Genomic DNA, 121,896 nt, shown 5'->3' on the forward strand with positions numbered 1-121,896 from the left:
AGATGGGTGCTCCTGCTTCTAAGCAGACTATTGCTCGCTGGATTTGTAGCACAATTCAGCTGGCGCATTCTGCGGCTGGACTGCCGCATCCTAAATCTGTAAGAGCCCATTCCACAAGGAAGGTGGGATCATCTTGGGCGGCTGCCCGAGGGGTCTCGGCTTTACAACTTTGCCGAGCTGCTACTTGGTCAGGGGCAAACACGTTTGCAAAATTCTACAAATTTGATACCCTGGCTGAGAAGGACCTGGAGTTCTCTCATTCGGTGCTGCAGAGTCATCCGCACTCTCCTGCCCGTTTGGGAGCTTTGGTATAATCCCCATGGTCCTTACGGAGTCCCCAGCATCCACTAGGACGTCAGAGAAAAAAAGATTTTACTCACCGGTAAATCTATTTCTCGTAGTCCGTAGTGGATGCTGGGCGCCCGTCCCAAGTGCGGATTGTCTGCATTACTTGTATATAGTTATTGTTGAGCCATCTGTTGAGAGGCTCTGTTATGTTCATACTGTTGACTGGGTATAATATCACGAGTTATACGGTGTGATTGGTGTGGCTGATATGAGTCTTACCCGGGATTCAAAATCCTTCCCTATTGTGTCAGCTCTGAGGTCTGGAGGAGGGTCATAGGGGGAGGAGCCAGTGCACACCAGGTAGTCCTAAATCTTTCTTAGATGTGCCCAGTCTCCTGCAGAGCCGCTATTCCCCATGGTCCTTACGGAGTCCCCAGCATCCACTACGGACTACGAGAAATAGATTTACCGGTGAGTAAAATCTTATTTTATATTTCACTTGCTTATATCAATTATTGCTCTACCCATACATAGGTAGTGCTGGTATATCAATAATTTTATATCTTTCACTCATTTTTTGTCTGTCCAGGCTGACAATCAATTGCCTTATGTCATGCCTATTGAAAAAATAAGGTTGGTCATTCCGAGTTGTTCGCTCTGTATTTTTCTTCGCATCGCAGCGATTTTGACTGCGCCAAGTAAATTTGCTATGCAGTTAGGTATTTTACTCACGGCTTTTTCATCGTTCTGGTGATCGTAATGTGATTGACAGGAAGTGGGTGTTTCTGGGCGGAAACTGACCGTTTTATGGATGTGTGCGAAAAAACGCTACCGTTTCCGGAAAAACGCGGGAGTGGCTGGAGAAATGGGGGAGTGTCTGGGCGAACGCTGGGTGTGTTTGTGATGTCAAACCAGGAACGACAAGCAGTGAACTGATCGCAGATGCCGAGTAAGTCTGGAGCTACTCAGAAACTGCTAAGAGAGGTCTAATCGCAATATTGCGAATCCGTCGGTCGCAAATTTAAGCTAAGATTCACTCCCAGTAGGCGTTGCTTAGCGTGTGCAAAGCTGCTAAAAGCAGCTTGCGAGCGAACAACTCGGAATGAGGGCCAAGATTTTAAACCTACCGGTAAATCTTTCTCTCCTAGTCCGTAGAGGATGCTGGGGACTCCGTAAGGACCATGGGGATAGACGGGCTCCGCAGGAGACATGGGCACTAAGAAAGAACTTTAGGTATGGGTGTGCACTGGCTCCTCCCTCTATGCCCCTCCTCCAGACCTCAGTTAGAGAAACTGAGCCCAGAGGAGACTGGACAGTATGAGGAAAGGATTTGTTAATCTAAGGGCAAGATTCATACCAGCCCACACCATCCACACCGTATAACTAGGGAAATACGAACAAGATAACAGTATGAAACAACACAGCATCAGACCAAGACTGATGAAAACTGTAACATAACCCTTATGTAAGCAAAAACTATATACAAGTCTTGCAGAAGTAGCCCGCACTTGGGACGGGCGCCCAGCATCCTCTACCGACTAGGAGAAAAATATTTACCGGTAGGTTTAAAATCTTATTTTTTCTTACGTACTAGAGGATGCTGGGGACTCCGTAAGGACCATGGGGATTATACCAAAGCTCCCAAACGGGCGGGAGAGTGCTGATGACTCTGCAGCACCGACTGAGCAAATAGGAGGTCCTCCTCAGCCAGGGTATCAAACTTGTAGAACTTTGCAAAGGTGTTTGAACCCGACCAAGTAGCAGCTCGGCACAATTGCAATGCCGAGACCCCTCGGGCAGCCGCCCAAGAAGAGCCCACCTTCCTAGTGGAATGGGCCTTAACTGATTTTGGTAACGGCAATCCAGCCGTTGAATGAGCCTGCTGAATCGTGTTACAGATCCAGCGAGCAATAGTCTGCTTTGAAGCAGGAGCGCCAACCTTGTTGGCAGCATACAGGACAAACAGTGCTTCTGTTTTTCTGACCCTAGCCATTCTGGCTACGGAAATTTTCAAAGCCCTGACCAAATCAAGGGACTCGGAATCCTCCAAGTCTCGAGTGGCCACAGGCACCACAATAGGTTGGTTCATATGAAAAGATGAAACCACCTTAGGCAAGAATTGAGGACGGGTCCGCAATTCCACTCTATCCATATGGAAAACCAGATAGGGGCTTTTATGAGACAAAGCCGCCAATTCCGACACTCGCCTAGCCGAAGCCAAGGCTAACAACATGACCAATTTCCAAGTGAGATATGTTAATTTTTCCGTTTTAAGTGGTTTAAACCAGTGCAACTTAAGGAAACTCAACACCACGTTAAGATCCCAAGGCGCCACCGGAGGTACAAAAGGAGGCTGAATATGCAGCACTCCCTTCACAAAAGTCTGTACTTCTGGGAGAGAAACTAATTCCTTCTGAAAGAAAATGGATAGGGCCAAAATCTGAACCTTAATGGAGCCTAATTTTAGGCCCAAATTCACGCCAGTTTGTCGGAAGTGAAGGAAACGGCCCAGATGGAATTCTTCCGTAGGAGCATTCCTGGCCTCACACCAAGAAACATACTTTCGCCATATACGGTGATAATGTTTAGCTGTCACGTCCTTCCTAGCCTTTATCAGAGTAGGAATGACCTCATCCGGAATGCCCTGTTCCGCTAGGATCCGGCGTTCAACCGCCATGCCGTCAAACGCAGCCGCGGTAAGTCTTGGAACACACAGGACCCCTGTTGTAACAGGTCCTGTCGTAGAAGAAGAGGCCACGGATCTTCTGTCAGCATTTCCTGCAGATACGGATACCAGGCCCATCGCGGCCAATCTGGAACAATGAGAATTGTCTGTACCTAGACCGACCTGAACACCCACGGTGTCGCTAGGGCGTCCACTGCCACCGCCTGTGGGTCTCTTGACCTGGCGCAATACCTCTGTAGTTTTTTGTTTAGACAGGACGCCATCATGTCTATCTGGGGCAGGCCCCACTGACTTGCAATCTGTGCGAAGACTTCCTGATGAAGTCCCCACTCTCCTGGATGTAGATCGTGTCTGCTGAGGAAGTCCGCTTCCCAGTTTCTTGACTTGACCAAAGACCTTGAAAGTTTCTTCCCTGTGTGACTGCTCCCCAACCTCGGAGGCTCGCGTCCGTGGTAACCAGAACCCAGTCCCGAATGTCGAATCTGCGACCCTCTAGAAGGTGAGCACTCTGCAGCCACCACAGGAAAGATACCCTGGCCCTGGGGGACAGGGTGATCAACTGATGCATCTGTAGATGAGACCCGGACTACTTGTCCAGTAGGTCCCATTGGAAAGTCCTCGCATGGAACCTTCCGAAGGGAATGGCCTCGTAAGACGCCACCATCTTTCCCTGGACTCGAGTGCAGTGATGCACTGACACCTGTTTTGGCTTCAATAGGTCCCTCTGTTGTAAGATAAACCCTTTTCTGGTCCGTATCTAGAATCATGCCTAAGAAGGTGAAACGAGTCGTAGGAACCAACTGTGACTTCGGGATATTGAGAATCCAGCCGTGTTGCTGTAACACCTTCAGAGAAAGTGACACGCTGTTCAACAACTGCTCTCGTGATCTCGCCCTTATGAGGAGATCATCCAAGTACGGTATAATTGTGACACCCTGCTTGCGCAGGAGCACCATCATTTCCGCCATTACCTTGGTGAAAATCCTCGGGGCCATGAAAAGCCCAAACGGCAACGTCTGAAATTGGTAATGACAATCTTGTACTGCAAATCTCAGGTACGCCTGATGAGATAGATATATGGGAACATGAAGGTATGCATCCTTTATGTCCAGGGATACCATAAAATCCCCCCTTCTAGGCTGGCGATGACCGCTCTGAGCGATTCCATCTTGAACTTGAACCTTTTAAAGTATAGGTTCAGGGATTTTAAATTTAAAATGGGTCTGACCGAACTGTCCGGTTTCGGGACTACAAATAGGGTTGAGTAATATCCCCTCCCTTGTTGAAGCAGGGGAACCTTGACCACCACCTGCTGAAGACACAATTTCTGAATTGCATTTAAGACTATCTCCCTTTCTGGGGGAGAAGCTGGTAAGGCCGATTTGAAAAACCGGCGAGGAGGCATCTCTTCGAACTCCAGCTTGTAACCCTGGGAAACAATTTCTATTGCCCAGGGATCCACCTGTGAGTGAACCCAGATGTGGCTGAAAAGTCGAAGACGTGCCCCCACTGGGGTGGACTCCCTCAGCGGAGCCCCAGCGTCGTGCGGTAGATTTTGTAGAGGCCGGGGAGGACTTCTGCTCCTGGGAACTAGCTGTGGTTTGCAGCTTTTTCCCTCTGCCCTTACCTCTGGCAAGAAAGGACGATCCTCGTACTCTCTTATTTCTATTTGATCGAAAGGACTGCATTTGATAATGTGGCGCTGTCTTAGGCTGTGAGGGAATATAAGGCAAAAAATTAGATTTACCTGCCGTAGCAGTGGAGACCAGGTCCGGGAGACCTTCCCCAAACAATTCCTCACCCCTGTAAGGTAAAACCTCCATATGCCTTTTTGAGTCGGCATCACCTGTCCACTGTCGGCTCCAAGGACTCGTCTAGCCGAGATCGAAATAGCATTGACTCTAGAACCCAGTAGGACAATGTCTCTTTGAGCATCTCTCATATATAAGACGGCATCTTTAATATGACCTAGGGTTAATAAAATGGTATCCTTATCCAGGGTATCAATTTCCGTTGATAAGGTATCTGTCCACGCTGCTATAGCGCTACAAACCCAAGCCGACGCTATCGCCGGTCTGAGTAAAGTACCAGAATGTGTGTATATGGACTTCAAGGTAGCCTCCTGCTTGCGATCCGCAGGATCCATGAGGGTAGCCGTATCTTGGGATGGCAGCGCTACCTTTTTGGATAAGCGTGTCAATGCTTTGTCCACCCTAGGGGAGGATTCCCACCGTATCCTGTCCTTAGCCGGGAAAGGATGCAACATAAGTATCCTTTTGGGAATCTGCAGTTTCTTGTCTGGAGATTCCCAAGCTTTTTCACATAACTCGTTAAGATCATGAGAGGGGGGAAAGGTTACCTCAGCTTTCTTTCCCTTATACATGTGTACCCTTGTGTCAAGGACAGGGGGGTCTTCTGTGATATGCAGTACATCTTTTATTGCAATAATCATATATTGAATACTTTTAGCCAATTTTGGCTGTAACTTTGCATCATCGTAGTCAACACCGGAGTCAGAATCCGTGTCGGTATTAGTGTCTACTAGTTGGGATAGTGGGCGCTTCTGAGACCCCGAAGGTCCCTGCAACATAGGGGCAGGCAGGGGTTGACTCCCTGCATGTTCCCTGGCTTCAGCTTTGTCTATCCTTTTGTGCAATAAATTAACATTTGCACTTAAAACATTCCACATATCCATCCAGTCAGGTGTTGGCGTTGTCGACGGAGACACCACACTCATTTGCTCCACCTCCTCCCTAGGAGAGCCTTCTACCTCAGACATGTCGACACACGGGTACCGACACACCACACACTCAGGGAATCCTCTTATCTGAAGACAGTTCCCCCACAAGGCCCTTTGGAGAGACAGAGAGAGAGTATGCCAGCACACACCCAGCGCCAATGACCCAGGAAAAAACACACTATATGTTTACCCAGATAGCGCTTGTATATCTTATTTGCGCCAAATTATGTGCCCCCCTTCTTTCAAACCCTCTTTCACCATGGATAAGCAGGAGAGAGTCCGGGGAGCTTCCTCTTAGCGCTGTGCTGTGGAGAATATGGCGCTGGTGAGTGCTGAGGAACAAGCTCCGCCCCCTCAGCGGCGGGCTTCGGTCCCGCTTAAAATTTCAAAATATGGCGGGGGATCTCTCTTATATACAGTGCCGAGCCTGTATATAAGTTATTGCCACCATTAGAGGTCCTTATTGCTGCCCAGGGCGTCCCCCCTGCACCCTTACAGTGACTGCCGTTTGTGTGTGCTGTGTGGGAGCAATGGCGTACAGCTGTACCGCTGTGCGTTACCTCAGTGAAGATCTGAAGTCTTCTGCCGCCTTTGAAGTCTTCTTTCTTCCCATACTCACCCGGCTTCTATCTTCCGGCTCTGTAAGGAGGATGGCGGCGCGGCTCTGGGACGAACTGCGGGGTGAGACCTGTGCTCCGTTCCCTCTGGAGCTAATGGTGTCCAGTAGCCTAAGAAACAGAGCCTGATGTTAAAGTAGGTCTGTTTCTCTCCCCTCAGTCCCTCGCTTCAGGGAGTCTGTTGCCAGCAGGCTCCCTGAAAATAAAAAACCTAACAAATACTTTATTTTTCGGGAAAACTCAGGAGAGCTCCCTGTAATGCACCCAGTCTCCTCTGGGCACAGTAATAAACTGCGGTCTGGATGAGGGGCATAGAGGGAGGAGCCAGTGCACACCCATGCCTAAAGTTCTTTCTTAGTGCCCATGTCTACTGCGGAGCCCGTCTATCCCCATGGTCCTTACGGAGTCCCCAGCATCCTCTAGGACGTAAGAGAAATCTATCTTAAATAAACATAATTAAAGTTATGTTTTAATTTATTGATGAAACATAAAGAAAAAAGAGTGCGCCACACATTAAGGCTTCTTTAGATATAAGCCCACTAGTGTTTTTTCTAAACCCCCTAACCAGTCATTGCAATTTGCTTAATGGCGCACCTCCACCAGATTAGCTAATCTTTGGTATTAACACTTTCGATTATTCTCTCTATCGGTTGGTTCATACATAGAAGGATCATAAAACAATTATCATTTGGGCCTGTGCATAATCCCTCAGACCTAACGTCTTCCCTGGAAATACTTGTGGATGGAGCCCTTCATTCGCTTTGCCAGGATTCAAGGGTGGTCAATCTGTTGAAATCAGAGCACTACATTTTGGCCACCGTGCTCGATCCTAGGTTTAAAGCCTACGTTGTAGCTCTCTTTCCGGACACAAATCTGCAGAGGTGGAAAGACCTGCTGGTGAGAAAATTGTCAACTCAAGCGGAACGTGACCCGTCAACAGCTCCTCCTTCATTTTCTCCAGCAACTGGGGCTGCGGGGAAAAGGATAACATTTCCTAGCCCACCTACTGGACACAAAAGTAACAATACAAGTGACACATTAACAGGAAATTGTTTCTGTCACCATAGCGACAATTATCTGGAAATAAGATAATACACAGACACATAAAAAGACTCAACGGAAATCTTTTGGTTTTAAACAACTTTATTTCATATCTTTAATACACAGATTTTTCTCTATATTTTAAACTTAAAAAATACTTTACTCTGCACAACATGGATAAAATATCCTTAAAGCACAGAAACAATTCAAGTTACATTATAGTATTGCAGGTAAGTAAAACAGATACATAGCAGGAGAGCCAAAACCCTATGGGGGTCATTCAGACCCAGCCACAACAGCGGCCCGCAGCAGTTTGCTGGTGGTGGCAATATGCACATGCGCAGCGGCCGCGCAGACACACACATTGCGGCCGCATCCCTGAGGGGTGAATGTGGATGGGCCAGGACCATTTTCCAGGGGCTGCATGATGTCACATCTGTGTTCATCTCTGATTAACCCCCTATAAGCTTCCAGAGTGCACCTCATATCATTTTTTCCAAGTTACTACAAATTATATGAGATCGGTAGCAGCACTACTTTCAGGATTATTACACAGAACACACATAAAGGCTGACACAGCAAATAACAGTAACACATACAAGGGATTAATTAGACATAAGGAAGCATAATCATTAAGTCTAATTATCAACCGGTTCTGTGCGGAATCCATACACCTCTTTACTGGCTCCAGCAGCCCCTGGTACTGTACTGTGACATCCGCCCTGTCTCATCCCAGTACTGACGCCACCCTGTCTCCCCCACTACTGCCACCCACCCTGTCTCCCCCTACTACTGCCACTCGCCCTGTCTCCCCCCACTACTGCCACTGCCCCATCTCCCTCCACAAATGCCACCCACCTGGTCTCCCCCCACTACTGCCATCCACCCTGTCCTCCACCACTACTGCCACAGAACTGTCTCCCCCCCACTACTGCCACCCTCCCTGTCTCCCCCCACAACTGCCACCCACCATCTCCCCCCACTACTGCCACCCGCCCTGTACTCCCCCACTACTGCCACTGCCCCGTTTCCCCTCTGACACCTTAGTGCTGCTTGGGGACAATATTACCCACAGACAGTGCCTCAGGCAGCCCCCGCTACAGAACTAGTTCCACCACACTGTCTCACCTCTGACATCTCAGAACTTCTTGGTGATTCTTGGTACTGCTGGTAATAGTTCTTTATCTGCAGGTAGAAGTAAGCAAGCTGGGCAGTAATGAGGCAGAAGCTGCTTCTGGTACCACGGACCCTGGTCATGTAGGCCTGGGAGAGTCAGTAAGATTATGTAATAGTCACCATCTTACAGGCAGCCGGTGAAGGGAGCAGAGAATGGGTGTTATGTGACAGGAATGGGCTGGTTAGGTAACAGCCTGGCTGCTGCATTCTGTACAAGCTACAAGCGGTGCAAGTCTTTTGCTGGGAGACCCAGGTAGAGGACATTGCAGTAGTCTATGTGTGATGATACAAGTGCATGTATGACTGTAGGTAGATCTTTTGAGGGAATTACGTGCTGGAGTCTGGATGTTTCTCAGATGAGGATCTGATTGTGGCAGATACCGATGTCTAAGTGTCACTCCACAATCCAGGACACCAAGATTCCGCACATGATCAGCATTTTGTAGCTCTGAATACCCAAGCATATGTCTCGTTGGTTTGCAAAGCTGAGCTGTAGCCCTGCCCTTTGTTGGTGAGCTTCTATCATAAGGACCTGTTTCACCAGGACTGAGTCACAGCCAACTGGCATCACCCATACCTGGAGCTCAGCTAGACAACCATTTAGGATTGGTACTAGATTCTCAGTACCCAGAGCAAAGACAGATCATCTGTATAGCAGTGGCAGATGAGGACATGACGTCTGATTATTTCACCCAGTGGTAGCATGTATATTGCAAAAAGCATTGGAGATAGGATAAGTACCTTGAAGAACAACACAGGGCAATGATAAGTATACTCCAGAAGAGTAAAATGGTTCCTCACCTGAGTGATGACTATTGTGAGCTACAAAAGCTGATTTATTTCTCAGGTTATAGAAATGGCTTCTCACCTGTGTGACTTCTGTGATGTCTAACAAGAACTGATTTGTGTGCAAAACATTTCCCACACTCAGAGCAAGAAAATGGCTTCTCACCTGTGTGACTTCTGTAATGTATAACAAGATGTGATTTGTGTGCAAAACATTTCCCACACTCAGAACATGGAAATTGCTTCTCACCTGTGTGACTTATGTTATGTCTAACAAGAGCTGATTTGTGTGCAAAACATTTCCCACACTCAGAACATGGAAATGGCTTCTCAGATGTGTGACTTCTCTGATGTATAACAAGATGTGATTTTTGTGTAAAACATTTCCCACACTCAGAACATGGAAATGGCTTCTCACCTGTGTGACATCTGTGGTGTATAACAAGATGTGATTTGTGTGCAAAACATTTCCCACACTCAGAACATGGAAATGCCTGCTCACCTGTGTGACTTCTGTAATGTATAACAAGATATGATTTGTGTGCAAAACATTTCCCACACTCAGAACATGGAAATGGCTTCTCACCTGTGTGACTTCTGTAATGTATAACAAGATATGATTTGTGTGCAAAACATTTCCCACACTCAGAACATGGAAATGGCTTCTCACCTATGTGAGTTCGCTGATGTGTGATAAGGTCTGATTTCTGTGTAAAATATTTTTCACACTCTGAACATATCAGTGGCCTTCCACCTGCCTTACCTGTGTGTGGGTTAATACGCTTGGTGTTCTGTGTAAAACATTTGGCATCTAGAGAACAGGGAAACTCTGTATCTACTGTCAGAGCTGTAACAGATGCACCAATATCAGAGTGATCAGTAGAACATTTCCCACGATCAGAGGTATCAGCTGATAGAGCTGGATGTATAATTGGGGTAATGGGGTTATCTACTGGAGAATCCTGTCTACTGTCATTATCTTTTATGTCACAATCCGGGGATAACATTGGATGTCCTTCTGAGATATTCTTGCTTGTGTGTCCACCTGCTGGAAATAAAACACATTATGGAAATGTGACATTTTCTGTAACAATATTAATCTTGTAAACAATAGGAGAACACGACTCTCTGGGACACTTAATTGTAAATGTGTGTGTATAATAAAACATAACTTTTAATAAAGGCTTTATAATATTGTGTCTCAGACTGTCATTGTGTCCACCCTCCTGAGAACACTCACAATAACAAATGTAATATTATAATAAGACTTAGATATATCTCTCTCTTGTACTGGTAACTAACCATGAAGTATAAATGGAGATGTAGTCACTCGCCAAGTCCTATGTCAGCACCAATGTAAAACAATGGATGGGGAACATATCGTATGAATTGGAGATTCTAGATGAACAATAACATCAGTCATATGAGCTGATGGATCAGAGAAATGTCTCCTAACGTTACTCCTGGAAGCATTGGTAAGGTAGCATTCTTTTATGTGTGTGCTCATACGCTGGTAAGCCTGTACATGTGTTACTCATCCTTATATAATGTATATTGCTACAGCAGAGTAGGTGTGGAACAAGGTATTTTACATGCAATACACCATATGATATCCTGTAATCATCATCATCTGCTAGGTTATAATCTACTTTCTCTTACGTCCTAGAGGATGCTGGTGTCCATTTAGTACCATGGGGTATAGACAGGTCCTTTGGAAACCACAGGCACTTTAAGAGTTTAATAGTGTGGGGTGGCCCCTCCCTCTATGCCCCTCCTACCAGACTCAGTTTAGAAAATTTGCCCAGAGGAGCCGGTCACAGCTAGGGGAGCTCCTAGGAGTTTTCTTAGTTGTTTTTGTTTTATAGAGTTAGTTAGGTTACAAGAAGCCTCCCTGCTTTGTGGGACTTGGGGGGGGGGGGGGGAATCAGGAATATGAACCAACTTCCTGAAGAGTTAATGGTTCTCTACTCCACTGACAGGACACTGAGCTCCTGAGGGTGCTGATCGCAAGCCCCCGAGGCGACTGCTCACTCCTGCAACACAGGCACCACCCCCTAACAAAGCCAGAAGAAAGAAAAGTGGTGAGTACAGCGCCAGCATCCCGGTTAGCGGCAGGGTATGGCAGCACAAGGGTGGGAGCGTGTGCTCTGACAGGCTACGTGTGCTCTGACAGGCTGCACTCGAGGAAGGCTCAGCAACACAGTGCATTTGATGGCATGGCGGTTGAGCGCTGGATCCTAGCAGAATTCCGGATGAGGTCATTCCTACGCTGATAAAGGCTAGGAAGGACGTGACAGGGAAACATTATCACCATATATGGCAAAAATATGTTGCTTGGTGTGAGGCTAGGAAGGCCTCCACGGAATTCCGTCTGGGCCGTTTCCTTAACTTCCTGCAGTCAGGAGTGTATTTGGCCTGAAATTTGGGTTCCATTAAAGTCCAGTTTTCGGACCCTGTCTATTTTTCTTTAAAAAAGAACTGGCTTCTCTGCCTAAAGTTCAGACATTTGTAAAGGGAGTGCTGCATATTCAGCCACCTTTTGTGCCACCAGTGGCACCTTGGGATCTTAACATGGTATTGAGTTTCCGAAAGTCACATTGGTTTGAACCACTGAAAACCGTGGAGTTAAAATTTCTCACGTGGAAAGTGGTCTTGCTGTTAGCCTTGGTTTCGGCTAGGCGTGTGTCAGAATAAGCGGCTTTGTCACATACAAGCCCCTATCTGGGTTTCCATATGGACAGGGCGGAATTGCGAACCCGTCCACAATTCCTGCCAATAGTGGTGTCATCTTTTCATATGACCAACCTATTGTGGTGCCTGCGGCTACTCGTGACTTGGAGGACTCCAAGTTTATGGATGTAGTCCGGGTTTTGAAGGTTTATGTTTCCAGAACGGCTGGAGTCAGGAAGACTGACTCGCTGTTTATCCTGTATGCACCCAACAAGCTGGGTGCTCCTGCTTCAAAGCAAACCATTGCTCGCTGGGTCTGTAACACGATTCAGGAGGCTCATTCTGCGGTAGGATTGCCGCATCCAAAATCGGTAAAAGCCCATTCCACAAGGAAGGTGGGCTCTTCTTGGGCGGCTGCCCAAGAGGTCTCTGCGTTACAACTTTGCCGAGCTGCTACTTGGTCGGGTTCAAACACGTTTACAAAATTCTACAAGTTTCATACCCTGGCTAAGGAGGACCTTGAGTTTGCCCATTTGGTGCTGCTGAGTCATCCGCACTCTCCCGCCCGTTTGGGAGCTTTGGTATAATCCCCATGGTCCTTACGGAGTCCCCAGCATCCACTAGGACGTTAGAGAAAATAAGAATTTACTCACCGGTAATTCTATTTCTCGTAGTCCGTAGTGGATGCTGGGTGCCCGTCCCAAGTGCAGACTTTCTGCAATACGTGTATATTGTTATTGCCTAATACAGGGTTTTTGCTTTGAGCCATCCGTTGTGTGAGGCTCAGTTTATGTTCATACTGTTACCTGGTTAAGTTTATCACAAGTTGTACGGTGTGATTGGTGTGGCTGGTATGAGTCTTACCCTGGGGTTCAAATCCTTTCCTTGTAATGTCAGCTCTTCCGGGCACAGTTTCCCTAACTGAGGTCTGGAGGAGCGGCATAGAGGGAGGAGCCAGTGCACACCAGGTAGTACCTAATCTTTCTTTTAGAGTGCACAGTCTCCTGCGGAGCCCGTCTATTCCCCGTCTGGTCCCACAGCTAACAGGCGCTAGTCCCCCTGTTATAACTAAAATCCTCAGGCCAGTATAAACAATTAGTGCGGGAAGCCGCTCAACAGTACAAGGGGTGGGGATTCCTCTCAGAGCGGATCCAGCACTCACCAGCGCCATTTTCTCCCTGCAGATCATAGGAACTAGGACACTGACAGGGAGCGCTGCCCTCCCTATTAAGGTCAGTCAGTCAGCGCCGGGCTTTTATCATAACTGCCTACAGGGGCGCTGTGTGGCTGGCTCCTTATACTCTGTGACTCTCTGAAGGTACTCTGGGGGAAACTGTGTCTGACATTTTCCTGTGTGTGTGTATCCACATTACCATGTCTAAGGACTCTGTGTCCTGTGCTGCAGAGTGTGTATCTTCTCCTGAGGAGTCTATTCCATGTACTCAGGACTGCAATGTGCTGTCTCAGCCTTCTGAATCCGAACCCCCATGGGTGGATTATTTAAGGGGAATGATATCCCAGATTTCAACAAGGATGTCACATACTGAGAAAGAGACACAGTGTTTGAGACAATCTGTAGTGGGTTTGAACTATTCAGCTCCCACTACTTCATCTAAAACCCCACCTACATACCCCAAAAAACATATACTTGCCCAGATAATGCAAGCCGACACTGATACTGACTCTGATACAGGGGGCGGTGATGGGGATATGCAGGGGGGGATGCATCCCTTGCTAAAGGGGTGCAGCTAATGATTGAAGCCATTAGGGGATGTTTTGCATATTTCTGAGAAGGTTCCGGAACAAGTAGAGGAATCTTATTTTACAGTAAATAAGAAATCCTCGCTTACCTTCCCTGTTTCTAATGAGTTAAACTCCTTGTTTGAAAAATCCTGGGAAAACCCAGAGAAAAAATTCCAGATCTCTAAAAGAATTCTCATTGCTTTCCCTTTCCCTGAAGAGGATAGGAAGAAGTGGGAAAACCCAACTATAGTAGATGCTTCTCAATCTAGGCTGTCTAAAAAGGTGGTTTTACCTGTCCCTGGTTCAACCGCCTTAAAGGAGCCGGCTGACCGCAAGATTGAGAATACGCTCAAATCACTATAGACTGCTACAGGCGTGGCTTTAGGGCCCACTATTGCTTGTGCGTGGATTTCTAAAGCCATAGTAAAGTGCTCAGGCAACTTACTAGAGGACTTAGACACTATAGATAGGAGTGACATTGACTTGTTTTTACGTCACATACAGGATTCTGCAGGTTTCATGGTGGAGGCAATGAAGGACATTGGCCTGCTACTTCCATGGCTGTCTCGGCACGCCGAGGACTCTGGCTACGTCAATGGACTGCGGATGCAGAATCCAAGGAAAGTGTGGAGAACCTGCCATTCACAGGTCAGCCACTATTTGAGGACGCATTGGATGTGTGGATATCCACGGTGACTGCGGGTAAGCAGACATTTCTTCCCTCCACAGCAGCCCTGGTTAAGAAATCTTATCCTACACCTACACTGCAGTCCTTTTGGACCGCAAAATTTAAAAAATCCAAACCCCCCTCCCACCATCTTTAGAGGAGATCGGGAAAGATAAAAAAAAACCTCACCAACAGGTTCCCAGGAACAGAAACCAGGTTTTGCTTCCTTCAAATCTTCAGCATGACGGTGGACCTCCCAGCGTGGAGATCAGGCAGGTGGGAGCAAGACTAAAAGATTTCAGTCACGTCTGGGTGTCATCATGCCTATACTCCTGGGTAAAAGATATTGTTGCCATGGGGTACAGACTGGAGTTTCAGGAACTCCTACCTCACAGATTCTTCAAATCAGGCTTACCAGCATCGTTGACAGAAAGTGCTATTCTACAGGAAGCTATTCAAAAATTGTTACGAACAAATGTCATTGTTCCAGTTCCACCTCACCCAAAAACCAAGGGTTATTACTCAAGCCTGTTTGTGGTACTGAAACCGGACAGTTCGGTAAGGCCTATATTGAACCTGAAGTTGTTGAACCCCTACTTGAGGGTTTTCCAATTCAAGATGGAGTCTCTGAGAGCGGTGATCTCAGGTCTGGAGGATATCAAGGATGCGTACCTTCACATTCCGACCTGGCCACCTCACCAGGCCTATCTACGGTTTGCACTACAGGACTGTCACTATCAGTTCCAGACGTTGCCATACGGCCTCTCCACATCACTGAGGGTGTTCACCAAGGTCATGGCGGAGATGATGCTCCTCCTACGCAAACAGGGAGTGAACATAATTCTATATCTGGATGATCTGCTGATAGAGGCATCTTCCAAGGAGAAGCTGTTGCAGAGTATTGCACTCTCACCTCAACTACTCTGGGATCATAGTAACATAGTAACATAGTATCTGAGGTTGAAAAAAGACAATTGTCCATCGAGTTCAACCTATTTGTGGTGTCCTATGCATGATGATTTCACTAAAATTTCTGACTGATGCTGCTGTCAGCCATTGCATTTTATCCCTATTTATAGTAACTATAATGCATGACTATGCACCATACCCCTGGATATCCTTTTCCAATAGGAATTTATCTAACCCATTCTTAAAGGTGTTGACAGATTCCACCATTACAACTCCCTCGGGCAGGGAATTCCAAACACGTATTGTCCTTACCGTGAAAAAGCCTTTATGCCGTATTGTGCGGAATCTCCTCTCCTCTAACCTGAGCGAGTGTCCACGAGTCCTCTGTGTTGATCTAACCAAAAACAGGTCCCGCACAAGCTCTGTGTATTGTCCCCTTATATATTTGTAGATGTTGATCATATCCCCTCTTAGTCTCCGCTTTTCCAATGTAAACATGCCTAGTCTTTCAAGCCTTTCCTTGTATTCCATCGTCTCCATGCCCTTAATTAGTTTGGTTGCCCTCCTCTGTACCTTTTCAAGCTCCAGGATATCCTTTTTGTAGTACGGTGCCCAGAACTGTACACAGTATTCAAGGTGTGGCCTCACTAGTGATTTATATAACGGGAGTATAATACTCTCGTCCCTAGCATCAATACCCCGTTTTATGCATGCTAATATCTTATTAGCCTTCTTTGCTGCAGTCCTACTTTGGATACTACTTCTTAGCTTGCTATCTATGAGGACACTTAAGTCCTTTTCCAGTACAGAATCCCCTAATTTTACCCTATTTAGTAGGTAGGTGTAATTTTTGTTCTTGTTACCACAGTTCATTACCTTACACTTGTCTGTGTTGAAGCGCATTCTCCATTTGGCTGCCCATGCTTCTAATTTAACTAAGTCGTTCTGAAGAGACTCGGCATCCTCCTCTGTATTTATAGCCTTACACAATTTGGTATCATCTGCAAAAATTGACACCATGCTCTCTAGACCTTCTGTTAGGTCGTTAATGAAAATATTGAACAATAGCGGTCCTAATACTGAGCCTTGCGGCACACCACTTAGCACTTCAGTCCAAGTTGAAAAAGATCCATTAACCACAACGCGCTGCTTCCTATTATCTAACCAGTTTTTGACCCAAGTGCATATTGTGCTTCCTAGCCCTGATTCTTGTAGCTTGTATATAAGTCTCATGTGTGGTACAGTATCGAACGCTTTGGCAAAGTCTAAAAAGATTACATCCACGTCTTTACCCTGATCTAGGTTTGCGCTTACTGTTTCATAAAAGCCAAGCAAGTTGGTTTGACAGGATCTGTCCTTCATAAACCCATGTTGATTCCTTTTAATGACCTTATTGGTTTCAAGGAACTTCTGAATACTATCTCTTAGAATACCTTCCAATACTTTCCCCACTATAGATGTAAGACTAACTAGTCTATAATTACCTGGTTCAGCTTTACTTCCCTTTTTGAATATAGGCACTACTTCCGCTATACGCCAATCTTTGGGAACCATACCTGATATAACTGAATCCTTAAAGATCAAAAATAGCGGTTTTGCCAGTTCAGTGTGAAGCTCCATTAGAACCCTTGGGTGAATACCATCGGGTCCTGGTGATTTATTAATCTTTAATCGGTCACAGACTACTTCCTCGCTTAAATAAGGACCTATCAGGGGGATATTCTCATTATTAAGATTGTGTGTCAGTCCCTGAATTGGGTCCTCTCTAATGAATACTGTTGAAAAAAACTCATTTAGTGTGTCCGCTATGTCATTATCATTTTTGCTTAAGACTCCCAACTTGTCTTTAAAGGGTCTATACTCTCCTTCTTTAATCTCTTGCTATTAATGTATTTAAAGATTTTTTGGGGATTTGCTTTGCTTTCCTTTGCTACTAGTTTTTCAGTTTCTACTTTAGCTGCTCTTATTTCCTTTTTGCAAATTTTGTTACATTCCTTACAGTGCTGAAATGACTCTGCTTCCCCGTCAGATTTGTATTTTTTAAATAGTCGCCTTTTCTTGCCCATAAGTTCCTTAATCTTTTTGTTAAGCCACATCGGTTTATGATTTTTTTTTTTGCTGCTCATAGGAATAAATTTGAGTGTATTTTTAGCTAGCAGGAATTTTAGTACCTCCCATTTCGCCATAGTATTTTTTCCTAAAAACAAACTTCCCATTCAATATCCCTGAAAAATACCCTCATCTTTTCAAAATTTGCTTTGCTAAAGTTTAGAGTAGTTGGATGGGGCTCTGGACGCTGCAGCCATAGTGAAGTAAAATGAAAATAAAGTCATTAAACACCACACCAGGTGGTGGGACCTAGAAGGGATTAGTGAGGGTAGGGACTCTCAAGGGAAATTGGAGTGGGATCCCACAGGTACCAAACTGGGTAAAGAGCAGCTTTTAGGAAGGACATAGGTAAGCCAGACCCTGTGGTTGACCCTTTTTTGCCTCATGTGGGGTGGATCCTTGGACTCTCCAGTTCCTGGCGAGTCTGTGGATTCTTCTTGCCCACTACCTGGTGGTTCTGTGGTCATCTCAGGCCATGAATCTCTCAGATGCCAGGCCTCCAGATAAACATGAAATGGTCATGCAGGTGGTCCTGGGCTCTGTGAAGGAGGTGGAACAAGCAAAGGAAAGTTGTGTCCCTTCTGAAGGGGCAATGGTGGACATGGTGAAGGGAAGGTTTTGTGGGCAAAGAGGGACTTATGCCATATATCTCAGAAGTATGGGTCCTCAGCCTATATGATGTGCCACCATTAATGTGGCTTCTGTCTTGTCCAACCAAGCTTGATTTATGGGCTTTGTCATTTTTTTTTAAGCAGGCTTAAGGCTGATTTTTTTTATTTATTTCTGCAGTAGACTAGAATAAGCCCAGACAGTCCCACTTCCATTATACCACTGAAATGTGACAGTGACCACCGTGCCATCACGTACCTGTATGCTTACACGAAACAGAATGATTGAACACGTATAAGGTTTCTTTACATCTTCTGGTGTCCACTCCGAGATTAAACATTATGGCGTAATTACTCAGACGGTAATATAAAACAGAATAAAAAAATAAGATTTTAAACCTACCGGCAAATCTTTTTCTCCTAGTCCGTAGAGGATGCTGGGGACTCCGTAAGGACCATGGGGTATAGACGGGCTCTGCAGGAGATATGGGCACTCTAAAGAACTTTTAGTATGGGTGTGCACTGGCTCCTTCCTCTATGCCCCTCCTCCAGACCTCAGTTAGAGAAACTGTGCCCAGAGGAGATGGACAATACGAGAAAAGGATTTTGTAAATCTAAGGGCAAGATTCATACCAGCCCACACCAATCATACCATATAACTTAGAATATACGCAACCAGTTAACAGTATGAACGAAAAAAACAGTATGTCAAAGACCGATTCCAACTGTAACATAACCCTTATGTAAGCAACCACTATATACAAGTCTTGCAGATTCAGTCCGCACTGGGACGGGCGCCCAGCATCCTCTACGGACTAGAAGAATAAGATTTACCGGTAGGTTTAAAATCTTATTTTCTCTTACGTCCTAGAGGATGCTGGGGTCTCCGTAAGGACCATGGGGTTTATACCAAAGCTCCAAACCGGGCAGTAGAGTGCGGACGACTCTGCAGCACCGATTGAGCAAACACTAGGTCCTCATCAGCCATGGTATCAAACTTGTAGAATTTAGCAAAAGTGTTTGAACCCGACCAAGTAGCAGCTCGGCACAACTGCAATGCCGAGACACCTTGGGCAGGCGCGCCAATCTTGTTGGCTGCATACAGGACAAACAGAGCCTCTGTTTTCCTAACCCTAACCATCCTGGCTATGTAAATTTTAAAGGCCATGACCACATCCAGGGACTTGGAGTCCTCCAAGTCAGGCGTAGCCACAGGCACCACAATAGGTTGGTTCAAATGAAACGAAGACACCACCTTAGGCAGAAATTGAGGACGAGTCCTCAACTCTGCCCTATCCACATGAAAAATCAAGTAGGGGCTCTTGTGAGACAAGGCCGCCAACTCCGACACCCGGCTTGCAGATGCCAAGGCTAATAACATAACCACCTTCCAAATGAAAAACTTTAATTCCACCGTTTGAAGAGGTTCAAATCAGTGCGACTTAAGGAACTGTAACACCACGTTAAGGTCCCATGGCGCCACTGGTGGCACAAAAGGAGGCTAGATGTGCAGCACTCCCTCCACGAAAGTTTGGACTTCTGGGAGAGAAGCCAATTATTTTTGAAAAAATACAGATAGGGCCGAAATCTGCACCTTAATGGAGCCTAATTTTAGGCCCAAATTTACTCCTGTCTGTAGGAAGTGGAGAAAACGGCCCAGATGGAAATCTTCCGTAGGAGCATTCTTGGTTTAACACCAAGATACATACTTTCTCCAGATATGGTGATAATGGTTCGCCGTTACCTCCTTCCTAGCCTTTATCAGAGTAGGGATAACTTCCTCCGGAATACCTCTCTGCGCTAGGATTCGGTGTTCAACCGCCATGCCGTCAAACGCAACCGCGGTAAGTCTTGGAACATGCAAGGCTCCTGTTGTAACAGGTCTTCCCTGAAAGGAAGAGGCCACGGATCTTCCTGAGCATTTCCTGAAGATCCGAATACCAGGCCCTTCGAGGCCAATCTGGAACCACGAGTATTGCTTGCACTCTGATTCTCAACACTTTTGAGATAAGAGGAAGAGGAGGGAACACATAGACCGACTGAAACACCCATGGTGTCACTAGGGCTTCTACCGCTACTGCCTGAGGGTCCCTTGACCTGTTACAATACCTCCGAAGCTTTTTGTTGAGGCGTGACGCCATCATATCTGTTTGAGGAAGTCCCCAAAGACTTGCAATCTCTGCAAAGACCTCTTGATGAAGTCCCCACTCTCCTGGATGGAGATCGTGTCTGCTGAGGAAGTCTGCTTTCCAGTTGTCCACTCCCGGTGTGAAGACTGCTGACAGAACACTTACATGGTTTTCTGCCCAGCGCAGAATTCTTGTGGCTTCCGCCATTGCCGCTCTGCTCCTTGTCCCGCCTTGGCGGTTTACATGAGCCACTGCTGTGATGTTGTCTGATTGAATCAGAACCGGTAGGTCGCGAAGAAGACACTTTGCTTGCCGTAGGCCATTTTATATGGCCCTTTATTCTGTAGATGGGACCCCAACCATTTGTCGAGATGTCCCACTGAAACATCCTCGTATGGAACCTGCTGAAGGGAATGGCCTTGTAGGCTGCCACCATCTTTCCCAGAACTCGAGTGCATTGAGGCACCAACACTCTTTTTGTTCTTAGCAGGTCCCTGACCATGTTCTGGATGTACTGGGCTTTTTCTATTGGTAGAAAAACCCTTTTCTGTTCCGTGTCCAGAATCATGCCTAGGAAGGATAGTCGAGTTGTTGGAAGCAACTGTGACTTTGGCAGATTGAGAATCCAACCGTGTTGATGTAACACTCTCAGGGAGAGGGACACGTTTTTCAGCAATTGATCCCTTGATCTCACCTTTATCAGGAAATCGTCCAAGTACGGGATAATTGTGACACCCTGCTTGCGCAGGAGCACCATCATTTCTGCCATTACCTTGGTGAAAATCCTCGGGGCCGTGGAAAGCCCAAACGGCAACGTCTGAAACTGGTAATGACAGTCCTGTACTTCGAAACGTAGGTATTCTTGATGAAGAGGAAATATGGGGACATGAAGGTAGGCATCCTTCACGTCCAGCGACACCATAAAATCCCTTGCTTCCAGACTGGATATCACCGTCCGGAGTGATTCCATCTTGAATTTGAACTTTTTCAAGTATAGGTTTAGTGACTTTAGATTCAAAATTGGTCTCACCAAACAATCCGGCTTCGGGACCACAAACATTGTTGATGTGTAGACAAGCCTCCTGGCTTGACCATATCCCCTGAAAATTTCTTCCTTTTGTGACTGCTCCCCATCCTCGGAAGCTCGCGTCCGTGGTCACCAGAACCCAGTCTTGAACGCCGAACATGCGACCCTCTAGAACAGGCATGTCCAAACTGCGGCCGAAAGGACTGCATCTGATATTGTGGGGTTTTCTTGTGCTGTGGGGGAACAAAAGACAAAAAATGTAGATTTACCCACGGTAGCTGTGGAAACCAGGTCCACTAGACCATCCCCAAACAAAACCTCACCCTTGCAAGGTAAAACCTCCATATGCTTTTTTGAGTCGGCATCACCTGACCATTGGCGGGTCCACAGAGCTCGCCTTGCCGTTGGCCCTGGAACCAAGCAGCCCCACGTCTCTTTGAGCGTCTCTCATATACAAGACTGCGTCCTTAATGTGGCCGAAAGTCAGGACAACAGTATCCTTGTCCAGGGTATCCATGTCAGCCAACAAGATATCTGTCCATGCTGCAACAGCGCTACAGACCCATGCCGATGCTATTGCCAGCGTGAGTAAAGCCCCTGTATGTGCAAATAGATTTTAAGGTAGTCTCCCGTCTACGATCAGCAGGATCCTTAAGGGCCGTGGTGTCTGGAGATGGTAGCGCCACTTTCCTAGACAGATGCGTTAATGCCTTGTCCGCCCTGGGCAAGGATTCCCAACGTACCCTGTCCTTTGCTGGGAAAGGATACGCCATAAGGATCCTTTTGTCTGGAGTTTCCCAAGCTTTTTCAAATAATTCATTCAGTTCATGAGATGGAGGAAACGTTACCTCAGGTTTCTTCCCCTTAAACATGTGTACCCTTGTGTCAGGAACAGAGGGGTCATCTGTAATATGCAAAACAACTTTTATTGCCACAATCATATAATGAATACTCTTGGTCACCTTAGGGTGTAACCTTGCCTCATCATTGTCGACACTGGAATCAGAATCCATGTCGGTATCAGTGTCTACTATTTGGGATAAGGGATGCTTTTGAGACCCTGACGGGCCCTGTGACTCAGCCAAATCCACGGATTGACTCCCTGCTGTTTCCTTGGACTCAACTTTGTCCATTCTCTTATGTAATAAGGTCACATTAGCATTTAAAATATTCCACATCATACCAATCATGTGTCGGCATTGCCGACGGAGACACCACAATCATCTGCTCCACCTCCTCCTTGGATGAGCCTTCCGCTTCAGACATGTCGACACACGCGTACCGACACTCTCACACACACAGGGATCTATCTATAAGAGGACAGGTCCCCAACAAAGCCCTTTGGAGAGACAGAGAGCGAGTATGCCAGCACACACCCAGCGCCAACTGACACTGGAAACAATTCCCAGATATAGCGCTTTTATATTATGTCAATCGTGTAATACACTCACTGCGCCAAAATGTGCCCCCCCCATCTTTTTCAGCCCTGTATCACCGTTCTGCAGGGGAGAGTCCGGGTAGACAGCTTCTCTTCAGCACACTGTGGAGAAAATGGCGCTGGTTAGTGCTGTGCGACCAAGCTCCGCCCCCTCTAGTGGCGGGCTTCGGTCCGCTCAAATTTACAATTAATGGCGGGGGATAAACATATTCACTGACTCCGCAGCCTATATGTGTCTAATATGCCCAAAAAAAGAAGTATATATTGCTGCCCAGGGCACCCCTCCTGCGCCCTGCACCCATCAGTGCCTGCCTTGTGTGTAACATGCGGGAGCAATGGCACGCAGCGTTACCGCTGCGCGCTTACCTCAGTGAAGATCAGAAGTCTTCTGCCGCCTGAGGTCTTCTTTTTTCTTATACTCGCCCGGCTTCTATCTTCCGGCTCTGCGAGGAGGACGGCGGTGCGGCTCTGAGATGAACGGCAGGGGGAGACCTGCGTTCCAATCCCTCTGGAGCTAATGGTGTCCAGTAGCCTAAGAAGCAGAGCTTATCATTTAAGTAGGTCTGCTTCTCTCTCCTCAGTCCCACGATGCAGGGAGCCTGTTGCCAGCAGTGCTCCCTGAAAATAAAAAACCTAACAAAATTCTTTTATCAGAGAAACTCAGTAGAGCTTCCCTGTAGAGCACCCATTCTCCTCTGGGCACAGAATCTAACTGAGGTCTGGAGGAGGGGCATAGAGGGAGGAGCCAGTGCACACCCATACTAAAAGATCTTTAGGGTGCACATATCTCCTGCGGAGCCCGTCTATACCCCATGGTCCTTACAGAGTCCCCAGCATCCTCTAGGACGTAAGAGAAATAAAAGCTATACAGCTATAATTAGATGCAAACAAAAGCTTTTATTATGAAATCATACAGAGGAGTATCTGCACCATATAGGTGTAATATACAACAAACCACCGCAGATGGAACCCGGGTGACTATAATGCACATGGTAATGTACAGGGTATATATGGATAGGATCTTGTATCAGAAAACACTCGGCACTCCTTATCAAGATGAGTGTCTGCAACAAGTTAGGCAAACTAGAAGTGAAAACACGTTCCAATGGCCGCCATATTGTCGTGCAGCAATACAGATTGTGCAAACTGGTATTAGACATTCACATTTACACAAAGCACAAGATACAAAATAAACAGCAGAAAAAAAGACCTAAGCATTTCTGATGTATTATTTAGGAAGTAAATAGAGGTACATTAATGAAAAGCGTGAGTAACAGTCATCAGTCTACTTGTGAAGGTCTCTAGAGTGGAGGCCTCTTGGACTGTGCAAGGCAGTGAGTTCCATGGTCAGGGCTGCAAAACTAAAAGTTCAACCCTTAAATGAATGACAGAGGATTCTTGGTACTGCTGGTAACAGTTCTTCATCTTTAGAAGTAAGCAAGCAGGGCAGTAAGGAGGCAGAAGCTGCTTCTAGTACCTTGGACCATGTAATGCTGGGCTGGCATCATCCACCCCTGGCGCTCAGCTAGACAACCATTTAGGATTGGTATTAGGTTCTCAGTACATGGAGTAAAAAGCAGGTAATCAGCATAGCAGTGGTAGACCAGGCCATGATGTCTGATTATATAACCCATGGTAGCATGTATATTTTATAAAGCATAGGAGATAGGATTGACCCTTGAGGAACATGCACGACAGTGATAATTATACTCCAGAAGATTTAAATGGTTCCGTGCTTGGGTAATGTCTAATATGTTCAACAAGAGCAGATTTATTTATCTCTCAGCATGAAAATGGAGTCTCACTTGTGAAATCGCTGATGTTTAACAAGAACTGATTTCCATGCAAAACATTTCCCACACTCAGAACAGGAGTACGGCTTCTCACCTGTGTGACTTCTCTGATGTGTAACAAGATATGATTTCGATGCAAAACATTTCCCACACTCAGAACAGGAATATGGCTTCTCACCTGTGTGACTTTTCTGATGTGTAACAAGATATGATTTCGATGTAAAACATTTCCCACACTGAGAACAGGAATACGGCTTCTCATCTGTGTGACTTCTCTGATGTGTAACAAGATTTGATTTCAATGCAAAACATTTCCCACACTCAGAACAGAAGTACGGCTTCTCATCTGTGTGACTTCTCTGATGTGTAACAAGATTTGATTTACATGCAAAACATTTCCCACACTCAGAACAGGAATATGGCTTCTCACCTGTGTGACTTCTCTGATGTGTAACAAGATCTGATTTACGTGGAAAACATTTCCCACACTCAGCACAGGTATATGGCTTCTCACCTGTGTGACTTTTCTGATGTATAACAAGACCTGATTTCAATGCAAAACATTTCCCACACTCAGCACAGGAATATGGCTTCTCACCTGTGTGACTTTTCTGATGTGTAACAAGTTTTGATTTATATGCAAAACATTTCCCACACTCAAAACAGGAATATGGCTCCTCACCTGTGTGACTCTTCTGATGTGTAACAAGATATGATTTCGATGCAAAACATTTCCCACACTCAGAACAGGAATATGGCTTCTCACCTCTGTGACTTTTCTGATGTGTAACAAGATATGATTTCGATGCAAAACATTTCCCACACTGAGAACAGGAATATGGCTTCTCACCTGTGTGATTCCTCTGATGTGTAACAAGATTTGATATCGATGCAAAACATTTCCCACACTCAGAACAGAAGTACGGCTTCTCATCTGTGTGACTTCTCTGATGTGTAACAATATTTGATTTCCATGCAAAACATTTCCCACACTCAGAACAGGAATATGGCTTCTCACCTGTGTGACTTCTCTGATGTTTAACAAGTTCTGATTTCCGTGGAAAACATTTCCTACACTCAGAACAGGAATATGATTTCTCACCTGTGTGACTCCTCTGATGTACAACAAGATCTGATTTGTATTTAAAACATTTCCCACACTCAGAACATATCAGTGGCCTCTCACCTGCCTTAGCTGGCTGATGGGTAATACGCTTTGTGTTCTGTGTAAAACATTTGGCATCTATAGAACACGGAAACACTGTATCTACTCTCAGAGCTGTAACAGATGCACCAATATCAGAGTGATCAGGAGAACATTTCTCAGGATCAGGGGGATCAGCTGATAGAGCTGGATGTTTAATTGCGGTAATGGGGTTAGCTCCTGGAGAATCCTGTCTACTGTCATCTTTTATGTCACAATCCGGGGATAACATTAGATGTCCTTCTGTGATATTCCTGCTTGTGTGTCCATCTGCTGGAAATAAAATACATTAAAATATAAAATGACCCAGGGTGTTACAGATTACAATATATAATTCTATAACTGACATTTTTTTACCTGTAATCATTAAAAAACAAAAAACTAGGATGCTTAGAATGGAGCTTGATCATGTGGGATTACTAGAGGTGACACAGACGCTTGTGTGGGATTACTAGAGGTGACACGGACGCTTGTGTGGGATTACTAGAGGTGACACAGACGCTTGTGTGGGATTACTAGAGGTGACACGGACGCTTGTGTGGGATAACTAGAGGTGACATGGACGCTCACGCGGGATTACTAGAGGTGACACGGACGCTCATGTGGGATTACAAGAGGTGACGCTTCTCTGAATCTACCTACTCTTCGCTACCTCTTTCAGTTGGAGTACCGCAAGGCTCAGTCTTGGGTCCTCTGCTTTTCTCTATCTATACCTCATCTCTTGGCAAACTAATCAGCTCTTTTGGTTTTCAGTATCATCTGTACGCAGATGATACTCAAATCTACCTATCCTCCCCTGACTTGTCCCTATCTGTACTGGACCGTGTCACTGAATGCCTTTCTGCCATCTCATCCTGGATGACATCTCGCCACCTCAAACTTAATATTTCAAAGACAGAGTTAATTATATTTCCACCGGCCAATAGTAGGTACCAACCTGATATCTCTATCACTGTTGAAAACTTGACTATCTACCCTACCCCACAAGCTCGCTGCCTAGGTGTCATCCTTGACTCTGATCTGTCCTTTGTTCCCCACATTCAATCTGTCTCAAGATCATGTTACATGCATCTAAAAAACATATCCAAAATACGACCATACCTTACACAAGACACTGCTAAAACTCTAATCCACGCTCTCATTATCTCCCGCATTGATTATTGCAATAGTCTCCTAACTGGTCTTCCCAAAACAAGACTCTCACCACTACAATCCATTCTGAATGCAGCGGCGAGGCTCATCTTCCTCGCTAGACGTTCATCGTCTGCAGATCCACTCTGTCAGTCCCTCCATTGGTTACCTGTACTCTACCACATTCAATATAAAAATAAGAATTTACTCACCGGTAATTCTATTTCTCGTAGTCCGTAGTGGATGCTGGGGACTCCGTCAGGACCATGGGGATAGCGTCTCCGCAGGAGACATGGCACAAAAATTAAAAGTTTGACCACTAGGTGGTGTGCACTGGCTCCTCCCCCTATGACCCTCCTCCAAGCCTCAGTTAGGATACTGTGCCCGGACGAGCGTACAAAATAAGGAAGGATTTTGAATCCCGGGTAAGACTCATACCAGCCACACCAATCACACTGTACAACTTGTGATCTGAACCCAGTTAACAGCATGATAACAGAGGAGCCTCTGAAAAGATGGCTCACAACAATAATAACCCGATTTTTGTAACAATAACTATGTACAAGTATTGCAGGCAATCCGCACTTGGGATGGGCGCCCAGCATCCACTACGGACTACGAGAAATAGAATTACCGGTGAGTAAATTCTTATTTTCTCTGATGTCCTAAGTGGATGCTGGGGACTCCGTCAGGACCATGGGGATTATACCAAAGCTCCCAAACGGGCGGGAGAGTGCGGATGACTCTGCAGCACCGAATGAGAGAACTCCAGGTCCTCCTTAGCCAGGGTATCAAATTTGTAGAATTTTACAAACGTGTTCTCCCCTGACCACGTAGCTGCTCGGCAGAGTTGTAATGCCGAGACACCTCGGGCAGCCGCCCAAGATGAGCCCACCTTCCTTGTGGAGTGGGCATTTACAGATTTAGGCTGTGGCAGGCCTGCCACAGAATGCGCAAGTTGAATTGTGCTACAAATCCAATGAGCAATCGTCTGCTTAGACGCAGGAGCACCAAGCTTGTTGGGTGCATACAGTATAAACAGCGAGTCAGACTTTCTGACTCCAGCCGTCCTTGAAATATATATTTTTAAGGCTCTGACAACGTCCAACAACTTGGAGTCCTCCAAGTCGCTAGTAGCCGCAGGCACCACAATAGGTTGGTTCAGGTGAAACGCTGAAACCACCTTAGGGAGAAACTGAGGACGCGTCCGCAGTTCTGCCCTGTCCAAATGGAAAATCAGATATGGGCTTTTGTACGATAAAGCCGCCAACTCTGACACTCTCCTGGCCGAAGCCAGGGCCAGTAGCATGGTCACTTTCCATGTAAGATATTTCAAATCCACCGATTTGAGTGGCTCAAACCAATGGGATTTGAGGAATTCTAAAACTACGTTGAGATCCCACGGTGCCACTGGAGGCATAACCGGGGGCTGTATATGTAGTACTCCTTTGACAAAAGTTTGGACTTCAGGAACTGAAGCCAATTCTTTCTGGAAGAAAATCGACAGGGCCGAAATTTGAACCCTAATGGACCCCAATTTGAGGCCCATAGACAATCCTGTTTGCAGGAAATGTAGGAATCGACCCAGTTGAAATTCCTCCATCGGGGCCCTCCTGGCCTCACACCACGCAACATATTTTCTCCAAATGCGGTGATAATGCTGTGCGGTCACTTCCTTCCTGGCTTTAATCAGGGTAGGGATGACTTCCTCTGGAATGCCTTTTTCCTTCAGGATCCGGCGTTCAACCGCCATGCCGTCAAACGCAGCCGCGGTAAGTCTTGGAATAGACAAGGTCACTGCTGAAGCAGGTCCCTTCTTAGAGGTAGGGGCCATGGATCTTCCGTGAGCATCTCCTGAAGTTCCGGGTACCAAGTCCTTCTTGGCCAATCCGGAGCCACGAGTATCGTTCTTACTCCTCTTATATTTATGTGAAGAGACGTCTCCAGGCTTGACCACACGCCCTGGAAGTTTCTTCCCTGTGTGACCGCTCCCCAGCCTCTCAGGCTGGCATCCGTGGTCACCAGGACCCAGTCCTGTATGCCGAATCTGCGGCCCTCTAACAGATGAGCACTCTGCAACCACCATAGCAGAGACACCCTTGTCCTTGGAGACAGGGTTATCCGCTGATGCATCTGCAGATGCGACCCGGACCATTTGTCCAGCAGATCCCACTGAAAAATTTGTGCGTGGAATCTGCCGAATGGAATTTCTTCGTAAGAAGCCACCATTTTCCCCAGGACTCTTGTGCATTGATGCACAGACACTTTTCCTGGTTTTAGGAGGTTCCTGACAAGTTCGGATAACTCCCTGGCTTTCTCCTCCGGAAGAAACACCTTTTTCTGAACAGTGTCCAGAATCATCCCTAGGAACAGCAGACGTGTCGTCGGGATCAGCTGGGATTTTGGAAAATTCAGAATCCACCCGTGCTGTTGTAGCACTACTTGGGTTAGTGCTACACCGACCTCTAGCTGTTCTCTGGACCTTGCCCTTATCAGGAGATCGTCCAAGTAAGGGATAATTAATACGCCTTTTCTTCGAAGAAGAAGCATCATTTCGGCCATTACCTTGGTAAAGACCCGGGGTGCCGTGGACAATCCAAACGGCAGCGTCTGAAACTGATAATGACAGTTTTGTACCACGAACCTGAGGTACCCTTGGTGTGAAGGGCAAATTGGGACATGGAGGTAAGCATCCTTGATGTCCAAGGACACCATAAAGTCCCCTTCTTCCAGATTCGCTATCACTGCTCTGAGTGACTCCATCTTGAACTTGAACTTTTGTATGTACATGTTCAAAGACTTCAGATTTAGAATAGGTCTTACCGAGCCGTCCGGCTTCGGTACCACAAACAGTGTGGAATAATACCTCTTTCCCTGTTGTAAAAGGGGTACCTTGACTATCACCTGCTGAGAATGCAGCTTGTGAATGGATTCCAATACCGTCGCCCTGTCGGAGGGAGACGTTGGTAAAGCAGACTTCAGGAACCGGCGAGGGGGAGACGTCTCGAATTCCAACCTGTAACCCTGAGATACTACCTGCAGGATCCAAGGGTCCACTTGCGAGTGAGCCCACTGCGCGCTGAAATTCTTGAGGCGACCCCCCACCGCACCTGAGTCCGCTTGTAAGGTCCCAGCGTCATGCTGAGGACTTTGCAGAAGCGGGGGAGGGCTTCTGCTCCTGGGAGGGAGCTGCTTGCTGCAGTCTCTTACCCTTTCCTTTGCCTCGGGGCAGATATGAATGTCCTTTTGCCCGCTTATTCTTATGGGAACGAAAGGACTGCGGCTGAAAAGACGGTGTCTTTTCTGCTGGGAGGTGACCTGAGGTAAAAGGTGGATTTTCCGGCTGTTGCCGTGGCCACCAAGTCCGATAGACCGACCCCAAATAACTCCTCCCCTTTATACGGCAATACTTCCATATGCCGTTTGGAATCCGCATCGCCTGACCACTGTCGCGTCCATAAACTTCTTCTGGCAGAAATGGACAGCGCACTTACCCTTGATGCCAGAGTGCAAATATCCCTCTGTGCATCTCGCATATAAAGAAATGCATCCTTTAAATGCTCTATAGTCAATAAAATATTGTTCCTATCCAGGGTATCAATATTTTCAGTCAGTGACTCCGACCAAGCCACCCCAGCACTGCACATCCACGCTGATGCGATAGCTGGTCGCAGTAAAACACCAGTATGTGTGTATATACTTTTTAGGGTATTTTCCAGCCTCCTATCAGCTGGGTCTTTGAGGGCGGCCGTTTCTGGAGACGGTAACGCCACTTGTTTTGATAAGCGTGTGAGCGCCTTATCTACCCTAGGGGGTGTTTCCCAGCGCGCCCTAACCTCTGGCGGGAAAGGGTATAATGCCAATAACTTCTTTGAAATTAGCAGTTTTTTATCGGGGGTAACCCACGCTTCATCACACACCTCATTTAATTCATCTGATTCAGGAAAAACTACAGGTAGTTTTTTCACACCCCACATAATACCCCTTTTTGTGGTACTTGCAGCATCAGATATATGCAAAGCCTCCTTCATTGCCGTGATCATATAACGTGTGGCCCTACTGGAAAATACGTTTGTTTCTTCACCGTCGACACTGGAGTCAGTGTCCGTGTCGGTGTCTGTGTCGACCGACTGAGGTAATGGGCGTTTTACAGCCCCTGACGGTGTTTGAGACGCCTGGACAGGCACCAATTGGTTTGCCGGCCGTCTCATGTCGTCAACCGACTTTTGCAGCGTGCTGACACTATCACGTAATTCCATAAACAAAGCCATCCATTCCGGTGTCGACTCCCTAGGGGGTGACATCACCATTACAGGCAATTGCTCCGCCTCCACGCCAACATCGTCCTCATACATGTCGACACACACGTACCGACACACAGCAGACACACAGGGAATGCTCTGATAGAAGACAGGACCCCACTAGCCCTTTGGGGAGACAGAGGGAGAGTTTGCCAGCACACACCCAAGCGCTATAATATACAGGGACAACCTTAATATAAGTGTGTTCCCTTTATAGCTGCTTAAATATTATAATTATCGCCAAAAGTGCCCCCCCTCTCTGATTTTACCCTGTTTCTGTAGTGCAGTGCAGGGGAGAGCCTGGGAGCCTTCCTACCAGCGGAGCTGTGTGGGTAAAATGGCGCTGTGTGCTGAGGAGATAGGCCCCGCCCCCTTTTCGGCGGGCTCTTCTCCCGTTTTTTTCTGGATTCCTGGCAGGGGTTAAATACATCCATATAGCCCAGGGGCTATATGTGATGTATTTTTAGCCAGCTTAGGTATCTACATTGCTGCCCAGGGCCCCCCCACCCCCAGCGCCCTGCACCCTCAGTGACCGCTGGTGTGAAGTGTGCTGAGAGCAATGGCGCACAGCTGCAGTGCTGTGCGCTACCTTAAGAAGACTGGGAAGTCTTCAGCCGCCGATTCCTGGACCTCTTCTGTCTTCAGCATCTGCAAGGGGGCCGGCGGCGCGGCTCCGGTGACCCATCCAGGCTGTACCTGTGATCGTCCCTCTGGAGCTAGTGTCCAGTAGCCTAAGAAGCCAATCCATCCTGCACGCAGGTGAGTTCACTTCTTCTCCCCTAAGTCCCGCGTTGCAGTGAGCCTGTTGCCAGCAGGACTCACTGAAAATAAAAAACCTAACATAGGAGAGCCACCTAGATTGCACCCTGCTCGGTCGGGCACAAAAACCTAACTGAGGCTTGGAGGAGGGTCATAGGGGGAGGAGCCAGTGCACACCACCTAGTGGTCAAACTTTTAATTTTTGTGCCCTGTCTCCTGCGGAGCCGCTATCCCCATGGTCCTGACGGAGTCCCCAGCATCCACTTAGGACGTCAGAGAAATACTTTTACTCACACACAAGGCCATTAACCAAACTACACCAACGTACATCACTTCGCTTATCACAAAATATCTCCCAACCCGACCTCTGCGCTCTTCACAAGACCTGCGTCTCTCATCCACACTCATTACTCGCTCCCACTCACGACTGCAGGACTTTCATCGGGCTGCACCCACTCTGTGGAATGCCCTACCACGCACAATAAGACTCTCCTCTAGTCTCCAAACCTTCAAGCGTTCCCTCAAAACTCACCTCTTTAGGCAAGCGTATCAAATTCCTGAACCGCCCACATAACTTTCATAAACCTTCCTATCAAATTACATCCACTCTGTACAGTCCACACATATCCTCACATGTCTTCTCATTCTATGCAATACATAGCACCTTTCCTTGTGTACATATGCCTATTTCCCTATAGATTGTAAGCTTGCGAGCAGGGCCTTCCTACCTCTATGACTGTTATCACCCAGTTTGTTATTATTTCAAATTGTAAAGCGCAACGGAATTTGCTGCGCTATATAAGAAACTGTTAATAAATAAATAAATAGGTGACACGGACGCTCATGTGGGATTACTAGAGGTGACATGGGCACTCATGTGGGATTACTAGAGGCGACATGGACGCTCATGTCTGATTACTAGATGTGACATGGATGCTCATGTGGGATTACTAGAGGTGACATGGACGCTCATGTCTGATTACTAGATGTGACATGGATGCTCATGAGGGATTACTAGAGGTGACATGGACGCTCATGTGGGATTACTAGAGGTGACATGGACGCTCATGTGGGATTACTAGAGGTGAGATGGACGCTCATGTGGGATTACTAGAGGTGAGATGGACGCTCATGTGGGATTACTAGAGGTGACATGGATGCTCATGTGGGATTACTAGAGAGGACATGGACTGTCATGTGGGATTACTAGAGGTGACACGGACGCTTGTGTGGGATGACTAGAGGTGATATGGACGCTCATGTGGGATTACTAGAAGTGACATGGACGCTCATGTGGGATTACTAGAGGTGACATGGACAATCATGTGGGATTACTAGAGGCGACATGGACGCTCATGTGGGATTACTAGAGGCGACGTGGACGCTCACGTGGGATTACTAGAGGTGACACAGACGTTCATGTGGGATTACTAGAGGTGACATGGACAATCATGTGGAATTACTAGAGGTGACATGGACGCTCACGTGGGATTATTAGAGGTGACGTGGACGCTCACGTGGGATTACTAGAGGTGACGTGGACGCTCACGTGGGATTACTAGAGGTGACACAGACGTTCATGTGGGATTACTAGAGGTGACATGGACAATCATGTGGAATTACTAGAGGTGACATGGACGCTCATGTGGGATTACTAGAGGTGACATGGGCTTTGCAATAATAAAACAGCAAAGAAGAGAAAGTGCTGTCCTGTTTGCGCACTAAAATAATATATAACCTTTATTAAGTACAGTAAAGTATGTAAGATAAATGAGTGATATATAAAACACAAAAGTAAATGTATAAAGGTGAATAAAGTAATAAAAAAAACAAGTGTATTTGTTATTAAACAGCGGCATGTATATTATATTGGGTGATAACTGATTCAGTGCTGGTAATCCTGGTCAGTAAGAATACAGTATATTAATATATTACACCCATACGAGGATGGGATAAATTACACATTCAATAATATTGTGGCAGCGTTTGCTCCAGCGGAAATCTCAATGTAACATCATACTGTATGTATAAACACTTTATGGGGGGGGATTCAGTTCATCGCAAAAAATTCCCTATCCATTTAGCCGCAAATAGTGGTGAAAATTCTCCATAGGTTTTACTGCAAGTTTTTTTATTTTGCGCACAAATGTCTGCGCACTGAGCAGTTGTGCGGTGTTAGGAGGAACTCGTATAAAAAGGCTTTTTAAATGTTTCCTACTGTATTGTCTTACTGACCTATAGTTTCTTACTGTATTCTCTTACTGACCTATAGTTTCTTACTATATTGTGTTTTTGACATATAGTTTATTACTGTATTGTCGTATTGACCTAGTTTCCTAATGTATTATCTTACTGACCTATAGTTTCCTTCCATATTGTCTTACTGACCTATAGCCTCTTACTGAATTGTCTTACTGACCTATAGTTTCCTAATGTATTATCTTACTGACCTATAGTTTCCTTCCATATTGTCTTACTGACCTATAGCCTCTTACTGTATTGCCTTACTGACCTATAGTTTCTTACTGTATTGTCTTACTGACCTATAGTTTCCTACTGTATTGTCTTACTGACCTATAGTTTCTTACTCTACTGTCTTACTGACCTATAGTTTCCTACTGTATTGCCTTACTGACCTATAGTTTCTTACTGTATTGTCTTACTGACCTATAGTTTCTTACTATATTGTGTTTCTGACCTATAGTTTCTTACTGAATTGTCTTACTGACCTATAGTTTCCTACTGTATTGTCTTACTGACCTAGTTTCTGACTGTATTGACTTATTGACCTATAGTTTCCTACTATATTGTCTTACTGACCTATAGTTTCCTACTGTATTGTCTTACTGACCTATAGTTTCCTACTGTATTGTTTTACTGACCTTCAGTTTCCTACTGTATTGTCTTACTGACCTAGTTTTCTTCTTTATTGACCTAGTTTCCTTCTTTATTGTCATACTGACCTATAGTTTCTTAATGTATTGTCATACTGACCTATAGTTTCTTAATGTATTGTCTTACTGACCTATAGTTTCCAGGAGAAAAAAAGAAGAATTTGAAATGCCCTATAGTGGTGCAACCAATCTTATATTAAAATATAACTTTTATTGAAATATATATTAAGACCAGCGAATATTAAAAGGAAAGTTGAATAGTGTAAATAGAGAAGAAATCGTGTTTTAAAATGAAAATGCTGCGCACTAGAGGTCACCAGATTCGCTCATATATTGCTAACAAAATCTATAGATGGTCAAGAGTAGAGTTCTCAAACTCGGTCCTCAGGACCCCACACAGTGCATGTTTTACAGGTAACCCAGCAGGTGCACAGGTGTATTAATTACTCACTGACACATTTATAAAGGTCCACAGGTGGAGGTAATATGTCACTTGTGATGCTGTGAGGAGACCTGGAAAACATGCACTGTGTGGGGTCCTGAGGACAGAGTTTGAGAACCTCTGGTCAAGAGTGTATCAGAAATATTTCATATGTGTTATATTTCACATATTAGACAACTAAGAAGGCTCCAAGAATAGGTGTCCCACAATTATATATATTCCTTCCCAGGATTCCAAATATAGGAGCGTTGAAGTCAGATTCCAGATGTCACCATATATAACGGTAATGGTTTGCTATACGTCATGCTGAAATATCTCTCAATAAACTAATCAAAATACTAAATGTGTACTGTGTCTCTCTATATCTCAGAGTTAATATACAAGCTCTGTTATAAGGTCTCAATAACACCTGTGTGTTCCAGTGGCGTGCAGTGAGGTCAGTGGCTGGTGAGGCATGCCCACTAAAGCCACCGCTATGGCCGCTGCCAGAGGCGAGTTTAGACCTCATGGAGCCCTAAGCAACACACGGATTTGGGGCCCCCTTCCTCGTACAATCCATAGCACTATATCATGTCATCACAGCCCCTGGCTGTGCCTGCTGTGCTTGTGTCTCCTTCCTGCACTACAGCAGTAGGGGGCAGATTCTGGAGCCTCCTCTCGGACAGCATGGGGACAGACTCTGCTCACCTCCATTCTCCTCCAGCAGCAGCAGGTCTCCCAACAGCTGCGCTGCTGCTTGAGGTGGAGGCTGGAGACAAGTAGAGTCATCCCTGGCCAGCAGTACCAGTCTAGGAATGGGCTCTACCTGGCGCAGTTTAAGAACAGGCTGCAGGCCGGGAGGGTTGGGGGGGGGTTGTTGGGACCCAGCACATCGGGATGACGCTGTCGGTATTCTGACCATCGTTATCTCAATCGCCAGGATTCTGATACCATCCCTCACAGTGGTCGAAGTGGAATTTTGAAGTTGGGATATGGAAAAGTGAAGGTTGCAATTATGTGCGCGCCGAAGGCACATGCGCTCCGGATAAGGCAGCGTGGCCACTCACAAAGGGCGCGTGTCCTTCCATGTAGTTTACCACACCATATACCCCACAATAGTAGAACCCCTTATACTGTCTAGTACTGGTGCCCATTTCACATTATACCACACAGTATATGCGGAAATTCACATTATAGCACACTGAATGAGCCGAAATTCACATTATAGCACACTGAATGAGATGAAATTCACATTATAGCACACTGAATGAGCCGAAATTCACATTATAGCACACCGAATGATCCGATATTCACATTGTAGCACACAGAATGAGCCGACATTCACATTGTAGCACACAGAATGAGCTGAAATTCATATTGTAGCACACTGAATGAGCCGAAATTCACATTATAGCACACTGAATGAGATTTAATTCACATTGTAGCACACAGAATGAGCCGACATTCACATTGTAGCACACTGAATGATCCGATATTCAAATTGTAGCTCACTGAATGAGCTGAAATTCATATTGTAGCACACAGAATGATCCAATATTCACATTGTAGCACACAGAATGAGCCGACATTCACATTGTAGCACACTGAATGAGCTGAAATTCACATTGTAGCACACTGACTGATCCAATATTCACATTGTAGCACACTGAATGATCCGATATTCACATTGTAGCACACTGAATGATCCGATATTCACATTGTAGCACACTGAATGAGCCGAAATTCACATTGTAGCACACTGAATGAGCTGAAATTCACATTGTAGCACACAGAATGAGCCGACATTCACATTGTAGCACACTGAATGATCCGATATTCACATTGTAGCACACTGAATGAGCCAAAATTCTTATTGTAGCACACTGAATGAGCCGAAATTCACATTGTAGCACACTGACTGATCCAATATTCACATTGTAGCACACTGAATGATCCAATATTCACATTGTAGCACACTGAATGAGCTACAATTCACATTGTAGCACACTGAATGATCCGTCATTCACACTGTAGCACACAATGATCCGACATTCACACTGTAGCTCACTGAATGATCCAATATTCATTGTAGCACACTGAATGAGCTGAAATTCACATTGTAGCACACTGAATGATCCGACATTCACACTGTAGCTCACTGAATGATCCAATATTCACATTATAGCACACCGACTGAGCTGAAATTCACATTGTAGCACACAGAATGATCCAATATTCACATTGTAGCACACTGAATGAGCCGAAATTCACATTGTAGCACACTGACTGAGCCGAAATTCACATTGTAGCACACTGAATGATCCGATATTCACATTGTAGCACACTGAATGATCCAATATTCACATTGTAGCACACCGACTGAGCTGAAATTCACATTGTAGCACACTGAATGATCCAATATTCACATTGTAGCACACCGACTGAGCTGAAATTCACATTGTAGCACACTGAATGATCCGATATTCACATTGTAGCACACAGAATGAGCCGACATTCATATTGTAGCACACTGAATGATCCGATATTCACATTGTAGCACACTGAATGATCCGATATTCACATTGTAGCACACTGAATGAGCCGAAATTCACATTGTAGAACACTGAATGATCCGATATTCACATTGTAGCACACTGAATGATCCGATATTCACATTGTAGCACACTGAATGATCCGATATTCACATTGTAGCACACTGAATGAGCCGAAATTCACATTGTAGAACACAGAATGAGCCGACATTCACATTGCAGCACACTGAATGATCCGATATTCACATTGTAGCACACTGAATGAGCTGAAATTCACATTGTAGCACACTGAATGATCCGATATTCACATTGTAGCACACTGACTGATCCAATATTCACATTGTAGCACACTGAATGATCCAATATTCACATTGTAGCACACTGAATGAGCCGAAATTCACATTGTAGCACACTGACTGATCCAATATTCACATTGTAGCACACTGAATGAGCTGAAATTCACATTGTAGCACACCGACTGAGCTGAAATTCACATTGTAGCACACTGAATGAGCCGAAATTCACATTGTAGCTCACTGACTGAGCCGAAATTCACATTGTAGCACACAGAATGAGCCGACATTCATATTGTAGCACACTGAATGATCCGATATTCACATTGTAGCACACAGAATGAGCCGACATTCACATTGTAGCACACTGAATGAGCCGATATTCAAATTGTAGCTCACTGAATGAGCTGAAATTCATATTGTAGCACACTGAATGATCCGATATTCACATTGTAGCACACAGAATGAGCCGACATTCACATTGTAGCACACAGAATGAGCCGACATTCACACTGTAGCACACTGAATGAGCTGAAATTCACATTGTAGCACACTGACTGATCCAATATTCACATTGTAGCACACTGAATGATCCGATATTCACATTGTAGCACACTGAATGATCCGATATTCACATTGTAGCACACTGAATGATCCGATATTCACATTGTAGCACACTGAATGAGCCAAAATTCTTATTGTAGCACACTGAATGAGCCGAAATTCACATTGTAGCACACTGACTGATCCAATATTCACATTGTAGCACACTGAATGATCCAATATTCACATTGTAGCACACTGAATGAGCTGAAATTCACATTGTAGCACACTGAATGATCCGTCATTCACACTGTAGCACACTGAATGATCCGACATTCACACTGTAGCTCACTGAATGATCCAATATTCATTGTAGCACACTGAATGAGCTGAAATTCACATTGTAGCACACTGAATGATCCGACATTCACACTGTAGCTCACTGAATGATCCAATATTCACATTATAGCACACCGACTGAGCTGAAATTCACATTGTAGCACACAGAATGATCCAATATTCACATTGTAGCACACTGAATGAGCCGAAATTCACATTGTAGCACACTGACTGAGCCGAAATTCACATTGTAGCACACTGAATGATCCGATATTCACATTGTAGCACACTGAATGATCCAATATTCACATTGTAGCACACCGACTGAGCTGAAATTCACATTGTAGCACACTGAATGATCCAATATTCACATTGTAGCACACCGACTGAGCTGAAATTCACATTGTAGCACACTGAATGATCCGATATTCACATTGTAGCACACAGAATGAGCCGACATTCACATTGTAGCACACTGAATGATCCGATATTCACATTGTAGCACACTGAATGATCCGATATTCACATTGTAGCACACTGAATGAGCCGAAATTCACATTGTAGAACACTGAATGAGCTGAAATTCACATTGCAGCACACAGAATGAGCCGACATTCACATTGCAGCACACTGAATGATCCGATATTCACATTGTAGCACACTGACTGATCCAATATTCACATTGTAGCACACTGAATGATCCAATATTCACATTGTAGCACACTGAATGAGCCGAAATTCACATTGTAGCACACTGACTGATCCAATATTCACATTGTAGCACACTGAATGAGCTGAAATTCACATTGTAGCACACCGACTGAGCTGAAATTCACATTGTAGCACACTGAATGAGCCGAAATTCACATTGTAGCTCACTGACTGAGCCGAAATTCACATTGTAGCACACAGAATGAGCCGACATTCATATTGTAGCACACTGAATGATCCGATATTCACATTGTAGCACACAGAATGAGCCGACATTCACATTGTAGCACACTGAATGATCCGATATTCAAATTGTAGCTCACTGAATGAGCTGAAATTCATATTGCAGCACACAGAATGATCCAATATTCACATTGTAGCACACAGAATGAGCCGACATTCACATTGTAGCACACTGAATGACCTGAAATTCACATTGTAGCACACTGACTGATCCAATATTCACATTGTAGCACACTGAATGATCCGATATTCACATTGTAGCACACTGAATGATCCGATATTCACATTGTAGCACACTGAATGATCCGATATTCACATTGTAGCACACTGAATGAGCCGAAATTCACATTGTAGCACACTGAATGAGCTGAAATTCACATTGTAGCACACAGAATGAGCCGACATTCACATTGTAGCACACTGAATGATCCGATATTCACATTGTAGCACACTGAATGAGCCAAAATTCTTATTGTAGCACACTGAATGAGCCGAAATTCACATTGTAGCACACTGACTGATCCAATATTCACATTGTAGCACACTGAATGATCCAAAATTCACATTGTAGCACACTGAATGAGCTGAAATTCACATTGTAGCACACTGAATGATCCGACATTCACACTGTAGCACACTGAATGATCCGACATTCACACTGTAGCTCACTGAATGATCCAATATTCATTGTAGCACACTGAATGAGCTGAAATTCACATTGTAGCACACTGAATGATCCGACATTCACACTGTAGCTCACTGAATGATCCAATATTCACATTATAGCACACCGACTGAGCTGAAATTCACATTGTAGCACACTGACTGAGCCGACATTCACATTGTAGCACACTGAATGATCCGATATTCACATTGTAGCACACTGAATGATCCAATATTCACATTGTAGCACACCGACTGAGCTGAAATTCACATTGTAGCACACTGAATGATCCAATATTCACATTGTAGCACACCGACTGAGCTGAAATTCACATTGTAGCACACTGAATGATCCAATATTCACATTGTAGCACACCGACTGAGCTGAAATTCATATTGTAGCACACTGAATGATCCAATATTCACATTGTAGCACACAGAATGACCCGACATTCATATTGTAGCACACTGAATGATCCAATATTCACATTGCAGCACACAGAATGAGCCGACATTCACATTGCAGCACACTGAATGATCCGATATTCACATTGTAGCACACTGAATGAGCTGAAATTCACATTGTAGCACACTGAATGATCCGATATTCACATTGTAGCACACTGACTGATCCAATATTCACATTGTAGCACACTGAATGATCCAATATTCACATTGTAGCACACTGAATGAGCTGAAATTCACATTGTAGCACACCGACTGAGCTGAAATTCACATTGTAGCACACTGACTGATCCAATATTCACATTGTAGCACACTGAATGAGCTGAAATTCACATTGTAGCACACCGACTGAGCTGAAATTCACATTGTAGCACACTGACTGAGCCGAAAATCACATTGTAGCACACAGAATGAGCCGACATTCATATTGTAGCACACTGAATGATCCGATATTCACATTGTAGCACACCGACTGAGCTGAAATTCACATTGTAGCACACTGACTGAGCTGAAATTCATATTGTAGCACACTGAATGAGCCGAAATTCACATTATAGCACACTGAATGAGATTTAATTCACATTGTAGCACACAGAATGAGCCGACATTCACATTGTAGCACACTGAATGATCCGATATTCAAATTGTAGCTCACTGAATGAGCTGAAATTCATATTGTAGCACACAGAATGATCCAATATTCACATTGTAGCACACAGAATGAGCCGACATTCACATTGTAGCACACTGACTGAGCTGAAATTCACATTGTAGCACACTGACTGATCCAATATTCACATTGTAGCACACTGAATGATCCGATATTCACATTGTAGCACACTGAATGATCCGATATTCACATTGTAGCACACTGAATGATCCGATATTCACATTGTAGCACACTGAATGAGCCGACATTCACATTGTAGCACACTGAATGATCCGATATTCACATTGTAGCACACTGAATGAGCCAAAATTCTTATTGTAGCACACTGACTGATCCAATATTCACATTGTAGCACACTGAATGATCCAATATTCACATTGTAGCACACTGAATGAGCTGAAATTCACATTGTAGCACACTGAATGATCCGACATTCACACTGTAGCACACTGAATGATCCGACATTCACACTGTAGCTCACTGAATGATCCAATATTCATTGTAGCACACTGAATGAGCTGAAATTCACATTGTAGCACACTGAATGATCCGACATTCACACTGTAGCTCACTGAATGATCCAATATTCACATTATAGCACACCGACTGAGCTGAAATTCACATTGTAGCACACCGACTGAGCCGACATTCACATTGTAGCACACAGAATGATCCAATATTCACATTGTAGCACACTGAATGAGCCGAAATTCACATTGTAGCACACTGACTGAGCCGAAATTCACATTGTAGCACACTGAATGATCCGATATTCACATTGTAGCACACTGAATGATCCAATATTCACATTGTAGCACACCGACTGAGCTGAAATTCACATTGTAGCACACTGAATGATCCAATATTCACATTGTAGCACACCGACTGAGCTGAAATTCACATTGTAGCACACTGAATGATCCAATATTCACATTGTAGCACACCGACTGAGCTGAAATTCATATTGTAGCACACTGAATGATCCAATATTCACATTGTAGCACACAGAATGAGCAGACATTCATATTGTAGCACACTGAATGATCTGATATTCACATTGTAGCACACTGAATGATCCGATATTCACATTGTAGCACACTGAATGAGCCGAAATTCACATTGTAGAACACTGAATGAGCTGAAATTCACATTGCAGCACACAGAATGAGCCGACATTCACATTGCAGCACACTGAATGATCCGATATTCACATTGTAGCACACTGAATGAGCTGAAATTCACATTGTAGCACACTGACTGATCCAATATTCACATTGTAGCACACTGAATGATCCAATATTCACATTGTAGCACACTGAATGAGCTGAAATTCACATTGTAGCACACCGACTGAGCTGAAATTCACATTGTAGCACACTGACTGATCCAATATTCACATTGTAGCACACTGAATGAGCTGAAATTCACATTGTAGCACACCGACTGAGCTGAAATTCACATTGTAGCACACTGAATGAGCCGAAATTCACATTGTAGCTCACTGACTGAGCCGAAATTCACATTGTAGCACACAGAATGAGCCGACATTCATATTGTAGCACACTGAATGATCCGATATTCACATTGTAGCACACCGACTGAGCTGAAATTCACATTGTAGCACACTGACTGAGCTGAAATTAATATTGTAGCACACTGAATGAGCCGAAATTCACATTATAGCACACTGAATGAGATTTAATTCACATTGTAGCACACAGAATGAGCCAACATTCACATTGTAGCACACAGAATGAGCCGACATTCACATTGTAGCACACTGAATGATCCGATATTCAAATTGTAGCTCACTGAATGAGCTGAAATTCATATTGTAGCACACAGAATGATCCAATATTCACATTGTAGCACACAGAATGAGCCGACATTCACATTGTAGCACACTGACTGAGCTGAAATTCACATTGTAGCACACTGACTGATCCAATATTCACATTGTAGCACACTGAATGATCCGATATTCACATTGTAGCACACTGAATGATCCGATATTCACATTGTAGCACACTGAATGAGCCGAAATTCACATTGTAGCACACTGAATGAGCTGAAATTCACATTGTAGCACACAGAATGAGCCGACATTCACATTGTAGCACACTGAATGATCCGATATTCACATTGTAGCACACTGAATGAGCCAAAATTCTCATTGTAGCACACTGACTGATCCAATATTCACATTGTAGCACACTGAATGATCCAATATTCACATTGTAGCACACTGAATGAGCCAAAATTCTTATTGTAGCACACTGACTGATCCAATATTCACATTGTAGCACACTGAATGATCCGATATTCACATTGTAGCACACTGAATGATCCGATATTCACATTGTAGCACACTGAATGAGCCGAAATTCACATTGTAGCACACTGACTGATCCAATATTCACATTGTAGCACACTGAATGAGCTGAAATTCACATTGTAGCACACTGAATGATCCGACATTCACACTGTAGCACACTGAATGATCCGACATTCACACTGTAGCTCACTGAATGATCCAATATTCATTGTAGCACACTGAATGAGCTGAAATTCACATTGTAGCACACTGAATGAGCCGACATTCACACTGTAGCTCACTGAATGATCCAATATTCACATTATAGCACACCGACTGAGCTGAAATTCACATTGTAGCACACCGACTGAGCCGACATTCACATTGTAGCACACAGAATGATCCAATATTCACATTGTAGCACACTGAATGAGCCGAAATTCACATTGTAGCACACTGACTGAGCCGAAATTCACATTGTAGCACACTGAATGAGCCGAAATTCACATTATAGCACACTGAATGATCCAATATTCACATTGTAGCACACTGAATGAGCCAAAATTCACATTGTAGCACACTGACTGAGCCGAAATTCACATTGTAGCACACTGAATGATCCGATATTCACATTGTAGCACACTGAATGATCCAATATTCACATTGTAGCACACCGACTGAGCTGAAATTCACATTGTAGCACACTGAATGATCCAATATTCACATTGTAGCACACCGACTGAGCTGAAATTCACATTGTAGCACACTGAATGATCCGATATTCACATTGTAGCACACAGAATGATCCGACATTCATATTGTAGCACACTGAATGATCCGATATTCACATTGTAGCACACTGAATGAGCCGAAATTCACATTGTAGAACACTGAATGAGCTGAAATTCACATTGCAGCACACAGAATGAGCTGAAATTCACATTGTAGCACACTGAATGATCCGATATTCACATTGTAGCACACTGACTGATCCAATATTCACATTGTAGCACACTGAATGATCCAATATTCACATTGTAGCACACTGAATGAGCCGAAATTCACATTGTAGCACACTGACTGATCCAATATTCACATTGTAGCACACTGAATGAGCTGAAATTCACATTGTAGCACACCGACTGAGCTGAAATTCACATTGTAGCACACTGAATGAGCCGAAATTCACATTGTAGCTCACTGAATGATCCGATATTCACATTGTAGCACACAGAATGAGCCGACATTCACATTGTAGCACACTGAATGATCCGATATTCAAATTGTAGCTCACTGAATGAGCTGAAATTCATATTGTAGCACACAGAATGATCCAATATTCACATTGTAGCACACAGAATGAGCCGACATTCACATTGTAGCACACTGAATGAGCCGAAATTCACATTGTAGCACACTGACTGATCCAATATTCACATTGTAGCACACTGAATGATCCGATATTCACATTGTAGCACACTGAATGAGCCGAAATTCACATTGTAGAACACTGAATGAGCTGAAATTCACATTGCAGCACACAGAATGAGCCGACATTCACATTGCAGCACACTGAATGATCCGATATTCACATTGTAGCACACTGAATGAGCTGAAATTCACATTGTAGCACACTGAATGATCCGACATTCACACTGTAGCTCACTGAATGATCCAATATTCACATTATAGCACACCGACTGAGCTGAAATTCACATTGTAGCACACCGACTGAGCCGACATTCACATTGTAGCACACAGAATGATCCAATATTCACATTGTAGCACACTGAATGAGCCGAAATTCACATTGTAGCACACTGACTGAGCCGAAATTCACATTGTAGCACACTGAATGAGCCGAAATTCACATTATAGCACACTGAATGATCCAATATTCACATTGTAGCACACTGACTGAGCCGAAATTCACATTGTAGCACACTGAATGAGCCGAAATTCACATTGTAGCACACTGACTGATCCAATATTCACATTGTAGCACACTGAATGAGCTGAAATTCACATTGTAGCACACCGACTGAGCTGAAATTCACATTGTAGCACACTGAATGAGCCGAAATTCACATTGTAGCTCACTGAATGATCCGATATTCACATTGTAGCACACAGAATGAGCCGACATTCACATTGTAGCACACTGAATGATCCGATATTCACATTGTAGCTCACTGAATGAGCTGAAATTCATATTGTAGCACACAGAATGATCCAATATTCACATTGTAGCACACAGAATGAGCCGACATTCACATTGTAGCACACTGAATGAGCCGAAATTCACATTGTAGCACACTGACTGATCCAATATTCACATTGTAGCACACTGAATGATCCGATATTCACATTGTAGCACACTGAATGAGCCGAAATTCACATTGTAGAACACTGAATGAGCTGAAATTCACATTGCAGCACACAGAATGAGCCGACATTCACATTGCAGCACACTGAATGATCCGATATTCACATTGTAGCACACTGAATGAGCCGAAATTCACATTGTAGCACACTGACTGAGCCGAAATTCACATTGTAGCACACTGAATGAGCCGAAATTCACATTATAGCACACTGAATGATCCAATATTCACATTGTAGCACACTGACTGAGCCGAAATTCACATTGTAGCACACTGAATGAGCCGAAATTCACATTGTAGCACACTGACTGATCCAATATTCACATTGTAGCACACTGAATGAGCTGAAATTCACATTGTAGCACACCGACTGAGCTGAAATTCACATTGTAGCACACTGAATGAGCCGAAATTCACATTGTAGCTCACTGAATGATCCGATATTCACATTGTAGCACACAGAATGAGCCGACATTCACATTGTAGCACACTGAATGATCCGATATTCACATTGTAGCTCACTGAATGAGCTGAAATTCATATTGTAGCACACAGAATGATCCAATATTCACATTGTAGCACACAGAATGAGCCGACATTCACATTGTAGCACACTGAATGAGCCGAAATTCACATTGTAGCACACTGACTGATCCAATATTCACATTGTAGCACACTGAATGATCCGATATTCACATTGTAGCACACTGAATGAGCCGAAATTCACATTGTAGAACACTGAATGAGCTGAAATTCACATTGCAGCACACAGAATGAGCCGACATTCACATTGCAGCACACTGAATGATCCGATATTCACATTGTAGCACACTGAATGAGCTGAAATTCACATTGTAGCACACTGAATGATCCGATATTCACATTGTAGCACACTGACTGAGCCGAAATTCACATTGTAGCACACTGAATGAGCTGAAATTCACATTGTAGCACACTGAATGATCCGATATTCACATTGTAGCACACTGACTGATCCAATATTCACATTGTAGCACACTGAATGATCCAATATTCACATTGTAGCACACTGAATGAGCTGAAATTCACATTGTAGCACACCGACTGAGCTGAAATTCACATTGTAGCACACTGACTGATCCAATATTCACATTGTAGCACACTGAATGAGCCGAAATTCACATTGTAGCTCACTGACTGAGCCGAAATTCACATTGTAGCACACAGAATGAGCCGACATTCATATTGTAGCACACTGAATGATCCGATATTCACATTGTAGCACACCGACTGAGCTGAAATTCACATTGTAGCACACTGACTGAGCTACAAAATTAAACAGTTTGAAAATGTAGAAATTACTAAAATAATATAAAGCATAAACTTAGGACACAGAATATGTGTCAGAAATATCTTCTTTATATTATTGTAATGAAATCGTTAATGACAGGGGAGAATGACAGGGGAGGCACTGCCTCCCCTGACTGCACGTCGCTGGTGTGTTCTCTCAGGCTTCATGAGCAGTGTTGTATCCACTGAAATAGGAGCATAAGAAACATTCAGATACAAATGTATCCACTAAAGAGAAACAATTGTTCAGCTCTGACAGTATCCAATCTTTCAGTTGTCACAAGGTTTTATCATAGCATCACTATGGCTCATTGAGAGCTGTGACAATTAATGACAATAAGTGGTCAGAAATCTTATAACAGGATATTGCTGTACACCATATTCATTCCCTTAAGTTCCTTATACTCAGATATATGTTAATGATCTAAGATCATAAGAGTAGTTTATTCCTCTATGTTATAATAGAAATGTTGAGGGCTCAGCATATTCTTATATGAATGTAGGCTCAAAATATTAATTTAAACATAGTTCATTAATGTATCATGTTATGCCTTCAGGGTGTGTGTAATAGTGAATCTTACACCTGGTACCTACATATATTAGGCGCCCTCTGCTGCCCTTTTATTTAGGAGGGTTACATATATTCAGTGAATATATAACACTTGCTGTAAATGGATCTATGATCACTATAGAGTTGTTGTAAATGTGAAACATGTCACTAGTGTCCTGACATACATCCAGCCTTTTATAGAATCATTTCTGATATAGATTTATATACACATTAAATATCTTTTGGTATGCGTATCAGGGCTTTATTATCCAGCCTTGTGAACACCATTTAATACCATTCATAATACACAGTGTTATTTCGGCACAGTGAATTATTTTATCAGCGTCTGATTGTGCAGTTTCCACACTTAGCCTGGATTGAGACACTTTCAATATAAATTATTTCTGATATAGACATATAGACACATTAAACATCTAATGACCATATGGATTAGAACTTTGGTGTACAGCCTTAAATATAAGGTTCAGTATGGTTCATTACACATAGTATTTTCTTGCACAGTAAGGCATTATGTTAGCAGCTGACTATGTTGTTTGCTTTCAATACTGACCTAGTTTCCTACTGTATTGTCTTACTGACCTAGTTTCCTACTGTATTGTCTTACTGACCTAGTTTCCTACTGTATTGTCTTACTGATCTAGTTTCCTACTGTATTGTCTTACTGATCTAGTTTCCTACTGTATTGTCTTACTGACCTATTTTCCTACTGTATTGTCTTACTGACCTATAATTTCCGACTGGATTCTCTTAACGACCTATAGTTTCTTACTGTAATATCTTACCTACCTATAGTTTTCTTCTGAATTGTCTGACTTATAGTTTCTTACTGTATTGTCTTAATGACCTATAGTTTCTTACTGTATTGTCTTACTGACCTATAGTTTCTTACAGTTTTGTATTAATGACCTATAATTTCCTAATCATACTGTATTGTCTTACTGACCTAGTCTCCTTCTGTATTGTAATACTGACCCATAGTTTCTTAATGTAGTCTTACTGACCTACAGTTTCTTACTGTATTGTCTTACTGACCTACAGTTTCTTACTGTATTGTCTTACTGACCTATAGTTTCCTACTTCATTATCTAATTGACCTATAGATTACTACTGTATTGTCTTACTGACCTATAGATTCCCACTGTATTGTCTTACAGACTTTGTTTCTTCTGTATTGTCTAACTAACCTATAGTCTCCTGTGGTATTGTCTTAGTGACCTAAAGTTTCCTACTGTATTGTCTTACTGACCTATAAATTTCCAACTGGATTCTCTTAACGACCTACAGTTTTACTGTAATATCTTACCTACCTATAGTTTCCTTCTGTATTGTCTTACTGACCTATAGTTCCTTAATGTATTGTCTTACTGACCTATAGTTTCTTACTGACAAATAGTTTCATACTGTATTGTCTTACTGACCTATAGTTTCTTACTGTATTGTCTTTCTAACCTACAGTATTTTACTGTATTGTCTTACTGACCTATAGTTTCTTACTGTACTGTCTTACTGACCTAGTTTCCTTCTGTATTGTCTTACTGACCTATAGTTTCATACTGTATTGTCTTACTGACCTATAGTTTCCTACTGTATTGTCTAACTGACCTAGTTTCCTTCTGTATTGTCTTACTGACCTATAGTTCCTTAATGTATTGTCTTACTGACCTAGTTTCATACTGTATTGTCTTACTGACATATAGTTTCCTACTGTATTGTCTTACTGACCTATAGTTTCCTTCTGTATTGCCTTACTGACCTATAGTTTTTCTGTATTGTCTTACTGACCTATAGTTTTTCTGTATTGTCTTACTGACCTATAGTTTCTTAATGTATTGTCTTACTGACCTATAGTTTCCTACTGTATTGTCTTACTGGCCTATAGTTTATTAAGGTATTAGCTTACTTACCTATAATTTTCTTATGTATTGTCTTACTGACCTAGTCTCCTTCTATATTGTCTTACTGACCTATAGTTTCTTACTGTATTATCTATCTGACCTACAGTTTCTTACTGTATTGTTTTACTGACCTATAGTTTCCTATTTCATTATCTTACTGACCTATATATTACTACTGTATTGTCTTCCTGACCTATAGTTTCTTAAGATATTATCTTACTTACCTATAATTTCCTTCTGTATTGTCTTACTGACCTAGTCTCCTTCTATATTGTCTTACTGACCTATAGATTCTTACTGTATTGTCTTACTGAGTTAGTTTTCTACTGTGTTGTCTTATTAACCTACAGTTTCCTCCCATATTGTCTTACTGACATATAGTTTCTTACTGTACTGTCTTATTGACCTATATATTCCTACTCTATTGTCTTATTGACCAATAGTTTTACTGTATTATTTTATGACCTATAGTTTCCTATAGTATTGTCTTACTGACCTATAGTTTGACAGTATTGTCTTACTGACCTATAGTTTTTTACAGTATTGTCTTACTGACCTATAGTTTCCTACTGTATTGTCTTACTGACCTATAGTTTCAAACTGTATTGTCTTACTGATTTATAGTTTCCTTCCATATTGTCTTAATTACCTATAGTTTCTTACTGTATTGTCTTACTGACCTAGTTTCCTACTGCATTGTCTTTCTGACCTATAGTTTCTTACTGTATTGTCTAACTGACCTATCATTTCCTAATCCTACTGTATTGTCTTACTGACCTAGTTTCCTACTGTATTGTCTTAATGACCTATAGTTTTTACTGTATTGTCTTACAGACTTATAGTTTCTTCTGTATTGTCTTAGTGATCTCTAGTTTCCTACTGTATTGTATTACTGACCTAAAGTTTGCTTTTGTATTGTCTTAATTACCTATAGTTTCCTTCTGTATTGTATTAATGACCTATAGTTTCTTATTGTATTGTCTTTCTGACCTATAGTTTCTTACTATATTGTCTTATTGACCGATAGTTTCATACTGTATTGTCTTACTGAACTAGTCTTCTTCCATATTGTCTTACTGACCTATAGTTTCTTACTGTATTGTCTTACTGACCTATAGTTTCTTACTGTATTGTTTTACTGACGTAAAGTTTATTACTGTATTGTTTTACTGACCTAGTTTCCTACTGTATTGTCTTACTGACCTACAGTTTCCTACTGTATTGTCTTTCTGACCTATAGTTTCTTACTGTATTGTCTAACTGATCTATCATTTCATAATCCTACTGTATTGTCTTAATGACCTATAGTTTCTTACTGTATTGTCTTACCTACCTATAGTTTCTTACTGTATTGTGTTTCTGACCTATAGTTTCTTACTGTATTGATTATTGACCTATAGTTTCCTTCCATATTGTCTTACTGGCCTAAAGTTTCTTACTGTATTGTCTTACTGGCCTATAGTTTCCTACTGTATTGTCTTACTGACCTATACTTTTATTCCTGTATTGTCTTACTGATGTATAGTTTCCTACTGTATTGTCTTAATGACCTAAAGATTCCTACTGTATTGTCTTACTGACCTATAGTTTTACAGTTTTGTATTAATGACCTATAATTTCCTAATCCTACTGTATTGTCTTACTGACCTAGTCTCCTTCTGTATTGTAATACTGACCCATAGTTTCTTAATGTAGTCTTACTGACCTACAGTTTCTTACTGTATTGTCTTACTGACCTATAGTTTCCTACTTCATTATCTAATTGACCTATAGATTACTACTGTATTGTCTTACTGACCTATAGATTCCTACTGTATTGTCTTACAGACTTTGTTTCTTCTGTATTGTCTAACTAACCTATAGTCTCCTGTGGTATTGTCTTAGTGACCTAAAGTTTCCTACTGTATTGTCTTACTGAGCTATAATTTCCTACTGGATTCTCTTAACGACCTACAGTTTTACTGTAATATCTTACCTACCTATAGTTTCCTTCTGTATTGTCTTACTGACCTATAGTTTCTTACTGACAAATAGTTTCATACTGTATTGTCTTACTGACCTATAGTTTCTTACTGTATTGTCTTTCTAACCTACAGTATTTTACTGTATTGTCTTACTGACCTATAGTTTCTTACTGTACTGTCTTACTGACCTAGTTTCCTTCTGTATTGTCTTACTGACCTATAGTTTCATACTGTATTGTCTTACTGACCTATAGTTTCTTACTGTATTGTCTTTCTAACCTACAGTATCTTACTGTATTGTCTTACTGTACTATTGTTTCCTACTGTATTGTCTTACTGACCTAGTTTCCTTCTGTATTGTCTTACTGACATAGTTCCTTAATGTATTGTCTTACTGACCTATAGTTTCATACTGTATTGTCTTACTGACCTATAGTTTCCTACTGTATTGTCTAACTGACCTAGTTTCCTTCTGTATTGTCTTACTGACCTATAATTTCCTACTGGATTCTCTTAACGACCTACAGTTTTACTGTAATATCTTACCTACCTATAGTTTCCTTCTGTATTGTCTTACTGACATATAGTTCCTTAATGTATTGTCTTACTGACCTATAGTTCCTTAATGTATTGTCTTACTGACCTATAGTTTCTTACTGACCTATAGTTTCATAGTGTATTGTCTTACTGACCTATAGTTTCTTACTGTATTGTCTTTCTAACCTACAGTATCTTACTGTATTGTCTTACTGTACTATAGTTTCCTACTGTATTGTCTTACTGACCTAGTTTCCTTCTGTATTGTCTTACTGACATAGTTCCTTAATGTATTGTCTTACTGACCTATAGTTTCATACTGTATTGTCTTACTGACCTATAGTTTCCTACTGTATTGTCTAACTGACCTAGTTTCCTTCTGTATTGTCTTACTGACCTATAATTTCCTACTGGATTCTCTTAACGACCTACAGTTTTACTGTAATATCTTACCTACCTATAGTTTCCTTCTGTATTGTCTTACTGACATATAGTTCCTTAATGTATTGTCTTACTAACCTATAGTTCCTTAATGTATTGTCTTACTGACCTATAGTTTCTTACTGACCTATAGTTTCATACTGTATTGTCTTACTGTACTATAGTTTCCTACTGTATTGTCTTACTGACCTAGTTTCCTTCTGTATTCTTACTGACCAATAGTTCCTTAATGTATTGTCTTACTGACCTAGTTTCATACTGTATTGTCTTACTGACATAGTTTCCTACTGTATTGTCTTACTGACCTATAGTTTCCTTCTGTATTGCCTTACTGACCTATAGTTTCCTTCTGTATTGTCTTACTGACCTATAGTTTAATGTATTGTCTTACTGACCTATAGTTTCCTACTGTATTGTCTTACTGACCTAGTCTCCTTCTGTATTGTCTTACTGGCCTATAGTTTATTAAGGTATTGGCTTACTTACCTATAATTTTCTTCTGTATTGTCTTACTGACCTAGTCTCCTTCTATATTGTCTTACTGACCTATAGTTTCTTACTGTATTGTCTTACTGAGTTAGTTTTCTACTGTGTTGTCTTATTAACCTATAGTTTCCTCCCATATTGTCTTACTGACATATAGTTTCTTACTGTACTGTCTTATTGACCTATAGATTCCTACTCTTTTGTCTTATTGACCAATAGTTTTACTGTATTATTTTATGACCTATAGTTTCCTATAGTATGGTCTTACTGACCTATAGTTTGACAGTATTGTCTTACTGACCTATAGTTTTTTACAGTATTGTCTTACTGACCTATAGTTTCCTACTGTATTGTCTTACTGACCTATAGTTTCAAACTGTATTGTCTTACTGATTTATAGTTTCCTTCCATATTGTCTTAATTACCTATAGTTTCTTACTGTATTGTCTTACTGACATAGTTTTTTACTGTATTGTTTTAATGACCTAGTTTCCTACTGTATTGTCTTACTGACCTAGTTTCCTACTGCATTGTCTTTCTGACCTATAGTTTCTTACTGTATTGTCTAACTGACCTATCATTTCCTAATCCTACTGTATTGTCTTAATGACCTACAGTTTCTTACTGTATTGTCTTACAGACTTATAGTTTCTTCTGTATTGTCTCAGTGACCTATAGTTTCCTACTGTATAGTATTAATGACCTAAAGTTTCCTTTTGTGTTGTCTTTTTTACCTATAGTTTCTTACTATATTGTCTTATTGACCTATAGTTTCTTAATGTATTGTCTAACTGACCTATAGTTTCCTACTGTATTGTCTTACTGACCTATAGTTTCATACTGTATTGTCTTACTGAACTAGTTTCCTTCCATATTGTCTTACTGATTTATAGTTTCTTACTGTATTGTCTTACTGTCCTACAGTTTCATACTGTATTGTCTGACTGACGTATAGTTTATTACTGTATTGTTTTACTGACCTAGTTTCCTACTGTATTGTCTTACTGACCTACAGTTTCCTACTGTATTGTCTTTCTGACCTATAGTTTCTTACTGTATTGTCTAACTGACCTATAATTTCCTAAGCCTACTGTATTGTCTTACTGACCTAGTTTCCTACTGTATTGTCTTAATGACCTATAGTTTTTACTGTATTGTCTTACAGACTTATAGTTTCTTCTGTATTGTCTTACTGACCTATAGTTTCCTTCTGTATTGTATTACTGACCTAAAGTTTGCTTTTGTATTGTCTTAATTACCTATAGTTTCCTTCTGTATTGTCTTAATGACCTATAGTTTCTTATTGTATTGTCTTTCTGACCTATAGTTTCTTACTCTATTGTCTTACTGACCTATAGTTTCTTAATGTATTGTCTTATTGACCGATAGTTTCTTAATGTATTGTCTAACTGACCTATAGTTTCCTACTGTATTGTCTTACTGACCTATAGTTTCATACAGTATTGTCTTACTGAACTAGTCTTCTTCCATATTGTCTTACTGACCTATAGTTTCTTACTGTATTGTTTTACTGACCTACAGTTTTACTGTATTTTCTGACGTATAGTTTATTACTGTATTGTTTTACCGACCTAGTTTCCTACTGTATTGTCTTACTGACCTATAGTTTCTTACAGTTTTGTATTAATGACCTATCATTTCCTAATCCTACTGTATTGTCTTACTGACCTAGTTTCCTACTGTATTGTTTTACTGACCTAGTCTCCTTCTGTATTGTAATACTTACCCATTGTTTCTTAATGTAGTCTTACTGACCTACAGTTTCTTACTGTATTGTCTTACTGACCTATAGTTTCCTACTTCATTATCTAGTTGACCTAGAGATTACTACTGTATTATCTTACTGACCTATAGATTCCTTCTGTATTGTCTAACAACCTATAGTCTCCTGTGGTATTGTCTTAGTGACCTAAAGTTTCCTACTGTATTGTCTTACTGACCTATAATTTCCTACTGGATTCTCTTAACGACCTATAGTTTTACTGTAATATCTTACCTACCTATAGTTTCCTTCTGTATTGTCTTACTGACATAGTTCCTTAATGTATTGTCTTACTGACCTATAGTTCCTTAATGTATTGTCTTACTGACCTATAGTTTCTTACTGACCTATAGTTTCCTACTGTATTGTCTAACTGACCTAGTTTCCTTCTGTATTGTCTTACTGACCTATAGTTCCTTAATGTATTGTCTTACTGACCTAGTTTCATACTGTATTGTCTTACTGACATATAGTTTCCTACTGTATTGTCTTACTGACCTATAGTTTCCTTCTGTATTGCCTTACTGACCTATAGTTTTTCTGTATTGTCTTACTGACCTATAGTTTTTCTGTATTGTCTTACTGACCTATAGTTTCTTAATGTATTGTCTTACTGACCTATAGTTTCCTACTGTATTGTCTTACTGGCCTATAGTTTATTAAGGTATTAGCTTACTTACCTATAATTTTCTTATGTATTGTCTTACTGACCTAGTCTCCTTCTATATTGTCTTACTGACCTATAGTTTCTTACTGTATTATCTATCTGACCTACAGTTTCTTACTGTATTGTTTTACTGACCTATAGTTTCCTATTTCATTATCTTACTGACCTATATATTACTACTGTATTGTCTTCCTGACCTATAGTTTCTTAAGATATTATCTTACTTACCTATAATTTCCTTCTGTATTGTCTTACTGACCTAGTCTCCTTCTATATTGTCTTACTGACCTATAGATTCTTACTGTATTGTCTTACTGAGTTAGTTTTCTACTGTGTTGTCTTATTAACCTACAGTTTCCTCCCATATTGTCTTACTGACATATAGTTTCTTACTGTACTGTCTTATTGACCTATATATTCCTACTCTATTGTCTTATTGACCAATAGTTTTACTGTATTATTTTATGACCTATAGTTTCCTATAGTATTGTCTTACTGACCTATAGTTTGACAGTATTGTCTTACTGACCTATAGTTTTTTACAGTATTGTCTTACTGACCTATAGTTTCCTACTGTATTGTCTTACTGACCTATAGTTTCAAACTGTATTGTCTTACTGATTTATAGTTTCCTTCCATATTGTCTTAATTACCTATAGTTTCTTACTGTATTGTCTTACTGACCTAGTTTCCTACTGCATTGTCTTTCTGACCTATAGTTTCTTACTGTATTGTCTAACTGACCTATCATTTCCTAATCCTACTGTATTGTCTTACTGACCTAGTTTCCTACTGTATTGTCTTAATGACCTATAGTTTTTACTGTATTGTCTTACAGACTTATAGTTTCTTCTGTATTGTCTTAGTGATCTCTAGTTTCCTACTGTATTGTATTACTGACCTAAAGTTTGCTTTTGTATTGTCTTAATTACCTATAGTTTCCTTCTGTATTGTATTAATGACCTATAGTTTCTTATTGTATTGTCTTTCTGACCTATAGTTTCTTACTATATTGTCTTATTGACCGATAGTTTCATACTGTATTGTCTTACTGAACTAGTCTTCTTCCATATTGTCTTACTGACCTATAGTTTCTTACTGTATTGTCTTACTGACCTATAGTTTCTTACTGTATTGTTTTACTGACGTAAAGTTTATTACTGTATTGTTTTACTGACCTAGTTTCCTACTGTATTGTCTTACTGACCTACAGTTTCCTACTGTATTGTCTTTCTGACCTATAGTTTCTTACTGTATTGTCTAACTGATCTATCATTTCATAATCCTACTGTATTGTCTTAATGACCTATAGTTTCTTACTGTATTGTCTTACCTACCTATAGTTTCTTACTGTATTGTGTTTCTGACCTATAGTTTCTTACTGTATTGATTATTGACCTATAGTTTCCTTCCATATTGTCTTACTGGCCTAAAGTTTCTTACTGTATTGTCTTACTGGCCTATAGTTTCCTACTGTATTGTCTTACTGACCTATACTTTTATTCCTGTATTGTCTTACTGATGTATAGTTTCCTACTGTATTGTCTTAATGACCTAAAGATTCCTACTGTATTGTCTTACTGACCTATAGTTTTACAGTTTTGTATTAATGACCTATAATTTCCTAATCCTACTGTATTGTCTTACTGACCTAGTCTCCTTCTGTATTGTAATACTGACCCATAGTTTCTTAATGTAGTCTTACTGACCTACAGTTTCTTACTGTATTGTCTTACTGACCTATAGTTTCCTACTTCATTATCTAATTGACCTATAGATTACTACTGTATTGTCTTACTGACCTATAGATTCCTACTGTATTGTCTTACAGACTTTGTTTCTTCTGTATTGTCTAACTAACCTATAGTCTCCTGTGGTATTGTCTTAGTGACCTAAAGTTTCCTACTGTATTGTCTTACTGAGCTATAATTTCCTACTGGATTCTCTTAACGACCTACAGTTTTACTGTAATATCTTACCTACCTATAGTTTCCTTCTGTATTGTCTTACTGACCTATAGTTTCTTACTGACAAATAGTTTCATACTGTATTGTCTTACTGACCTATAGTTTCTTACTGTATTGTCTTTCTAACCTACAGTATTTTACTGTATTGTCTTACTGACCTATAGTTTCTTACTGTACTGTCTTACTGACCTAGTTTCCTTCTGTATTGTCTTACTGACCTATAGTTTCATACTGTATTGTCTTACTGACCTATAGTTTCTTACTGTATTGTCTTTCTAACCTACAGTATCTTACTGTATTGTCTTACTGTACTATTGTTTCCTACTGTATTGTCTTACTGACCTAGTTTCCTTCTGTATTGTCTTACTGACATAGTTCCTTAATGTATTGTCTTACTGACCTATAGTTTCATACTGTATTGTCTTACTGACCTATAGTTTCCTACTGTATTGTCTAACTGACCTAGTTTCCTTCTGTATTGTCTTACTGACCTATAATTTCCTACTGGATTCTCTTAACGACCTACAGTTTTACTGTAATATCTTACCTACCTATAGTTTCCTTCTGTATTGTCTTACTGACATATAGTTCCTTAATGTATTGTCTTACTGACCTATAGTTCCTTAATGTATTGTCTTACTGACCTATAGTTTCTTACTGACCTATAGTTTCATAGTGTATTGTCTTACTGACCTATAGTTTCTTACTGTATTGTCTTTCTAACCTACAGTATCTTACTGTATTGTCTTACTGTACTATAGTTTCCTACTGTATTGTCTTACTGACCTAGTTTCCTTCTGTATTGTCTTACTGACATAGTTCCTTAATGTATTGTCTTACTGACCTATAGTTTCATACTGTATTGTCTTACTGACCTATAGTTTCCTACTGTATTGTCTAACTGACCTAGTTTCCTTCTGTATTGTCTTACTGACCTATAATTTCCTACTGGATTCTCTTAACGACCTACAGTTTTACTGTAATATCTTACCTACCTATAGTTTCCTTCTGTATTGTCTTACTGACATATAGTTCCTTAATGTATTGTCTTACTAACCTATAGTTCCTTAATGTATTGTCTTACTGACCTATAGTTTCTTACTGACCTATAGTTTCATACTGTATTGTCTTACTGTACTATAGTTTCCTACTGTATTGTCTTACTGACCTAGTTTCCTTCTGTATTCTTACTGACCAATAGTTCCTTAATGTATTGTCTTACTGACCTAGTTTCATACTGTATTGTCTTACTGACATAGTTTCCTACTGTATTGTCTTACTGACCTATAGTTTCCTTCTGTATTGCCTTACTGACCTATAGTTTCCTTCTGTATTGTCTTACTGACCTATAGTTTAATGTATTGTCTTACTGACCTATAGTTTCCTACTGTATTGTCTTACTGACCTAGTCTCCTTCTGTATTGTCTTACTGGCCTATAGTTTATTAAGGTATTGGCTTACTTACCTATAATTTTCTTCTGTATTGTCTTACTGACCTAGTCTCCTTCTATATTGTCTTACTGACCTATAGTTTCTTACTGTATTGTCTTACTGAGTTAGTTTTCTACTGTGTTGTCTTATTAACCTATAGTTTCCTCCCATATTGTCTTACTGACATATAGTTTCTTACTGTACTGTCTTATTGACCTATAGATTCCTACTCTTTTGTCTTATTGACCAATAGTTTTACTGTATTATTTTATGACCTATAGTTTCCTATAGTATGGTCTTACTGACCTATAGTTTGACAGTATTGTCTTACTGACCTATAGTTTTTTACAGTATTGTCTTACTGACCTATAGTTTCCTACTGTATTGTCTTACTGACCTATAGTTTCAAACTGTATTGTCTTACTGATTTATAGTTTCCTTCCATATTGTCTTAATTACCTATAGTTTCTTACTGTATTGTCTTACTGACATAGTTTTTTACTGTATTGTTTTAATGACCTAGTTTCCTACTGTATTGTCTTACTGACCTAGTTTCCTACTGCATTGTCTTTCTGACCTATAGTTTCTTACTGTATTGTCTAACTGACCTATCATTTCCTAATCCTACTGTATTGTCTTAATGACCTACAGTTTCTTACTGTATTGTCTTACAGACTTATAGTTTCTTCTGTATTGTCTCAGTGACCTATAGTTTCCTACTGTATAGTATTAATGACCTAAAGTTTCCTTTTGTGTTGTCTTTTTTACCTATAGTTTCTTACTATATTGTCTTATTGACCTATAGTTTCTTAATGTATTGTCTAACTGACCTATAGTTTCCTACTGTATTGTCTTACTGACCTATAGTTTCATACTGTATTGTCTTACTGAACTAGTTTCCTTCCATATTGTCTTACTGATTTATAGTTTCTTACTGTATTGTCTTACTGTCCTACAGTTTCATACTGTATTGTCTGACTGACGTATAGTTTATTACTGTATTGTTTTACTGACCTAGTTTCCTACTGTATTGTCTTACTGACCTACAGTTTCCTACTGTATTGTCTTTCTGACCTATAGTTTCTTACTGTATTGTCTAACTGACCTATAATTTCCTAAGCCTACTGTATTGTCTTACTGACCTAGTTTCCTACTGTATTGTCTTAATGACCTATAGTTTTTACTGTATTGTCTTACAGACTTATAGTTTCTTCTGTATTGTCTTACTGACCTATAGTTTCCTTCTGTATTGTATTACTGACCTAAAGTTTGCTTTTGTATTGTCTTAATTACCTATAGTTTCCTTCTGTATTGTCTTAATGACCTATAGTTTCTTATTGTATTGTCTTTCTGACCTATAGTTTCTTACTCTATTGTCTTACTGACCTATAGTTTCTTAATGTATTGTCTTATTGACCGATAGTTTCTTAATGTATTGTCTAACTGACCTATAGTTTCCTACTGTATTGTCTTACTGACCTATAGTTTCATACAGTATTGTCTTACTGAACTAGTCTTCTTCCATATTGTCTTACTGACCTATAGTTTCTTACTGTATTGTTTTACTGACCTACAGTTTTACTGTATTTTCTGACGTATAGTTTATTACTGTATTGTTTTACCGACCTAGTTTCCTACTGTATTGTCTTACTGACCTATAGTTTCTTACAGTTTTGTATTAATGACCTATCATTTCCTAATCCTACTGTATTGTCTTACTGACCTAGTTTCCTACTGTATTGTTTTACTGACCTAGTCTCCTTCTGTATTGTAATACTTACCCATTGTTTCTTAATGTAGTCTTACTGACCTACAGTTTCTTACTGTATTGTCTTACTGACCTATAGTTTCCTACTTCATTATCTAGTTGACCTAGAGATTACTACTGTATTATCTTACTGACCTATAGATTCCTTCTGTATTGTCTAACAACCTATAGTCTCCTGTGGTATTGTCTTAGTGACCTAAAGTTTCCTACTGTATTGTCTTACTGACCTATAATTTCCTACTGGATTCTCTTAACGACCTATAGTTTTACTGTAATATCTTACCTACCTATAGTTTCCTTCTGTATTGTCTTACTGACATAGTTCCTTAATGTATTGTCTTACTGACCTATAGTTCCTTAATGTATTGTCTTACTGACCTATAGTTTCTTACTGACCTATAGTTTCATACTGTATTGTCTTACTGACCTATAGTTTCATACTGTATTGTCTTACTGACCTATAGTTTCTTACTGTATTGTCTTACTGACCTATAGTTTCTTACTGTATTGTCTTACTGACCTATAGTTTCTTACTGTATTGTCTTACTGACCTACAGTATCTTACTGTATTGTCTTACTGTACTATAGTTTCCTATTGTAATATCTTACTGACCTATAGTTTCCTACTTCATTATCTTACTGACCTATATATTACTACTGCATTGTCTTACTGACCTACAGTTTCTTACTGTATTGTCTTAATAACCTATAGTTTCTTACTATATTGTCTTACTGACCTATAGTTGCCTACTGCATTGTCTTAGTGACCTATAGTTGCCTACTGTATTGTCTTACTGACCTAGTTTCCTTTGGTATTGTTTCACTGACCTATAGATTCCTACTGTATTATCTTACTTACCTATAATTTCCTTCTATATTGTCTATCGGACCTATAGTTTCTTACTGTATTGTCGTACTGAACTATAGTTTCCTAATGTATTGTCTTACTGACATATAGTTTCCTACTGTATTGTCTTACTGACCTATAGTTTCTTACTGTATTATTTTATGACCTATAGTTTCCTACTCTATTGTCTTATTGACCAATAGTTTCTTACTGTATTATTTTATGACCTATAGTTTCCTACTTTGTCTTACTGACCTATAGTTTCATATGGTATTATCTTACTGACCTATAGTTTTTTACTGTATTGTCTTACTGACCTATAGTTTCCTACTGTATTGTCTTACTGACCTATAGTTTCCTACTGTATTGTCTTACTCATTTATAGTTTCCTTCCATATTGTCTTAATTACCTATAGTTGCTTACTGTATTGTCTTACTGACATAGTTTTTTTACTGTATTGTTTTAATGACCTAGTTTCCTACTGTATTGTCTTACTGACCTACAGTTTCCTACTGTATTGTCTTACTGACCTAGTTTCCTACTGTATTGTCTTACTGACCTAGTTTCCTACTGTATTGTCTTTCTGACCTATCATTTCCTAATCCTACTGTATTGTCTTACTGACCTAGTTTCCTACTGTATTGTCTTAATGACCTATAGTTTCTTACTGTATTGTCTTAGTGACCTATAGTTTCCTACAGTATTGTATTACTGACCTAAAGTTTTCTTTTGTGTTGTCTTAATTACCTATAGTTCCTTACTGTATTGTCTTAGTGACCTATAGTTTCCTACAGTATTGTATTACTGACCTAAAGTTTTCTTTTGTGTTGTCTTAATTACCTATAGTTTCCTTCTGTATTGTCTTAATGACCTATAGTTTCTTATTGTATTGTCTAACTGACCTATAGTTTCCTACAGTATTGTATTACTGACCCATAGTTTCCTACTGTATTGTCTTACTGACCTATAGTTTCCTACTGTATTGTCTTACTTACCTATAGTTTCATACTGTATTATCTTACTGAACTAGTTTCCTTCCACATTGTCTTACTGACCTAAAGTTTGCTTTTGTATTGTCTTAATTATCTATAGTTTCCTTCTGTATTGTCTTAATGACCTATAGTTTCTTATTGTATTGTCTTTCTGACCTATAGTTTCTTACTATATTGTCTTATTGACCTATAGTTTCTTAATGTATTGTCTAACTGACCTATAGTTTCCTACTGTATTGTCTTATTGACCTATAGTTTCATACTGTATTGTCTTACTGAACTAGTCTTCTTCCATATTGTCTTACTGACCTATAGTTTCTTAATGTATTGTCTTACTTACCTATAGTTTCTTACTGTATTGTCTTACTTACCTATAGTTTCTTACTGTATTGTCTTACTTACCTATAGTTTCCTACTGTATTGTCTTAATGACCTATCATTTCCTAATCCTACTGTATTGTCTTACTGACCTAGTTTCCTACTGTGTTGTCTTACTTAACTATAGTTTCCTTATGTATTGTTTTACTGACCTAATCTCCTTCTGTATTGTAATACTGACCCATAGTTTTTTAATGTAGTTTTACTGACATACAGTTTTACTGTATTGTCTTACTGACCTATAGTTTCCTACTTCATTATCTTATTGACCTATAAATTACTACTGCATTGTTTTACTGACTTATAGTTTCTTCTGTATTGTCTTACTGACCTAGTTTCCTACTGTATTGTCTTACTGACCTATAGTTTCCTACTGTATTGTCTTACTGACCTATAGTTTCCTACTGTATTGTCTTACTGACCTATAGTTTCCGACTGTATTGTCTTACTGACCTATAGTTTCTTACTGTATTGTCTTACTGACCTACAGTTTCCTTCTGTATTGTCTTACTGACATACAGTTTCCTACTGTATTATCTTACTGACCTACAGTTTCCTACTGTATTGTCTTACTGACCTATAGTTTCCTTTTGTATTGTTTTACTGACCTACAGATTCCTGCTGTATTGTCTTACTGACCTACAGTTTCCTACTGTATTGTCTTACTGACCTATAGTTTCTTAATGTATTGCCTTTCTGATCTATAGTTTCTTACTGTATTATCTTACTGTACTATAGTTTCCTAATATATTGTCTTACTGACTTACAGGTTTCTACTGTATTGTCTTAGTGACCTATAGTTTCTTCTGCACTGTCTTACTGACCAATAGTTTCTTACTGTATTGTCTTACTGACCTATAGTTTCTTACTGTATTGTCTTACTGACCTATAGTTTCCTACTTCATTATCTTACCGACCTATAAATTAACCATTATCTTACTGACCTATAAATGACCTATAGTTTCAAACTGTAATGTCTTACTTATTTATAGTTTCCTTCCATATTGTCTTTCTGACCTATAGTTTCTTATTGTATTGTCTAACTGATCTATCATTTCCTAATCCTACTGTATTGTCTTACTGACCTAGTTTCCTACTGTATTGTCTTAATGACCTATAGTTTTTACTGTATTGTCTTACAGACTTATAGTTTCTTCTGTATTGTCTTACTGACCTATAGTTTCCTTCTGTATTGTATTACTGACCTAAAGTTTGCTTTTGTATTGTCTTAATTACCTATAGTTTCCTTCTGTATTGTCTTAATGACCTATAGTTTCTTATTGTATTGTCTTTCTGACCTATAGTTTCTTACTCTATTGTCTTACTGACCTATAGTTTCTTAATGTATTGTCTTATTGACCGATAGTTTCTTAATGTATTGTCTAACTGACCTATAGTTTCATACTGTATTGTCTTACTGAACTAGTCTTCTTCCATATTGTCTTACTGACCTATAGATTCTTACTGTATTGTTTAACTGACCTACAGTTTCTTACTGTATTGTCTGACGTATAGTTTATTACTGTATTGTTTTACTGACCTATACTTTTATTCCTGTATTGTCTTACTGATGTATAGTTTCCTACTGTATTGTCTTAATGACCTAAAGTTTCCTACTGTATTGTCTTACTGACCTATAGTTTCTTACAGTTTTGTATTAATGACCTATCATTTCCTAATCCTACTGTATTGTCTTACTGACCTAGTTTCCTACTGTATTGTTTTACTGACCTAGTCTCCTTCTGTATTGTAATACTTACCCATTGTTTCTTAATGTAGTCTTACTGACCTACAGTTTCTTACTGTATTGTCTTACTGACCTATAGTTTCCTACTTCATTATCTAGTTGACCTAGAGATTACTACTGTATTGTCTTACTGACCTATACATTCCTTCTGTATTGTCTAACTAACCTATAGTCTCCTGTGGTATTGTCTTAGTGACCTAAAGATTCCTACTGTATTGTCTTACTGACCTATAGTTTTACAGTTTTGTATTAATGACCTATAATTTCCTAATCCTACTGTATTGGCTTACTGACCTAGTCTCCTTCTGTATTGTAATACTGACCCATAGTTTCTTAATGTAGTCTTACTGACCTACAGTTTCTTACTGTATTGTCTTACTGACCTATAGTTTCCTACTTCATTATCTAATTGACCTATAGATTACTACTGTATTGTCTTAGTGACCTATAGATTCTTACTGTATTGTCTTACAGACTTTGTTTCTTCTGTATTGTCTAACTAACCTATAGTCTCCTGTGGTATTGTCTTAGTGACCTAAAGTTTCCTACTGTATTGTCTTACTGACCTATAATTTCCTACTGGATTCTCTTAACGACCTATAGTTTTACTGTAATATCTGACCTACCTATAGTTTCCTTCTGTATTGTCTTACTGACATAGTTCCTTAATGTATTGTCTTACTGACCTATAGTTCCTTAATGTATTGTCTTACTGACCTATAGTTTCTTACTGTAATGTCTTACTGACCTATAGTATCTTACTGTATTGTCTTACTGTACTATAGTTTCCTATTGTAATGTCTTACTGACCTATAGTTTCCTACTTCATTATCTTACTGACCTATATATTACTACTGCATTGTCTTACTGACCTACAGTTTCTTACTGTATTGTCTTAATAACCTATAGTTTCTTACTATATTGTCTTACTGACCTATAGTTGCCTACTGCATTGTCTTAGTGACCTATAGTTGCCTACTGTATTGTCTTACTGACCTATAGTTTCTTACTGTATTGTCTAACTGACCTATAGTTTTTACTGTATTGTCTTAGACTTATAGTTTCTTCTGTATTGTCTTAGTGATCTATAGTTTCCTACTGTATTGTATTACTGACCTAAAGTTTGCTTTTGTATTGTCTTAATTACCTATAGTTTCCTTCTGTATTGTCTTAATGACCTATAGTTTCTTATTGTATTGTCTTTCTGACCTATAGTTTCTTACTCTATTGTCTTACTGACCTATAGTTTCTTAATGTATTGTCTTATTGACCGATAGTTTCTTAATGTATTGTCTAACTGACCTATAGTTTCCTACTGTATTGTCTTACTGACCTATAGTTTCATACTGTATTGTCTTACTGAACTAGTCTTCTTCCATATTGTCTTACTGACCTATAGTTTCTTACTGTACTGTTTCACTGACCTACAGTTTCTTACTGTATTGTCTGACGTATAGTTTATTACTGTATTGTTTTACCGACCTAGTTTCCTACTGTATTGTCTTACTGACCTATACTTTTATTACTGTATTGTCTTACTGATGTATAGTTTCCTACTGTATTGTCTTACTGACCTATACTTTTATTCCTGTATTGTCTTACTGATGTATAGTTTCCTACTGTATTGTCTTACTGACCTAGTTTCCTACTGTATTGTTTTACTGACCTAGTCTCCTTCTGTATTGTAATACTTACCCATTGTTTCTTAATGTAGTCTTACTGACCTACAGTTTCTTACTGTATTGTCTGACGTATAGTAAATTACTGTATTGTTTTACCGACCTAGTTTCCTACTGTATTGTCTTACTGACCTATACTTTTATTCCTGTATTGTCTTACTGATGTATAGTTTCCTACTGTATTGTCTTACTGACCTATACTTTTATTCCTGTATTGTCTTACTGATGTATAGTTTCCTACTGTATTGTCTTACTGACCTAGTTTCCTACTGTATTGTTTTACTGACCTAGTCTCCTTCTGTATTGTAATACTTACCCATTGTTTCTTAATGTAGTCTTACTGACCTACAGTTTCTTACTGTATTGTCTTACTGACCTATAGTTTCCTACTTCATTATCTAGTTGACCTATAGATTACTACTGTATTGTCTTACTGACCTATAGATTCCTACTGTATTGTCTTACAGACTTTGTTTCTTCTGTATTGTCTAACTAACCTATAGTCTCCTGTGGTATTGTCTTAGTGACCTAAAGTTTCCAACTGTATTGTCTTACTGACCTATAATTTCCTACTGGATTCTCTTAACGACCTATAGTTTTACTGTAATATCTTACCTACCTATAGTTTCCTTCTGTATTGTCTTACTGACATAGTTCCTTAATGTATTGTCTTACTGACCTATAGTTCCTTAATGTATTATCTTACTGACCTATAGTTTCTTACTGACCTATAGTTTCATACTGTATTGTCTTACTGACCTATAGTTTCTTACTGTATTGTCTTTCTAACCTACAGTATCTTACTGTATTGTCTTACTGTACTATAGTTTCCTATTGTAATATCTTACTGGCCTATAGTTTCCTACTTCATTATCTTACTGACCTATATATTACTACTGCATTGTCTTACTGACCTAGTTTCTTACTGTATTGTCTTAATAACCTATAGTTTCTTACTATATTGTCTTACTGACCTATAGTTGCCTACTGCATTGTCTTAGTGACCTATAGTTGCCTACTGTATTGTCTTACTGACCTAGTTTCCTTTGGTATTGTTTCACTGACCTATAGATTCCTACTGTATTATCTTACTTACCTATAATTTCCTTCTATATTGTCTTACGGACCTATAGTTTCATACTGTATTGTCTTACTGACCTATAGTTTCATACTGTATTGTCTTACTGACCTATAGTTTCATACTGTATTGTCTTACTGACCTATAGTTTCTTACTGTATTGTCTTACTGACCTATAGTTTCTTACTGTATTGTCTTACTGACCTATAGTTTCTTACTGTATTGTCTTACTGACCTATAGTTTCTTACTGTATTGTCTTTCTAACCTATAGTTTCTTACTGTATTGTCTTTCTAACCTACAGTATCTTACTGTATTGTCTTACTGTACTATAGTTTCCTATTGTAATATCTTACTGACCTATAGTTTCCTACTTCATTATCTTACTGACCTATATATTACTACTGCACTGTCTTACTGACCTACAGTTTCTTACTGTATTGTCTTAATAACCTATAGTTTCTTACTATATTGTCTTACTGACCTATAGTTGCCTACTGCATTGTCTTAGTGACCTATAGTTGCCTACTGTATTGTCTTACTGACCTAGTTTCCTTTGGTATTGTTTCACTGACCTATAGATTCCTACTGTATTATCTTACTTACCTATAATTTCCTTCTATATTGTCTTACGGACCTATAGTTTCTTACTGTATTGTCTATCGGACCTATAGTTTCTTACTGTATTGTCGTACTGAACTATAGTTTCCTAATGTATTGTCTTACTGACATATAGTTTCCTACTGTATTGTCTTACTGACCTATAGTTTCTTACTGTATTATTTTATGACCTATAGTTTCCTACTCTATTGTCTTATTGACCAATAGTTTCTTACTGTATTATTTTATGACCTATAGTTTCCTACTTTGTCTTACTGACCTATAGTTTCATATGGTATTATGTTACTGACCTATAGTTTTTTACTGTATTGTCTTACTGACCTATAGTTTCCTACTGTATTGTCTTACTGACCTATAGTTTCCTACTGTATTGTCTTACTGACCTACAGTTTCCTACTGTATTGTCTTACTGTATTGTCTTGCTGACCTATCATTTCCTAATCCTACTGTATTGTCTTACTGACCTAGTTTCCTACTGTATTGTCTTAATGACCTATAGTTTCTTACTGTATTGTCTTAGTGACCTATAGTTTCCAACAGTATTGTATTACTGACCTAAAGTTTTCTTTTGTGTTGTCTTAATTACCTATAGTTCCTTACTGTATTGTCTTAGTGACCTATAGTTTCCTACAGTATTGTATTACTGACCTAAAGTTTTCTTTTGTGTTGTCTTAATTACCTATAGTTCCTTACTGTATTGTCTTAGTGACCTATAGTTTACTACAGTATTGTATTACTGACCCATAGTTTCCTACTGTATTGTCTTACTGACCTATAGTTTCATACTGTATTGTCTTACTTACCTATAGTTTCATACTGTATTATCTTACTGAACTAGTTTCCTTCCACATTGTCTTACTGACCTAAAGTTTGCTTTTGTATTGTCTTAATTATCTATAGTTTCCTTCTGTATTGTCTTAATGACCTATAGTTTCTTATTGTATTGTCTTTCTGACATATAGTTTATTAATGTATTGTCCTACTGACCTATAGTTTCTTACTATATTGTCTTATTGACCTATAGTTTCTTAATGTATTGTCTAACTGACCTATAGTTTCCTACTGTATTGTCTTATTGACCTATAGTTTCATACTGTATTGTCTTACTGAACTAGTCTTCTTCCATATTGTCTTACTGACCTATAGTTTCTTACTGTATTGTCTTACTTACCTATAGTTTCCTACTGTATTGTCTTAATGACCTATCATTTCCTAATCCTACTGTATTGTCTTATTGACCTAGTTTCCTACTGTGTTGTCTTACGTAACTATAGTTTCCTTATGTATTGTTTTACTGACCTAATCTCCTTCTCTATTGTAATACTGACCCATAGTTTTTTAATGTAGTTTTACTGACATACAGTTTTACTGTATTGTCTTACTGACCTATAGTTTCCTACTTCATTATCTTATTGACCTATAAATTACTACTGCATTGTTTTACTGACTTATAGTTTCTTCTGTATTGTCTTACGGACCTATAGTTTCCTACTGTATTGTCTTACTGACCTATAGTTTCCTACTGTATTGTCTTACTGACCTATAGTTTCCTACTGTATTGTCTTACTGACCTATAGTTTCCTACTGTATTGTCTTACTGACCTATAGTTTCCGACTGTATTGTCTTACTGACCTATAGTTTCTTACTGTATTGTCTTACTGACCTACAGTTTCCTTCTGTATTGTCTTACTGACATACAGTTTCCTACTGTATTATCTTACTGACCTACAGTTTCCTACTGTATTGTCTTACTGACTTATAGTTTCCTTTTGTATTGTTTTACTGACCTACAGATTCCTGCTGTATTGTCTTACTGACCTATAGTTTCTTAATGTATTGCCTTTCTGATCTATAGTTTCTTACTGTATTATCTTACTGTACTATAGTTTCCTAATATATTGTCTTACTGACTTATAGGTTTCTACTGTATTGTCTTAGTGACCTATAGTTTCTTCTGCACTGTCTTACTGACCAATAGTTTCTTACTGTATTGTCTTACTGACCTATAGTTTCTTACTGTATTGTCTTACTGACCTATAGTTTCCTACTTCATTATCTTACCGACCTATAAATTAACCATTATCTTACTGACCTATAAATGACCTATAGTTTCAAACTGTAATGTCTTACTTATTTATAGTTTCCTTCCATATTGTCTTTCTGACCTATAGTTTCTTATTGTATTGTCTAACTGATCTATCATTTCCTAATTCTACTGTATTGTCTTAATGACCTATAGTTTCTTCTGTATTGTCTTAGTGACCTATAGTTTCCTACTGTATTGTCTTAGTGACCTATAGTTTCCTACTGTATCGTCTTAGTGACCTATAGTTTCCTACTGTATTGTCTTAGTGACCTATAGTTTTCTACTGTATTGTCTTACTGACCTATAGTTTCCTACTGTATTGTCTTAATTACCTATAGTTTCTTCTGTATTGTCTTATTGACCTATAGTTTCTTAATGTATTGTCTAACTTGAACTATAGTTTCCTTCCATATTGTCTTACTGACCTAGTTTCTTCTGTATTGTCTTACTGACCTATAGTTTTACTGTATTGTCTTACTGACGTACAGTTTTTACAGTATTGTTTTACTGACCTAGTTTCCTACTGTATTGTCTTACTGACCTACAGTTTCCTACTGTATTGTCTTACTGACCTACAGTTTCCTACTGTATTGTCTTACTGACCTATAGTTTCCTACTGTATTGTCTTACTGACCTATAGTTTCCTACTGCATTGTCTTACTGACCTACAGTTTCCTTCTGCATTGTCTTACTGACTTAGTTTCTTCTGTATTGTCTTACTGACCTACAGTTTCTTACTGTATTGTGTTTCTGACCTATAGTTTCTTACTGTATTGTGTTTCTGACCTATAGTTTCTTACTGTATTGATAATTGACCTATATTTTTCTAATGTATTGCCTTACTGACCTATAGTTTCCTACTGTGTTTCCTTCCATATTGTCTTAATGGCATATAGTTTCCTACTGTATTGTCTTACTTTTAGTTTCCTACTGTATTGTCTTACTGACCTATACTTTCTTTCCTGTATTGTCTTACTGATGTATAGTTTCCTACTGTATTGTCTTAATGACCTATCATTTCCTAATCCTACTGTATTGTCTTACTGACCTAGTTTCCTACTGTGTTGTCTTACTTAACTATAGTTTCCTTATGTATTGTTTTACTGACCTAATCTCCTTCTGTATTGTAATACTGACCCATAGTTTCTTAATGTAGTTTTACTGACCTACAGTTTCTTACTGTATTGTCTTACTGACCTATAGTTTCCTACTGTATTGTCTTACAGACTTTGTTTCTTCTGTAATGTCTAACTAACCTATAGTCTCCTGTGGTTTTGTCTTAGTGACCTAAAGTTTCCTACTGTATTGTCTTACTGACCTATAATTTCCTACTGGATTCTCTTAATGACCTATAGTTTTACTGTAATATCTTACCTACCTATAGTTTCCTTCTGTATTGTCTTACTGACCTATAGTTTCCTACTGTATTGTCTTACTGACCTATAGTTTCTTACTGTATTGTCTTACTGACCTACAGTTTCCTTCTGTATTGTCTTACTGACATAGTTTCCTACTGTGTTGTCTTACTGACCTACAGTTTCCTACTGTATTGTCTTACTGACGTATAGTTTCCTTTTGTATTGTTTTACTGACCTACAGATTCCTACTGTATTGTCTTACTGACCAACAGTTTCTTACTGTATTATCTTACTGTACTAGTTTCCTAATATATTGTCTTACTGACTTATAGGTTTCTACTGTATTGTCTTAGTGACCTATAGTTTCTTCTGCACTGTCTTACTGACCAATAGTTTCTTACTGTATTGTCTTACTGACCTATAGTTTCTTATTGTATTGTATAACTGATCTATCATTTCCTAATTCTACTGTATTGTCTTAATTACCTATAGTTTCTTCTGTATTGTCTTATTGACCTATAGTTTCTTAATGTATTGTCTAACTGACCTATAGTTTCCTACTGTATTGTCTTACTGACCTATAGTTTCTTACTGTATTGTCTTACTGACGTATAGTTTTTACAGTATTGTCTTACTGACCTAGTTTCCTACTGCATTGTCTTTCTGACCTATAGTTTCTTACTGTATTGTCTAACTGACCTATCATTTCCTAATCCTACTGTATTGTCTTAATGACCTACAGTTTCTTACTGTATTGTCTTAGAGACTTATAGTTTCTTCTGTATTGTCTTAGTGACCTATAGTTTCCTACTGTATTGTATTAATGACCTAAAGTTTCCTTTTGTGTTGTCTTTATTACCTATAGTTTCTTACTATATTGTCTTATTGACCTATAGTTTCTTAATGTATTGTCTAACTGACCTATAGTTTCCTACTGTATTGTCTTACTGACCTATAGTTTCATACTGTATTGTCTTACTGAACTAGTTTCCTTCCATATTGTCTTACTGATTTATAGTTTCTTACTGTATTGTCTTACTGTCCTACAGTTTCATACTGTATTGTCTGACTGACGTATAGTTTATTACTGTATTGTTTTACTGACCTAGTTTCCTACTGTATTGTCTTACTGACCTAGTTTCCTACTGTATTGTCTTACTGACCTACAGTTTCCTACTGTATTGTCTTTCTGACCTATAGTTTCTTACTGTATTGTCTAACTGACCTATAGTTTCCTACTGTATTGTCTTACTGACCTATAGTTTCATACAGTATTGTCTTACTGAACTAGTCTTCTTCCATATTGTCTTACTGACCTATAGTTTCTTACTGTATTGTTTTACTGACCTACAGTTTCTTACTGTATTTTCTGACGTATAGTTTATTACTGTATTGTTTTACCGACCTAGTTTCCTACTGTATTGTCTTACTGACCTATACTTTTATTCCTGTATTGTCTTACTGATGTATAGTTTCCTACTGTATTGTCTTACTGACCTATAGTTTCTTACAGTTTTGTATTAATGACCTATCATTTCCTAATCCTACTGTATTGTCTTACTGACCTAGTTTCCTACTGTATTGTTTTACTGACCTAGTCTCCTTCTGTATTGTAATACTTACCCATTGTTTCTTAATGTAGTCTTACTGACCTACAGTTTCTTACTGTATTGTCTTACTGACCTATAGTTTCCTACTTCATTATCTAGTTGACCTAGAGATTACTACTGTATTGTCTTACTGACCTATAGATTCCTTCTGTATTGTCTAACAACCTATAGTCTCCTGTGGTATTGTCTTAGTGACCTAAAGTTTCCTACTGTATTGTCTTACTGACCTATAATTTCCTACTGGATTCTCTTATCAACCTATAGTTTTACTGTAATATCTTACCTACCTATAGCTTCCTTCTGTATTGTCTTACTGACATAGTTCCTTAATGTATTGTCTTACTGACCTATAGTTCCTTAATGGATTGTCTTACTGACCTATAGTTTCTTACTGACCTATAGTTTCATACTGTATTGTCTTACTGACCTATAGTTTCATACTGTATTGTCTTACTGACCTATAGTTTCATACTGTATTGTCTTACTGACCTATAGTTTCTTACTGTATTGTCTTACTGACCTATAGTTTCTTACTGTATTGTCTTACTGACCTATAGTTTCTTACTGTATTGTCTTACTGACCTATAGTTTCTTACTGTATTGTCTTTCTAACCTATAGTTTCTTACTGTATTGTCTTTCTAACCTACAGTATCTTACTGTATTGTCTTACTGTACTATAGTTTCCTATTGTAATATCTTACTGACCTATAGTTTCCTACTTCATTATCTTACTGACCTATATATTACTACTGCACTGTCTTACTGACCTACAGTTTCTTACTGTATTGTCTTAATAACCTATAGTTTCTTACTATATTGTCTTACTGACCTATAGTTGCCTACTGCATTGTCTTAGTGACCTATAGTTGCCTACTGTATTGTCTTACTGACCTAGTTTCCTTTGGTATTGTTTCACTGACCTATAGATTCCTACTGTATTATCTTACTTACCTATAATTTCCTTCTATATTGTCTTACGGACCTATAGTTTCTTACTGTATTGTCGTACTGAACTATAGTTTCCTAATGTATTGTCTTACTGACATAGTTTCCTACTGTATTGTCTTACTGACCTATAGTTTCTTACTGTATTATTTTATGACCTATAGTTTCCTACTCTATTGTCTTATTGACCAATAGTTTCTTACTGTATTATTTTATTACCTATAGTTTCCTACTTTGTCTTACTGACCTATAGTTTCATATGGTATTATCTTACTGACCTATAGTTTTTTACTGTATTGTCTTACTGACCTATAGTTTCCTACTGTATTGTCTTACTGACCTATAGTTTCCTACTGTATTGTCTTACTCATTTACAGTTTCCTTCCATATTGTCTTAATTACCTATAGTTGCTTACTGTATTGTCTTACTGACATAGTTTTTTTACTGTATTGTTTTAATGACCTAGTTTCCTACTGTATTGTCTTACTGGCCTACAGTTTCCTACTGTATTGTCTTACTGACCTAGTTTCCTACTGTATTGTCTTTCTGACCTATCATTTCCTAATCCTACTGTATTGTCTTACTGACCTAGTTTCCTACTGTATTGTCTTAATGACCTATAGTTTCTTACTGTATTGTCTTAGTGACCTATAGTTTCCTACAGTATTGTATTACTGACCTAAAGTTTTCTTTTGTGTTGTCTTAATTACCTATAGTTCCTTACTGTATTGTCTTAGTGACCTATAGTTTCCTACAGTATTGTATTACTGACCTAAAGTTTTCTTTTGTGTTGTCTTAATTACCTATAGTTTCCTTCTGTATTGTCTTAATGACCTATAGTTTCTTATTGTATTGTCTAACTGACCTATAGTTTCCTACAGTATTGTATTACTGACCCATAGTTTCCTACTGTATTGTCTTACTGACCTATAGTTTCCTACTGTATTGTCTTACTTACCTATAGTTTCATACTGTATTATCTTACTGAACTAGTTTCCTTCCACATTGTCTTACTGACCTAAAGTTTGCTTTTGTATTGTCTTAATTATCTATAGTTTCCTTCTGTATTGTCTTAATGACCTATAGTTTCTTATTGTATTGTCTTTCTGACATATAGTTTATTAATGTATTGTCCTACTGACCTATAATTTCTTACTATATTGTCTTATTGACCTATAGTTTCTTAATGTATTGTCTAACTGACCTATAGTTTCCTACTGTATTGTCTTATTGACCTATAGTTTCATACTGTATTGTCTTACTGAACTAGTCTTCTTCCATATTGTCTTACTGACCTATAGTTTCTTAATGTATTGTCTTACTTACCTATAGTTTCTTACTGTATTGTCTTACTTACCTATAGTTTCTTACTGTATTGTCTTACTTACCTATAGTTTCCTACTGTATTGTCTTAATGACCTATCATTTCCTAATCCTACTGTATTGTCTTACTGACCTAGTTTCCTACTGTGTTGTCTTACGTAACTATAGTTTCCTTATGTATTGTTTTACTTACCTAATCTCCTTCTGTATTGTAATACTGACCCATAGTTTTTTAATGTAGTTTTACTGACATACAGTTTTACTGTATTGTCTTACTGACCTATAGTTTCCTACTTCATTATCTTATTGACCTATAAATTACTACTGCATTGTTTTACTGACTTATAGTTTCTTCTGTATTGTCTTACTGACCTAGTTTCCTACTGTATTGTCTTACTGACCTATAGTTTCCTACTGTATTGTCTTATTGACCTATAGTTTCCTACTGTATTGTCTTACTGACCTATAGTTTCCGACTGTATTGTCTTACTGACCTATAGTTTCTTACTGTATTGTCTTACTGACCTACAGTTTCCTTCTGTATTGTCTTACTGACATACAGTTTCCTACTGTATTATCTTACTGACCTACAGTTTCCTACTGTATTGTCTTACTGACCTATAGTTTCCTTTTGTATTGTTTTACTGACCTACAGATTCCTGCTGTATTGTCTTACTGACCTATAGTTTCCTACTGTATTGTCTTACTGACCTATAGTTTCTTAATGTATTGCCTTTCTGATCTATAGTTTCTTACTGTATTATCTTACTGTACTATAGTTTCCTAATATATTGTCTTACTGACTTATAGGTTTCTACTGTATTGTCTTAGTGACCTATAGTTTCTTCTGCACTGTCTTACTGACCAATAGTTTCTTACTGTATTGTCTTACTGACCTATAGTTTCTTACTGTATTGTCTTACTGACCTATAGTTTCCTACTTCATTATCTTACCGACCTATAAATTAACCATTATCTTACTGACCTATAAATGACCTATAGTTTCAAACTGTAATGTCTTACTTATTTATAGTTTCCTTCCATATTGTCTTTCTGACCTATAGTTTCTTATTGTATTGTCTTACTTACCTATAGTTTCCTACTGTATTGTCTTAATGACCTATCATTTCCTAATCCTACTGTATTGTCTTACTGACCTAGTTTCCTACTGTATTGTCTTAATGACCTATAGTTTTTACTGTATTGTCTTACAGACTTATAGTTTCTTCTGTATTGTCTTACTGACCTATAGTTTCCTTCTGTATTGTATTACTGACCTAAAGTTTGCTTTTGTATTGTCTTAATTACCTATAGTTTCCTTCTGTATTGTCTTAATGACCTATAGTTTCTTATTGTATTGTCTTTCTGACCTATAGTTTCTTACTCTATTGTCTTACTGACCTATAGTTTCCTACTGTATTGTCTTACTGACCTATAGTTTCATACTGTATTGTCTTACTGAACTAGTCTTCTTCCATATTGTCTTACTGACCTATAGTTTCTTACTGTATTGTTTAACTGACCTACAGTTTCTTACTGTATTGTCTGACGTATAGTTTATTACTGTATTGTTTTACTGACCTATACTTTTATTCCTGTATTGTCTTTCTGATGTATAGTTTCCTTCTGTATTATCTTACTGACATAGTTCCTTAATGTATTGTCTTACTGACCTATAGTTCCTTAATGTATTGTCTTACTGACCTATAGTTTCTTACTGTAATGTCTTACTGACCTATAGTATCTTACTGTATTGTCTTACTGTACTATAGTTTCCTATTGTAATGTCTTACTGACCTATAGTTTCCTACTTCATTATCTTACTGACCTATATATTACTACTGCATTGTCTTACTGACCTACAGTTTCTTACTGTATTGTCTTAATAACCTATAGTTTCTTACTATATTGTCTTACTGACCTATAGTTGCCTACTGTATTGTCTTTCTGACCTAGTTTCTTACTGTATTGTCTAACTGACCTATAGTTTTTACTGTATTGTCTTAGTGATCTATAGTTTCCTACTGTATTGTATTACTGACCTAACGTTTGCTTTTGTATTGTCTTAATTACCTATAGTTTCCTTCTGTATTGTCTTAATGACCTATAGTTTCTTATTGTATTGTCTTTCTGACCTATAGTTTCTTACTCTATTGTCTTACTGACCTATAGTTTCTTAATGTATTGTCTTATTGACCGATAGTTTCTTAATGTATTGTCTAACTGACCTATAGTTTCCTACTGTATTGTCTTACTGACCTATAGTTTCATACTGTATTGTCTTACTGACCTATAGTTTCATACTGTATTGTCTTACTGAACTAGTCTTCTTCCATATTGTCTTACTGACCTATAGTTTCTTACTGTATTGTTTCACTGACCTACAGTTTCTTACTGTATTGTCTGACGTATAGTTTATTACTGTATTGTTTTACCGACCTAGTTTCCTACTGTATTGTCTTACTGACCTATACTTTTATTCCTGTATTGTCTTACTGATGTATAGTTTCCTACTGTATTGTCTTACTGACCTAGTTTTCTACTGTATTGTTTTACTGACCTAGTCTCCTTCTGTATTGTAATACTTACCCATTGTTTCTTAATGTAGTCTTACTGACCTACAGTTTCTTACTGTATTGTCTTACTGACCTATAGTTTCCTACTTCATTATCTAGTTGACCTATAGATTACTACTGTATTGTCTTACTGACCTATAGATTCCTACTGTATTGTCTTACAGACTTTGTTCCTTCTGTATTGTCTAACTAACCTATAGTCTCCTGTGGTATTGTCTTAGTGACCTAAAGTTTCCAACTGTATTGTCTTACTGACCTATAATTTCCTACTGGATTCTCTTAACGACCTATAGTTTTACTGTAATATCTTACCTACCTATAGTTTCCTTCTGTATTGTCTTACTGACATAGTTCCTTAATGTATTGTCTTACTGACCTATAGTTCCTTAATGTATTGTCTTACTGACCTATAGTTTCTTCCTGACCTATAGTTTCATACTGTATTGTCTTACTGACCTATAGTTTCATACTGTATTGTCTTACTGACCTATAGTTTCTTACTGTATTGTCTTTCTAACCTACAGTATCTTACTGTATTGTCTTACTGTACTATAGTTTCCTATTGTAATATCTTACTGACCTATAGTTTCCTACTTCATTATCTTACTGACCTATATATTACTACTGCATTGTCTTACTGACCTACAGTTTCTTACTGTATTGTCTTACTGACCTATAGTTGCCTACTGCATTGTCTTAGTGACCTATAGTTGCCTACTGTATTGTCTTACTGACCTAGTTTCCTTTGGTATTGTTTCACTGACCTATAGATTCCTACTGTATTATCTTACTTACCTATAATTTCCTTCTATATTGTCTTACGGACCTATAGTTTCTTACTGTATTGTCTATCGGACCTATAGTTTCTTACTGTATTGTCGTACTGAACTATAGTTTCCTAATGTATTGTCTTACTGACATATAGTTTCCTACTGTATTGTCTTACTGACCTATAGTTTCTTACTGTATTATTTTATGACCTATAGTTTCCTACTCTATTGTCTTATTGACCAATAGTTTCTTACTGTATTGTTTTATGACCTATAGTTTCCTACTTTGTCTTACTGACCTATAGTTTCATATGGTATTATCTTACTGACCTATAGTTTTTTACTGTATTGTCTTACTGACCTATAGTTTCCTACTGTATTGTCTTACTGACCTATAGTTTCCTACTGTATTGTCTTACTCATTTATAGTTTCCTTCCATATTGTCTTAATTACCTATAGTTGCTTACTGTATTGTCTTACTGACAGTTTTTTTACTGTATTGTTTTAATGACCTAGTTTCCTACTGTATTGTCTTACTGACCTACAGTTTCCTACTGTATTGTCTTACTGACCTACAGTTTCCTACTGTATTGTCTTACTGTATTGTCTTTCTGACCTATCATTTCCTAATCCTACTGTATTGTCTTACTGACCTAGTTTCCTACTGTATTGTCTTAATGACCTATAGTTTCTTACTGTATTGTCTTAGTGACCTATAGTTTCCTACAGTATTGTATTACTGACCTAAAGTTTTCTTTTGTGTTGTCTTAATTACCTATAGTTCCTTACTGTATTGTCTTAGTGACCTATAGTTTCCTACAGTATTGTATTACTGACCTAAAGTTTTATTTTGTGTTGTCTTAATTACCTATAGTTCCTTACTGTATTGTCTTAGTGACCTATAGTTTCCTACAGTATTGTATTACTGACCCATAGTTTCCTACTGTATTGTCTTACTGACCTATAGTTTCATACTGTATTGTCTTACTTACCTATAGTTTCATACTGTATTATCTTACTGAACTAGTTTCCTTCCACATTGTCTTACTGACCTAAAGTTTGCTTTTGTATTGTCTTAATTATCTATAGTTTCCTTCTGTATTGTCTTAATGACCTATAGTTTCTTATTGTATTGTCTTTCTGACATATAGTTTATTAATGTATTGTCCTACTGACCTATAGTTTCTTACTATATTGTCTTATTGACCTATAGTTTCTTAATGTATTGTCTAACTGACCTATAGTTTCCAACTGTATTGTCTTATTGACCTATAGTTTCATACTGTATTGTCTTACTGAACTAGTCTTCTTCCATATTGTCTTACTGACCTATAGTTTCTTACTGTATTGTCTTACTTACCTATAGTTTCTTACTGTGTTGTCTTACTTACCTATAGTTTCCTACTGTATTGTCTTAATGACCTATCATTTCCTAATCCTACTGTATTGTCTTACTGACCTAGTTTCCTACTGTGTTGTCTTACTTAACTATAGTTTCCTTATGTATTGTTTTACTGACCTAATATCCTTCTGTATTGTAATACTGACCCATAGTTTTTTAATGTAGTTTAACTGACATACAGGTTTACTGTATTGTCTTACTGACCTATAGTTTCCTACTTCATTATCTTATTGACCTATAAATTACTACTGCATTGTTTTACTGACTTATAGTTTCTTCTGTATTGTCTTACGGACCTATAGTTTCCTACTGTATTGTCTTACTGACCTATAGTTTCCTACTGTATTGTCTTACTGACCTATAGTTTCCTACTGTATTGTCTTACTGACCTATAGTTTCCTACTGTATTGTCTTACTGACCTATAGTTTCCGACTGTATTGTCTTACTGAACTATAGTTTCTTACTGTATTGTCTTACTGACCTACAGTTTCCTTCTGTATTGTCTTACTGACATACAGTTTCCTACTGTATTATCTTACTGACCTACAGTTTCCTACTGTATTGTCTTACTGACCTATAGTTTCCTTTTGTATTGTTTTACTGACCTACAGATTCCTGCTGTATTGTCTTACTGACCTATAGTTTCTTAATGTATTGCCTTTCTGATCTATAGTTTCTTACTGTATTATCTTACTGTACTATAGTTTCCTAATATATTGTCTTACTGACCTATAGTTTCCTACTGTATTGTCTTACTCATTTATAGTTTCCTTCCATATTGTCTTAATTACCTATAGTTGCTTACTGTATTGTCTTACTGACATAGTTTTTTTACTGTATTGTTTTAATGACCTAGTTTCCTACTGTATTGTCTTACTGACCTACAGTTTCCTACTGTATTGTCTTACTGACCTACAGTTTCCTACTGTATTGTCTTACTGTATTGTCTTTCTGACCTATCATTTCCTAATCCTACTGTATTGTCTTACTGACCTAGTTTCCTACTGTATTGTCTTAATGACCTATAGTTTCTTACTGTATTGTCTTAGTGACCTATAGTTTCCTACAGTATTATATTACTGACCTAAAGTTTTCTTTTGTGTTGTCTTAATTACCTATAGTTTCTTACTGTATTGTCTTAGTGACCTATAGTTTCCTACAGTATTATATTACTGACCTAAAGTTTTCTTTTGTGTTGTCTTAATTACCTATAGTTCCTTACTGTATTGTCTTAGTGACCTATAGTTTCCTACAGTATTGTATTACTGACCCATAGTTTCCTACTGTATTGTCTTACTGACCTATAGTTTCATACTGTATTGTCTTACTTACCTATAGTTTCATACTGTATTATCTTACTGAACTAGTTTCCTTCCACATTGTCTTACTGACCTAAAGTTTGCTTTTGTATTGTCTTAATTATCTATAGTTTCCTTCTGTATTGTCTTAATGACCTATAGTTTCTTATTGTATTGTCTTTCTGACATATAGTTTATTAATGTATTGTCCTACTGACCTATAGTTTCTTACTATATTGTCTTATTGACCTATAGTTTCTTAATGTATTGTCTAACTGACCTATAGTTTCCAACTGTATTGTCTTATTGACCTATAGTTTCATACTGTATTGTCTTACTGAACTAGTCTTCTTCCATATTGTCTTACTGACCTATAGTTTCTTACTGTATTGTCTTACTTACCTATAGTTTCTTACTGTGTTGTCTTACTTACCTATAGTTTCCTACTGTATTGTCTTAATGACCTATCATTTCCTAATCCTACTGTATTGTCTTACTGACCTAGTTTCCTACTGTGTTGTCTTACTTAACTATAGTTTCCTTATGTATTGTTTTACTGACCTAATATCCTTCTGTATTGTAATACTGACCCATAGTTTTTTAATGTAGTTTTACTGACATACAGTTTTACTGTATTGTCTTACTGACCTATAGTTTCCTACTTCATTATCTTATTGACCTATAAATTACTACTGCATTGTTTTACTGACTTATAGTTTCTTCTGTATTGTCTTACGGACCTATAGTTTCCTACTGTATTGTCTTACTGACCTATAGTTTCCTACTGTATTGTCTTACTGACCTATAGTTTCCTACTGTATTGTCTTACTGACCTATAGTTTCCTACTGTATTGTCTTACTGACCTATAGTTTCCGACTGTATTGTCTTACTGAACTATAGTTTCTTACTGTATTGTCTTACTGACCTACAGTTTCCTTCTGTATTGTCTTACTGACATACAGTTTCCTACTGTATTATCTTACTGACCTACAGTTTCCTACTGTATTGTCTTACTGACCTATAGTTTCCTTTTGTATTGTTTTACTGACCTACAGATTCCTGCTGTATTGTCTTACTGACCTATAGTTTCTTAATGTATTGCCTTTCTGATCTATAGTTTCTTACTGTATTATCTTACTGTACTATAGTTTCCTAATATATTGTCTTACTGACCTATAGTTTCCTACTGTATTGTCTTACTCATTTATAGTTTCCTTCCATATTGTCTTAATTACCTATAGTTGCTTACTCTATTGTCTTACTGACATAGTTTTTTTACTGTATTGTTTTAATGACCTAGTTTCCTACTGTATTGTCTTACTGACCTACAGTTTCCTACTGTATTGTCTTACTGACCTACAGTTTCCTACTGTATTGTCTTACTGTATTGTCTTTCTGACCTATCATTTCCTAATCCTACTGTATTGTCTTACTGACCTAGTTTCCTACTGTATTGTCTTAATGACCTATAGTTTCTTACTGTATTGTCTTAGTGACCTATAGTTTCCTACAGTATTATATTACTGACCTAAAGTTTTCTTTTGTGTTGTCTTAATTACCTATAGTTTCTTACTGTATTGTCTTAGTGACCTATAGTTTCCTACAGTATTATATTACTGACCTAAAGTTTTCTTTTGTGTTGTCTTAATTACCTATAGTTCCTTACTGTATTGTCTTAGTGACCTAAAGTTTTCTTTTGTGTTGTCTTAATTACCTATAGTTCCTTACTGTATTGTCTTAGTGACCTATAGTTTCCTACAGTATTGTATTACTGACCCATAGTTTCCTACTGTATTGTCTTACTGACCTATAGTTTCATACTGTATTGTCTTACTTACCTATAGTTTCATACTGTATTATCTTACTGAACTAGTTTCCTTCCACATTGTCTTACTGACCTAAAGTTTGCTTTTGTATTGTCTTAATTATCTATAGTTTCCTTCTGTATTGTCTTAATGACCTATAGTTTCTTATTGTATTGTCTTTCTGACATATAGTTTATTAATGTATTGTCCTACTGACCTATAGTTTCTTACTATATTGTCTTATTGACCTATAGTTTCTTAATGTATTGTCTAACTGACCTATAGTTTCCAACTGTATTGTCTTATTGACCTATAGTTTCATACTGTATTGTCTTACTGAACTAGTCTTCTTCCATATTGTCTTACTGACCTATAGTTTCTTACTGTATTGTCTTACTTACCTATAGTTTCTTACTGTGTTGTCTTACTTACCTATAGTTTCCTACTGTATTGTCTTAATGACCTATCATTTCCTAATCCTACTGTATTGTCTTACTGACCTAGTTTCCTACTGTGTTGTCTTACTTAACTATAGTTTCCTTATGTATTGTTTTACTGACCTAATCTCCTTCTGTATTGTAATACTGACCCATAGTTTTTTAATGTAGTTTTACTGACATAGTTTTACTGTATTGTCTTACTGACCTATAGTTTCCTACTTCATTATCTTATTGACCTATAAATTACTACTGCATTGTTTTACTGACTTATAGTTTCTTCTGTATTGTCTTACGGACCTATAGTTTCCTACTGTATTGTCTTACTGACCTATAGTTTCCTACTGTATTGTCTTACTGACCTATAGTTTCCTACTGTATTGTCTTACTGACCTATAGTTTCCTACTGTATTGTCTTACTGACCTATAGTTTCCTACTGTATTGTCTTACTGACCTATAGTTTCCGACTGTATTGTCTTACTGACCTATAGTTTCTTACTGTATTGTCTTACTGACCTACAGTTTCCTTCTGTATTGTCTTACTGACCTACAGTTTCCTACTGTATTGTCTTACTGACCTATAGTTTCCTTTTGTATTGTTTTACTGACCTACAGATTCCTGCTGTATTGTAATACTGACCCATAGTTTTTTAATGTAGTTTTACTGACATAGTTTTACTGTATTGTCTTACTGACCTATAGTTTCCTACTTCATTATCTTATTGACCTATAAATTACTACTGCATTGTTTTACTGACTTATAGTTTCTTCTGTATTGTCTTACGGACCTATAGTTTCCTACTGTATTGTCTTACTGACCTATAGTTTCCTACTGTATTGTCTTACTGACCTATAGTTTCCTACTGTATTGTCTTACTGACCTATAGTTTCCTACTGTATTGTCTTACTGACCTATAGTTTCCTACTGTATTGTCTTACTGACCTATAGTTTCTTACTGTATTGTCTTACTGACCTACAGTTTCCTTCTGTATTGTCTTACTGACCTACAGTTTCCTACTGTATTGTCTTACTGACCTATAGTTTCCTTTTGTATTGTTTTACTGACCTACAGATTCCTGCTGTATTGTCTTACTGACCTATAGTTTCTTAATGTATTGCCTTTCTGATCTATAGTTTCTTACTGTATTATCGTACTGTACTATAGTTTCCTAATATATTGTCTTACTGACTTATAGGTTTCTACTGTATTGTCTTAGTGACCTATAGTTTCTTCTGCACTGTCTTACTGACCAATAGTTTCTTACTGTATTGTCTTACTGACCTATAGTTTCTTACTGTATTGTCTTACTGACCTATAGTTTCCTACATCATTATCTTACCGACCTATAAATTAACCATTATCTTACTGACCTATAAATGACCTATAGTTTCAAACTGTAATGTCTTACTTATTTATAGTTTCCTTCCATATTGTCTTTCTGACCTATAGTTTCTTATTGTATTGTCTAACTGATCTATCATTTCCTAATTCTACTGTATTGTCTTAATGACCTATAGTTTCTTCTGTATTGTCTTAGTGACCTATAGTTTCCTACTGTATTGTCTTAGTGACCTATAGTTTCCTACTGTATCGTCTTAGTGACCTATAGTTTCCTACTGTATTGTATTACTGACCTAAAGTTTCCTTTTGTATTGTCTTAATTACCTATAGTTTCTTCTGTATTGTCTTATTGACCTATAGTTTCTTAATGTATTGTCTAACTTGAACTATAGTTTCCTTCCATATTGTCTTACTGACCTAGTTTCTTCTGTATTGTCTTACTGACCTATAGTTTTACTGTATTGTCTTACTGACGTACAGTTTTTACAGTATTGTTTTACTGACCTAGTTTCCTACTGTATTGTCTTACTGACCTACAGTTTCCTACTGTATTGTCTTACTGACCTACAGTTTCCTACTGCATTGTCTTACTGACCTACAGTTTCCTTCTGTATTGTCTTACTGACCTACAGTTTTACTGTATTGTGTTTCTGACCTATAGTTTCTTACTGTATTGATAATTGACCTATATTTTTCTAATGTATTGCCTTACTGACCTATAGTTTCCTACTGTGTTTCCTTCCATATTGTCTTAATGGCATATAGTTTCCTACTGTATTGTCTTACTTTTAGTTTCCTACTGTATTGTCTTACTGACCTATACTTTCTTTCCTGTATTGTCTTACTGATGTATAGTTTCCTACTGTATTGTCTTAATGACCTATCATTTCCTAATCCTACTGTATTGTCTTACTGACCTAGTTTCCTACTGTGTTGTCTTACTTAACTATAGTTTCCTTATGTATTGTTTTACTGACCTAATCTACTTCTGTATTGTAATACTGACCCATAGTTTCTTAATGTAGTTTTACTGACCTACAGTTTCTTACTGTATTGTCTTACTGACCTATAGTTTCCTACTGTATTGTCTTACAGACTTTGTTTCTTCTGTATTGTCTAACTAACCTATAGTCTCCTGTGGTTTTGTCTTAGTGACCTAAAGTTTCCTACTGTATTGTCTTACTGACCTATAATTTCCAACTGGATTCTCTTAATGACCTATAGTTTTACTGTAATATCTTACCTACCTATAGTTTCCTTCTGTATTGTCTTACTGACCTATAGTTTCCTACTGTATTGTCTTACTGACCTATAGTTTCTTACTGTATTGTCTTACTGACCTACAGTTTCCTTCTGTATTGTCTTACTGACATAGTTTCCTACTGTGTTGTCTTACTGACCTACAGTTTCCTACTGTATTGTCTTACTGACGTATAGTTTCCTTTTGTATTGTTTTACTGACCTACAGATTCCTACTGTATTGTCTTACTGACCAACAGTTTCTTACTGTATTATCTTACTGTACTAGTTTCCTAATATATTGTCTTACTGACTTATAGGTTTCTACTGTATTGTCTTAGTGACCTATAGTTTCTTCTGCACTGTCTTACTGACCAATAGTTTCTTACTGTATTGTCTTACTGACCTATAGTTTCTTATTGTATTGTATAACCGATCTATCATTTCCTAATTCTACTGTATTGTCTTAGTGACCTATAGTTTTCTACTGTATTGTCTTTGTGACATATAGTTTCCTACTGTATTGTCTTAGTGACCTATAGTTTTCTACTGTATTATCTTACTGACCTATAGTTTCCTACTGTATTGTCTTAATTACCTATAGTTTCTTCTGTATTGTCTTATTGACCTATAGTTTCTTAATGTATTGTCTAACTGACCTATAGTTTCCTACTGTATTGTCTTACTGACCTATAGTTTCTTACTGTATTGTCTTACTGACGTATAGTTTTTACAGTATTGTCTTACTGACCTATAGTTTCCTACTGTATTGTCTTACTGACGTACAGTTTCCTACTGTATTGTCTTACTGACCTATAGTTTCTTATTGTATTGTCTTACTGACCTATAGTTTCTTATTGTATTGTCTTACTTAGTTTCCTACTGTATTGTCTTACTGACCTATACTTTCATTCCTGTATTGTCTTACTGATGTATAGTTTCCTACTGTATTGTCTTATTGACCTAGTTTACTACTGTATTGTCTTATTAACCTACAGCTTCTTACTTTGTCCTAATGACTTATAGTTTCCTACTGTATTGTCTTACTGACCTACAATTTCCTACTGTATTGTCTTACTGACCTAGTTTCCTACTGTATTGCCTTATTAACCTACAGCTTCTTACTTTGTCCTAATGACTTAGTTTCCTACTGTATTGTCTTACTGACCTATAGTTTCCTACTGTATTGTCTTACTGACCTATAGTTTCTTACTGTATTGTCTTACTGACCTATAGTTTCTTACTGTATTGTCTTACTGATCTATAGTTTCCTTCTGTATCGTCTTAGTGACCAACATGGATGCTCATGTGGGATTACTAGAGGTGACACGGACGCACATGTGGGATTACTAGAGGTGACATGGACACTCATGTGGGATTAGTAGAGGTGACATGGACGCTCATGTGGGATTAGTAGAGGTGACACGGACGCTCATGTGGGATTACTAGAGGTGACACGGACGCTCATGTGGGATTACTAGAGGTGACACGGACGCTCATGTGGGATTACTAGAGGTGACATGGACGCTCATGTGGGATTACTAGAGGTGACATGGACGCTCATGTGGGATTACTAGAGGTGACATGACGCTCATGTGGGATTACTAGAGGTGACATGGACGCTCATGTGGGATTACTAGAGGTGACATGACGCTCATGTGGGATTACTAGAGGTGACATGGATGCTCATGTGGGATTACTAGAGGTGACATGGACGCTCACGTGGGATTACTAGAGGTGACATGGACGCTCATGTGGGATTAGTAGAGGTGACATGGACACTCACGTGGGATTAGTAGAGGTGACATGGACGCTCACGTGGGATTACTAGAGGTGACATGGACGCTCATGTGGGATTACTAGAGGTGACATGGACGCTCATGTGGGATTACTAGAGGTGACATGGACGCTCATGTGGGATTACTAGAGGTGACATGGACGCTCATGTGGGATTACTAGAGGTGATATGGACGCTCATGTGGGATTACTAGAGATGACATGGACGCTCATGTGGGATTACTAGAGGTGACGTGGGCTTTGCAATAATAAAACAGCAAAGAAGAGAAAGTGCTGTCCTGTTTGCGCACTAATAAATAATATATAACCTTTATTAAGTACAGTAAAGTATGTAAGATAAATCAGTGATATATTAAACACAAAGGTAAATGTATAAAGTTGAATAAAGTAATAAAGAAACAAGTGTATTTGTTGTTACACAGCAGCATGTATATTATATTGGGTGATAACTGATTCAGTGCTGGTAATCCTGTTCAGTAAGAATATATTAATATATTACACCCATACGAGGATGGGATAAATTACATTCAATTATATTGTGGCAGAGTTTCCTCCAGCGGTAATCTCAATGTAACATCACACTGTATGTATAAACACTGTATGGGGGTTATTCAGTTAATTACAAAAACTCCCTATCCAATTAACCTTAAAAGGTATCCAGATGTATGACCTGTTTATACATGAAGATATTGATTATTGTATTATAGGGTGTAATGTCTTGGTCACCATAGTGACTGCCCAGCCAGGTAAGCTATCCTGTGTCTCTTTGGCAGTGTTGCTGTGTGACCTACAGGAAGTCTCAAGGCTGACACCGCACACTGTCCCCTCTCTCACTGGAGGCCATGAACAGCTGAAGGGGCTCTGACATCACAAATGACTGCAAGGGGTTAATAGCGACCAGTTTTATTGCCCCGAGATGCAAAACCCCTGTCAATGTGATGGAGTCGGCTTTATTCTAACCTTGTCTTTGTCAGACAGCCAGGCACCAAAATCCGCAGGGGTAAGTGGGGAAAAACAGACTGTTCTGTAGCCAGTCCCTTCATTCATATCACCCAAAGCTAGGCCTCAAGGGTGTCACCCAACAGGTAAAAGCAGAGGTTTTATAACGGCAAACCGAGGACTTTATATGTTATCTCAGATCACTTCCTCAAACCTGAGATACTGGAACTGTGGAGTCTTGGTTCCTGCCCAGGGGACTCCTCAGGCCAAAGTGGGTTGGACATGGTAAGGTTCTCAGAGTATGGTTAATAATGCTGGCCAATCCGTATGTAGTGTATATAGATTGTATTTACTGATGTTACATGTATATCCAGTGTGTGTAATATAGAGGTATCATTTGTATCTTTGCTCTTGTGTGTCCTGTGTGATCTGTAGGACTTGGAGAAGGAACCAGGGTGCAGGTTTGGCACATACATAGACCTAGGACCTTCCCATTTGGTGACAAGCAGTGGGTATTGCACAACTACACCTTCCCATTTACTGATATGGAAGATGGACACCTATTAACCAGCTGGCAGGAGGATCTATGAGGACTGTGTCCAAGAGGAGATAACCATGGATGGGGTATTATTGTCCTACTTCCTGACCACCAGTGGAGGGTGGCATCATGCCCCAGGCTGAGCAGCATATTCAGCTGACAAGACAATTATGAATTATTGTTCCCACTTAGCAATTTGGAGAGTGAGGAGCTGAAATCTGAGAGCTGGTCTGTACCTTGTGGTTTAGAAAGGACACCTGTATCAGAGGCTGATAACCCAAGATCAGAGCAGGAACTAGATGGGGATATGTTGCGCTTCTGTAAGCCCCATAAAAGCTTTGTGGACTGTAACTATGTCAGCACTAGGAGACATCCAAGCAAATGCTGATACAGTGGATGTTAGGAGACACTTGCAGCCCAATCTTCTCTGTGATGTAGAAGACTCAAGTCTAGCCAGCATAGCACAGAGGAGAGAAAGGGATAATGCGCCTGGGGTCATGAAGGAGATGCCAGCAAGAGTAAGAATAGCATTCAGCCAGGCCCTCAGCCGGTCAGGCTGGGAGAGGTGAGCGATCTGGGGAAGATGGAGGATCCTCCAGGTGACATCCAGCAATAATCCACTGAGGGGGCAACAGTGATTTAAGGCCCAAAGGATGGGGTAGGGGCTGTTGAGGGGATAGTATAAGAAGATCTGCAGATACCCCTGCAGACAACTTCTGTGCTGTTGGTAACTGCAGACGGAGGTCCTCAACCGTTGCCTACTACTGCCAGGTTCCTGGACACGGGCCTGCTGATGCAGATTACGCTCCTTGGAAAAGTGATTTATAGTAAAAGGACTGAGTTCTCAGCATTAGTCCCAGTGCTTGGAGGGTTATATTATTACCATATGTCTCCTGCTTCTGATGGATGATGGAACCATCAGTATATGGACTAGAGCGGCAGGGATGTAAGGAGCATGAAGAGAGTTCCCTTTGTAAATTCTAATTGCAATGGCTGACGTGGAGGATGAAGAGGGAAAACACTGCTGTCTCCAAGCTTGCAGAAACCATTCCCAATATCCATGCGCATGTGTCTCACCCATAGTAAGCATGCGTCTCACCCATAGTAAGCATGCGTCTCACCCATAGTAAGCATGCGTCTCACCCATAGTAAGCATGCGTCTCACCCATAGTAAGCATGCGTCTCACCCATAGTAAGCATGCGTCTCACCCATAGTAAGCATGCGTCTCACCCATAGTAAGCATGCGTCTCACCCATAGTAAGCATGCGTCTCACCCATAGTAAGCATGCGCAAAAATGGGATTTTAATACCTACTAGTAAATCCTTTTCTCTTAGTCCGTAGAGGATGCTTCAAGAACCATGGGGTATAGACGGGATCCGCAGGAGACATGGGCACTTAAAGACTTTAAAAGGGGTGTTAACTGGCTCCTCCCTCTATGCCCCTCCTCCAGACTCATTATAGGAAGTGCACAGGGAGATGGACAATTCGATGAAAAGGATTTATTTAATTATAAACTAAGGTGAGATACACACCAGCTGACACCTCAAACACGCCATACAACATGGCAGTCAACAACAACGCATGCAACAGCATGACCAACCTCAGCCACAGACTGACTGTACTTAACTCAACATGAGAGTAACCATAACCAATAACTGCAGCACAATACGCACTGGCACGGGCGCCCAGCATCCTCTACAGACTAAGAGAAAAGGATTTACCGGTAGGTATTAAAATCCTATTTTTTCATACGTCCTAGAGGATGCTGGGGATGCTTCAAGAACCATGGGGTTTATACCAAAGCTCTAGAACGGGCAGGAGTGCGCGGATGACTCTGCAGCACCGATTGACCAAATAAAAGGTCCTCATCAGCCAGGGTATCAAACTTGTAAAACTTAGCAAAGGTTCGGCAAAGCTGATAAGGCCAAAATTTGTACTTTAATGAAGCCTAACTTTAGGCCCGCATCCACACCTGCTTGCAGAAAATGGAGAAAACGCCCCAGCTGGAATTCCTCTATAGGTGCCTTCTTGGATTCACACCAAGACGCACATTTTCTCCAAATACGGTGATAATGTTTCGCAGTCACTTCTTTTCTAGCCTGAAGAAGTGTGGGAATGACTTCACTGGGAATACCCTTTCGGGCTAGGATTTGGCGTTCAACTACCATGCCATCAAACGCAGCTGTGGTAAATCTTGATACAAGCACGGCCCTTGCTGTAACAGGTCCTCTCGTAGAGGAAGAGGCCAGAGATCTCCTATGTGTAATTCCTGAAGATCCGGATACCAGGCCCTCCTTGGCCAGTCTGGAACAATGAGTATTGCATGAACCCTTGTTCTTCTTATGATCTTTAACACTTTGGAATGAGTGGAAGTGGAAGGAACACATAGACCGACTGAAACACCCACGGTGTCCACCGCTATTGCTTGAGGGTCCGTCGACCTGAAACAATATCTCTGAAGCTTCTTGTTGAGGTGAGACACCATCATGTCGATTTGAGGAATTCCCCAACGACTTGTCACTTCTGCAAAGACCTCTTGATGAAGACCCCACTCTCCTGGATGGAGATTGTGTCTGCTGAGGAAGTCTGCTTCCCAGTTGTCCACCCCTGGAATGAAAACCGCTAACAGAGCGCTTGCATGTCTTTCCGCCCAGCGGAGAACTTTTATGGCCTCTGCCCTTCCGTTCTGCTCTTTGTTCCGCCCTGGAGGTTTATATGCGCCACTGCTGTTATGTTGTCTGACTGAATCAAGACGGGCAGACCGCGCAGAAGATGTTCCGCTTGCAGAAGGCCGTTGTAGATGGCCCTTAATTCCAGAATGTTTATGTGCAGACAAGCTTCCTGGCTTGACCATTTTCCCTGGAAATTTTCCCCATATGACTGCTCCCCAGCCTCGGAGACTTGCATCTGTGGTCACCAGGATCCAATCCTGAATCCCGAACCTGCGACCCTCTAGGAGATGAGAGCTGTGCAGCCACCACAGAAGGGAGATTCTGGTCCTGGAGGACAAGATTATTTTCCGGTGCATGTGTAGGTGAGTTCCGGACCACTTGTCCAACAGATCCCACTGAAACACTCTGGAATGGAATCTGCCAAACTGAATGGCCTCGTAGGCCGCCACCATCTTCCCCAGCAACCGAGTGCATTGATTAATTGACACTCCTGCCTGTTTCAGAATCTGTTTGACCATGTTCTGAATTTCCAGACCCTTTTCCACTGGAAGAAAGACTCTCTGCAATTGTGTGTCCAGAATCATACCCAGGAATGACAGCTGTGTTGTCGGAACCAACTGTGACTTTGGCAAGTTTAGGAGCCAACCATGTTGTTGCAGAATGGTCAGGGAGAGCATCATGTTCTGCAGTAATTGCCCCTTGGATCTCGCCTTTATCAGGAGATCGTCCAAGTACGGGATAATTGTGACTCCCTGCTTGCGCAGGAGCACCATAATTTCCGCCATTACTTTGGTGAGAATTCTAGGAGCCGTGGACAGACCAAACGGCAACGTCTGAAACTGATAATGGCAATCCTGCATTCCAAACCTCAGATAAGCCTGAAGTGGAGGATAAATAGGAACACGCAAGTAGGCATCCTTTATATCTACCGATACCATAAACTCCCCCTCCTCCAGACTGGAGATCACTGCCCGGAGAGATTCCTTCTTGAATTTCCTTAAGTAGAAATTGAGGGATTTGAGGTTCAGGATAGGCCTGACTGAGCTGTCTGGCTTCAGGATCACAAACAGGCTGGAATAAAAGCCTTCTCCCTGTTGCGACAGGGGAACCCTGACAATGACCTTATTTAGACACAATTTTTGTATTGCATTGCATACCACCTCCCTGTCCTGAAGAGAAGCTGGTAAGGCCGATTTGAAAAATTGGTGAGGGGGAACGTCTTGAAACTCTAGCTGGGACAGTGTTTCCAAAACCCATGGGTCTAGGGCCGAACGAGTCCAGAACTGACTTAAGAGTTTGAGATGTGCCCCCACCGGTGCTGAGTCCTCCAGAGGAGCCCCAGCGTCATGCGGTGGATTTGGCAGAAGCCGGGGAGGAAGTCTGCTCTTGGGAACTTGCCGCAGCCGGTGACCTTTTTCCCATTCCTCTTCCCCTTGAAGGAAGGAAGTCCCTCCTCCTATTTTGTACTTACTGGCACGAAAGGACTGCATCTGATAGTGGTTCGTTTTCTTTTGTTGCGCAGGAACATAAGGTAAAAATGACAACTTACCCGCGGTAGCCGTAGATACCAGGTCAGTGTCACCGTCTCCAAACAAGACACCACCTTTATACGGCAGAGACTCCATAGCCTTCTTAGAGTCAGCATCAGCATTCCATTGATGAATCCACAATGCTCTCCTGGCTGAGACTGCCATGGCATTGGCCCTCGATCCTAAGAGGCCAATATCCCTCGCAGTTTCCTTTGGGTAGGCTGCAGCGTCCCTGATATGACCCAGTGTCAAAAGAACGCTATCCGTATCCAGGGTATCTATATCAGATGACACGTTATCTGCCCATTTTTCAATAGTGCTACTCACCCATGCCGATGCCACAGCAGGTCTGAGCAGCGTACCCAAAGTGACATAAATGGATTTGAATGTATTTTCCTGCTTACGATCCGCAGGATCCTTTAGGGATGCCGTTTCGGGGGACGGCAGCGCCACCTTTTTGGACAGCCGTGACAGAGCTTTGTCCACAGTGGGGAGTGACTCCCACTTTTCCCTATCCCCCGAGGGGAAAGTTTATACCGCCGGAATTCTCTTGGAAATTTGAAACTTCTTGTCAGGAGTTTCCCAAACCTTTTCACAAAGCGTGTTCAGTTCATGAGAGGGAGGAAACGTTACCTCAGGTTTCTTTCCTTTATACATACAGACCCTTGTATCAGGAACAGCAGGGTCCTCCGTGATATGTAACAAGTCTTTTATCGCCACAATCATGTACTGAATGCTCTTGATCAGTTTTGGATTTCGTCTGGCATCACTATAGTCGACACTGGAGTCAGAGTTCGTGTCGGTATCTGTCTCTGCTCTCTGGGTAAATGAACGCTTTTGTGAACCCCAGAGAGTCTGAACCTGGGACAACACATCCTCTACGGATTTTTTCCATGCCTGGTTCTGAGAGCCACATTCGCATTCAAAGCACTCAAAACATTTACCCAATCAGGAGTCGGTGGTGCCGACAGGGTCACTCCCACAGCCGTTACTTTCCCTAATCCAGTCTCCTCCTGGGAACAGCACTCTGCCTCAGACATGCCGACACACGTGCACCGACACCCACAAACACACTGGGCATATAGGGGACAGACCCACAGTAAAGCCTGTCAGAGAAACACAGGGAGTTTGCCAGCTCACACCCCAGTGCCTAGCCCGGTTCTGAATACCTTTATATAAAGCCCCAGACCTGGTAGCGCTTTTATATTATATTAAAGAACACCAAAATAACTGTGCCCCCCCCCCCTGTTTTGCACCGTTACTTGTACAGCAGTGGAGAGGAAGACCAGCATCCCTGCAGTTCTGTGGAGAGAAAATGGCGCTGGTGAGAGCTGGGAGGTCTAAGCCATGCCCCCTCCATGGCGCGCTTCAGCCCCGCTATCTTTTTACATTTTTATACTGGCGGGGGACCGGATCAGTGCCTAGGCACCTGAAAACCACTTATGCCAGTCATATTGAGGGCTTACATGCTGCCCACGGTGCCCCCCCCCCACGCCCTGCACCCTGTAGTGCCGCTGTGTGTGGGAGCATGGCGCGCAGCACGGCCACTGTGCGGTACCTCAAAGCAGTCACTGAAGTCTTCTGATCATCTTCTACTCGCCTGTCTTCTGACTTCTGGCTCTGCAAGGGGGTGACAGCGGGCTCCGGGAACGAGCATCTAGGCGTACCTAGCGATCAGACCCTCAGGAGCTAATGGTGTCCTGTAGCCTAAGAAGCAGAGCCTTGAAACTCACAGAAGTAGGTCTGCTTCTCTCCCCTAAGTCCCATAATGCAGGGAGACTGTTGCCAGCAGTTCTCCCTGAAAATAATAAACCTAACAAGTCTTTTTCTGAGAAACTCTGGAGAGCTCCTCAGTGTGCATCCAGTCTCACTGGGCACAGATTCTAAACTGGAGTCTGGAGGAGCGATATAGAGGGAGGACCAGTTCACAACCCTTTTAAAAGTCTTAAAGTGCCCATGTCTCCTGCGGATCCAGTCTATACCCCATGGTTCTCGAAGCGTTCCCAACATCCTCTAGGACGTATGAGAAAACTCTCTACATGTGATATTTGTCATGGATAGCCTTGTGTTAGAAACACCCAACTGAGAACAAGGCTGATGGCGGAGGAGGGTGTAGGATAAGAGATTGCTGTAGTGACTGAGCAATGAGAATATGTTACTTCTGTAATAAGTGTTTATTACTAACCTGTGCTGATATCTGTAGGGATCTCCTCCTCCTTACACTGCTGATCACCCCTCACATACGTGTCTTCTTCTCCCTCTGTATCTTCTGTCTTTATATCAGTCACATGCGTCTCTTCTTCTCCCTCTATATCTTCTGCCTTTATATCAGTCACATACGTCTCTTCTTCTCCCTCTATATCTTCTGTTTTAATATCAGACAGACGTTGTGCCTAAAAAACAAACACACACTATAATGACATTAAAAAACAAACAAACAAACACTATAATGACATTTGCATACAGTCAGATTAGACCGAGGTGAAACAGTATAATATCAGTGTATAAGACACACACAGCTCCTCTACAGACCATATAGTGACAGTCACTTTGGTATATTGGGGAGAGCCTAAATCCCACCTACCTGATCCTCCTGTGGGATCCTGTGATTCTCCTCTGTACAATCCTGGGAATACAGAGGACGGGGACATCTCTCTGGGGTATCTCTGTTACTGGGCCCATCTGTAGGAGACACACAGTGACTGAGTACAGTGTATATATGTGATTATCAGATGATGTGTGTATATAGGGGCCCCCATACCTGCTCTCCCCTGTACATTACATGACAGTCTCCTCTTACCCAGTGATGTGAGGGGCCGGTGATTCTCCATCATCACGTCCTTGTACAGACCCCTGTGTTCCTCTATATACTCCCCCTCCTGCATGGAGACATAGATAGCGACATCCTGACACCTTATAGGAACCTGACACACACACAGTGATTCATCACCCAGACACATCCCCTGGTGTTACTGTATAATGCCCCATTCCCAGCAGTCACCTCTCCAGTCATCACCCGGACACGTACCCTGGTGTTACTGTATAATGCCCAATTCCCAGCAGTCACCTCTCCAGTCATCACCCGTACACATCCCCTGGTGTTACTGTATAATGCCCCATTCCCAGCAGTCACCTCTCCAGTCAGCAGCTGAATGATCTTGTTGGTGAGTTCCAGGATCTTCTTGTCAATGTGTCTCATGTGTCAGTGAGTGAGGTGGAGGCACCGGGATGAGGCTCTGAGTCCTTCTTCTTCCTGACACACGGGGATGGCTGCTCGGTGTCTCACCCTCACCTGATGTCTTCTTCACTACTGTGTAACCCTGCGAAATGGGGGAGACATCACTGTAAATACTCCCAGATCCCCTCACCTCCCCAGTCATGTCCCAGTATGATTACAATGGATATAAGTGATGTCACTGTGACACTCCCAGATCCCCTCACCTCCCCAGTCATGTCCCTGTATGATCACAATGGATATGTGATGTCACTGTGACGCTCCCAGACCTACTCACCTCCCCAGTCATGTCCCTGTATTATTACTATAGATATGTGATGTCACTGTGACACTTCCAGATCCCCTCACCTCCCCAGTTATGTCCCTGTATTATTACTATCGTGCCAATAGACACGCTCATCCCAACACAAACATACAGTGCACCTGTCCTATAATGGGCACACTTACCTCTGCATTATGGTTACCTCCATTCTACTCAATTTACCTACTAGACATGCACACCAGGGACGTGCGGTGAGGTACATTTCTCAAGAGGCACTGGCTAGTACCAGAGCCAGATTTACACACAATATATGAGCCCAAGGATTACACACAGGTACAGCGGTATACACACGTGGCCATTACACACAGGGGCAGCGGTATACACACGTGGCCATTACACACAGGGGCAGCGGTATACACACGTGGCCATTACACACAGGGGCAGCGGTATACACACATGGCCATTACACACAGGGGCAGCGGTATACACACGTGGCCATTACACACAGGGGCAGCGGTATACACACGTGGGCATTGGTATACACACGTGGGCATTACACACAGGGGCAGCGGTATACACACGTGGGCATTACACACAGGGGCAGCGGTATACACACGTGGGCATTACACACAGGGGCAGCGGTATACACACGTGGGCATTACACACAGGGGCAGCGGTATACACATGTGGGCATTACACACAGGGGCATTGGTATACACACGTGGGCATTACACACAGGGGCAGCGGTATACACATGTTGGCATTATACACAGGTGCAGCGGTATATACATGTGAACATTATACACAGGTGTAGCAGTTTATACACATCTGGGCATTATACACAGGAGGAGGAGTATAAATTTGGTGATTGCGGGTAAGGTAGGTGGACATGATGGGGAGGGGGGGAGCACTGCCTCCCCTACCATAGAATTTTTACTTCTGACTACAGAAATGATTAGAATAATACAAAGATGATATTTATATGTTCTTTGTATTTTACATATACTGTATATAGTGAAAACTGTGGTGTATACGTTAGTATGACAGGAAAAGCTCTGTCTCCCCGCAAGTCACTGATACACAGGTACACCCAACCCCATGTGTGTGTGTGTGGAGCGTTCTACCCTCACTTCTGCTGCGCACACTTCTCCCACCACAACCCAACTGTGACGTGTGCGCATCCTACCCTCACTTCTGCTGTGCACACTTATCCCACCACAACCTGTGATGTGTGCACCTATCAGTCACACATCCTACCCCCAATACTGCTACCATTCACGCACCCCTCCCCCATGAAGCCACCGGTCACACACACCCCTGCCCCATGCAGCCACCGGTCACGCACCCCTCCCCAATGCAGCCACCGGTCACGCACCCCTACCCCATGCTGCCATCGGTCACTGGGTGACAGGGTACAGGCAGGGGGTGGAAGGGTACGAGCAGGGGGCATTAGGAGAATGTCAGGGGCAGCAGGTGAGGGGGCATTAGGAGAATGTCAGGGGCAGCAGGTGAGGGGGCATTAGGAGAATGTCAGGGGCAGCAGGTGAGGGGGCATTAGGAGAATGTCAGGGGTAGCAGGTGAGGGGGCATTAGGAGAATGTCAGGGGTAGCAGGTGAGGGGGCATTAGGAGAATGTCAGGGGCAGCAGGTGAGGGGGCATTGCTGGTGATCTCCTCGTGGTCTCGAGCGTCCGCTACAGCGAATCATTACGTTAGTCGGCAGCCAATAGCGTGCCTGCCTGTGATCACTAGGCCGTAAGCGAACGTGACGCTTGAGCGTCTCGACTACGGTTGAGCGATCGCTACGCAACTTGCGTACCCTTACGGTACTTCTTACGTAGATAGCGTACAGTGTTCTTAGACCTCTTAAAGTGTTTTATATACGATAAATATTCAGCTTTATCAATTGGCGGCTCGCCCGTCCTTCACATATCTGCACTAGGTAGATCAGCAGACATTATCCCTCAGCAAAGGGCGGGAGGTTGATCCCTCGTAGTGCTGACGGGATAAGCGTCTGCTTCGCTTAGGTAAAGAGTGCTGAAGGAATCCGGGAACCGGAGGTAAGAACAAAACGCTAGTGTCTTTTAAAACTATTTTTCTGTCTTGCGTACACACGCACGCACATATATATAGCTACATTTCTTTTTCATTTTCGTATATCACTCTCCTGTCTGCCAGTTTTATAGTTGATAAAAAGTGCTAAAAGAGACTTGCCGTTATTTCATAGTTTAAGAATAAAGGTAATATAGTTAAAAGATAGACAAACACACAGTTTTTGCCTGGGAGATAGGGCGAAATCAGTGTGGTGTGTGGTAGATGATCAGGGATCATCTACATTGATAAAAGTATAAATTGTGTTACGGTGGATCTTTGCTTTGCGTACACGTGTCTCTAACAAAGACTTGCATACGCAATCCAAAGGCCGACGCACGCAGCGTACATTACGCAACGGAGCGTCCGGTTACGCCCACGTAGCTCAAGTCACGATAAGTTGATTTTTAACGCAACGCGATAAATAACGCAAAGCGGTAAATAGCGCAACAGGCGGTAAATAACGCAAGTCTATTTTTGGGTGTCCGAAATTTTAATTAACAGATCCTGCTCCTAATTGGTAACACACCTGATCTAAAGAAAAATTTCTGCGCAGAAATAGAAATAGAAACAAAAGTGTACATGTGATGAGTGAGTGTTTTTACAATTTTAAAGGTTGAACCACAAGAAAAGTCGAGTACTCGTGAGGTACATGCGTGTAAGTGACGTGCACGGTGGCTAGGGAGGCATCCCTGGTTAAATATACAATTTTGAGCATTAGAGTGTAGCAGACCAGGAGGTCATACTGTAACAAGACCAGGAGGTCATAACAGACCAGGAGGTCCAGGTACAGCCGACAAGGAAGTCCGCTATACAGTTCGCAGGCACAACACCAAGAAAGGGTTGGTGCAACACCCATATAGGCCATATAAGCTCTGGCTGAAGGAATTCGCAGTCGTAAGTTTCAATTCCATTGGTCTTTCCGTACATAAGCTTAGTTGTTTGTGTATTGAACGATTGGACCGCACGTAATTGTGTACATTAGTTAGTAATCTGACCTAATACCATTAGAGTAAAGGGGTCACAAACGCTATTTGTACACTCTAACGTGATGTGTAATTTTTTTTATTTTAAGGGAAGTTTGCTGCTCACTCAGGAATTATCCAGCAACCAATAGTTACTGGAAAGAGTAAGTGTTCTTCGGATAACCCTCGCAGGTTCCAGTAAATAGGGGTTCAGGTCGCAGGGGCCCTAGGTCGAGTACGCCAGCACCATATCGGTGTGATCAGGTCGTATTGGTCGGCGTGGGCGAGTGAGTGGGGTACTCGGTAAACCGCCACCGTCAGCCTATTGTGGACATTTGGTTTTGCGTAAGGGTTGGCTAAATAAAGCAACACTTCCGAACTATGGGGGCCACTTGTTCAGGTAGGGGGCGATCAACCTCGGTTCGGGTTGATTCAGTGGTCCGACCAATTGGGTCGGCCAGGTATATAATGTGTGAGAAATATGGAAGTCACACAGAAGCTTTATGTGATGAATGGGAGAGAATGACTGTACATGACGGGGAGAAATTCCCAAGAGTAGGTAGCTTCAGCTCAGAAGTGTTACAAAATTTAAGGAGGAGGATATGTCTCATAAAATCAACAAAGAGACGAATTCAACATTATGATTGTTTACAGTTGTGGCATCAGGAAGGTGAGATACAGAGAGGTTTGGCTCAGGCGGCGGGATCTGGCTCTAACAGAAAACCGATTGCCACGGCCCCACCGCCACCATATATATCAGGAGAGAAGTTGATTGCGGAGAAAGACGCACTAAGGTGTAACGCAAAATCACTTAGTAACTGTGTAAATGTTAATGATAATGTTAACCCATTAACCCATGCAAGTATTAACCCGTGCAAGTTGTACCCTGTTTTGAACTTTCCTCAGGAGTGTGATCAAGAGGACGAATCGGCAACGATTTCAGCGCTCTCTCTCGCAGCCACCATAGCAGAGACCACAGTAGGCACAGCTCCACCCACGAGATTAGTAAAGGCCCCTAGCGGAGGGATAGGTGAGGTCGTATCAACTGGTAAGTACGGCACCATGCATTATGCTGAGACTATTTCACCACAGCCTGTAGAATCTACACAGAATGAGGTTGTTAGAATTACACCTGTCAGAGTAATAACAGTGCCAAATGGGAAAACAGACACATCAGAAGCCACTCCCATTAGGAACATTGCCATGTACACCCCATTTTCCCGAATGGAATTAAGGACCATAGTGTCTGAATTTCCTGACCCTAGAAAAGATTTAGTTGCCAGTCAAAAATACATCAGAGACTTAGGTAACACTGTAGAGCCCAACAATAAAGACTGGCAGATATTGCTGAGAGCATGTTTACCCTCAAATGTCGACGCAACTCAATTTTTAGCTGATTGCGGAGTAGATCATGATGTACCTCTTACAGATGTGTACAACCAAGATAATGTGAAAAGAATAAACTTGCAGTTAAAAGAGTATTTCCCAGCGGTAGCTAAATGGAATAAGATATTCTCCATTAAACAGAGGGAGTCAGAGACAGCTGCAGAGTATTTTCACAGAGCATTATTAGAAATGGAAAAATACACAGGCATAGAGGACATTAAAACAGACACAAACCATCGGGAAGTAGCAGTATCGGTACTGATGGATGGTTTAAAAGAGTCATTGAGGACTAGGGTACAGACCACACAACCATGTTGGCGAGGTCTGTCTGTGGCTACTTTGAGAGAGGCTGCTATTGATCACGATACAAACATCACCAGACACAGGGAGCAACAAGGTGATAAATTAATGTCAGTAAGTATACAGGCCCTGACCACAAGGCAGTCTTTGTTTGTATCACCAAACCCTGTGGGTAAGTCAAGTATGGTTACTTGTTATTCTTGTCACAAACAGGGACACATGGCACGAGATTGTAGAGTAAAGAACCCACGAAACTCATACCAACCCCCTAGACAACGACACGACACACGACATTGGGATCGGGGTCCGCAGAAACGGAGTTATGAGCCACATACAGGGGAAACAAAAAGATATCCCCCAAACAGAGACTGGCATGCCTCTGGTAGTTCCCAGCTAACTCCCTCACAAGTAGTTGCTGCCAGCGGGATTCAGGCAGGTCACCATACCCAATAGGGGTGTGGCCATACCTGTAATCTGCAGCCAGTAAAATTGATTGCCAACCTTGGAAGTGAACCCGAGATCGCAATTAATGTAGCTGGTAAAACTTTAAACTTTCTTGTAGACACAGGGGCGGCCAAGTCAGTGATAAATTCGACAGTGGGCATGAGAACCACTGGTAGGACAATTCCAGCCATGGGAGTAACAGGAGTAGTCCAGCACTACCCTGTTAGCAAACCAGCCGAGATTACAATAGGGCCTTTGCATACCAAGCATTCCTTTTTGCTGGCTGCATCGGCACCAACTAATCTCCTGGGAAGAGACTTACTGTGTAAAATGGGGTGCGTCATTTATTGTACTCCTGAAGGTGTATTCTTGGACATACCTGAGAAACACGCTCAGGAAGTACGAGACATGTTAGACTCCCCATCAAAATTAATGTCGCATACCATTATGACAAATAGGAATCCATCCCAAGTAGAAGAGATGACATCTCAGATACCAGAGTCACTTTGGACAAAAGACGGACAAGACACTGGATTAATGGCAAACGTAGCTCCAGTAGTTGTACAAGTAAAAGATGGTAGGATAGCTCCAAAAATCCCACAGTACCCTCTAAAGCCAGAGGTGGAGTTAGGAGTTTACCCAGTAATATAGCGCTTGCTACAACAGGGAATTCTGGTAAGAACGTCCAGCACTGCCAATAGTCCCATCTTCCCTGTTAAAAAGAGTGGGGGGGAGGGGTTACAGGCTAGTGCAGGATCTAAGGGGGATTAACAAAATAGTTGAGAGTCAGTTCCCCGTAGTGCCAAATCCAGCTGTCATCCTAATGCAAATCCCTCCCACTGCCAAATTTTTCACTGTTATTGACCTCTGCTCCGCTTTCTTTTCAGTACCTCTGCACCCTGACAGCCAATATTTGTTTGCATTCACATACAGAGGAGTCCAATACACGTGGACTCGATTACCCCAAGGTTTCATAGATAGTCCAAGTATATTTTCTCAGGCTTTGCATGATTGTTTACAGTCTTTCCAACCAGAGAGTGGATCAGTATTGATACAGTATGTGGATGATCTACTGCTGTGTTCAGATTCACTGGAAGCATCCCTGAAGGATACGAAACAGCTCCTGTTTCATCTTTCAGACACAGGACACAAGGTTTCCAAAGACAAGTTACAATTATGCCAAACTAAGGTAAAATATTTGGGACACTGTCTAACACAAGGACTGAGACACCTGACCGCTGATAGAATCCAAGCAATTAGAGACATGACTCTGCCACAAACCCAGCAACAGATCAGAACGTTTTTAGGAATGTGTGGGTATTGCCGTAATTGGATCCCAGGGTTTTCCATTTTGGCGTTACCTTTGCAGGAAATGGTCTCCTCAAACAAACCTGATCGGATTTCGCATACAGACGAGTCCGAAACAGCATTTGAGAGACTCAAACAGTGCCTAACGCAGGCACCAGCACTAGGTATGCCAGACAATGGGAAACCCTTTGAACTATACGGAACAGAAAGTGCTGGTTGCGCGGCAGGGGTACTAACCCAAAAACACGGTGATGCCAGTAGGCCAGTTGCATACTACAGCGCCCAGCTAGACACGGTAGCGCGATCCCTCCCCACATGCTTGCGAAGCGTTGCTGCGATAGCATTGCTAGTGACAAAAAGCGAAGATGTCGTGCTAGGCCACAACCTCACAATCCATACGCCACATGCAGTATCAGCCTTATTGAATTCTGCCCAAACCAGACACGTCTCATCAGCGATGTTTACAAGATGGGAATTGGCACTAATGGCCCCCGTAAACATCACCATAAGGAGATGCAGTGCATTAAATCCTGCAACGTATCTCCCAGGTGTGCCTGGACAGGCACAAAGGGTGGAAGGTGAGAGTGATGGGGAAGGAGGATTTAATACAAAGGAAGATACACATGATTGTATGGAATATTTGACCCAAAATTTTACCGCAAGGCCTGACATCAGTGACAACCCACTGGAAGATGCAGAACTCACGTTCTACACGGACGGTAGTTGTCATAGACAGTCAGACTCGGGAGACTTGTGTACCGGATACGCAGTCGTAAATGACCAAGACACCATAGAAGCGGAACCGCTAGGCCCACCTCACTCAGCCCAGGTTGCTGAACTGGTCGCCCTAACCAGAGCATGTGAATTGGCTAAGGGTAAGTCAGCCAATATCTACACCGATTCTAGGTACGCATTCGGGGTAGTCCATGATTTCGGAGCCCTATGGCATCTCAGAAATTTCATGACGGCCGCTGGTACACCGGTAGCGCATGCAGCTCACATAAAAAGGCTTCTAACAGCGATACAGGAACCCGACAGAGTGGCTGTTATCAAGTGTAAAACACACACATATAGCCAAGACCCGGTATCACTTGGTAACAGCCGAGCAGACGAAGCGGCTAAGTTAGCAGCTGCTACCCCCATACAGACAGACACCACACAATTGATGGTATTCAATACCATTAACACACAGAAGTTGTGTGAAATGCAAAATTTGTGTTCCACACAGGAAAAGGCAGTCTGGAAGGCAAAGGGATATGGCCAGGAGTCCTCAGGGCTCTGGACGGATGGACATGGTAAACCGGTGGCACCCAGAGCGAACCTTCCATGTCTGGCTGAAGCAGCTCACGGGCTGACTCATCTAGGCAAGGAGGGGATGTGCAAGTTGGTAAGAGCATATTGGTGCGCCCCAGGATTCTCCTCTCATGCAGGTAAAAGAGCAATGTCATGCCTTACCTGTTTGAGAAAGAATATTGGAAAGGCAATACCTACAGAACCATCCCATATCCCACCTGCCGGCGGCCCTTTCCAGGTAATACAAATTGACTTCATTCAATTACCCCCTTGTCGGAATTTGAAGTATGTACTTGTCTGTATAGATGTTTTCTCGAATTGGGTCGAAGCATTTCCGGCGGCTACAAATACCGCTATGTTTACTGCTAAGAAAATTGTGCAGGAATTTGTATGTAGATATGGTATCCCTAGAATAATCGAAAGTGATAGGGGTACCCATTTTACAGGTGATGTCTTTCAAGGAATGTGTAAGTTGATGGGAATTGATAGCAAGCTGCACACTCCGTACCGTCCACAGGCGAGTGCGAACGTCGAAAGAGTGAACAGCACTATTAAAAATAAATTGAGTAAAGTGATGGCAGAGACAGGATTGACATGGCCAGAAGCTTTACCCATTGTATTGTACAGTATCAGAACCACTCCCAGGTCCCCTCTTAATCTGTCTCCTTTTGAAATCTTGTTTGGTCGACAACCGCATGTTATGATTAACCCTCAGGATGATTTGAAATGTAACAATGAAGTGACTGTAAAGTACTTGATTAACATGAGTAAACAGTTAAGGAATCAAAATGATAATCTAAAGTTGGTGATTCCTGATCTACCTGATAGTAATTGTCATGACATTGAACCTGGGGATTATGTAATGATACGGAATTTTCTACGCTCAGGTTGCCTTATTGACAGATGGGAAGGACCATACCAGGTCTTATTGACTAGCACTACAGCACTGAAGGTTGCTGAGAGAGAGACTTGGGTCCATTCATCCCACTGCAAGAAGGTTGCTGATCCAGAGAAGTCCCGTGATAAGGAACAGACGGTAGAGGTTGTATCACTGGAGTGTCTGTTCCAGGAGGACTGAGGCGGCACCTGAGCCTTGAAGACCTGTTGTCGACTGTTGTCGACTCCCCACTCCCTTTTATTGTTTTTCTCCACTTCCCATCCCCTCTCCCTCAAATTTCTTTTTCCCCCTTCTCATTCTTCTCCGTTTCCTCCTATAAGATGGACTTGCCCCAAGAGACTGATCCGGATTTTCCTGTTGACCATGATGTTGACCAGAGCAGTCTGTTCCGGCGAGAGTACCATGGAGGTCGAGAGAGGTTCTGGAATGGGTCCTGATGATAAAGATGGAGGCGTAGTTTTCCAAGATCAACCTAACCAACAAGCAAAGGCGAGTATCAGAAAACGATCCGAAAGCATTGACCATAGAAGAAATTGTGACGGATTGTTAGCTGAAGAAAACTGTATCTGTAGGCTCTGTAACAATGTCATTGAGGATGGGTGCATTAAGAAATGCCAATCCAGTTTTAATATCCATATGGACCGGCATCCATTGAGTGACTATCACTCCTTAGTGGGTAATGTGTTAAACAAAACAGATTGTTGGGTATGCTCTCAAGTACCTCAAGGTCATAGCAAATCAGGGCTAGTACCATTTCCTTTAACGATAGGGGAGGTACTTGAGTTAAATGGTGGGAGACCGGTGGACCGGAGGTTTAATATCTCCAGTCCTCCTAGTTTGAAGCTCCACCAATACCATGTGGATAGGTCCCTATTATGTTTCAACATCTCCAATCCCAGAAAGCCGGGAAATTGGGAAGTGTCATGGAGTAACCACACCATGACCTTTTCGCATAGAGCAGATAGAATGCCTACAGATACAGAGCTTGTACGCCACATAGCCAGTAGAGGAAAATCTTTCAGGTATAGGTATACCTTAGGAAATAGAATTACTAGAGTTGGAGAAGTATCACCAGGATACTGTGCACATATCATACAAACTGATACGTGTATTAAGCAGATGGAAGAATTAGGGTCAGGAGATTTCACATGGAAGATAAAAAGACCCACTTGGACGAGGAAGTTGACGAGACGCTATACAGACAACGGATTGACCAAAGAAGAAGTTTTGACCACTTGAGATACGGACATTTGATGAACTTTGCCATGGATCCCCAGTTTCCCTAGAATTCTTAAACTTACGCTAGCCCAACATTTTTTGTAAATCTAATGGCATTGACAAAGCTTTTTTGCTCACCCCTAATGGGCAAAACAGCGCAAAGAAGACGACTTTCAACTGATACCGAACAAAACTTCAACCGACAGATGTACAATTAACCTGACATAGAATACCACTGCATTTTCCATAAGTGTTCTTTATCTTCATCTCTACAACCCTCAGGTAATGACACACATAGTCGATAGGGAATACAGGCACAGATATCAGCAACCACATACCTCCCCTATTCAGGTATCATCAACTAAAATGTGCTTCCCCATTTTGTTACAACTGAAAGCCGAAATGAGCTCGGTAGAGTTTGACAGCCCATCCACAGACCCTTAATACGGGATAAGAAGGAATTCAAATGTATACTTCGCAATACCTCGAAGCTTGATTTACAACACGTACGGCACGATGATACATGACCCCCCAAACATGGACTCATACACACATGCTTCTGCTATCTCACTAGGTCATACCCTCTTCCCACCTACTCCTCTCTCCTCCCTTACCCAACCATGGAAATGAATTAACCCCTGACATATATTTTTCTCCTTTTGAAATGTTTTAGAAGGTGGCAGTTATTATTGACTGCCAAAGGGTGGACTGTCAAAGTCAGAAAAATATCTCTATACACACTGCCATATTTGCACCTCATTCAGGTCCGCACTGCGCATGCGTGCGCTCTCCCGTGAATGCGTATACCCGCTGTTGCGTGCACCCGCAGGCGCACGGTGTGCGTATTTACGGTAGAGTTTATGTAATCGTAGCGTGCGACTCATTCGTTATATATTTTCACTAATAATGTATTTTATAGATCATGGTCCCTTTGATAGATTCTGAAAGTTTGGTTAACATAGCATGTTCCTGAACGGAGAGATTCCTCTTTGTATTGTACGAAGGGTCTAACAGGGGTAATACAGTAGTGTTTGGTACCCATCGGAAGGGTATTTAAATAGCAATATTCCGGTGTTGGTTTGGAGCGGATTAATCGCTCATGCGAATAGTTATGGACATAAGAAGTTTATGTCCATTTCTATTATTTGTTCTTACTTAGTCATGCGGCGGGAAACTCAGTATCCCACCCACCTGAACAGTTGGAAACAGTCACAGCCCACCTGTATGAATCAACCTATGACCTTTTGTTATAATACGAAGCCGAATTCCTGTGTCCAATGAACAATGAGATTGTAGGGACCATTGAATTGTATTGTGTGTGGGGCATAAATAGGCAGGCCAACCATATCCAACTTCACTCTCATCAACGGTTCTCATTGCTGATAATCGGGAGCTGGATATCGAGGCGCATGCGATCGTTTCCCCTTGTGCGTAAGTTTTCTCCGTAATCATATTGTCTTACTGTGAGCCATCATCTCTCTCTCTCTCTCTCTCTCTCTTTCTCTCGTATTTTCCCTTTATTGTATTGTATTATATTTCCTGTGTAGTTATCTGGTTAGTTGGTTTATGTTATATTGTAGTGTATCATTTGTACTGTGATTCCTTTTTGCAAGTATAATTAGTCATAATACATATAATAGGTTTTGGACCCTAAGCCCAGGTATCTGTGTATTCTTTATAGTGTTAAGTATTCTCTGAGCGTCGGTGACGCTCAAGCAGCTTTGTGGTTAATCAGGTTACACCAGGTTGCACTTACACTTTGTCTCTACACTAAGGTATACTTTGTATCTCATTGTTAAAGGTATAGATATAAAGGTTTAACATTGTGAGCGTCTGCACCGCTGGTGATCTCCTCGTGGTCTCGAGCGTCCGCTACGCTACAGCGAATCATTACGTTAGTCGGCAGCCAATAGCGTGCCTGCCTGTGATCACTAGGCCGTAAGCGAACGTGACGCTTGAGCGTCTCGACTACGGTTGAGCGATCGCTACGCAACTTGCGTACCCTTACGGTACTTCTTACGTAGATAGCGTACAGTGTTCTTAGACCTCTTAAAGTGTTTTATATACGATAAATATTCAGCTTTATCAGGGGGTATTAGGAGAGGATGGGGCAGGAGAGGGGGTATTAGGAGAGGATGGGGGCAGGAGTGGGGGTATTAGGAGAGGATGGGGGCAGGAGAGGGGGTATTAGGAGAGGATGGGGGCAGGAGAGGGGGTATTAGGAGAGGATGGGGGCAGGAGAGGGGGTATTAGGAGAGGATGGGGGCAGGAGAGGGGGTATTAGGAGAGGATGGGGGCAGGAGAGGGGGTATTAGGAGAGGATGGGGGCAGGAGAGGGGGTATTAGGAGAGGATGGGGGCAGGAGAGGGGGTATTAGGAGAGGATGGGGGCAGGAGAGGGGGTATTAGGAGAGGATGGGGGCAGGAGAGGGGGTATTAGGAGAGGATGGGGGTAGGAGAGGGGGTATTAGGAGAGGATGGGGGTAGGAGAGGGGGTATTAGGAAAGGATGGGGGTATTAGGAGAGGATGGGGGCAGGAGGGGGTATTAGGAGAGGTTGGGGCAGGAGAGGGGGTATTAGGAGAGGATGGGGCAGGAGAGGGGGTATTAGGAGAGGATGGGGCAGGAGAGGGGGTATTAGGAGAGGATGGGGCAGGAGAGGGGGTATTAGGAGAGGATGGGGGCAGGAGAGGGGGTATTAGGAGAGGATGGGGGCAGGAGAGGGGGTATTAGGAGAGGATGGGGGCAGGAGAGGGGGTATTAGGAGAGGATGGGGGCAGGAGAGGGGGTATTAGGAGAGGATGGGGGCAGGAGAGGGGGTATTAGGAGAGGATGGGGCAGGAGAGGGGGTATTAGGAGAGGATGGGGGCAGGAGAGGGTGTATTAGGAGAGGATGGGGCAGGAGAGGGGGTATTAGGAGAGGATGGGGGCAGGAGAGGGTGTATTAGGAGAGGATGGGGCAGGAGAGGGGGTATTAGGAGAGGATGGGGGCAGGAGAGGGGGTATTAGGAGAGGATGGTGGCAGGAGAGGGGTATTAGGAGAGGATGGGGGCAGGAGAGGGGGTATTAGGAGAGGATGGGGGCAGGAGAGGGGGTATTAAGAGAGGATGGGGGCAGGAGAGGGGGTATTAGGAGAGGATGGGGGCAGGAGAGGGGGTATTAGGAGAGGATGGGGCTGGAGAGGGGGTATTAGGTGAGGATGGGGGCAGGAGAGGGGGTATTAGGAGAGGATGGGGGCAGGAGAGGGGGTATTAGGAGAGGATGGGGGCAGGAGAAGGGGTATTAGGAGAGGATGGGGGCAGGAGAGGGGGTATTAGGAGAGGATGGGGGCATTAGGAGAGGATGGGGGCAGGAGAGGGGGTATTAGGAGAGGTGGGGGCAGGAGAGGGGGTATTAGGAGAGGATGGGGGCAGGAGAGGCGGTATTAGGAGAGGATGGGGGCATTAGGAGAGGATGGGGCAGGAGAGGGGTATTAGGAGAGGTGGGGGCAGGAGAGGGGGTATTAGGAGAGGATGGGGCAGGAGAGGGGGTATTAGGAGAGGATGGGGGCATTAGGAGAGGATGGGGCAGGAGAGGGGTATTAGGAGAGGTGGGGGCAGGAGAGGGGGTATTAGGAGAGGTGGGGGCAGGAGAGGGGGTATTAGGAGAGGATGGGGCAGGAGAGGGGGTATTAGGAGAGGATGGGGGCATTAGGAGAGGATGGGGCAGGAGAGGGGTATTAGGAGAGGTGGGGGCAGGAGAGGGGGTATTAGGAGAGGATGGGGGCATTAGGAGAGGATGGGGGCAGGAGAGGGGGTATTAGGAGAGGTGGGGGCAGGAGAGGGGGTATTAGGAGAGGATGGGGGCCGGAGAGGGGGTATTAGGAGAGGTGGGGGCAGGAGAGGGGGTATTAGGAGAGGATGGGGCAGGAGAGGGGGTATTAGGAGAGGTGGGGGCAGGAGAGGGGGTATTAGGAGAGGTGGGGGCAGGAGAGGGGGTATTAGGAGAGGATGGGGGCCGGAGAGGGGGTATTAGGAGAGGTGGGGGCAGGAGAGGGGGTATTAGGAGAGGATGGGGCAGGAGAGGGGGTATTAGGAGAGGATGGGGCAGGAGACAGGAGGGATGAGGGGACATTACCTGGAGGATGAGGCGGCAGGAGAGATCACACCGTGGACGGAGGAATGTGTACCGGAAGTGGGCGGGGCGGTATTTCCGAGCCATCGCCTGCATAGCACATGGGATTATGTGTAGTGACTACCACGGTAACTCATCAACCATGAGCAGCCCCGCCCACTCACTGCCCATTGGTTGCGGCCTCCAGTCACTGCCTCGCCCTCTCATAGGCCGCAATGATCCGTCACTCATTTACCTCCAGCCCCGCCCACTCACTGTCCATAGGACTCAGGTACTCGTCACTCACCAACCCGTCCTGCCCCGCCCACTTTCCCGCCCATTGGCCGATGTATCCTGTCACTCTCCTCCCTAATGTCCGCGGGCACGCCCACTCTCCTGCTCATAGGCCACAGCTTCCAGTAACTGTTACAGCCAGCCCCGCCCTCTCTCAGTCTCATAGGCCGCAATGCTCCGTCACTCATTTACCTCCAGACTCGTCCCCTCACTGCCCATAGGACGCATCGTCTCGTCACAGAATTACACTGCCCCGCCCACTATCCCGCCCATTGGCTGCCGTATCCTAGCAACTGCCAATTGCTGGAGGCCACGCCTACTCTCCTGCTCAAAGGCCGCAGCTTTCCGTCACAGTTACACCCAGCCCCGCCCTCTCTCCCTCTCATAGGCCGCAATGCCCCGTCACTCAACTACCTCCAGCTCCGCCCACAGAACGCATCCTCCCTTCTCTTAGCCATCATTAGCCCCGCCTACTCTCTAGCCCGGCTTCCTGTTACGTCATAATCAGCGCTAGCTCAGACTAAGCCAACATGGCGGCGCCCATAGGGAGCCGGGAACATGGCGCCTGCCCCGTCCTGATGCTGTGATGTGTGTATAATAATAATGGGTGATGTATGGTCACAGCTGCTGTGTTAGTGACCGGGCTGCAGCCATCTAGTCTTCATATCCCAGCACACACAGTGCCAGCCATGGTGGAGAGCCAGTGTGGGACTGGGGGGTGATGGGCCCATGGGGGGGCGGGGGGGGGTATGTAGTGACAGGGGCCCATGCTCAGTGCTGCGGTCGGCCACCACAGAGGCTTGGCTAGCTATGAGAGAGTGTATGATGTATATAGTAAATACTGTCAGTACATACAGGATAATGTAGCAGAGTTATAGCAGCAATGCCGCACTGCTTTCACTCGCCCTTCACATCCCCCCCCCCTCCCCCCATAACACCTCAGCACTGCATGGGGACGTAAGTACCAACATATACACTGCCTCCAGCAGCCCCCACAGGTAACACAGTGATAACCATCCCTAGCGGGCAGTGAGGGGCATGTACCCAGGTGAGGTGTGAGAGGGAGGAGACAGGACGGGGGCATTACACAGGTAATTCAGTGATAACCATCTCTAGCGGGCAGAGGCGTAGCTAGGGTTTTTGGAGCCCAGGGCAAGATGAAAATGGCGCCCCCCCCCTAACACACCCTAAAACACTAAAAGAAGCATGTCCGCGCCCCGAAAAAAATGGGCGTGGTCACACACCAGAAGGGGTGTCGCCCCTGAAAATGGCCCACAGTGCCAGTTACATTGCCCCACGGTGCCGGATACATTGCCCCACTCAGTGCCAGTTACATTGCCCCACAGTGCCAGTTACATGCCTCACAGTGCCAGATACATGCCCCACAGTGCCAGTTACATTGCCCCACAGTGCCAGTTACATTGCCCCACAGTGCCAGTTACATTGCCCCACAGTGCCAGTTACATTGCCCCACAGTGCCAGATACATGCCCCACAGTGCCAGTTACATTGCCCCACAGTGCCAGTTACATTGCCCCACAGTGCCAGTTACATGCCTCACAGTGCCAGATACATGCCCCACAGTGCCAGTTACATTGCCCCACTGTTCCGGATACAGTGCCCCACAGTGCTGCATACAATGCCCCACAGTGCCAGGCCCCCACCGTGCCGCCGCCGGACCCCCGTCACTCACCTGTGAGGGGAGGAGAGCGCAGCGCCTCTTCTTTCCCTCGCCGCTCCAGGTCTCCGAACGCCGGCGGCTGTCTGGCGCCGGTTCGCTAGCCAATCAGAGCTCGTGGACCGGCAGCCAATCAGGAGCCGGACCGCAAGCCCTGATTGGCTAGCGCCGGAGACCGGACACGGCAGCGCTGCTAGTGCTCTCAGCGGCGGTGAGGGAAGGGAGAGATGCTGCGCTCTCTCCTCCCCTCACATTTAGGGTTAACGAGGCGAGTGGGGCATGATGCCCTGGACGCCGGCGGCGCCCCCCTCTCCTGGGCCTGCCAGGGCGCCCAGGGCACGTGCCCCACTCACCCTACTCTAGATACACCTCTGCTAGCGGGCAGTGAGGGGCATGTACCCAGGTGAGGTGTGAGAGGGGGGAGACAGGGTGGGGGCATTACACAGGTAACGCAGTGATAACCATCTCTAGCGGGCAGTGAGGGGCATATACCCAGGTGAGAGGGGGGGAGACAGGGTGGGGGCATTACACAGGTAATTCAATGATAACCACCCCTAGCGGGCAGTGAGGGGCATGTACCCAAGAGAAGGGGGAGACAGGGCAGGGGGCATTACACAGGTAATTCAGTTATAACCATTCCTAGCGGGCAGTGAGGGGCATGTACCCAGGTGAGGTGTGAGAGGGGGAGACAGGGTGGGGGCATTACACAGGTTACACTGATAACCATTCCTAGCGGGCAGTGAGGGGCATGTACCCAGGTGAGGTGTGAGAGGGGGAGACAGGGTGGGGGCATTACACAGGTTACACTGATAACCATTCCTAGCGGGCAGTGAGGGGCATGTACCCAGGTGAGGTGTGAGAGGGGGAGACAGGGTGGTGGCATTACACAGGTTACACTGATAACCATTCCTAGCGGACAGTGAGGGGCATGTACCCAGGTGAGGTGTGAGAGGGGGAGACAGGGTGGGGGCATTACACAGGTAACACAGTGATAACCATCCCTAGCGGGCAGTGAGAGGCATGTACCCAGGTGACGTGTGAGAGGGGGAGACAGGGCGGTGGGCATTACACAGGTTACACTGATAACCATCCCTAGTGGGCAGTGAGGGGCATGTACCCAGGTTAGAGGGGGAGACAGGGTGGGGGGTATTACACAGGTAATTCAGTTATAACCATCCCTAGCGGGCAGTGAGGGGCATGTACCCAGGTGAGGTGTGAGAGGGGGAGACAGGGCGGGGGGTATTACACAGGTAACGCAGTGATGGCCATCCTTAGTGGGCAGTGAGGGGCATATACCCAGGTGAGGTGTGAGAGGAGGAGACAGGGCAGGGGGCATTACACAGGTAATTCAGTGATAACAATCCCTAGTGGGCAGTGAGAGGCATGTACCCAGGTGAGGTGAGAGGGGGGAGACAGGACGGGGGCATTACACAGGTAACACAGTGATAACCATCCCTAGCGGGCAGTGAGAGGCATGTACCCAGGTGAGGTGTGAGAGGGGGGAGACAGGGCGGTGGGCATTACACAGGTTACACTGATAACCATCCCTAGTGGGCAGTGAGGGGCATGTACCCAGGTGAGGTGTGAGAGGGGGAGACAGGGTGGGGGCATTACACGGGTAATTCAGTGATAACCATCCCTAGCGGGCAGTGAGAGGCATGTATCCAGGTAAGAGGGGGGAGACAGGGCGAGGGGTATTTCACAGGTAATTCAGTGATAACCATCCCTAGCGGGCAGTGAGGGGCATGTACCCAGGTGAGGTGTGAGAGGGGGGAGACAGGGTGGGGGCATTACACAGGTAATTCAGTGATAACCATCCCTAGCGGGCAGTGCGGGGCATGTACCCAGGTAAGAGGGGGGAGACAGGGCGAGGGGTATTTCACAGGTAATTCAGTGATAACCATCCCTAGCGGGCAGTGAGGGGCATGTACCCAGGTGAGGTGTGAGAGGGAGGAGACAGGGTAGGGCATTACACATGTGATTCAGTGATAACCATCCCTAGCGGGCAGTGAGGGGCATGTACCCAGGTGAAGTGTGAGAGGGAGGAGACAGGGCGGGGGCATTACACAGGTAATTCAGTGATAACCATCCCTAGCGGGCAGTGAGGGGCATGTACTCAGGTGAAGTGTGAAAAGGGGGAGACAGGGCAGGGGGCATTACACAGGTAAGTCAGTGATAACCATCCCTAGCGGGCAGTGAGGGGCATGTACCCAGGTGAGGTGTGAGAGGGAGAAGACAGGGTGGGGGCATTACACAGGTAACACAGCGATGGACATCCCTAGCGGGCAGTGAGGGGCATGTACCCAGGTGAGGTGTGAGAGGGAGGAGACAGGGCTGGGGCATTACACAGGTAACACAGTGATGGCCATTCCTAGCGGGCAGTGAGGGGCATGTACCCAGGTGAGGCGTGAGATGGGGAGACCGGGCAGGGGGCATTACACAGGTAACGCAGTGATGGCCATCCTTAGTGGGCATTGAGAGGCATGTACCCAGGCAGAGCCGGCCATAGGCATAGGCAAACTAGGCAATCGCCTGGGGCATTTTATATGCCTAGGGGCATCAGCAGCTTCTGCTGATTAAAATGATATGCGGCATGCCTATATTCTGTGTGTAGCATTTCATATGCAGATACAGCTACAGTCTCACACAGTATATAGGCATGCTGCATATCATTTTAATCAGCAGAAGCTGCTTGTGCATCCTAGCCACATAACAATGCAAATAAGCTGCATTTTCATTTTAAAAAAAAAGGAGCCCGATGTTAGCATTAAGGCAAGATTTATGAGGACACATCTGTATACAAGCAGAGGCAGAGGTCACAGAGTTAGTGGCAGTGTGAGTGCTGTGTGCATCTGAGTGGGTTGGTTGTGCAGTAGTGTTCAGAATATGTGTAAGGAGCATTATATGTGTCGTGTAAAAATGCATTAATAATGTGCAACATATGTGTAAGGGGCACTATGTGTGTCATAATGTGTATAAGTGCATTAATAATGTGCGGCATATGTGTAACAGGGTACTAATGTATGTGTGTCATTATGTGTATAGGGGCACTAATAATGTGCAGCAAATGTGTAGGGGGCACTATGTGTGTCATTATGTGTTTAAGGGCATTAATAATGTGCGGCATATGTGTAAGGGACATTATGTGTAAAAGGGCATTAATAAAGGTTGTCATAATGTGTAAGGCGCATTATGTTTATAAGGACATTAATAATGTGTCTCATATGTGTAAGGGGCATTACTCTGTGGCAATAGAGCGACAATACAAGATACAGCGCCTGGGCGCTCACAATGGGACACTTCCCTTGATGTCAACGGTTGGAAGCGTCTTGAAATTTCTTTCTTCTGGATTGTTCATGGGAAGTTCATGTTCATGTAAAAAAAGAGAGACAAATATACACACACTCTTCGTGTATTACTTCCAAACACTGAGGAATATCACTCCCCCTTCCCATAAAAAATTTATCCAATCGGTGAAGTGTTGGGGGGACTCCCCCTTCCAATTCACTTACACAAGTAGAAAATAAGTCAGCATATCATAAAACAATGTGATGAAGTACGTCCTGTTCAAGCATTCAATTCAACAGGGGACACTCCCCTTCCCAATACACTTACACAGATATGGAAATCAAGAGGCATTCATAATCATGAAATTCCCAGTTGAAATACACCGTCACCAAATGGAGAAGGATGCCGGGGTTACCCCCTTGCAAAGCACTTACAGTCAGATGGATATATCACAAGCTTGTAAGGTAGGTCTTTATAAATTCGCTCCAAATCTCCAGCCTTTGGCTCAATTTTTCCCCAAAATGAAAAGCAGGAAAAAGGGAGGTTTGGAGTAAAAGGTGGAATTTATTAAAACAAACAGATACTGGTAAAAACAATGGTGATCATACCCTGGAGGGTCGGAGGGGAAGAAGATGGTGTACAGAAAAGACGGGGCCCCGCTAATCTGATCTCCTCCTGGTCTCCCACGGGTAAGTTGATCCAAAGTAGGTCTCTCCACAAAGACCCTGGAACGGGCCGAAACGCGTTGGTGGAGAGACCTACTTTGGATCAACTTACCCGTGGGAGACCAGGAGGAGATCAGATTAGCGGGGCCCCGTCTTTTCTGTACACCATCTTCTTCCCCTCCGACCCTCCAGGGTATGATCACCATTGTTTTTACCAGTATCTGTTTGTTTTAATAAATTCCACCTTTTACTCCAAACCTCCCTTTTTCCTGCTTTTCATTTTGGGGAAAAATTGAGCCAAAGGCTGGAGATTTGGAGCGAATTTATAAAGACCTACCTTACAAGCTTGTGATATATCCATCTGACTGTAAGTGCTTTGCAAGGGGGTAACCCCGGCATCCTTCTCCATTTGGTGACGGTGTATTTCAACTGGGAATTTCATGATTATGAATGCCTCTTGATTTCCATATCTGTGTAAGTGTATTGGGAAGGGGAGTGTCCCCTGTTGAATTGAATGCTTGAACAGGACGTACTTCATCACATTGTTTTATGATATGCTGACTTATTTTCTACTTGTGTAAGTGAATTGGAAGGGGGAGTCCCCCCAACACTTCACCGATTGGATACATTTTTTATGGGAAGGGGGAGTGATATTCCTCAGTGTTTGGAAGTAATACACGAAGAGTGCGTGTATATTTGTCTCTCTTTTTTTACATGAACATGAACTTCCCATGAACAATCCAGAAGAAAGAAATTTCAAGACGCTTCCAACCTTTGACATCAAGGGAAGTGTCCCATTGTGAGCGCCCAGGCGCTGTATCTTGTATTGTCGCTCTATTGCTATTGTTTTGGGGGGATTGGTTGTGATTCCCCGTCAAGATACTGCCATAGGCTGCTCCTTATTAGCGCACAGAGGCACCTCATTGTTTACTTTTGCGCATTACTCTGTGGCATTATGTGTATAAGGTGCTCTACTATGTGGCGTTGCGTATAGAAAGGGCACTACGGTGTCGTCTAATGTGAATAAAGAGCAATAGAGTGTGGTGTAATGTGAATAAGGAGCAATTCAGTGTGAGAATAAGGGGCTCTACTGTGAGGAATTAACGTTTATAGTGATACTACTGTGGGATGCAATATGAATTATGGACACTATCGCATGATCAAATGTGAATAAAGTTGCAGTACTGTGTGGCGTACTTGGAATTAGGGTTACTATTGTGTGGCCATGCCCCTTGCCAGCAAAAACACACCCCTTTTTGGGCTGAGCACCAAATGTGCGAATTGTTCCTATTTAAAATATAGGGGGTACAAACACCAAAATAAGGACTGTTGTGGGTGAGGGGTGATGGTGCTGGGAAAGAGGTGCAAGGTCAGAGGCGGAACCAGCGATGGTGCTAGGGGGCACCAGCTAAAATCTTGCCTAGGGCATCATATTGGTTAGGGCCGGCTCTGTACCCAGGTGAGGTGTGAGAGGGAGGAGACAGGTTGGGGGCATTACACAGGTAATTCAATGATAACCATCCCTAGCGGGCAGTGAGGGGCATGTACCCAGGTGAAGGGGGAGACAGGGCGGGGGCATTACACAGGTAACACAGTGATAACCATCCCTAACGGGCAGTGAGGGGCATGTACCGTGTGAGAGGGGGAGATGACAGGGGGCATTACACATGTAATTCAGTGATAACCATCCCTAACGGGTAGTGAGGGGCATGTACCCAGGTGAGGTGTGAGAGTTGGGAGACAGGGCGGGGGCATTACACAGGTAACGCAGTGATGGCCTTCCTTAGCGGGCAGTGAGGGGCATGTACCCAGGTGAAGTGTGAGAGGGGGAGACAGGGTGGGGGCATTACACAGGTAACGCAGTGATGGCCATCCCTAGTGGGCAGTGAGGGGCATGTACCCAGGTGAGATGTGAGAGGGGGGAGACATGGCGGAAGGGCCTAACACAGGTAATTCAGAGATGGACATCCCTAGTGAGCAGTGAGGGGCATGTACCCAGGTGAAGTATGAGAGGGGGAGACAGGGCGGGGGCATTACATGGGTAATACAGTGATGGACATCCCTAGCATAATGTGAATAAAGGTTTTGTCATGAAAAGCTGTTTTGTATGAACTGAACTATTCGCGTTTGGCTTGGTCACCTGACGGATCCATCTGGCCGGTGCTTACTGTCACAAAAAGCTGTTTTTGTGAATCAATTGGGAGTGGACTAGCTGAAGGAGTAGATGCCCTTGTGTGGAGGAAATGAGGAGGATGAAGATAGTTTCTTCTCATATACTTTAATGAGAGAACAACATACAGGTTTATGTATGATAGACACTCAAGAATGAAGGTCTGTGAAATGATTGTAGCAAGAGACCAGGAGATTGTAAATTACTGGTAGAGTCTGAGTATTTATATATAGTTCACTAGGGGGTATATTTACTAACATTCGTAATTCTCCCGATTTGGTGGGAGATTAATCACGAATGACATCGAAAGTGTAAAACTGCAACTTTTTTAATTTATTATGACTAATTTACTAAGCTGTCGTATTCTGCATTTTCGTGTTTTCCGATGTCGATGTCATTCGTAATTTTTTTCAGTGTTTTACGGGAGTGAATGGCAAAACACTGCCGACTTTAACACAATGAATCACGGCCGGATCTGTGAGATCCGTGCTGGGGTTCATTGTGCACCTTTTTTTATTGTTAAAAATAGTTTTAAATGGAAAAAAAAATAGCGTGGGTCCCCCCTCCTAAGCATAACCAGCCTTGGGCTCTTTGAGCCGGTCCTGGTTGCAAAAATATGGGGAAAAAAATGACAGGGGTTCCCCCATATTTAAACAACCAGCACCGGGCTCTGCGCCTGGTCCTGGTTCCAAAAATACGGGGGACAAAAAGCGTAGGGGTCCCCCGTATTTCTGAAACCAGCACCGGGCTCCACTAGCTGGACAGATAATGCCACAGCCGGGGGTCACTTTTATACAGTGCCCTGCGGCCGTGGCATTAACTACCCAACTAGTCACCCCTGGCCGGGGTACCCTGGGGGAGTGGGGACCCCTTCAATCAAGGAGTCCCCCCCCCAGCCACCCAAGGGCCATGGGTGAAGCCCGAGGCTGTCCCCCATCCAAGGGCTGTGGATGGGGGGCTGATAGCAAAAGTTAAAAGTGATTGATATTGTTTTTAGTAGGAGTACTACAAGGCCTCACCCGCAAGCTGGTACTTGGAGAACCACAATTACCAGCTGATAAAGCTAAATATTTATCTTATATAAAACCCTTTATGAGGTCTAAGAACACTGTACGCTATTTACGTATGAAGTACCGTAAGGATACGCACGTTGCGTAACAATCGCTTAGCCGTAGTCGAGACGCTCAAGCGTCACGTTCGCTCACGGCCAAGAGATCACAGGCAGGCACGCTATTGGCTGCCGACTAACGTAATGATTCGCTATAGCGTAGCGGACGCTCGGGACCACGAGGAGATCACCAGCGGCGCTGACGCTCACAATGTTAAACCTTTATATCTAAACCATAAACAGTGTGTTATGCAGTAAAACCTTAGTGTGATGATAGAGTGTAAATGCAACACAGTATAACCTTATTAACTCAAAAGCTGTTTGAGCGTCAGTGACGCTCTGAGAACACTTAACACTATAAGAAATACACAAATACCGTGCTTAGGGTCTAACGCCTTATATATATATATATATTATGAATGATATACTTGCAAAAGAATTAATACAGTACAAGTCATACACTACAATATAACATAGACTACCTAACCAGATAACTACACAGGAAATACAATACAATACAATTACGTTTTAAGGGAAAATAAGAGAGAAAGAGGAGAAGAGAGAGAGAGAGAAATGGCTCACAACAACAAGAAGATCAATATGATTGCGGAGAAAAGTTACGCACAAGGGGAAACGATCGCATGCGCCTCGATATCCAGCTCCCGATTATCAGCAATGAGAACCGTTGAAGAGAGTGAACTGGATGTGGTCGGCTGTCTATTTATGCCCCAAACACAATACAATTCAATGGTCCCTACAATCTCATTGTTCATTGGACACAGGAATTCGGCTTCGCATTATAACAAAAGGTCATAGGTTGATTCATACAGGTGGGCTGTGGCTACTTCCAACTGCTCAGGTGGGTGGGATACTGGGTTTCCCGCCGCATGGCTAAGTAAGAGCAAATAATAGTAAATGGACATAAACTTCTTATGTCCATAACTATTCGCACGAGCGATTAATCCGCTCCAAACCAACACCGGAATATTGCTATTTAAATACTCTTCCGATGGATACCAAACACCACTGTATGA

General features: G+C 41.8%; 1 protein-coding gene across 1 annotated transcript; it reads right to left on the bottom strand.

The window, feature by feature from the left end:
* Positions 1-24,242: 24,242 nt before the first annotated feature.
* LOC134983860 (gastrula zinc finger protein XlCGF57.1-like) lies at positions 24,243-97,041 on the bottom strand. The gene is made up of 4 exons (XM_063949480.1): positions 96,972-97,041; positions 96,756-96,853; positions 96,357-96,564; positions 24,243-25,901 (listed from the first exon to the last, which is right to left on the bottom strand). The coding sequence occupies exons 1-4, from the start codon at positions 97,003-97,005 to the stop codon at positions 24,436-24,438; spliced, it is 1,806 nt and encodes a 601-aa protein (XP_063805550.1). The 5' UTR covers positions 97,006-97,041; the 3' UTR covers positions 24,243-24,435.
* Positions 97,042-121,896: the final 24,855 nt, after the last annotated feature.

This window comes from Pseudophryne corroboree, assembly GCF_028390025.1.
Source record: "Pseudophryne corroboree isolate aPseCor3 chromosome 3 unlocalized genomic scaffold, aPseCor3.hap2 SUPER_3_unloc_27, whole genome shotgun sequence".
In the NCBI taxonomy this organism is placed as follows: Eukaryota; Metazoa; Chordata; class Amphibia; order Anura; family Myobatrachidae; genus Pseudophryne; species Pseudophryne corroboree.

Bases quoted from the DNA above. Each gene is read 5' to 3' on its own strand.
- LOC134983860 (XM_063949480.1), bottom strand. From the start codon at position 97,005: ATGATGGAGAATCACCGGCCCCTCACATCACTGG. The intron at 96,854-96,971 runs GTAAGAGGAGAC...TGTCTCCTACAG, and splicing joins CCGGCCCCTCACATCACTGG to ATGGGCCCAGTAACAGAGAT. The intron at 96,565-96,755 runs GTAGGTGGGATT...TTTGTTTTTTAG, and splicing joins GGATCCCACAGGAGGATCAG to GCACAACGTCTGTCTGATAT.